General features: G+C 36.5%; 8 protein-coding genes, 3 long non-coding RNA genes and 2 pseudogenes across 15 annotated transcripts; 7 read left to right on the top strand and 6 right to left on the bottom strand.

Moving 5' to 3' along the window:
- Positions 1–1937: 1937 nt before the first annotated feature.
- LOC125600459 lies at positions 1938–2520 on the bottom strand. The gene is made up of 2 exons (XM_048773166.1): positions 2173–2520; positions 1938–2054 (listed from the first exon to the last, which is right to left on the bottom strand). The coding sequence occupies exons 1-2, from the start codon at positions 2518–2520 to the stop codon at positions 1938–1940; spliced, it is 465 nt and encodes a 154-aa protein (XP_048629123.1).
- A 15352-nt stretch (positions 2521–17872) lies between these two features.
- Positions 17873–18385, top strand: LOC125600465. The gene has a single exon (XM_048773172.1). The coding sequence runs from the start codon at positions 17966–17968 to the stop codon at positions 18230–18232; it is 267 nt and encodes an 88-aa protein (XP_048629129.1). The 5' UTR covers positions 17873–17965; the 3' UTR covers positions 18233–18385.
- Positions 18386–39613: 21228 nt separating this feature from the next.
- On the bottom strand, positions 39614–40242 carry LOC106359678. The gene has a single exon (XM_013799335.3). It carries the CDS (start codon positions 40197–40199, stop codon positions 39861–39863), a length of 339 nt encoding a protein of 112 aa, XP_013654789.2. The 5' UTR covers positions 40200–40242; the 3' UTR covers positions 39614–39860.
- An 8431-nt stretch (positions 40243–48673) lies between these two features.
- LOC106428586 lies at positions 48674–50342 on the bottom strand. Of its 2 annotated transcripts, XR_007333807.1 has the most exons (5): positions 49999–50340; positions 49877–49901; positions 49652–49765; positions 49381–49569; positions 48674–49270 (listed from the first exon to the last, which is right to left on the bottom strand). It is a non-coding gene; the product is annotated as an uncharacterized LOC106428586 (long non-coding RNA). The 2 variants fall into 2 exon arrangements; XR_007333808.1 differs by having other exon boundaries at positions 48674–49569; positions 49999–50342.
- A 3937-nt stretch (positions 50343–54279) lies between these two features.
- On the bottom strand, positions 54280–58195 carry LOC125600472 (annotated as a pseudogene).
- Positions 58196–59722: 1527 nt separating this feature from the next.
- Positions 59723–60804, top strand: LOC125600470. Its single transcript, XR_007333806.1, has 2 exons — positions 59723–60036; positions 60123–60804. It is a non-coding gene; the product is annotated as an uncharacterized LOC125600470 (long non-coding RNA).
- A 7441-nt stretch (positions 60805–68245) lies between these two features.
- On the top strand, positions 68246–69556 carry LOC125600452 (uncharacterized protein At2g29880-like). The gene is made up of 2 exons (XM_048773158.1): positions 68246–68775; positions 68868–69556. The coding sequence occupies exons 1-2, from the start codon at positions 68425–68427 to the stop codon at positions 69438–69440; spliced, it is 924 nt and encodes a 307-aa protein (XP_048629115.1). The 5' UTR covers positions 68246–68424; the 3' UTR covers positions 69441–69556.
- A 6284-nt stretch (positions 69557–75840) lies between these two features.
- Positions 75841–77617, top strand: LOC125600458 (probable protein phosphatase 2C 74; the record flags this gene model as incomplete). The annotated part of the gene is made up of 5 exons (XM_048773165.1): positions 75841–75930; positions 76198–76569; positions 76672–76789; positions 76960–77183; positions 77306–77617. Coding segments are annotated over 5 exons (1116 nt in total), but the record flags the coding sequence as incomplete, so codon positions are not given.
- Positions 77618–81299: 3682 nt separating this feature from the next.
- On the top strand, positions 81300–82680 carry LOC125600457 (glucan endo-1,3-beta-glucosidase 11-like; the record flags this gene model as incomplete). Its single annotated transcript, XM_048773164.1, has 2 exons — positions 81300–81667; positions 81829–82680. Coding segments are annotated over 2 exons (1101 nt in total), but the record flags the coding sequence as incomplete, so codon positions are not given.
- Positions 82681–84576: 1896 nt separating this feature from the next.
- On the top strand, positions 84577–86770 carry LOC125600467. 4 transcript variants are annotated; one of them, XR_007333805.1, is made up of 6 exons: positions 84577–84747; positions 84829–84950; positions 85047–85429; positions 85915–85992; positions 86081–86265; positions 86344–86770. It is a non-coding gene; the product is annotated as an uncharacterized LOC125600467 (long non-coding RNA). The 4 variants fall into 4 exon arrangements; XR_007333803.1 differs by having other exon boundaries at positions 85041–85429; positions 86381–86770; XR_007333802.1 differs by having other exon boundaries at positions 85041–85429.
- A 2679-nt stretch (positions 86771–89449) lies between these two features.
- Positions 89450–92353, bottom strand: LOC125600456 (annotated as a pseudogene).
- Positions 92354–95027: 2674 nt separating this feature from the next.
- LOC125600455 lies at positions 95028–95465 on the top strand. Its single transcript, XM_048773163.1, has one exon. The coding sequence runs from the start codon at positions 95028–95030 to the stop codon at positions 95463–95465; it is 438 nt and encodes a 145-aa protein (XP_048629120.1).
- Positions 95466–118305: 22840 nt separating this feature from the next.
- Positions 118306–119102, bottom strand: LOC106374761 (glycine-rich cell wall structural protein 1.0-like). Its single transcript, XM_013814714.3, has one exon. It carries the CDS (start codon positions 118991–118993, stop codon positions 118544–118546), a length of 450 nt encoding a protein of 149 aa, XP_013670168.1. The 5' UTR covers positions 118994–119102; the 3' UTR covers positions 118306–118543.
- Between the last annotated feature and the right edge of the window lie 25077 nt (positions 119103–144179).

Genomic DNA, 144179 nt, shown 5'->3' with positions numbered 1-144179 from the left:
GGAACGTTTCGTCGGAACTTCCGAGGATTGGACCATCGGAAAATCCATCGGTATATTCCGAGGAGATTTCCGACGAACTGGTAGTCCTCGGAGGTTCCTCGGAAATTTGTTTCCGAGGAATTCCGTCGGAAATTTCCGAGGAAAAAAAAATTTCCGAGGAGTTATTTCCAAGGACTTATTTCGTCGGTATGTCGTCGGAATAACGTTATTCCGACGATATACCGACGATTTTTTCCTTCAGTATGTCGCTGTTTTCTTGTAGTGTCTGCTTGTAGTAGAAGTTATGAATGGTGAATAGATTCCTCTTTTTGGATTTAATCTTGTTTATATAAGTTACTACTTACTAGTGGCATGATTTATGTTACATTCACTCATATCTGAGATATGCAAGATTCTTATTTATTTACAATTTTCTTTTTAACCCAAAAAAATGAGAAACCCTTGACACGTATACCGGAAGTCGGAGATCGGCTTCATTTTCTAGCTCGGCGGAATTACTATTGGGTAAATTTATGCCTAATACTATTAATTGAAGAGATAATTTGCTTAAAAACAATGGAAGTTGGCAAAATTAGGGCAATGTCAAAACGGTATAACTTGAGTGCGCATGAGATTGAAAGCTTATGTTTAAAGACGAAAGTACCCGTATTAAGCATTTAATGGACTTTCGGAAACTAGGTGACGTACAACTCTAGGCTGACGGAAGGGGTGATTGGTAGTTGCTGTAGGTGCTGTCCATAGCCCTATTTATTTTTACAGCACCAAATTCAAAGTAATCAAGCTTTAAATTTTTTTTTGAAACCACAGCTCTTGAAATAACTTACAGCTGTACAAGTGCTCTGCAGAGCCAAATATCCAAAGCAATTTTTTAGCGCTTTCCATAAAATTCTACAGCACTAAAATCTAAAGGCACAGCAAAAAGTCTATAGTTTTTTTTCTACAGCAAAAATTTTAAAGCTACAGTCTTTACCAATCGGACCCAAAGAGATTCATAGATGCGGAAAGATTATGCAAAGATTTGGTTTAGATTTTCTTAACTTACGGTAAACGAAGACGTCCAATACTTAGCTCAATCCGCAGCCACACATTCTCTGACTTTACATACTCTCAGAACATGCAGTTGTCCTTAACAGGCGCCGACGGGACCACTGTATATAATCCCACGAGCTCAAAGCCACCACCACTGCAGCAGTACCAACAAAACTCAGCCGGTGGCTTGAACATGAACATGCCCGTAACGGAAGTGAGCGTGCGAAGAAGAAAAGAGGTAAACCAAGGAAATACAGACTGGAAACCGGCAAAGCTTCACTGGGTTTTGTTCCTGGACCTTTCACCATTAGCCAACCTAGTGGAGACGGTGGTGGCTCCGGCGGAGGGGGAATCTCACCTATTGTTAAGAAGATGAGAGAACGACCTACGTGTTCCAACAAAAGGCAAAATCTTCAAATTTAAGTAAATATATATTTTTTTTGCTAAGAATGTTAATTTCATTTAAGATAAGAGATTTGGTCTACAAAGTAGGAAAAACCTTTTCAAAAGAGACTCTGGCAAAAAGAAAGGTAAAAAAACAGAGCAACTTTTTTCGATACAAAAGATCAGCACCCTAATCTATAGAGTGGTGAGAAGAGAAGGTGGATCATATGAGCCAACCAGCCATTAGGTTTGAAAAGCGCTTGCGCTTTCTCCAAGCGTTTATGGTGTTGATGGTATGCCTATTTATCTCCCTGAAAGTAGACAGAGGAGGTGTTAAGGCTTGGTTGTGTAACATGTTGTTTCTCTGCTTCCAGATGTTGTAAATCAGAGCTTGAGCCACAATCATACGGAGGCGTGACGGTGCCGCAGACGAGGAAGAAGATAGCCACAACACGAGTTCATTCTAGTTTGTGAAAGCCGGAACCGTGTCTCTGAATCTACGACGAGATTCCGACCATAGGACCTCAGCAAAGGGGCAAGAGAGCATCAAGTGGTCCCTTGTTTCCGGTTGAGAAGAGCAGATACAGCACACTGATGGGAGCTGCATTCCCCAAGCCGCAAGTCGAGAGCGGGTTGGGAGCCTATTCATATTTGTGACCCATATGTGGAAAGCATGCTTAGGCGTTGCACCGCTGGACCAGATGAACTTTGCAAACGGTTGGGGGGGGGGGGGGGGGGGGGGGCGCGATGTCTTAGAACTTCCCAAGTCTTTCCTGAGGAGAATGAGTGGTTGATGTCGCCATTAGTAGACCACCCAAACACGTCAGGTCCTCTGTCTATAGCTGGCAAAGGGAAGTTAGTGAGGAAAGCGTGGAGAGAGACCTCTTGATCCGATCTTGGATGTGGTAGTCTCCATATATGCGCAGTGCAAGCGTCCGCAACAGAAGCTTCTAAGCGGACTCTCAACCTCCGATTTCCATCCGTGCCAAAGACATTTATGAGAGGGCCTAAAGGGCTCCAGTTGTCGAACCAGAAGCTCATGCTACGTCCATCATGGACGTCACTTATTAGGAACCTAGCAATAGCTCGTGAAGTAGAAGGAGGCATCGCCAATTCCAGGAGAGATTTGGGTTTTCTCCTTGAGACCAGAAACTGTAGGATGTTGGGCAATTATGGTGTCTGTGCCAAGCCACCCACAATGAGTTACTTCCTGAAAACATAAGCCAAGCAAGCCGTAATAGCAGGGTTAGGTTCCATCTTCTGAAGTTCCTCAGGCCAAAACCTCCTTCTTGTTTTGGCAAACATACAATATTCCAAGCCACCTTTGCATAGAGATTCAATATGCTTTATACAACCTTTTGGCAGAAGAAAAGTAGAAGTCCAGAAGATGACAGTTCCCGTGATAACTGTCTTGATCAAGAGACACCGGCCAGCGAAAGAGAGGGATTTTGTTGCCCAGTGGTTGAATCTGCTGTTGAGCTTATCCAGCAGCGGTGAGTACTCCGCTATTTTCAGCTTTCTGTGCATAAGTGGGAGGCCCAGGTAACATATCGGGAGCGTACCATGTGAGAAACCGTAAGCAGTAAGCTGATGTGCTTCTACTTCGCTCAATCCCGCATGAAACAATTTATTTATGTTCATATTGAGTCCTGACCAACCAGCAAAATCATCGAGAGTTTCTGTAATACCATGGAGAGAGGAGCAACCACCATCAAAGAAGACCATGACATCGTCTACAAACATAAGATGAGATATGCCCAAGTCTTCGGTTTTTGGATGATATTTGATGTAGCCCGAACTGTATCTGGATCGTAAGAGGCCCGAGAAGACCTCCATTGCGAGCACAAATAAGTATGGGGAGAGGGGATCACCCTGCCGCAGCCCTTGAGTACTCCTGAAATGCCCACCCGTTTGTCCTTGAGTAAATATATATACATGTCTTTAATTGGAAACTTCTTCTTCCTCACATGATGGAATTGTAAAGTTCTGGTTGGTTGGATATACCATTTACTTAAGTTTAAGAAAGAATATATTTTGGGTGTAGTCCTCGGTTACAGAAAAAGTTAGTTGCTTAAGTTTAGTTTTTGATTGATAAACTTTCTTGTAACCGAAGAGGGATTGTTTTTACAAAACCGGTTATAAGAAAGGTTAGCATCGTTTGCTTTCCTATTTAGCTTGTTAAACTATTTCGTAACGATTGATGAAATATATTATCTTGTAATAAAATTAACTTATTATACAAGTTGTTGCCTATACCATTAAACTTTCATAAGACAATCATCCCCAAGCTTTTACAAGTGTGATTAAATTCAAACTTTAGTCATATATCGGACTTCATTACAGAAAATATGGAAACTTGTTGTAGCAATGAAACTTGTAATCGATGAGGGATAGTTTCTACAAAACCGGTTATAAGAAAGTTTAGCATGGTTTGCTTTCCCTTTTGGCTTGTTAAATATTTTACAAAAATATTCATATACTTATCAGATGTGAACTAACGCAAAGATCATAGTTAGTTGTTTTATATTTTGTTCAGTGACAGAGTGAACTAATCTTGTAACACAGGTTTGGAGATGAGCTTGAGAACGTCCAACTAATTCGTATTGGAGAGCTAATATGATATAGCAAAGAGATATGCTATGATAATATGATAATTGGTTCGTTACAATATAGCATGGGGATGTATATATTAAATCTTAGCGTGTGTATAGAGGAGTTTTAGCCGTTAATAAATGATTCAAATATTTTATTTTTGAAAATGATGGTTATTTGAATTATAGCTTAGCCCATATATTGTAAATCCAACGAAAGGTTTCAGTCTATCATTTTTATTAGTTGAAGTAGTAGACGGCTACAATAAATGATGGACACATATATTAAATATTAGATTGTGTAATACATATATAGCGGGTTACAAATGATTCAAAATATCATTCCTGAAAATGATGACACTTTGAATTTTAGTTAAGCCAGACATATAAAATAATGGACAGTATTTTATTTGCCAACTCGGGGAAATTTGACAGTGCTACATATGCACAAGATACATAACAAAAATCTAATAGTAAAATAGAGAATGGTAGCTGACACATAGGATTACTATTAAGAGTAAAAGGTTATGTTCAATAGTAGCAGTTTACGTTAAAACCAATATCTTACGATACATTTAGATAAGATGCAACAAAGTTTCCGAACACAGATCCAATATCTTACGATACATTTAGGCAATGATTATCGGCGTTTGTTATGTGAGTATCTTAGTTTAATTAGGATTAAAAATAAAAGAAAAAGGAATTACCTTAAGGAACGTCCGTTAATTAAGCGACACAAGAGACTGCTCTTCTTACAAGCTTCACCTTGATAGTCCTTTGGGATTTCTTTCAAGATCACATTCTAAACCAAAATCATTGCAAGCTTTTGGATTCAAGCTTCTTCCTCCACAATGACTCTCTCCCTCTGAATCTCTCCATCACCGGTATCTTTCCGTTACCCTCCGGCTTCGGCTTTCGGTTACAGCCTCCGGCGTAGGATTGCGTCCTGCGAAGCAGCGCTGCCGGATCCCGAGCTCAGGCGTCGCGGCGGTGAGGTGACGGAGGTTGACAAGGACACGTTCTGGCCAATCGTTAAGGTGGAGAAAGGAAAACCCTTGTGTTGCTCTGGTTCATTATTACCGTTGTTTTCTCTGCCTTTCACTCACTCATGTTTAAGCTCTTTACCTCGACGCTGCATCTGTGAAACTCTCTCTACTGTGTATATGGACTTTAGCACAAGGATTAATTTTGATATATGGCGTTTTCTCTTGCAAAGTTCCTTGGATCATACAGTTTCTTTTGTTTCAGTTTATTAAGGTGATAAGAAGTTGTCGTGGGCTCAGAAAGAAGTGTTTCAGACTCCCAAATCCAAAAGCTTCGAAATTCAAGTTAGGTTTTTCTAATAAAATGTTCGTCTCTACCAACTCTGTTCTTGTTTCATAACTTAAAAAAAAAACAAAAAACTCATCTTCTGGAATCAACAACAGGCCACAGACGGTACTCAGACCACTAAAACGAACAGCATAGTTTGTCAAAAATGTAAAGGGAATGGTAAGTGCATACCTTAATTAAGAAACTACCATTAGAACACAAAATTTAGGTGTCTTTTAACTAAAGTTCTTAACTATATTTTATTGCTTAACTAGTCAATAAGAGACCCTAATAGGGTTCCTTGGTTAATGATGCTCTAAAAAGTCTTACACGGACCAGTTAACAAAATAAACACAAACCCATATGAGAGTATATGAATGAGAAATTTTACATTAAGACTATACTTGCATCTGAGCAAGTAATTTCTTGACCATGGAGACGATGAGATGACCAAGAATTGTCTTAGCATCTTCTCTCACTCACAGAAAAATCCAAATCAAACAGATACGTTAAAGAATAGAAAGAGAAAACAAAAAGTTCCAAGACTCATGCTTGTAAATATCAACCACCCCAATTGCATTGAGGCTTACCGTTTTACCCAAAACCTTTCTCTTCAATAAATAGTTCATGAATTCCTCACCAGTCGGATGAAATCGAAACGCATGAGCAAGCGACGTCACCGCCACAGCAGTTGCTGGTGCAGTCGTAGAAGGCGGCAGGGACTCAACAGCCTTAGATTTGCAACCCATTAAAGCAAAGACTGTACTTGTTTCTAGGGTTTCTCTCTTCTCCAAACTTCAGTAGCTGAACACCCAAAGAAAGTTGTTTCTGCCTAGGATAGATGAGAGAGAGTCAATTGTTGAGATGCAATAGCAAGAGAGATTACGGGTATGAATGGTGACCAGGGAACGACGAGGAATCATGCATTCCCTAACGTTCCTAAAAAAAATTACCATTCACAAGGAATAATAATTTCCTCTCATTCCCTTTCATTCTATTTTTTGTAGAGAATTAAAGAACAAAATTATTCCTTGTCAAATTTGATAAGGAATAACCATTCCTTTTCATTCCTGGTATTTTATTCCCGTACATTCCTTTTTTATTTGTTCCTCTTGTTTCCCGGATGGTCACCAGTCGGACCCTACGATTTCAAATTTGAAAATTGTGGGAGAAAAACTAGACTACTCTTAATTTTCTATCAGAAAAAAGATATGAATAGGTATGCTGTCAGCGTATAAGATATTCGTGAATCTCTCTATAATATTTTACCTATTATAAATCATATTGTGGATGTCCATAACCGGTCTGGTTCATAACCGGCTCATACTTAGAGAAAGAGAGTCGGCGGCCATGAGAGAGAGAGAGAGAGCCGGCGGCTAGAGAGAGAGAAACCCTAGTTTTCCTTTTCCTTATAGATCTATGATTTGTACTATTTTCATATTTGTATTTCCTTTCTTTAGTCTTTCCATTATTCTATAACAGTGTAATTCCCTATATATAAAGGACTCCTTATGTTTATGAATAATACAAAAACATACATATTCTATTATCTAGTTTCACAACACGTTATCAACACGATTACTCTAAGAACCATAATCTAAATCCCGACTCAGAAACCCTAAACCCTAACGGCGATAAACCCTTAACCCGACAACGAACCCTAATTCGATCGAGAACCTAAAACTCCATATCTAAAGCGTTCCCGATCCCAGCTCGAGACCTCAGTCCGTTCCAGCTCTCGACAGAGATCGTCTCAGCTCGACACACAGCCTGTTCGCGACTCAGCTCGATACTAAGCTCGATAGTCAGCACGTTCGCGACCCGTCTCAGCGTCAATCCGTTTGCGACAGACAGCAACCCGTTCGCGACTCGACGATCTCAGCTCGCGATCTCAGTAACGATCAGTTCCAGCTCGCGACCCGATCAGTTCCAACCCGCGATGATCAGCAAGCAATCCGTTCGCGGCTCTTCTTTATTCGGTGGTCCATTCAACCCGACTTGAGGTTAAGGTAAAACTAAACCTAATAACCAAACCCTAAGGCAAATAGGTCCAAACCATAATACCTGAATTTGAATATCATTGCTTGATCTAAATTGAAACCCTAATTCCCTAAAGCCTAGCCGCATGCATGCACATTTCATACCATGCAAACCCTAATCGAATTTTGATTGTTTTTGTGATTGAATGTTTTGAATCTTAATTTGATAACATAGAACCAATTGCTAGGATTGCTAATATCATACTTGAATTTGGTTGATTGAATTGATGAAACAATTTGAATGTTCTCTTAAGATAGAAATCGCGTAGATTGATTAAGTTCTCATCTTGTTTAAAGACTTAACCTAACCGGCCTGCTTATATTGAAACCCTAATTGAATATGATCGTTAGGTTGATAGTAACTAAACCCCTTGATGCATTAATTGATTGTTTGATTGAGGTTTCATGTTTCATGATCACTTAGAAACCGTTTTGCTAAGATGTATAAACGATTGCATTAAGATCATATAGAAACCGTTTGATAAGATTGTTCATACCCTTGGTCGTACGGCTTGTCTTGCATCATGCATGTTCGGATTGTTTGGCCGTGCGGCTTGTTAGCATATCATGCATGCATAATCGTATGAACTGAATGCATCATATCCGTGTGGTCGTGTGACCAATTTTGCATATCTGATTGTCTTGTATGCATCATAAGAACACTATAATCTTAAGATTGAAACATATGATTTCAGATGTCGAAAATAAAAAAAAAATTGGATTTTGCTGCCCTAAATCTCTCTGGAGATAATTACTTGCAATGAGCACTTGATGCTAAGATCATCCTAAAATCCAAGGGACTCGGTGAATGTATCACCGAGGGCAATAATGCAAGTGAGAAAGATAGATACAAAGCGATATTGATTATACGTCATCATCTTATTGAGAGTCTCAGATATCAGTACTTAACTATTGAGAATCCTCTAGACCTTTGGACAGAGTTGAGAACGAGATATGATCACCAGAGAACGGTGTTATTACCAAAGGCTATGTATGATTGGAGGAATCTCATAATCCAGGACTTCAAGTCCGTGGATGAGTATAACTCGGCCCTGTTTAAGATTGTTTCTAAATTGAAACTGTGTGGTGAGGATATAACGGATAAGGATATGCTTGAGAAAATTTTTTCCACCTTCCACACAAGCAATGAGTTGTTACAACAACAGTACCGTGAGAAGGGCTTCTCTACTTATGCTAATCTGATCTCTTGTCTCTTGGTCACTGAGCAGAACAATGAACTGTTGATGAGGAACAATGAATTGAGACCTCCTAGATCAAACCCATTGCGTGAGGCACATGCAACCGTAGAGGCTAAGAAAGAGTCGAACCATGTCCAGAGTGATAGCCAACACGGCCGTGGTCGTGGAAAATGGCATGGCGTGGTGGTCGAGGCCGAAACTTGTTTGGTCGAGGCCGAGACAATTATAATTCATATGGCTGTGGCCAAGGAAACTCTTATGGAGGTCGTGGTCATGGCCGAGGCCGTGGTACATCTTTCAAGCCACAAAACTCGACCAATTCCGTGTGCCATAGATGTGGTATGGGTAATCATTGGGCTAAGACATGTAGGACTCCCAAACATCTCGTTGACCTCTACCAAGAGAGTTTGAAAGGGAAGAATCCTGAAGCTCATATGACTTATAAAGATGGTGAAGAAGATTTCAATCATGAACGAGATGATCTCATGGATTATGAAACATCAGATTGTTTAAAAGATCAAAGTTGATTTTGGCCATCTAGTGTTTTGTGTTCTTTGCTTTGTGTTTTCTATGTTTTGATAGCTCTGAACTTGTTTTGAATCTTAATGAATGAAAGTTTTTGATATAAAAGTCTCTAAAGTCTCATAGAGGGCTACGGCCAGGCTAATATCATGTTGCCTAAGGGTACGCATCTAGAGATATTTGATGCATTGTATTCACCCAGCTCTAAGAGAAGCCTATTGAGCTTTAAATACATTCGAATAAATGTATTTCATATTGAGACTAAGGGCGAAGGAAACAAAGTGTTCCTTCAGATCGCCCAAAAACTATAAGAAAATCCTTTAAAGACTATACGTCTTGATAATGCTGGTGAGTTCACGTCCCAAGCGTTTAATGATTACTGTATGTCCATGGGGGTAATTGTGGAACACTCCATGGCACATGTACATACACAGAACGGCTTGGCCGAATCATTCATAAAACGAATTCAGCTCATAGCTAGACCATTGCTTATGAGGTCTAAGCTTACGGCCACACCTTGGGGACACGCGGTCTTGCACGTGGCCGAACTGATTCGCATAAGACCGTCTAGTGAACATAGATATTCCCCATTACAATTGCTTACGGGTCATGAGCCAGACATATCCTATCTTAAGACATTTGGCTGTGCCGTCTATGTGTCAATTGCACCACCACAGAGAACAAAGATGGGACCTCAAAGGAGGATGAGGATATATGTTGGATATGATTCTCCCACGATTATAAAATACTTGAACCAACTACGGGTGATTTATTTAAGGCTAGGTATGCGGATTGTCACTTTGATGAATCCGAACATCCAACACTAGGGGGAGATAGCAATAAGCTGGTAAAAGAAATCACATGGAATCAAACATCCTTATTTTGGCAAGATCCTCGGACTCAGGAATGTGATTTAGAAGTCCAAAAGATTATACATTTACAAAAGCTAGCTAATCAATTGCCAGATTCTTTTGCTGGCCCGAAAAGAGTGACTAAGTCATATATACCAGCTGCTAATGCACCAATAAGAATTGATGTTCAAGAGGGACACAATCAAGTTGCTAGAGAGTCTAGAGAACGTTTGAAACGTGGTAGACCAATAGGTTCCAAAGATAAAGAACCCTCGAAAAACTAAGAAAGGTGTAGATATTGAAACCGAGGTTGTTGAAACCCTAGACGCGACCGCGGCCGTTCCTAAATCCCGGGACTTAGCCGCAGCCGATCCCAAAACCCTAATAGCGATCGCGGCCGATAATAAGATCTTAGATGCGGCTGGCCCTGATGTATCTAATCATGTTTCTTGGGATGCCAAGATTCAAGGTACTGAAGGTCCTGATAATAATGAGATCTCAATAAATTATGTCTTGTCTGGGATACAATGGAACAAAAAGAATGTCGACATTGATGATATATTTGCATGCAATGTAGCACTTGAAATCATGGATGATGATGAGGATCAGGAACCCACGTCTATTTATGAGTGCACTCAACGATCAGATTGGATCAAATGGAAAGAAGCTATAAACGCGGAGTTAAACTCTTTAAAGAAGAGAGATGTCTTTGGACCAATAGTCCGGACACCATATGATATAAAACCAGTTGGCCATAAGTGGGTCTTTGTGAGAAAGAGAAACGAACATGGTGAGGTCGCTAGATATAAAGCACGGCTTGTTGCACAAAGATTCTCACAGAGACCAGGAATAAATTATGAGGAGACATACTCCCCTGTGGTGGATGCTACTACTTTTAGATTCCTGATAAGTCTGGCTATAAGAGAGAAATTAGACTTGCGGTTAATGGATGTTGTTACTGCATACTTATATGGGCCACTGGATAATGATATATATATGAAAGTACCAGAGGGTATAGAGTTGAAAAACAAATCGAGTACTCGAGAACAACACTGTATAAATTTGAATAAGTCACTTTATGGATTGAAACAATCAGGCCGAATGTGGTACAATAGACTAAGTGAATACTTAGAGAGAGAAGGATACAAGAATGATCCGATCAGCCCTTGTATCTTTATAAAGAAATTCGGCCAGAGCTTGGAAAAACAAAGTTCTGTTTGGGATTACAGCTTGAGTACATAAGAGATGGAATCCTTGTGCATCAATTGGCATATACAGAAAAGGTACTCAAGAGATTTAACATGGCCGAGTCTCACCCCTTATCTAGCCCCATGGTCATGAGGTCTCTCGGCCTGGACACTCATCCGTTTCGTCTTAAGATGGACGATGAAGATGTCATTGGTCCCGAAGTTCCATATCTCAGTTGCATATGAGCTTTAATGTATCTGGCCAGCCAAACTCGGCCAGACATATGCTTTGTCGTGAACCTACTATCTAGGTTTAGCTCTTGTCCAACCCAAAGGCATTGGAACGGGATTAAACATATTCTTTGTTACCTGCAAGGAACGAAAGACTTGAGTTTATTTTATACTAACCATAACAAAGAAGGGTTAGTTGGCTTTACTGATGCAGGTTATCTCTCGGATCCACGCAATGCTCGATCACAGACATGCTATGTGTTTACACATGGTGGAACGGCCATATCATGGCGTTCCATGAAGCAGACGATCGCGGCCACATCTTCAAACAATTTGGAGATCTTGGCAATACATGAAGTGAGCCACGAGTGTGTATGGTTACGGTCCATGACTAACCATATCCGAGTTGATTGTGGGATGACCGAAGGCAAGGACGCACCAACCGTGATGTATGAGGACAATGCAGCTTGCATTGCTCAGCTTAAGGATGGCTACATCAAAGGAGACCGGACGAAGCACATACTGCCTAAATTCTTCTACGCGCACGAGCTTCAGAAAGCCTGAGAGGTCCAAGTCGTCCAAGTGCGTTCCAGCGACAACTCAGCCGACCTATTCACCAAATCACTTCTGACCTACACGTTCAGAAAGCTCACGCATCGAATTGGGATGCGTAGACTGAAAGACCTTCAGTGATGTTCAGAACATGGGAGTAATACGTGTTGTACTATTTTTCCTTCACCATGGTTTTGTCCCACTGGGTTTTCCTGGTAAGGTTTTAATGAGGCAACATCTAAAACGTATTACAAACTCTGTATGGTTATGACATACAAGGGGGAGTGTTAAAATCATATTGTGGATGTCCATAACCGGCCCGATCCATAATCGGCCCGGTCCATAACTGGCCCGGTCCATAACCGGCCCGGTTCATAACCGGCCCATACTTAGAGAGAGAGAGAGAGAGTCGGCGGCCATGAGAGAGAGAGAGAGAGAGCCGGCGGCTAGAGAGAGAGAAACCCTAGTTTCCCTTTTCCTTATAGATCTATGATTTGTACTATTTCCATATTTGTATTTCTTTTTTCTAGTCTTTCCATTATTCTATGACGGTGTAATTCACTATATATAAAGGGCTCCTTATGTTTATGAATAATATAGAAATATACAGATTATATTCTCTAGTTTCACAACATTGCCTACTATTCTACTCTTTCTTTCTCTGTTGGGGTATCAGAGTTGTATACGACTTTGTACAGTGTGCAAATAGTGGTATTTATTATATTTCTAAATAGCAGGTAATGTGTTGGTAGGAGTCCTAAATTCTCTTAATTTATTATTATTTCATGATATAGTTTTGTAGTGTTTCTATTTTAACAGAATAAATTATAATTTTAAAATTTATTTAAATGCATAGAATTTTTATTTTTGTTTATAAATAAAAATATATACAAATAATTATCCGCTTACGTTTGAGAAAGAAGAGAGAGAAACTAGATCTATTTTGGGACCGGCGTACGGCCGGCGCGTGAGCGCCCGTACCGTCGCCGGAGCCCTTTCTCTTTCGCCGAAGTTGTTCTTCTTAGCCCCTTCTCCGCCGTCCTGTCAACGACCGCCTTGTCCGAGCTCTGGTACCGCAACCATTCCTAACGGTGGCTCGGCTCAGTTGTGGTGTTTTTCCGGGAGATGGAAGCTAATCTAGATCCGTCGTCGTCGGCTTTTATTCGGGAGGTGGAGGCTTACTCAGATCCACTGTCGCCGACTTTAGCTTCTGGGAAGGGGAGTCTCCTTCAGCCGGCGAGGAGGCTTGCAAAGCTCCGTTGCCGCTTAGAAACCCGGTGTCCTTTGGGTTAAGGTTACTAGTTCGATTTGTGTCAAGTTCGGTGAGGTTGCCGTTAAGGTGGGTGTTTGGGTCACTGCGGATGAGATATCGTTAGACGATGAAGCTCTCCGGCGATGGTGACGACTTTCAAGGGAAGAAAGCAGTGGTTCTCGGTTCGCGTGTCTAGGGTTTGAAGTGATTCAAAGTCGGTGGAGATCTCGGTGATCGATGGAACTCGCCGGCGTGAAGACAGTGCGGTGAAGAATGGTTATGGGTTCGTTGGAGGCTTGTCTGTTTCCAAGCTCCGACGAACGCAGGTTTAGATGGTGATGCTCCGGCGGCGTAGATGCGGAGGCAGTTAAGTTGAGACGGTTACGACGCGTGTCGCGTGAACGGAGCAGATCTCTCCACGTGTCTAGCATCCTTGACTTGCTATCCGACCAGGTCGTCCGGTTTCTGGGTCTGGGCCGAGGGTCCATTTAGTCTTTTGTTTAGCCCGTAGTCTCTTGAGTTTTAAACCGTTTTTTGTTGTATTCGGGTTTCGGCTGATTACTGGGTTTGGCCCGTTTATTTAATTTAAAAAACATTGACGGGAAAAAAAAATAAAAACTGAATTAATATTATATATTATTCTAATAATAATTATGAAATTAATGAAATGTTTTGTACAATTTGAATTTCTATAAAAAATTTATATCTTTTTCTCAACAGATATATTTAAAAGATAGTAAAATAAATTATGCTAAAATAACATTAATGATGTTCACATTTGTTAACTTGGATATTTAAAAGTTTTAAACTATTAACTATGGAATTTTGATCCATTTCTCAATGTTAATGTTACGAACTTACGATGCATAATTTTCTAAATATATGATTTTATATATTTTCTCCTACTAGAGAAGAAAAGTAATATGAAGACCCATTAAGCTCCTAATAAGCCCAATTTAATAGAAGAAAACGAGTCACAATGCCAATACCTATACTATATAGCTCCACGGCTACACCTTACTGGAGAATCTGCAGAAAACAATAGTCGAAAAAGAAAATTATCTGAATCCTAACACAAAATGAATATTAGCGCAATCGAAAGTACTACTGTTACCGCATCCAATGTAAAAATTGATATGAGAAAATAAAGATCGAATCTAGATGGTCTTGGTTTTCAGGCTTCCAAGTCTCTGTTTCCTGGAGAATAACTCAAGTTCTTGGTTCTCTGTTATATTGGTCGCGTCCATAAATCATCATAAGATCATAGAGACATAAAGAAACTTGAAAGTAAGAGACGAGATCTGTCAAGAATAGCTTTCACAGGATAAATAGACACAAAAAGAGAGGTAATTTAGATTACCCCATTTGGGCCTCAGAAATGGTTGAGACAGTGTTGATTCACCAGAATGAACTGGGAATATATCTTTCCACATGTCACATGTGCACATGAGGAAGAAGAAGCCGCGCGGAGTCAACCCGGTGCAGAAACACCACTGTACTGGGAAGGGTCTCGAGACTTAATGCTCGGAAGTTGGTACCAATATTTATCCAAGCCTGGTGGGAGTTGTAACTCTTGGGAGACTCAAGTCACTCAACTACATTGAACGAGCCTGGATTGGTGACAGAAGCTCTATTTTAAATTTACTTATAACTTGTTTTATATCGAATTTCAACCGGATTTTCTTATTTCGCCTTAAGCAAAGGATTTTTGAGGTAAAAAATGTTTTCTACCTATTTATTTACCAGAAAAGTAAATTTAAACAAACAAACCGTGAACTGTATAATTGATCTTCTTATCCACAAAAAGTAAAGAATTTTGTGAATTCTAATTGAAATTTTAGAAATAAATTTGTGTTACCCTTTAAAGTTATTTTTGTTTTTTTTTTTAATTTACAATCAGGACGTATTTCGGATTTAAAGAATGGTTTGGGCTAATTTCTGAAATAAAGTATAGTCCACGAATAAATTTTTTCTTCGAATATTCAAATGAATACTAAGTAATAGGTTCATATTTGCGTAGCAACGTGATGAAGGTATAGAGAAGTTCAGCTTTTTTTGTGCTTCTTTTGGAGAATCAAAAGAGTAATTTGTTTGAAGTTGAAAAGAAATAAAGTTATATTTTATGTAGAAATAGAATCCGAAGAAAAAACTTCTAGAAGTTGTAGAAGATATATTGATTGTACCCAAACTTTAATTGGAAATATGCCATGTGTCTCTCGTCCAAGTAGAGATACATCTAAACAGACAAGACTTGCCAAACCAAAAATGCGATAGATACAAAGAACTAGTTCAACTATTCGTTCAGTTCTCCGAAATTTCTTCTCGTGTCGTATTCTCCGTAATTCAAGCTGTGAGATTATTTTGAGAAATTATTTTATTTGTCTATTAATACCTTTTGAAAATGATATCTTTATATGTTTATGATAAAAAATTGAAAGGTTTAAGAAAATACTAAATATCATACCGACAATATTATGATACTAGGTTAAGATCTACGACTTGAACGGAATCAACATTATATATATAAATTATTTTATGTATTAAATATTTTTACATATTATAAAATAATAAATATATATTAAATAATTAAAAGTCAGTAACAATTAAATATATAATTAAATTGGTGCGAACATATAAATCAATTTTATTAGTCCAAAAAATATTTTTTTTATATTTGATATGATATGTTATTAAATTTAAATGATAATAACGTAGATAATATATTTTAGTATATTTTAAAGATTAATGTCTATTAAATGATGATTTCTACTCATATACTTTTTTGATCATTTGTATTTTTTATAGAAAAAAATTTAAATTACTCATAACAAAATTTTCATTGTGGGATTAATAATTTTAGTAATTTATAATTTAAAAAAAAAATGGTCAATGATCCTTCAAAACTTTTATCAAAAAAATTGCTCAAAGTAAATTTTGAAACAAAAAATATTTTATTTTATATCGTTTATAGTTTAATTTAAAATGATATATATATTAATCTTAATAATTAATTAAATTAGACTTTTTACTTATATAATTTTTGTAATCATTTGTATTTTGTCATAACAAAAATTTTAAACCATAGATCATAAAATTTGAATGTGAGACTTTTCACAGTTTTAGTAATTTATAGCCGTTTGTAAAAATTAAAAATATAACATATACATAAAAATCTAAATTTTTATTATATGGTTACTGTGGTTGTTTAATTTATTTAATAGTTTCAAATTAAACAAATATAATAGAAGATACACTATTTTTTATCAAATCTTTATTATTGAAAATCATTAATTGTCATATATACTTTTAGCCACATTAGACAATTCCGTAAATTTTATTTAAGGAAATAATAAAATACATTAATGATGAATTTATTGTTAGTTTAATAAAAATCTTATTATATAATTAGATGGACCAACATATTTCTCTAATGATTCTAAGAATCATTTTAGTGATGACATGCGGCTACAAAAAGAAGTTGTAATGCTTCTCAAATAATATATAGGAGATTTATAGCTAACATGTGAATGAATGATATAAAGTTATAAAACTATATATATCTATATATATATCTTTATATATTCAACTTATGTATACTATTCTCTTAAAAATATAATTATGTTTTGAATATAGGAAGTGGATACATATCCAGTCGTTTTCGAACTGATATAATTTTATCCATAATCAAGCTTTTTAAATGTATATTAAATGTGTAGTTCGAAAATTAAGCTTTTTATGAACACCTAACCCAATAAAATAAGTTAGAATCATTGGTTGTCCGTATATGAAATTAAACTCGATCAATTTTTAAAATCTTGTTGCTGTGTTTGGTGATGATTGGTTCAACTGTGGCTCTAAAAATTTAGCTGTAAAAGTTTAGCTATAGGTAAATTGGTCGTAGCTATAAAGTTGTTACCGTAGATTTTTTGCAGAGACTTTTGCTGTAGTTAAATTTGTTGTAGATGTGGCTGTAAATATTTTAAAATAAAATATGTGAAATCTGTGATATATATATTTTTTATCAATTAAATAATTTATATTACTAATTTTTATAAATTCTCAAAGTTTATTGTCATTTAAAATGTGATATGTAAATAATATATATTTTATTCAAAATATTTCAATAATTTTTACAACACCCATAATTGAATTAAATATTTATAGATGTTTTTAATGATGATTATCTAATTTATTTGATATTATATATTTTTTTATTTCACAGATTCTATAGTGTATAAAAGAAAGCTTTAGTTTTTTTACCTAAAATACATTAAAAAAAATTTTGCTTTAGTTTTTTTGCTGTAGCTTTAAAAATAAAGCTAAAACATGATTGGTAAAATTTTATAGAAACTTGATTTATGTTTTAACTATTAAAAAATAAAGCTACAACATGATTGGTAAAGTTTAGTGGTTTAAAAGTAAATAAAACTAAAGTAACGAGATAAAATCTAACCCATCACCCCCCCCCCCCCCCCCCCTTTGTTTTTGTGTGCGTGTGCGTGTTTGTTTCTTTGTCGTTATTTTACAATATCTAATTTTGTCGATTTCAAAAGAGTTTGTACGTGTGTAGTAACACATACCACTAGCTTAATTTGAACCAGGGACAGCCGTTGATCCACACCTGTTTTCTTTTCTCAATTTTTTTCTCAACAAATAAAAACCGTGTTTTCTAAAAAAAACTTGTTGCCGTGCATTAGACTCTATATATATACCAATAATTCACATCGAGAATAATTAGAATCCAGATACTTTCATCACGACTTTCTCTTCAAAAAAATTCAAGAATAAGAAGAAAAAGTTGAAAAGATCAAGCTATCATGGTTATATCAGAACTAGGAAGAAGAAGCTTTTTAACTAGAGCTGAGATGGTACCGGCTCCGATGATTTCTCGCCGGAGGTGTTCAATGTCTCCGACGCTAGAGACCATTTTCGAAGAAAGGTTTGATGATTTAAATCATCAAGAATATTCTTCTAAAGTTGTGGTGGGACAAGGACACCGTCTTTTTCTCCTCGTTCCGGCGATCATATCGGCCGTTTCTTGTGTTTTGTTGTATAGACATGATCGTGTTGTTCGATTTTATTGAAAATATTTACATATATGTATAAGCATCAATTTAACTTGTGTAAAATCAGAATTGCCTTTTTTGTTGTGTGGTAAATGTATAAGCAGAAGACTTTTCTATATATAATCTCATGCCTAGTGATTAAATAACATCTTATGCCTCTGTTTCAGTTCATGGTGCTAATGTTTCCGATATTATTCTTCAGAAATTGTTATAACGTTTTTTTGACCTATACAAAATAAGTTCTCTAGTAAACAAATCAGGCTTTTTCAAGTTCGAACTCCTCCATTGAAAATCATGGAGATATTTTGTTATTCACAATACATCCAAATTACAAGTTAAAGAAGCAAATGATAGTCTTTGATAGCCTTGTACGTACATCACGAAGTACAAAATCACAGAGAGTAATAGAGAAAGAAAAATCACAATCCGTTTTGGCGCCTAAACTGCAAAACTATCAAAACTTTCTTCAAAAATAGTTTCCAACTTAGGCTACGAAATGCTCCTCGATAATCTTGAATCCGATGAAATAGTGAAGGTGCTACCTCTCCCCATATTTGAATAAACCTCACTTCGGTTGGATAATTCCAAGCTTGTGGAAACTTAACATATTATTAGATGTTTAATATGTTAAGATAAACACAATAAGGAAACCTAGAAATAGGAAAAGGAAGTTTCTATTTAGGTTAGTTTTGTGTTTTCCATATCCCACATGTTAAAGGGAATTGTCTTTCATATAAATATAGGTCTAATGGAGAGGTGTTCCATATGATCTAAGTGAAACATATTGAGAGCTTTAGTTTTGAGTAGTTTCTAAAGCTAATAAGATAAGTTGTTCTTATAACTCTTTGTGTTTCTAAGAGATCTGAATTGGTATCAGAGCCCCAGGTTGGAGACTCGATCTAAGCTTAAGTTGTAGCTTAAGATCCTGGTGCTTGTGAACAAGAGATCGCGACGGCAAGATGGCTGACGTGACTAGGGCTCCACGCACGAAGGACTTTGGATCTACATCCATCCAATGTTTGATGTTGTCACCGACAAACTACACAGTTTGGTCGATGAGGATGAAGGTTCTACTACGTGTTCATGAAGTGTGGGACACAATCGAACCCGGTTCAGATGATCAAAAGAAGAACGATGTTGCGATAGCTCTTTTGTTTCAATCTGTTCCAGAGACTTTGATTCTCCAAGTGGGAGAACAAACCGCATCAAAAGAGATCTGGAATGCCATCAAGTCGCGACACCTATGAGCTGATCGTGTAAGGGAGGCGAGACTTCAGACGTTGATGACGGAGTTTGATAGGTTGAAGATGGATGATGGAGATACGGTCGATGTCTTCGCGGGGAAGATATCGGGCCTATCATCCAAAGCAACCTCGTTGGGAGAAAACATAGAAGAATCCAAGATGGTCAAGAAGTTCTTGAAGGGTCTTCCAAGACACAAGTATATCCAGATCGTAGCATCACTTGAGCAAGTCCTAGATCTCAACTCGACGGGGTTTGAAGACATAGTTGGAAGGCTTAAGGCGTACGAGGAGCGTGTAGGAGAAGAAACTCAGAAAGAAGACCAAGGGAAACTGATGTTTTCGAACAATGAAGAGCATAGTCAGAGGGGCTATGAGAATTCCCGTGGTAGAGGAAGAGGACGGAACGGTAGAGGCAGAGGTCGAGGTAGGTCACACAACCAAAACCGTGCGTCACACACCGAAGATAACAACTCGAAGAAGAATCGTTCAAAGCTGATATGTTGGAGATGTGACAAGCCTGGTCACTACGCAACTGTCTGTCCCGAAAAGACAGAGAAGAATCAAGAAACCAACCTAAACGAGACAGAAGAGGCTGATGCACTCTATGTACACGAGGTGGTGTTTTTGAACGAAGATAAGGTGATTCCGAAGAATCTTGATATCGACAAAGGCAGTGCAAGTGTCTGGTATTTGGATAATGGAGCGAGCAATCACATGACAGGGAACAAGGAGTTCTTTTCGAGTTTGAATCTCAACACCAAAGGGAAGGTGAAGTTTGGTGATGGATCGTGTGTTGACATTGTAGGAAAGGGTGTGGTTACCTTTGTGTGCAAGACTGGAGAGAAGAAGGCACTCAAGGACATATACTACATACCCGATCTGAAGCACAATATATTGAGTCTTGGGCAAGCAACAGAAAACGGATGTGAGGTTAACATGAAAGATGTCTACTTAACGCTCACAGATTCGCATGGAAGGTTGCTAGTTGTGTGACAAGATCTCCAAACCGTCTCTACAAGACCCCTATGGAGATAAGCTACCCGAAATGTTTACATGTCAGGGACGTAGATGCTACATGGAGGTGGCATGCTAGGCTAGGACATATAAGCTATGGAGTGATGAATAACATGGTAAGGAAGGAGATGGTCGTAGGAATGCCGTGTGTAACACACGAAGAAAGCGTGTGTGACGCATGTCTCGCAGGGAAGCAGATCAGACAGTCATTCCCGACCAAAGCCATGTTTCGTGCGACAAAGCCATTAGAGTTATTGCATGGAGATTTGTGTGGTCCAATCACACCACCAACGCCTGCAAATAATAAGTATGTCTTTGTCTTGATCGATGACTTCTCTAGGTATATGTGGGTTATGCTATTGAAGGAGAAGAGTGAGGTATTCGATCGATTCAAAAGGTTTAAAGAGAGTGTAGAGAAGCAGACAGGCTCAACCATCAAAACCTTTCGCACCGATAGAGGAGGAGAGTTTACCTCAGCTGAGTTCAATCTATTCTGTGAAGAGAATGGAGTTAAAAGGCACCTAACCGCGCCTTACACACCTCAACAAAACGGTGTTGTGGAGAGGAGAAACCGAACCTTGATGGGAATGACAAGAAGTATGCTGAAGGCAATGAAGATGCCGAACTACTTGTGGGGTGAAGCTGTACGACATTCAACTTACCTCATCAACAGAGTTCCTACAAAAGCCTTGAAAAATCAAACGCCATACGAATGCCTTACATCGAGGAAACCAAATATCAAGCACTTGAGGATATTCGGTTGTGTAGCTCATGCGAAAATCACTGGTCCTTATCTGAAGAAGTTGGATGAGAGATCAAAGAGTATGGTCAATCTTGGAACTGAGCCGGGTTCCAAAGCCTACAGACTTTATGATCCAGACACAAGGAAGGTGATGGTGAGTAGAGATGTGATTTTCGATGAAGAGAAAGCTTGGGACTGGGCGTCTACAACAAACCAAGCTGATTGTGAACCGAGCATGCTTAAGCTTCCACATGAGGGTGATATAGAAGAAGGTAATGATCAAGGTGAGGATCATGAACAGGAAGCTATAAACCAAGATGAGGAAGAAGAAGAAGATGCGGATCACAATGCAAACCAAAACGGTGGAGGTCAACCGCTGGTGACCAGACAAGGCCGAACCATAACAAAACCAAGATATCTCGATGATTATGTGTTACTTGCAGATCAAGAAAGTGCAATGCTGTTGCTCACAGTGGATGGCGAGCCAGAGAACTATTTTGAAGCTGAACACGTACGAGAATGGGTTGAGGCGATGGTGGCCGAGTTGGAGTCTATCACAAGAAACAAGACATGGGAACTTGTGGATAGACCGGCTGGAGTGAAACCTATAGGGTTGAAGTGGATCTTCAAGATCAAGAGAAAGGCGGATGGTACAGTGAGCAAGTATAAGGCGAGACTTGTGGCAAAAGGCTATGTACAAAGAGAAGGAATAGATTTCGATGAAGTGTTTGCACCAGTGGCAAGACTTGAAACCATTCGGCTCTTAATAGCCCTCGCAGCAACGAACGGTTGGGAGATACATCACATGGACGTGAAGACCGCTTTCTTGAATGGAGATCTAAAGGAGTTAGTGTATGTAACTCAACCTGAAGGTTTCGAAAAGAAAGGAGAAGAGGATCGAGTGTATGTGTTACACAAGGCTTTGTATGGGTTACGCCAGGCACCCAGGGCATGGAATGTAAAACTCGATCAGGTTCTCAAGGAGATGAGATTTGAGAAGTGCACGAAGGAACCATCAGTGTACTGCAAGACTGAAGGAGGAGACGTCTTGATCATTGCCATCTACGTTGATGATCTATTTGTGACAGGAACTTCACTTAAGGTGATTAGGCAATTCAAGGAGGAGATGTCTAAGAAGTTCGAGATGTCAGATCTAGGTAAGCTAACGTACTACCTTGGCATAGAGGTGATTCAAGGAGCAGACGGAATCAGAATAAAACAAGAGAGGTATGCTCAAGGAATCCTGCGTGACACAAAGATGGAAGCGTGTAACGCAACTCAAATTCCAATGGAGGCGAATTTGAAGATCTCAAAAGCTGAAGATGAGCAAGAGATAGATGCTACCGAGTTCAGAAGAATCATAGGATGTTTGAGGTATCTGCTTCACACAAGACCCGACCTGTGTTACGCAGTAGGTGTTCTTAGCAGATACATGCACAATCCGAGAGACTCTCACGGACAAGCCATCAAACACATATTGCGATATGTGAAAGGAACAACAAACTACGGTCTGTTCTTCAAGAGAGATGGGTCAAGGAGTGTCGTTGGTTATAGTGACAGCAGTCACAACATTGATCTCGATGACGGGAGGAGCACGTCAGGACATGCATTCTACTACGGTTCATCACTGATTACTTGGAAAGCAGCAGACGGTTGCATTGTCATCATGCGAAGCAGAATTCATGGCAGCAACAGAAGCAGCGAAGCAAGCTATATGGATCAAGGAATTGTTGAGTGAGATACTAAGCAAAGAAGGCGAGAGAGTCAAGCTTAGGATCGACAACAAATCAGCCATTGCTCTAACCAAGAATCCAGTTTTCCATGGAAGGAGTAAGCATGTACTCAAGAAGTATCACTTCATTCGTGAGTGTGTAGAGAACGGGAATATCGAAGTGGAGCATGTGCCGGGTGTTGAGCAGAAGGCTGACATTCTTACCAAGCCATTAGCAAGGATTATGTTCAAGCAAATGAGGAGCTTAATCGGAGTTCAAGAAATTGATCTCCCTAATTCAAGTTGGAATTAAGGGGGTGAATGTTGGATAATTCCAAGCTTGTGAAAACTTAACATATTATTAGATGTTTAATATGTTAAGATAAACACAATAAGGAAACCTAGAAATAGGAAAAGGAAGTTTCTATTTAGGTTAGTTTTGTGTTTTCCATATCCCACATGTTAAAGGGAATTGTCTTTCATATAAATATAGGTCTAATGGAGAGGTGTTCCATATGATCTAAGTGAAACATATTGAGAGCTTTAGTTTTGAGTAGTTTCTAAAGCTAATAAGATAAGTTGTTCTTATAACTCTTTGTGTTTCTAAGAGATCTGAACTTCATTCGCCATGATGCAGTCTTTTAAGAGTTTTGTTACGAAAGATAAGGGTTTTACTTGTCTTGAAATGGCAAAGAACAAGAAGATTATAAGGTGTTTGTATGAAAGATTGGGTTGTTTTATTACTACTGGATGGGAAAACGGGAATGTTATTTTTTATATAGAGAAGATTAGAAGATTTTGTTTATGTTGTGAAACACTTAGATTTAGAGATGAATATTTCTATATATTTCATTAATGAATAAGACATCCCTCATATAAGGGTTACAAGATAGAGATAAAAGGAAAGAGTACAAATTCTAATCCAACTAGATTTAGGATAACTACCAAATACATAAATGGAAAGATTACATATACAAGGAAAGAGAAATATGGTTTCCTTTTCTCTAAAGCTTGTGGCCGCCTCTCTCTCTTCTCTAAGGCATGCGGCCGCCTCTCTCTCTTCTCTCTAGGATTTCGGTTATGTCTCTTTCTTCTAGGGTTTGGGCCGGTTATGGACCGGGCCGGTTATGGACATTCATCACTTGATTTATAACACTCCCCCTAGGATGCAATAACCATACATGATTGTAATACGCTTCACGTTGCCTCATTAAAACCTTATCAAGAAAAACCCAGTGGGACGAAACCATGATGAAGGAAAAAGAGTACAACACGTACTACTCCCCCTGATGTGAACCTCGGTGGAAGTTCTTTAGTCTACGCATCTGATGCGTGATATTCCTGAACGTGCATGTGGGAAGTAAACAAATCGGTCAAGTTATTACTAAACCGTAATTGGACCACTTCGACCTCTTCGGCCTTTTCTCATGTCCTTTGACATCGTATGTCTTAGTAAAGTAGATGTGCTGAGCAATGCGGATTGCATTGTACTCGAAGATCACTGTCGGTTCTTTGCAAACTCATGTGTGCATGAGTCTTTGCAAATCGTGTGTATATGGACAATATACCGAGCATGGTTCCATGAATTAATAATCTCAGGTTGTAAACCTATGATCCGGTGTATCTTCTACACGGATGTGTACCAATATCTTGTCCATTGATCTTTCTCTATTATCATGTTGAGTTATAGATCTCAACCACATAATCTCTCGAATACCTTGGCTATTATGATTGGTTATGATGATAAAGTGCGGACTACCATCAACCATACTATATTCTGATCGATTCATGTTTTGAATTATAGACATTGTCTATATATGTCCGCAACTCGTTCCATGAGCGTCCAAGATCATTGCTGCAAGGATTTTACAGTCTTATCAAACTATGGCTCTGCGGCCAAATACATTCGTGGACCTCGGTTATCAATCTCTCTTGCATTCGGTAATGCCATATATATCAGACATTGCAGTCTTTAAATCCATATCTTGATGGCGTCCCATGACCTCTCTGCCGTGGATCATATCACACACTGAATATACATTAGGTCATGGACTTCGATCACACATTCTTATGGACTGCAACCTATTGGTATCCGATCGAAAAGGATAGATTAAATGTCTCCTCTCAGCCTCACAGCAGCAGCAGACTGTTCTGCTATGCCGGATCCTTATCTAAGGGATCTGATGTTGGATTGGTCTATCCGGAGAACATGCTATCCGAGGTAGCAAGTTGAGGCAATCCAAAATTACCTTTCTTTGGGCTGATCTTTCTTTTCCACTAGCCCGTACTACAATCTAGTCGGTCCATGCTAGTGTCACAGATCTGTATAAACCTTTTAACCTCTCTTTAGGTTGGTTTAGTATAAACACAAGGAATTCGAATTTCTTTATTAGTTTAAATATGGACTGAATTTGATCGTTCTTATAGAACTCCTTTACTAGTATTACATACTATATGCAACTGCTTTGTTTCAGTCCATGAACAGCTTAGGAACAATGCTGTCCTTTATCCAGTGATCCATATGCTGCTTACTACAACTTTATATGTCAATCTAATTTCTTTCTTATGACCAGACCTTTATCAATTTTGAAATTGTGTAGCAGCATCCACCACATAGGAGTTTATCTCCTTATAATCTGTTTCATGGTCTCTGTGAGTATCCTTGTGTAACAAGCTATGATCGAATGCTGTTAGTTGGAAACATGAACACCTTTAGACCTCGTGATCATGTACTATATCTCACGGTTTCTTTTCGCTCACAAGAACCATCTATTTCACTGGTTTATATCAGATGACGTTTCTGTATATATGTATGTGGCCAATACGCCTATCTTTCTCTATAGTTACTTTAAACCCCACGTTTATCTTTTCAATCTAATATTTATTCTTTATGAGTACTCTTTCGTGGGTTTTGATCCTCGTTTATATCTTTATGTTCAAGTGCTACTCTCTTATGTACAAATATATCTTTATGTGTCGACACTTATATATGGTTCCATTGTGTTCCAGACATGATCTAATCGATTTGAGATTTCATTATCCAGGACCTTTGTTACCTAGTAGCTTGGCGTCCCAAACTACATGGTTTGGTACCTTAGATGTTTAGCTGCGCAGCCTTTTCTCAATGTCTGGTCTGGTTTCCTTATGACCTCGGATTTGTATTCTATGCACCTTTCTCTTTTTCTTTTCGAGGTTCCTTATCTTATGGAACACTTTGGTCTATCTTGAATAGACTCTGTAGCAACTTGACTGTGTCTCTTTCTAGGACATCAGATTTCGTTTGGTGTTAAGCTGGTTATGACTTAGTCATTCTTTTCTTTTCTTATCGGGTCAGTGTCTGGCATCTCGGTTAGCTAGCTATGTATAATCTTTTCTCTCTTTGGACGTCTATAATTCTAATCCGAGGATCTTTGCCAAGACAATGATGGTTGATACCATTCTGTTTCTTATCATTCTTTACTCTTTACCAGCTTATAGTTTTCTCCTTTTAATGTTGGATAGTCGAATTCATTGATCATGCAATCCATGCTGGCCACTTTCTGATCACCCATATTTGGCTCAAGGTCTCTTAGATGTCGTGGGAGAAAGTCATACTCTTATCCAACATATATTTTCAATCCTCTTCTGAGGTTCCATCTTAGACGGCACATATGTATGTGGTGGTTTATTCAAAGTCTCTTAAGATGGTGTATGTCTGATTTATGACCCGTATTCAATCTGAGATGGGAATATCTATGCTCACTTATATGGCCTGATATATTTTCACTTTATATACATGTAAATCCATGATGTCCCAAAGCTTTAGGATGGATGTCCGATCCTTATAGGTAATGGACTGCATGGCCAAGCCGTTTATATCATGGTCATAGACCATGGTTCACGAATTTGTTCACGAATTTGTAGTATTGATCATGTATCACGGGTTTATCCTCTCTCCCCCTCATGAACATACTATAATTTCGTTATGCTTAGGTCAATAAAGCCTAATGAGTTTCCCTTTGTGTACATGTTTCACAACGTGAGATCTTATGGGATAACTCTTTGTGCCTTCTCAATATCAATCTTTGCATCAAGTTTAGACTAGGATGGCTAATCCGGTCTTACCATAAAGTATATAATTTTCGTGGGATATATCAGTATATATGATCACCACGGCTCTTGCCTCTTATCATACTGATCAGTAGCATAGTTTTGATCAATAGATTACATAGGTATAGTATTAACCACTTTCTTAAAAGGGTTTTAGGCATTTTCTTTCTTTCTTAAATCTGAAGGAACTTGTTTCCTTTTGCCTATTGTTTCTATTTGGAAACCATATTAACTCAATGGGTCATACATTCTTGGGTGTATATAATGCTCTTTAGGCAATGCCTTAGCGATAGATTTCTTACTAGGCTACTATACCGTACCATAATGCCCTTTAGGCAGTTTCTTTTATCAATCATTCACATTATCAAATAAGATCAGGCAAGATATAATAGAAATGAACTCAGATCAATTCTATTATTATATATAAAATCGTGAATGACAATTAGGTTTAAAGCAAAACACAAATCAAAGACTTAAAACACAATTAGCATGTTGAGATCTTTCTTTAGTCAATAGACATGCCGGCAACACCATCAGTTACATTGGACACGGCTGCCTTGGATTCATCCTGATCCATATCAGTCTTATTTGCTTCAGGATATCTCATCTCACTGCTTCTCTTTAGCAACTTATAATTTCAATTACCGTTAGACAAGAGATCAGGTCATTATAGGTGGTGAAGCCTCTTTCTATATAGATATGTTTTGACAACAGATTTCCTGGATGGAATGTGGAGTATGTCTTGAAGAGTAAATTCTCATCTATTACCACTTCATCACATAGTCTCAGTTTGTAAACGACCCCGGACAAAGCGAAGTGATACTCGGCCACAGACTCAAAGTCTTGGAATCTGAGACTCATCCATTCATGTCTGGCCATTGGTAATAATACCATTGCGTATCTGGACTTTAATTCTGTCCAAAGGTCACGAGGAATCTCAATATATATAGATATTGATTTCTAAGATCCTCAGTGAGATGATGGCGCATAATTGTTATGGCTCTTAACTTTTCACTTCTAGTTGCATAATCACCCTGAATGATACTCCTTCCGAGTCCTCTTGATTTCAGGACAACTGAAGTGTTCATTGTCCATTCTAGATAATTTTCTCCAGAGAGATTTAGAATGACATAATCCAAAGGCTCAAATCTCGGCATCTGAAACCATATTATCAATCAATTCATGATTTAGGATGCAACCAATTCAAAATAATCAGTGCATATGATTTCATAAGTCTCTCGACCAAAACACTTTACTACTCGATCATGGTGCGAAACAAGTCGAGAATGCTAGGTCTATATGTGATGCTTAGGCCACACGGCCATGTAATGTGATACAATAATCCTAGAGATCGGTTCATGAGATATGCAAGCAAGGTCACACGACCATTCAAATATGGTGTCTCTCTAGGCCACACGGCCAAGCTATGATGCATTAAGCCACACGGCTTTCAATCACATGATGCAAACAATATGATCTATCAAGGGCACAAGGCCGCGAGTATGAACAATGCATCGGAATGGTTAGGCCACACGGCCGTTCGGTATGGTTCTTAGCAAAATCACACGGCCACAACAGAATATAATGCAAACAAGGATAATCAATTTAGATGCATTCAATCTTATCATTGAGTTGCATATCAATTAAGGTTTACCAATTTCAAGGTTGGTAATATGCGGCTAGATTTTAGGGTTTCAGAATCAAAATAATCTAGCAACCTAACTTTCATGCAATATGTAAACAATCCTAAACCTCAAATCAATCATTCAAGTTTTAAGCAATATGGGATTTAAGGTTTCAAGGCCTTTAGGAATTTCAAATTCGCGATTTAGATTTTTCAATCAATCTATCAATCCTAAAACTCAGATCATCAATCATTCAAGCAAAGCACAATTTTAAAACCTCAATGATCAATCGATCAGATAAGGATATCAAACAAAACCGATTTACAATTAGGGTTTTTAGGGTTTCGATTCCAAATTTTAGGGTTTTCATAATTCAGATCAGAACAATCAATAAAAAAATCAATCATGTTCTAGGGAATCGATTTCAATCTAGTTATTATGAGATGATCAGTTTTAGGTTATACAAATTTTTAGGGTTTGATCAATAACATCGGATTTCCATAATAATGGATTAGGGTTTTAGGGTTTGATCAATATGTTCTCAGATTAATCGGTATACCTTTGTTTGTAGGGTTGAAACCGGACCACCAAAGAGAACAGATGAACTTCGAGCTGCACACGGACGGACGCGAGCTAGTTGCTATCGGATCGTCGTCGGATGCGAGCTGAACGGGACGCGTCTATCGGGTTCGCGAGCTGCTGCTTCTTATCAGGTTTGCGACCGGCTGATCGGGATTGCGAGCTGGTTGATCGGGAACGCGAGCTGGCTGTGATGCGAACGGAAGCTGAGGTCGTATAGGATCAGGAACACCTTAGGGATGAAGCTGATCGGTTGCTGACGAGCTGGAACGCGAGCTAGGACGAATTAGGGTTCGTCGGGATTAGGTTAAAGTCGTCGGCTAGGTTAGGTTTAAGGGATTGGCGATTTTAGCTTAGATTGCAGAGAACAATCGTGCTGATAACGTGTTGTGAAACACTTAGATTTAGAGATGAATGTTTCTATATATTTCATTAATGAATAAGACATCCCTTATATAAGGGTTACAAGATAGAGATAAAAGGAAAGAGTACAAATCCTAATCCAACTAGATTTAGGATAACTACTAAATACATAAATGGAAAGATTACATATACAAGGAAAAGAAAATAGGGTTTCCTTTTCTCTAAAGCTTGTGGCCGCCTCTCTCTCTCCTCTAAGGCATACGGCCGCCCCTCTAGGGTTTCGGCTATGTCTCTTTCTTCTAGGGTTTGGGCCGGTTATGGACCGGACCGGTTATGGACATTCATCACTTGATTTATAACAGTTTACAATTTTTTAACAAATTTTCATACAGTTATATAATAAATACGGAAAAATGTCAGTATCCAAAAATATCAAGAGTCAAGACAAAGACATGCTAATCTCTAAATAACATATTTTCTAAATTTAGAAGATGTTTTAGAAAGTAAAAAAAAAACAGTTATATACTAATATACATGCCCCCAAATAATCAAGTTGTACTATTTTAGGTGGTGTTTAGCAGCAAAATCTAGTTATTGAATCTTATTATATAAATTTTACAGTGCAATCCGCTATATAATATGTGATGGTTTTTTCTTAAAATGACATAAATTTGATGTGTTGTATATTATATAATTCGTAATATTAAAAAGTCATATCCAAGTTTAGTGAATTAGATCATACTCTTTTTAGATTTTACCTGGAGAAAATTACGCTGGGAGACACAATCTGACTTTTCAATTATACAATAAGGCACTTTGTGTCTTTGACACACTTAGCATATGTGTAATACCATAATTGACCTTCAGTTTACTTTACTACAACATCCACCAATTCTGAGATAAATAAATCAATTATAAAAAAAAGAATCAAAACTTCTTTCGTCTCTTTGTCATCGATGAACTATCGAAAAGTTTTTTTTTTTTTGTGAACCAAATCTCAGGAAAAAAAACAATGAGATTGCAAGAAGAATTGAAGATTTAGAAAAGATAGGTTTAGGAGATAAGGAGGATAACATAGATCCATTGTTTTGAATCAAGACGGATCTATTGGAGCTCGGTTTAGGAGAGTGATTTAGGTGATGATGGAGAAGATTAAAATGATAAATGAGGAAAAGGAGTTTGGTCCGTTACTGAATTCACCAAACTGAAAAGCTCTTTTCCTCTTTTGATGTATTCATATGTTGTTATCGAAGAAGCGGAAAGCGGCGAGTTTTCTGGGATTGAGTGGAGGAGATTTGGAGAGTTCAGTGAAATTACAGAGGAGAGTGAATTCCAAAATCTAGTTCTGGTAACTAAGGCAATTAATCCGTCAAGAAAATTCGAATTGAGACTGAAATTGAGAGCAGCGAACTTTTGAAGCTTGAGCGGAGATCTGAGATTGTAGTGGAGTCGCTGAGGAGATCTGAGTTCCGATGAGACGAACTATGGTGACTTAGGAAGGTGGTTATGGATATGAAGATGGTGGATACTAAGGTGGTTGCTCGAGATGAGGAGATGGTGGTGGATACGGTGGAGGTGGAAGACGGGAGAGTAGGGGGATACGGAGGTGGAGATGGTGGAGATGGTGGTTGATACCGGAGTGGAGGTTATGGTGGTCATGGATACAGAGGCGGTGGATATGAAAGTGGATACAGAGGTGGAGACTGTGGTGGCGATAGATACCGATAGGTACCGTAAATGAGGTTGTGTGGTAATGGATATGAAGTTTGTGGTTACGGACTTGGAAACATCACTCCTGTCCATATATCCCCTTCCCAAACATTATGTATGCTTTTGTAATATATGTGGTTTCTAGGTCTTTTATATTATCAAACATTATGAATGCTTATCAAGTTAAGATATTTGACATATCCACTGTATCACATCCATACTATATGTGCTAGAAACTTTGTATCTTTGGTACCCTAACCACAACAATCATGTCCACAACAATAACAATGTGTCCTTAACATATACGCCTAACCACTATTTTCTATCCACGACTTTGTAACTACCATATCCTAGCAAAACACACCGTTTAATTTATTAACATAAAATGAAATAACTACTTTAATCGTTGCTTCCTTCTAAAAATAAGACAGGGGAATTTTGGTCTCGAATCTACCCAACCGTACAAGTAAAGTGTGCCAAAACCATAATGTGTCTTTTGCTGCAAAGAAAAGACGAAATGTGTCTTTTTATGTAACCTTGTGTTTGTATCTTGTAAAATACTTATGATATCAATAGAACCTCCGTAGATTAATACTCGATAAATTAATAATCTCTATAGATTAATAAATTTCGTTGGTCCCTATTTGGGCCGGTTTAAAATTTGACAAAAATCGATAAAATAATAAGATAATATTTTTAGAAAATTCTATGTAAATATATGATCCCATTAAAATTATAAATTAATAATTTATATGTATAAATATTTTATATAAGTAAAAACCTATTATTATATTGTTTGTTTTATATTCACAATCGAAGTATCTTTATATTTACTTAATATTTAATATATTTTTGATGAGATTCAGTAATATTATACGTAAAACCACATTTAAGTTCTATGCAATATATATTATATACACCAAATAATATAATAAAACTAATATAAATATCAAATTTTCAAGATTGTTATATCTTTTCAATTAAACAAAGAAAAAAAAAGAATTCCGGGGATTTGGTATATCAAGGGGTAAAGGAAACGGTGGATCTAGGGTTCGATGGTTCTGAAGAGGGATTTGTTCTTCATCAGATCGAGGGATTTGGGGAGTACCCAAAAAGAAGGCAGGTTTATGATTGCAAGATCGGGGTGGATTTGGATGTTGTTCGGAGTATTGAGAATGTGTACAGATGCCTGGAACGAGGGGATATCAAGGAGTGAAATCATTCAATGAGATTGGAAGGCTCGGATCTTTGGTCTAAGGAAGTCAAAGGTATGATACTATCTAATTCGAATCCTTTTGAATCGGAGGCTAAGGAAAGCTTGGGTTGTCGATATTGTATGGTGGGTAGGCGTATCCTTCTTAGGAAAGTCTTGCTCTGGGTTCAAAGAATTTTACTTCATCAATGGTTCACGGAGATTACATCGTATCAATTTGGTGGCTCGCTTAGGATCTTCATGATTACTGAGGATTTATTGGAAGTCGGAGAAGTATAAGAAAGCTGCGGTTTTGAGGTTACTGAGCATCACAACATTCAACATTTCTCTCGCAATTCAATTTCAGCTTTTTAGCACGTCTCTTTTTTATTTGGTTAACATGTCTCAAGGTCAACTTGTGGGCAAGGTGGGGAGCAAGAATGGTCCGGAGAATAACATCAAGAAGTTTAAGATCTATGTTCCTCATTTTGATAACTCTGCTAATGAAATGGTTAGTGTCGTGTTTTTCTCTGCTACTAGGCGAGAACTTGGGCTCGGCTTGCGTGGACAAGTTATAGTCCTACTAGCCCTACAACTGGTCCCTTTAAACCAGTTACAAAGGGCAGGATTGGAGCTGGATAAGGTCTTCAGGTTGTTCATTATGGGGAAGAGGTCTGAGGAGCGAGTATGGTCAAGAGTATACTCAGCAGTGAGAGGAGATATATTGGCGTTTGTTTGTGAAATAGGTATCAGTGCAGGCGTTGGAAAAGCAAAAAACTTGGCTGAGCCTAGAATCTTCTATGGATCAATATGTTTTTCTTTTGGTTAGTGAAGGTGTCTAGCTGGAAATCGTATAGACATGTGATTTTTTTCATACTCGGTGATTGGTGTAATGGTTTAAAGGTGGATTGGGGAATCCATTTATGTAATCTTCATGCCTATGTGTACGTACATAACTTAATAGATGAAATTGAATTACAGCCGTCGGTAGTTTGGTTTTCTATTGGGATGATTCAGCGAATAGTTTTTTTGGATAACATTCTTTGTCTCTTTATTTTGGAATGTGTTAAGGAATTGATTCTGGTCTTTTCCTTGGTTTTATGGTTGTTGGTAGAGCTTTATCTCGAGAGTAAGCAATGGATTAATAAAAATGTTTTGTTATTGGTATTGTGGTTTCTTTGGATTAATTTGCATACGGGTTTGGTATAAGCGTGACAGCTCTCTTCAGGAATATGATCGAACTGATGATACACTTAGGTATTGGAATATGGATTGTATTGGTGTATTTGTGTTATTGATGTTACTTAATGACCGTAGGATTTATTGGGTTGATCAGTATATGCGGCAGATGCGGGGCAGTGGTATAGTTGCTATGGAATGGAGGGTCGCGGTGCAGAGACACGATGGTATCGAAGTAAGAAGAAACTGGATGGTGACTTGGTTAGTTATCAAGGCTATTACAGTTCAGAGGTGGCATAAGCGCTTTGGGATGATTGGAGTTATTACTTTACTATATGTGGTCTCTAGGTGCAACATGGATCAAGTGATTATGGTATATCATTATACTATATTTCTAAAGTGGAATGTAATTATTCTGTAAGGTTACAGATTGGTGGGGGAGGATTCTCTCCACGTAGATATGTAAGCTTTCAATGTGCTTTTGGTTTATCGGAAAGGGCTCTGATGGTTTCAAAATTTTTAATGTGTCCATTTTAAAGATTCTATGTAATATTAAAGATTCATACTGTGGTATAGAGATAGTCTTGTTTCTCAAGTCTTCTTTCAGGTTGTGGGTTTATTGGGATTGGAGGTTACGTGAGCTAAATGGCAAGATTGGTATCTTTTTATCCATGTTGATAGTTTTAAGGGTGAAGTGGCAGATATGGAAAATATAAATGGTTAGAGTCATTATGGATTTTTATGGAATGGTCACAAAGAAAGGAATATATCTGGAATGAGGAAATAGGGTATCATTACACCCGTCGAATTGGCTCTCCAAAGCAAATAAAAGATAAATTTTTTAAATGAGAATTGCCGACGAATGGGAAGCAAGTGGACTATAAGCTATTTGAGCGAGATAAAGCATAGACATAAACCAGACTTTTTATTTTTAGCTGAAACAAAGCAAGAGCCAGAGTTTGTCCAAAAATTTCAAGCTCACTTTGGATTTGATAATCTGGTCACAGTAGACCCATTGGGGAGAAGTGGGGGATTAGCGCTTTTTTACAATAATGAGTATTAGGTAAGGGTATTATATTCTAGCAATCAAATGATCAATGTGGAAGTGGAGGCTCTTGGCAAAAAGGTTTATCTTACTTTTGTATATGGAGATCCAGTTCAAAAGATGCGAAAACAAGTGTGGGAACGTTTAACTAGATATGGACTGTCGCGATCTGAACCCTGGTTCATTATTGGTGATCTCAATGAAATTACAGGAAATCATGAAAAAGATGGGGGATCCCTGAGGAGTGCAGATTCTTTTATTCCTTTTAATAATATGATAAGAAATAGTGGTTTACTGGAATTTCCGGCTCGGGGAAACAAAATGTCATTGCAAGGGAGAAGAGGAAAAGGGAAAGAGGCAGTGATGGTTAGATGTCGTCTAGATTGTGCTTTAGCAAATGAAGAGTGGCATACTCTATTCCCATGTTCTTTCACAGAGTATCAAGGGATGGTGGCTTCTGATCATTGGCCAGTGGTGGCTTATCTTGAGGACAGAGTTCCAAGGAGGAAAGGACAATTTTGGTTTGATAAGAGGTGGATTGGACAAGCGGGTCTTATGGAATCAATTACAATGGGTTGGATAGACTATAACGAAAGAAGAGTAGAAGGGATAACATAGAATATGGTGGAAAAATTAGTAATTGTCGTCACGAAATTGCTAAATGGTGGAAAAATAATCCTCCTTATGGAAAAGAAAAAATAAATGAATTACAACAAGTTCTTGAAGAGGTACAAACAGATAATACTAGGTCTCAAGAGAATATTCTGGAGGTGTCTAGGAAATTACAAGATGCATATAAGGATGAGGAAGATTACTGGCACTAGAAAAGCAGGAACATGTGGTATTCATCTGGGGATCTTAACACAAAGTTTTATCATGCTTTAACTAAACAACGACGGGTCCGTAATAGAATTGTTGGATTACATGATGCGGATGGGAATTGGATTACAGAGGATAATGGTGTGGAAAAGGTGGCGTAGATTATTTTGAAGATCTATTCAGTACCACCTCCCCATCAGAATTCGATAGTTTTCTTACAGAGGTTACACCGGGCATTACTCCTCAGATGAATCAACATTTGTTGAGGCTAGCGACGGAGGAGGAGGTTAAAGAGAGTTTGTTTATGATGCACCCAGAAAAAGCGCCAGGACCGGATGGCATGACAGCTCTTTTTTTCCAACACTCCTAGCATATCATGAAGAATGATTTAGTCGAGATGGTGAATATTTTTTTGGTCTCGGGAGAAATGGATACAAGATTAAATATTACTAATATTTGAATGATTCCAAAAATGGAGAGACCTACAAGGATGACGGAATTGAGGCCAATTAGTCTATGTAATGTAGGATATAAAATTATTTCGAAGGTTTTGTGTTAGCGATTGAAAATCTATCTTCCATTGCTCATTTTCGAAACTCATTTGGCATTTGTGGCAGGAATGTTGATCTCAGATAATATTCTTAACGCCCAGGTAATGTTCCACGGATTGCGGACCAATAAAGCATGTCAAGGAAAGTATATGGCAGTTAAAACGGATATTATCAAAGCGTATGATAGAGTAGAATGAGACTTTATTAAGACCTTATTACAGAAATTGGGTTTTGACCTTCATTGGATTAAATTAATGATGGAATGTATATCATCGGTTCAATATAAGGTTCTCATAAATGGTCAACCACGTGGACTCATTGTCCCACATAGGGGCTTACGTCAAGAAGATCCTTTATTGCCTTATTTATTTATTCTCTGTACTGAAGCTTTAATTGCAAATATACGGGATGAAGTAGGCTAGAGCTTGTCTGTCGATATCTCATTTGCTTTTTGCGGATGATAGCATATTCTTTTGTAAAGCTCAAAAAGAAGAGTGTCAAACCATTCTTAGGATTTTAAAGGAATATGAGGCAGTTTCATGACATTTAATAAATTTTGACAAGTTTTCAATTCAATTTGGACACAAGATCGAAGAATTTGTCAGACAAGACTTGAGGGATATTTTGGGCATTCAGAATCTTGGAGGAATGGGATCCTACCTTGGTTTACCAGAAAATCTGGGGGGTTCAAAGATCCAAGTTTTTAGCTTTGTACAAGAGCGTTTAAATAATAGAGTTAATGGGTGGACTTTCAAGTTTTTCACAAAAAGAGGAAAGAAGTGATCATTAAGTCAGTGATTACAGCATTACCAAATCATATGATGTCCTGCTATCGTTTTCCGAAGACAACTGTGAAGAAACTGATGAGCGCGGTATCACAATTCTGGTGGAGTCCATGAGGAAGCACAAGAGGCATGCACTGGAAATCATGGGACAAAGTATGTGCAGATAAGGATGAAGGAGGTTTGAGGTTTAAAGACATCGCTGATTTCAATACAGCAATGCTTGGTACAAAATTATGGTGTCTGATAGAGAAGCCAAATAATTTATTCTCTCGTGTCTTCAAAGGTCAGTATTTTATGAACGCTTCACCTTTGGAACCGATTAGTTCATATTCTTCGTCATATGGCTGGCAGAGTATTGTCTCTACTAGATCTCTGGTAAGCAAAGTACTAATCAAAAGGGTGGGATTAAGTTCTTCTATATCTGTATGGAATGATCCATGGCTCCCAACCACTCGCCCAAGACCAGCTAATAAAAATCAACACAACTTATACCCGGACCATACAGTGGAGTCTCTCATTGACTCTACCTCGTGCACTTGGAATTTAGAGGCAATTCGGGCTTTGGTGGATCCACAGGATGCGAAACTTATAGAAAGCATACCACTGAGCAGGAATCAGAGGGTAGATAGAGATGGATGGCACTCACAAAAAATGGGAAATACACGGTCAAATCAGGATATCAGGTTGAGCGGATCTATCCAGATAGAGAAAGACCACCACTACTGATTGGCCCCACAGTTGATGTTTTGAAGGCTTACTGCTGGAAAATTCGGTGCCCACCAAAGTTAAAACACTTCCTATGGCAATTAGTGACATGGTGTATAGCAGTGATGAAGAATTTACAAGCGAGGGGGATTCAAGGGGATATTTGTTGTGTAAGATGTGGAGCTCCTGAGGAATCGATAAACCATGTATTTTTGTAATGTCCTCCTGCCCTCCAGGTTTGGGTTATCTCGAAGAAACCATCAAATCCAACTATTTTTCCAACAAGTTCCCTATTCACAAATATGGATCATCTATTCTGGAGAGTACTCCCGCAGATGGAGGATCATCAGTTTGCATGGATACTATGGTACATCTGGAAAGCTAGGAATAATAAAGTTTTCAGTAACCTGGATATGGACCCAATGGATACGCTTAAGTTGGCAGAAACAAAATCAATGATGTGGGCTGAAGCACAAATATTGAAGGACCAGAGGACAGCATCACAAATAATGAATACGACCTACCGTCGATTCCAGAAAGATGGTGCTTTACAGATGGCTCCTGGAAAGAAGGTGATATTTTTTCAGGACAATGTTGGTTCAGCACTTTAGAAGGTTTTGATGGATTGTTGGGGGTGAGGAATGCTACGGCTTCTCTATCTCCACTTCATATGCGGACATGGAAGCGCTACTATGGGCAATGGAATGCATGAAGAATTTACGTCAATTCAGGTTACGTTTGCAACGGATTGTTCTCAATTGGTGAAGATAGTTTCGGAACCAGAAGAATGACCAGCTTTTGCAAATTATTTGGAAGATATCAAAATCCTGAAAAAGAGTTTCACCCGATCAGAGAATATCTATGTACCAAAGACGCAAAATTCAAAAGCGGATAGACTAGCACGCAGTGTTAGGAAGCAACCGTCTTTTGTCGTTCACATGGATGCAGATCACCCGGTTTGGTTTACATAGTCAGTATGAGTCTGTATAGTTGATGACAAAAAAAGAATCTCAAATTTCATAAATAACAATTAATATCTATACACCAAAATTAAATATATTTTTTATCTTAGAATAAATATATCTTAAAATAAAAAATCTAAATAAGAAAACTTTTATAAATTAATATCTCTATAAATTAATAAAATTTCAAAATACCAACATTATTAATTTATAGAAATTCTACTGTATTCTTATTTTGTGGAAAAAGAGACGCTGATATTTTGGTTTAAACTACGAGTAAATTAAAAAGAAGATGTTATAAATTATAGTTTTCAAATTAAATAAAAACGCCTATATTAAAATAATTTAAATTAAATAAACCACAGTGAAAATTAGAAATAAACGGTGTCTTTTTTTTTTTTTTTTTTTTTGTGCAACTGAAATAAACGGTGTCTAGAAGAAAGAAAAAAACGAATGGTAAGTGATCAGCAGTTGTGTGGAAAAGAAACCTGAAATTCCATCAATGGCGGAAGAAGAGAAGTGAACTTCTCCGGACCATACTCTTCCTTCTCCGCCGGAATCTTAAATCAATCCCGAAGATCCGCCGCAAGAAATGCTACTCCACCGGCAAAATTCGATCCTAGTCGAAGTAATTCTCTAATCTCCCCCACCTTTCTTCTGCAACATCAAATCAGTTTCTAGGGTTAGCTTTCTACTTCCTAGCTTATATCCTCTAATTGAGAGATTAGAGATTCAATTAATTGATCTAAACATCCATTCTGATTCTTAGTTTCAAATGAAAGATTCATGAATATGATCTAGTTATTTCACAATCTGCATTCATTGTGTAGGGGACACTAAAGCACGAATCAAAGCATTAGGCTAATGGATTAATGAACTAATCAAAACACTTTTCTAGCTGGAATTGACATCGTTGAAACCCAATGGCAAAACAAACTGTGCTTTAGGCTGAGACTGGTGTTCAAGGCCGGTCTGAGTATAGTTGAATGAGACATCCCACCTTGGCCTCCACGTTTTAAGTATTTAATAACATATGAATTATCGGTGCTCTTTTTGAATTTGCTCTTTTTTTTTGCAGCCGTTTGTGGACACAAAAGCTCCAAAAGATCTGAGAAAAGAGACGTTGTGGTCTTCTTCCAAACGAGCTTATAAAAAACGTTAATAATTGTATGATGCTTAATTCTACGATGGTATGATGATGTTTATAGATTATTTCTCTCATATTTTAGATGGAAGTGAAAAAGGCTTGAAATTTTATTTGATTATCTATATTATAGAATACAGTATTTACACATTTACAAACCGGAATCACCCTGTCTAAACACATCTCTTTAACTAGACCAAGAAAAAATCCGGTAAACCGGTCTGAGACAATCAACCGCATGCTTAGCCTTAAGACAGAATCTCTGAAACCAGTTCGTGTCCGGAGCTGATACGATCATAGAAGATTGAAGATACATCGAAGCTGCTCTTTTCACCAGCTCGTTTCTAATGGCAATGTTTGAAGAATCCATTTCCGACAAGAGAACACCGTCTTGCGAAGGAACAGAGTGACAAAAGAACGAACCAAAGCCATCAGAACTCGAGATCACATCTTTCAAGCTCGTGTACCGGAGATTGTTGTGATCATTGTCGTCCGAGATAAAGAGGAAGGGTGGTTTTTGTAACATTTGGAAACCTTGTCTCCATATTCGTCAAAGGAGTTAAATATTGGGGAGGCTAACGAGTTTATATATTATCTTCACGTGTTTTAGTCGACCGATGATACCTTTTATTTAGGCAGAATTATCGGAATGGCCCTAAATTCTGCGGACTTTCCACTTTTAGATTGTACATTGAGGAATCAAGAGTGGACATCTAAACTGCACTAAACCAAACCATTGTTTTAAACCCGAAACCCAATCAACTTTTATTTGTTATGTGATCGTGTTAATTAACCAGATTAAATGTGACGCATATTATTTTTGGTCTCATTTTGTTCTTCTTTAATGATAGTTTTAAACTTCGATGGAAACATAACTTTGAACTCATCTTAACAAAACATATTTTTACAATATATATATATACTAGTCGTATTCCGGCACTACGCGCCGGCTTCGTATATTTTATACTAAAATAAATTTACAATTCATTTTATGGTCTTGGTAAAGAAAATATATTCAAAAATATGAAGATGAAAATATGTGGAAAGAGAATGATATTTTTTTTCGATCCATTTGATAATGGTTAGCAACCAAAGTGTATTACTTTGTTTTGAAATTGTTTAGTTCAAAGTGGAATAGCATTTGTGACTAATTAATTCAATAAAAGTATAATAAAAATCGATAGTCGTAAAAAAATCATTTAGTTGAAATTTAAACATAAAGTAAAGTTGATATTTTATTTAGAGACATACTTATACTGTTAAGTACCATGTGCACAGTATATAGACGAAACGACATTTAAAATTTTATTTTAGAGACTAATCTGAATTTAAATGTGTGTAATGAAGTTTTGTTCGTATATTTTTTCTTATTTGATTCTTGGTAAGACACTAATTTTGACAATGGAACATATTATAAAATGAGGAAAAACATTATATGTTTAGTTTTAAAATTAAAATGAAAATCAAAAACAGTATGTAAATGAAACTGGAAATTGGAATATAATAAACCCTCTTATAAATTATAATAATGTTGAATCATAGATGACTTTCCCCACATATGGGACAGCTTATATTTGTACGAAGCCATTGATCAATGCAGCGGAGATGGAAAGTATGGCCGCAAGTAAGAGGACATAGATAGGTTCCATTGTTGTAATTTTTGAAGCATACCGTGCATGTATTGTTTTCTTCTTCTGTAGTTCGAAGCCTATTAGGTCCCTCAAGATCTGTGATGATAAGGTCGGCGTTAAGTCGTGCAGTTGCGTTTTGGTTGTAGTCTGTGATGGTAAGAGTAACTTGAAGATCATCAGTTATGTTATTGTCTTGTGCTATTAGTAATTTCATCACGTATTGAGTTGTCTCTTAAATAAGCAGAGTTGAGTCGGGGTGTTGTATTTCATGGTATGTTAACATGAATTGCATGTCCTCAGTTGTTGAGTCATTAAAATTATCTAGATGGTCAGTGTTAGATGGCTGCTGGAAATCAATGATATATTCTTATGTGTTAAGCCTATGGATGTAGACTTAGAGTATGCGCCGGGGATTCGCTCTTGAAACATTATTTTTACTATTTAGTTTATTGTTTTTATAAAATATTATAAATAAATCTCACCATTAAAAATTTAGAAAAACAAAATTATTTTACATATTTTAAATATTTGTCTATGATTGTAAGTAGAAGTTATTGTAAAAAGCTGTGATCCTTGGTTTAAAAGTGCAGAAATTGAATATTTGTTATGGGGTTTATTTATTAAATTTACTGATATTTTTTTAATATATAATTTTGAATTAATTGCTTATTTAAAGATGTGAAAATAGTCGAATTACTGTAGTTAAAAATACACATTATTGATTCTTTTATGTGTTACAGATTAAGTAAACCATATTATCTAAATAACTGACTGCAATTTTCTACTAACAATTTTATTGTCCATTATTATTTCTTAAATGCTGTAACAGAGATGGTAGCGGAGAGGATCTGTCGACGGACCTAACTGATGAACGGACCTAACAGATGAACGAAAGAGAACTGAAATAAAATAAAAAAATTTCTGAATTTATATTCCTCCTCAAACTATCTTGAAACCGAACACGCACTGAAAGTCGTGTTTATTTCAGATTTTATGTTCGATGTTGCCATTTTAAATTCAAATACCTATGCAATCTTTATTGTCTTTTATATTGCAAAATTAAATTAAACAATTTAAAAAGAAAAAATAAAAACAAATTGTAAATCTCTGTTATGCATGTTAACCTATAACACACAAAAAGAACATAATAATATACTAAAAACAATAGAATTGTTACGAAAGAACTAGAATTTATTTGTATCGCAGGAATTTAAATAAGGGCAAAATTTTATACCCGTGGAAAGAAATAACACTGATAGAGAGAGAGAATAGAAGAAGTGTTTTAGGTGTGTATTATAAACGAACGCAAACGTTCGTATATATAGAAGAAAATTTACTGTGCAAATAGTGCAGCGGGACCCACATCTTTAATTATTTCAAACATTACGGTGGCCGCTTTTGTTTACTTTCGTAACACTCCCCCTTGGGGGCCGGTGTCACTATCCGCTCTCGCTTAACGTCTTTGTTGCCTCGTTAAAAACCTTTCCAGGAAAACCCAATGGGAAAAACCATAGTAAGGTAAAAAGAGTACAACTACGTAAGCTCCCCCTCGAATGAACAGTCATAGATCCTTCTGATGGCGCATCCCAATGTTATGGATGTGTTTTCTGAATACCGAGGTAGGGAGTGATTTTGTGAAGAGGTCGGCTGCATTGTCGCATGATCGAACATATCTTACTTCAATCTCTTTATTCTTCTCGAGCTCTTGAGTGTATGAGAAGAACTTCGGAGGTATATGTTTGGTTCTATCGCTTTTGATATATCCTTCCTTCGTTTGAGCAACACATGCCGCGTTATCTTCATATAGAATAGTTGGCTCCGTATTTTCGTCAATCCCACTGCTTGAACAGATGTGTCGGCTTATTGATCTTAGCCATACACATTCTCTACTTGCTTCATGGAGTGCAATGATCTCAGCGTGATTTGAAGAAGTAGCAACAAGTGTCTGCTTCTGAGAACGCCAAGATATGGCGGTGCCTCCAATTGTAAAAACATATCCTGTCTGGGATCGAGCTTTGTGTGGATCTGACAAATAACCTGCATCTGCAAAACCAATCATTTGACCTTTTGAACTTTTAGGATAAAACAAGCCTAAATCAGTTGTTCCTTGAAGGTAACGAAAGACATGTTTAATTCCATTCCAATGTCTTCGCGTAGGAGACGAACTGAATCTCGCTAAAAGATTAATGGCAAAAGATATGTCAGGTCGAGTACAATTTGCAAGATACATAAGAGCTCCAATTGCACTTAAGTATGGAGTTTCAGGACCAAGTATTTCTTCATTTTCCTCAGATGGTCGAAACGGATCATTTTCAACATTAAGTGATCTAACGACCATCGGGGTGCTAAGAGGAGTTGCTTTATCCATGTTAAAGCGTTTCAATACTCGTTTGGTATATGTAGACTGGTGTACAAATATACCCTTTCGAGAATGCTCAATTTGTAATCCTAGACAATATTTTGTCTGCCCGAGATCTTTCATCTCAAATTCTCCTTTCAGATAGTTTGATGCCTTTTGGATTTCGTTTTGAGTTCCAATAATATTAAGATCATCAACGTACACCGCGATTATCACAAATCCGGATGTTGTTTTCTTTATGAAAACACAAGGGCATATAGGATCATTCGTGTATCCTTCTTTTGTTAAGTGTTCGCTGAGACGATTATACCACATTCGTCCAGATTGTTTTAACCCATATAATGATCTTTGCAATTTTATTGCACATAACTCTTTAGGTTTGGAACTTAACGTTTCTGGCATTTTAAATCCATCTGGGATTCTCATATAGATATCAGTATCTAATGATCCATATAAATATGCCGTAACGACATCCATGAGACGCATTTCTAAATTTTCATTGGCCGCTAGGCTCATCAGGAATCTAAATGTGATTGCGTCCATAACAGGAGAATAAGTTTCCTCATAATCAATTCCTGGCCTTTGAGAGAAACCTTGGGCTACGAGACGAGCTTTGTATCTTGTAATCTCGTTTTTCTCATTTCTTTTTCGGACAAACACCCATTTGTACCCAACTGGTTTTACATCTTTGGGTGTGAGCACAATAGGTCCGAATACATTTCGTTTGTTAAGCGAATCTAATTCGACTTGAATTGCATCTTTCCATTTTATCCAGTCATGTCTCTTTTGACATTCATATACAGACTTTGGTTCTGGATCTTCGTTTTCTTCATTTATTTCCTTTGCTAAAAGGTATGAGAAAACGTCATCAATATCATCCATCTCATTTCGTTTCCATATCTTTCCATTATGGATGTAATTGATAGAAATCTCATGATTTCCTTCAGATTCAAGATGCTTTATATTGTCGTTAGATTCACAATTTTCTTCGTCCAAAATATTTTCTGTTATTTTGGGAGTATCATGCTTTTCACATTCCTTACGTTTTCTAGGAAGTTTATCCTTTGAACCAATAGGTCTACCGCGCTTTAAACGTGTTCCTGATTCACGTGTATCAACTGCCGTTCCACCATTTTGTGGTATTTCAATACGAGCAGGAGTATTTGCAGCGGGTATATGTGATTTAGTTACCATTTTGGTATCAGCAAATGCATCAGGTAGCTGATTTGCTATATTTTGTAAATGCATGATACGTCGAACTTCTAGTTCTGACTGTTTCGTAGGAGGATCAAGGTGTAATAACGATGGTACACTCCATTTGATCTCTTTTCCTACTTGTTTATTGTCTCCCCCTAGAGTTGGGAATTCTTTCTCATTGAAATGACAATCGGCAAATCGTGCCGTAAACACATCACCAGTTTGTGGTTCTAGGTATCTTATTATTGATGGAGAATCATAGCCAATATATATTCCCAACCGTCTTTGCGGTCCCATCTTTGTACGTTGTGGTGGTGCTATTGGAATATAAACCGCACAACCAAAGATTTTTAGATGAGAGATATTTGGTTCTTTTCCAAATGCTAACTGTAATGGGGAATATCTATGGTATGCACTTGGTCTTATCCGAATTAGTGCTTCTGCATGCAAAATAGCATGTCCCCATACAGAGGTTGGGAGTTTTGATCTCATGATCAATGGCCTTGCAATTAGTTGCAGCCGTTTAATTAATGATTCTGCCAAACCATTTTGTGTATGAACATGAGCAACAGAATGCTCTACTTCAATCCCTGATACCATACAATAATCATTAAAAGCTTGGGATGTGAATTCACCAGCGTTATCTAATCTAACTCTTTTAATTGGATAATCTGAGAACTGTGCTCTTAATTTGATTATCTGAGTTAGAAATCTCGCAAATGCCATATTTCGAGATGATAACAAACAAACATGTGACCATCTACTCGATGCATCGATTAATACCATAAAGTAGTAGAATGGTCCACACGGTGGATGTATTGGTCCACAAATATCACCTTGGATTCTTTCCAAAAACTTTGGTGATTCTTTGTCAACTTTGGTTGGTGATGGTCTTATGATTAATTTCCCAAGAGCACACGCATCACATGTCATTTTATTACTTTGGTATATATCTTGGGTTTTTATTGAATGACCATGTGAGCTTTCAATGATTTTTCGCATCATTGTAGTGCCTGGATGACCAAGGCGATCATGCCATAATGTAACATCTTCTGGATTTCTTTTTATCACAAGATGTGATTCTATAGCATCAATATAAGTGTGATGCAATCCAGAAGGAAGTTCTGGAAATTTTTCCAGTACAAGGCCTTTGCCTGATTTTTCAGAAGTTATATACAAATACTTCTTTCCATTCTCAGTTGCAGACTGAGTGTTATACCCTTGACGGTATATATCTTTGAAACTCAACAAATTTCTCTTAGAATTTGGAGAATATAAGGCATTATCTATGGAAAACTTTGTTCCATTAGGCAACATAAAGTTCGCCTTGCCAATTCCTTCGATCAGGTCTGTAGGACCTGATATTGTGTTTATAGTCATTTTTACTGACTTTAAAGTAGAGAAATATCTCTTATCCTTCAGTATAGTGTGCGTTGTGCCACTATCTGGTATGCAAACTTCTCTACCAATTTGTTTAGTTGTTGTTCCATTTGCTTTCTTATCCATTTCTGTAACACACAGTTAATATCAATAAAGAAAATAAACTTTCATAAGTAAACATATTATGCATCAATAACAAGTACACAATAATTATACATTAGATATTTTGAAATACAACATTATTTTGAAAGTGAAATACATAATATTTTATGGCATCACTAGGCATTATTAAGCTTGATCAGTACAAGCACTTCAATTATTTTGATGAGTGGCCTCGTCGAAATCTCCCATAAAGTCAGAGGATTCGAGGTATGTCGATGTTGTACCCACAAGGTGTTCATTGAGATTTACTTCCTTTGCCTTGCCTTTAATAGATTCTTGGTACAATTGGCATAGATGCCGAGGAGTTCGACATACTTGAGACCAGTGTCCCTTCGATCCACATCTGTAACAGACGTTCTCATTTTTATGAGTAGGGTTTTCTTGGGTTTCTTTTCCTTTTACCCGATCAGATCGATTCCATGTGTTGGATCCCCTTCCTCTTGGGTTGTTACTCCTTTCATGGTTGCGGTTAAATCGATAACCACGACCACGACCAAAACCACGATTGTGACCACGGCCACGACCACGCCCACGATAGGAATAATTTCCTTTTTCCGGATTTTTTATATCCGTTGCATTTACCTCAGGAAATGCTTTGGTTCCCGTGGGTCGGGCATTGTGGTTTTTAATGAGGAGTTCATTATTTCTCTCCGCTATTATAAGCGCCACAGCGAGTTCAGAGAACCTCGTATACCCACAATTTCTATATTGTTCTTGTAGAACATAATGATTTTTGTGGAACGTTTGGTAAGTTTTCTCGAGCATTTCTGCTTCCGAGACAGGCTTACCGCAATAATCTAATTGCGCCGCTATTCTCAATATAGCGGAATTGTACGTTTCCACTTTTTCAAAATCTTGAAATCGTAGATTTTTCCACTCATCGAGTGCATGGGGGAGAGTAATTTTCTTTTGGTTATCAAACCTCTCCTTCAGAGCTTTCCAAAGATCTAAGGGATCTTTGGTTCTCGCATAATCATGCGTAAGATTTTCATCTAGATGCCTTCTCAGAAATATCACGGCCTTAGCCTTTTCATGAGAGGTTGATATATTGCCGTCTTTTATTGTTCCGAGTATTTCCTCGGAATCTAGATGAAGCTCCATGTTTGTAACCCATGCCGTGTAGTTTGTCCCAGTTACTTCCAATGCCGGAAACTGAAGTTTCTCGATTTTTGCCATTTGTATTTCTAAAGCACATAAATAAAAATTATTAGAATATTATTCATATTAAAAGGAACCGTTTACATTAATCATGCAAGCAATTACAAGGAGAAGCGATGTAAAGAAAATTAAACCGATATTCATCTTAAATTCACTCGGAGTAAATTCTCCAACGAATAAACCATAAATAGAAACACAAATAAAAATGGCACATAAAAACAAAAGTGCGCGAATCATCTTTCTTGAAATGAAAAATCGGAGGAGAGCGATTTGAAATTTTTGAGAGAAGATGATATGTTTTGGATGATGAAATGGAGTGAAAATGAGTTGTATTTATAGATGAAAATCACTGTTCATGACCGTTGGAGAAAAGAGAAATTTTGAAAAAACTTCTTTGTGACCGTTGGGGTTAAATCAAGTGCACTAAAAATCAGTCTGAAAATATCGTATTAAACGGTCAATCAAATCTATAAAATTTCATAAAAGTAAAAATTATGGCAATGAAATATTTATGTTATGACAACAAATCATGCGACGGCTCAGCCGATCAATGCAGAGTAATAAATAAATTATACGGCGGCTCGGCCGACCAATTAATAATAAACAGAATATAAGGCGGCTCGGCCGACCAATAAATAATAAACAGGATATAAGGCGGCTCAGCCGACCAATAAATAATAAACAGAATATAAGGCGGCTCGGCCGACCATTAATAAATTAAATTATTAGTAAATAATATAGGCGGTATTCCGGCCATTATAACATAATATAAATAATAGTAGAGGCGGTATACCGACCATTATAACAGGGTATAAATGATACAAATAAATTTTACCGAATCGCAGAGTGATCGTGCTGATAACGTGTTATGAAAGAACTAGAATTTATTTGTATCGCAGGAATTTAAATAAGGGCAAAATTTTATACCCGTGGAAAGAAATAACACTGATACAGAGAGAGAATAGAATAGAAGTGTTTTTAGGTGTGTATTATAAACGAACGCAAACGTTCGTATATATAGAAGAAAATTTACTGTGCAAATAGTGCAGCGAACCCACATCTTTAATTATTTCAAACATTACGGTGGCCGCTTTTGTTTACTTTCGTAACAAGAATTAATAAGTATGTGGGTTTTATTTGATGTTAAACAAAGTCCAAGGCTAAACGGAAGTACCACCTAACTTGCAGACCATGATAATAAAAAGTTGTTTTTCTTTTTGTTAATAGAAATAGACAAATATAAAACCACCAGAAACAGAGATTGAAGTTACACGACTTGCATCTCACCCTAACACTAAGCATGCCCAAACCCTTATTTCACTTGATGATGATGATTAGCTAATACTCTTGCTGCATTGTCGCTGTTTCCGCGTGACACCACTTGCTTTGCTGTCAATGCTTACCACTGTCTCCGTTTGACAAGGTAGTGGTGTTGAGTCCATTGTGCTTCCTTCATCAATTGTTGCTTCAAGGCAACCTGTTGTGTTCTCTGCACCTCTTCTGTCCACCTCATGAGAGGTTTCACAGTGATGGTAATTCAGGTAAACAACCCAACAGCATTCTCGTAACGGCACCCTGCAGATGTGAATCTGCATTGTAGTTTTTGTGAGCAATTAGAACATGATATGTAGCACCATCTGTTAGTAGTCTCAATGCCACCAACTTGGGAGTGCAGAGGGACTCCACGGTCTGTGGTGTTATGGTTGCATACTGATTAGAGTAGAGCAAGTGACATTCAAAACACAGCTGAGAGTTAATGCAATGTAAGATGTAAGAAAACGAACTTGTGGTGGAGAATGCAGCCAGTGTGATTGACTCACCTCCATATTTGGAAGAATTTTAGGAGCAACTTACGCCACTTCCACAAGACCTGCGGTGAGTAGTGGAGATGAAAATTATTCCAAAATCTCCAGTTTGAAGCCTCTTACTTGTTAAGGTAACTCTGGCTGACCAGGCTTTCATATCAAAGTAGGAGTGTGTTCTGGAGATTACACTGGGTAATAGACAACCTGAAGTCAGATATTTGGTTGGTGTGTAAGCTGGTATGATGTTGTTATTAAAAATTATTAAGGAAAACAAAAAGATGTGGACCTCCAACTAATTTAGGATTAGTGTAGGTTGCAAACTTGCAATGATGACTTTTGGCTTCACACCCGTTATCAATAATTTTTTCGTCGAGTCTGACTTTTGACGCAATCAAACACACTAAGACACACGTTCCAGAGTTGAGAGATGCTTTAGAAAATGCACACATAATCAAGTAACAAATACGAACTAATGATCAAACATAACCAGGGTTGTTGAGTGGTTATCTACCTGTCAATTTGGATAGTTGCCATCGCTGAAATAAACAAACAGTGTGGAGAAAAGTAAATTAATGTGTGAAACTGAGAAAAAAAAAGATGGCTTGTGAAAAAATTAGGAGTTGTAATACTGACCGGGCAACTCTGAAAGGAGGACTTGAGATATCTCCATCTCCAATTTGGAAACATATATTTGAGATATTGAGTAATCTAAGATTTTGAAGAAGCCATGACCATGAGATGTAGCTTTGGGTTATGGACGATCTAGATATATAGTGTCTATGGTTGATTCAGAATCAACGGAAACTTAAATAAGAGCACAAAGTGGGGAGATTTTATTGTCGCCATTAAAGAACATATTTATCGATGGTTGAAACATTACGGAGATCGAAACTGCGCTTGAAGTCTCTGGCATTTCATCGTTCAGATCGCAGCTGCAAGAGGAAGACGAAACCTAATTCCCAATGGGTCTCTTACAGGCTTTAACTAAGGGCCTAATTTTCACATGCAAAAAAGCCCGGTTCAAATAAGTGTATTCGAGAATGGCTGGGAAAAACAACGCAAATGTTCCGGTGTGGTGACACGTGGCGCGAAATGCCCCATCCACTTTGGTGACGTGGAATGCTGTGAGTAGAGCACAAGTCTACTTTATATATATAAGATATAAGAGATATGTTTTTTTTTTGCAAGATTGACTCAAAACTCAAATTCAAACCTAAAACTAACTCATGCTTTTCTTGGATTTTTCTTTTGTCCTATTCACCCCACAAGTTCATAATATTCACGAAAATACCATCAAATTTTTTTTTTTTTTTTTTCAAAAATGACATTTTTACTCTCTCACCCTCATCATCTTCAAGTAATTACAAAATTGTCATTGTCATCAATACCCCAACCACCATGAACAACCCATTTGAAGCTCTTAATGCACCTAAAATCGATTTACACTCTCTCTTTCTCACTTGTTATGAACTAAAAACAACATCTCTTTCACTTTGCCTCCATATTCATCCAAAAAACTCAAGCTTTTGATTCAAAATTTTTTATAGTTGATAGAGCCATTCAAGCAAACTATTCTTGGTGGGTTACTTTCGTTTGAGATTCTAGGTGGTTGGAGAAGACTCTGTGTGCTAAGGAAGTCATCTCACTAGTTTAAGGTATGAAATTGAAATTTTTTCCAGATCTGTTCGTGTAGAAGACTTACCCGTAAGTAGTCTGGCTGTAGAAGACTTACGGGTAAGTCTTCTGGTCAAACAGACGACTTACTTTTAAGTCGTCATCTTTGTTTGTTAAAAAAAATCTAGAGAATATCCTAGACGACTTACTCATAAGTCGTCTAGGATAAATGGGTTAGTTTTGTATTTGACCGAATTGTGTTAGATATTTGACTTTTCCTGGACGACTTACCAGTAAGCCGTCTCCGGAAAAACAAAAATTTCAATATTTTATTAAATCTGGACGACTTATCTCTAAGTCGTCTCAGGTTACTTTTGCAATTGGAAAATAAAACTTAAATATTTAACTTTTCCCAGACGACTTACGCGGAAGTCGTCAAGTAAGACGACTTACTTGAAAGTCGTCCAGGATAAGCAAAGTCGTCCCAAAGCCGTCCAGATTTATTTCCTAGATTATGGTCAAACCTTGCTTATCTCGGACGACTTTCTCGTACGTCGTCTGCCTGGACGACTTTCAAGTAAGTCGTGTGGGTAAAGTTAAATATTTAAGTTTCTTTTTCGAATTGCAAACTAACCTGAGAAGACTTACAAATAAGTCGTCTAGCTCTAATAAAATATTGAAATTTTTGTTTTCCCGGAGACGACTTACTGGTAAGTCGTCCAGAAAAAGTCAAATCTGACACAATTCGGTCAAATGCAAAATTAACTCGTTTATCCTAGACGACTTACTATTTTTTTTTTAACAAACAAAGCTGGACGACTTATTGGTAAGTCGTCCTATTTAAAATTCAATTGCAAAAATGACCTGTTTGGACGACTTACTGGTAAGTCTTCCAGACGACTTACTGGTATGTCGTCTGCGTCAATGTTTAGTAAACTTTCATTTTCTCTATGTTTACTAATGTGTTTTAGTTTGAATTTTTGTAGATGATGCGTCAGTTACATGCAGTGTATGGAGAATGGTTGTTGAAAGACTGCCGTTGGGATTTTGTGGTTGATAATGTCAAAGGTGCGAGAATCATTTTTTTGGGGGAAGGTTCGACACATGCTGAACTTCTTGCAATGGCTCAAGAAGATTATAACCTGGACATGAGCACAGAATCTGTGGAGATAACCTACTCATTACCAGCAGAAATGATGCAGGCTCCAGACACCCCTCCTATTCATGTTACAAGTGACATACAAGATCGAAACTTGCTCGAGATAACCAAAACGCATGGAGTACGGCTTTGTGTATCAAGCTGTAGCAAGGTGGAAACGGTTTTAGACTTCAGGGAAGAAGATGATGAAGCTGATGAATGTTTTGAAGATGATGATGATGATTTGGTTGAAGATGAAAATCATGATGGGGAGGAGGACGATGGAGAGGAGGATGTTGGTATCTCTATTGTTGCTGAAGCGGACGAGAATGGTGAGGATTACAGTGTTTATGGAAAGGTTGAAGATGAGGATGAGGAAGATGATGATATGTGTTTTGAAGATATCAAAAAGATTGAAGGAGGAAGATCGAATGGTAACAGTATCTATGTCAACCAGAGTTTTGTTAGCAAGGATGCACTGCTTTCAGAGCTGCGGTTGACAGCAGTGAGGTTTAGGTTCTCCTTCAGAATATACAAGTCAACGAAAACTCTCCTTGTGACAACATGTCCGGTTAGTGGTTGTCAATGGAAGGTCAGAGCGAGTGTGAAACATGGGACAAACACGTTTTGGGTAACAAAGTATGTGGAAAAACATACATGCTCAGTGGGAGACCGACTCGCTCAGCGGAGACACTGTACTCCGAAGTATGTTGGTAGGCTTTTCATTGATCGTGTTGGAATCATTGATGGGTTGAATCCGCAGCATATCACTGATGCAATGAAGAACATGTTTGGCATGACGCTTGATTACACCACTTCATACAGAGCACTTTTATATGCACAAACATTGGTGAGAGGATCAGCAGAAGATGGGTATTCGCGTCTGCCATCATATCTCGAGCAAATCTCCTTAGCAAATCCCGATTCTATCACGGCTATAGAACTTGATTCTATCAATAGATTTAAGTATCTATTTCTCTCTTTTGGAGCTTCTATCAAAGGTTTTAAGTATCAGAGAAGGGTCATTGTGGTGGATGGGACTCACCTAAGTGGGAAGTATGGAGGTGTTATGTTAGTTGCAGCCGCACAAGATGGGAATTTTCAGATATTTCCATTGGCTTTTGGGATCGTAGATGCTGAAGATGAACCTTCTTGGGAATGGTTTTTCACAAAATTGGCTAGTTGTGTATCTGATGAGCAGCCTCTGGTGATAGTCTCTGACCGGCACGCGGCCATTAAAAGTGCGTGTGATAAGGTGTTTCCTTGGGCAACCCGAGGAATATGTTATTATCACCTTCAAGATAACATTGTCAAAAAGTATAAAGGGAAACATCTCTTGTACTTGGTGAAAGGTGCTGCTTATGCTCATACGGTTTCAGATTTTGACCGGTACATGGCTGAGATACGGAGTGCAAACCCGGACCTTGCAACGTATTTGGAGAATGCCGACGTCAGCCTATGGTCAAGGGTTTATTGTCAGGGGGACATGTACAACATAAAGACAAGCAACATCGCTGAATCTATTAATTCCGCTCTGAAGCGAGCTAGAGGATTTCCGGTTCAGTTCCTGTTGGAGTTCATAAGGGAGAAGCTAGGAAAGTGGTTTTGGAAAAGGAGAGAAGATGCTTTGAGTCTCCCAACTCAACATAGTCGAGGTGTTGAATACTTGCTTGCTGTTCGATCGGAGATAGCGGATACGATGACGGTACAACCAATTGATGGATGGCGATTCTTTGTGAAAGGTGGGAAAATGGACTGTGTGGTTGATTTGGAACATGGAAAGTGTGATTGTGGTGTCTATGCAGTGGAGAAAATACCTTGCTCTCATGCTATAGCTGCTGGAACATCTGCTGGTTTGCATATCTCCACACTTGTATGTCCAGTGTACTCAAAGGATTTTCTGTTTGCAGGATACTCAGAGAATATATATCCTTGTGTTGGACAACAAGTTGAGGAACGCACATGCTTTCCTCCGGATGTAAAGCGTGGTCCGGGAAGACATAAGAAATCAAGATGGCAATCTTGGTTGGAACTATCCAGGATGAGAGGACACAAACCCCGGAAGCAACACATGGTTTATAGATGCTCAAAATGCAAGGAAACTGGCCATACGAAACCACAATGTAAGTCGTCCAGTGATTAGTCTTCCAGAATTTTTCTTCCAGAAGACCTTCAAGTTAGTCGTCCAGTGATTAATCTTCCAGAAGACCTTCAATTAAGTCGTCCAGAAGGTCGTCCAGTTAGTCGTCCAGGGTTTTTTCTTCCAGAAGACCTTCAAGTTAGTCGTCCAGTGTTCAGTCTATGTACTAAAAATTTGTGTTATGAACTTATCTGTGTCAACTTCTTTGTCAAATTGCACTACCAAACAAATTTGAGATGGTCTTGCCCTTTATATTATCCGAAATATAGTTACAGAAGGTCACTGCTCAGAAGACTTTCCAGACTACTTATAGTTAAGTCGTCCAACATTCCAGACGACTTAACTGTAAGTCTTTTGCGCAGAATATAGTTACAAAATAGGGATCAAGTTCAAATACAAAATAGGGATCAAGTTCAAATACACACATCAGCCTAATCTATCATACAAAATAATTTAACGTGGCCTGTTAATCACCCGTCATACGCACCCAGGTTGTCATCCATGTCCTTGTTTTCGAACTCATGCGCGTCAGGAAGCTCTTGAAATATATCCACTGCCATCTTATCCCTCATACTCTTCCCGTTGGCCTTAGCAAAGTCTTTTTTACTAAACTCTATCCCAAGAGCATGACATTCAATGTACTTTAGAGTGTACACGCCACAATCACCAGCTCGGGCCGGAGGTATATTGGTCGGTCTCTCATATGTGAATGGCTCCAGGCTGTATTGGGCACGTTGTTCGTCTGAGGAAGCGCACTCAACAAGCAGATAAGGGACCATGTAGAGAAAAGGCTCCATTACCACATCGAGTTCTTCTGGGGAGATACTGGAACAAATGCTGTCAAAGACGACTATGTGCCTCTTAGGGATCGATATCCACATAGCAATCCAATGAGTGTCGGCGAAGTTCACTGGCGCATAGATATCATCAATATCCGTCCCCCAAACCTTGTTCGATTGGCAAAATGATGGTATAGTGCCTGCATAATAATTCCACGCCCCACCAGGGAGTCTTCTTCCTAAACCGTTCTGATCGGGCTCCGAGTCCTTAAAATCCTTGAAATTGAATCTCCATTGCTGAGCAAAGAGATGATCAAGGAAGCACATTCTATCGCTCCTGAAATGTTGTGGGTTAGCGTCGTACCTCTTCCTCAGCATATTAATCCAAGCATCAATATGCTGCATATAAAATAGAGTACAAGTCAGAAGATATCAAACGATTTACTGGTAAGTCTTCTACGTAGACGACTTACCAGACGACTTACAAGTAATTCGTAGACGAATTAAGTCGTTTGATAAGTCATCTACGTAGACAACTTATCAGTAAGTCATCTAAGTCATAGCAGAAGACTTACACAGTCCTCCAGCCACTCTAAGGAGGTTCGGAGGATTTGATACCACCAAGTTCTACTTTTACGTGGTTTTTTATCGAAAGCTGTTCTATAATGACTGCAAAAACAAAATGTTGAAAAGCAATCAGTTTTTGTAGACTAAAGCAATCAGTTTTTGTAGACTAAAGCAAGCTATTATGGGAAAAGCAAGCTATTATGGGAAAAGCAAACACTTACGGACAAGTTTTCAACCAATCAGCGAGCTCCTTCAACTTCTTCTTGTCAATTGGTGCAAAAGGATTATAGCCTGGATAAAGCTTTCTGTTTGAAATGATCACTCTGGCCGTGCTGTTTTCCGTATAAGGAGATTGCTGTGAGGCAGCAAGTTTCCTTGTTCGATCACTCTTTGCACGGCAAAGTGCCAAAGCAGCATCCTTTTTTTCCTGATATCTAGCATCCTTCTTCTGTAAATCCGAAACAGTGCGTTGATTTTTGTCCAATAGAACAAGGCTCGGTTCTGGAGCTTTATCTTTCGAGGAACTAGCATCTGCGGGCACAGCTGCGGGCACATCTGGACCTTTATCCTCCGCCAAGCTCTTCATTCCCGCGTTCGTCCCATTAACACTTTCACTCTGCAATATACAAGATGGGTTTATACAATAATAACCAAAGATCCATTTCAAACAATAATAACCAATAAGTGTCTTCAAACATGAAACAAAATACATATATAAAATCCATACACTATAAACAAAGCACACATGTTCTGACATACAAGAAACAAAGCAAATGCAACTTTTCAGTTCTTATTCTTAAGACTTTGTCTAGTCAATCTCTTGTTGGGAGAGGATTCGTTACTAACCCCGGGTTCGAGCGTCGGTTTAGGTGGAGAGGTAGTGTTTTGAGATGATGTCCCTTTCCGTTTTGTGGTGATACCAACCTTCTTCTCCACAGCTTCCACCCTTTCCGACAGATACTTGATCTCCTTAAGGCACGTCCCAAACCCTTCCCTCATGGCATCAGCTATGTCCTTGAACATGGTTTTAATATCCTCTTTGGTCAACCCACCAACAGTCGTAGTCACCTCTTCACTAGCCTCTGCAGCTGCCTCTTCACTAGCCTCTGCAGCTGCCTCTTTACTAGCTTCTGCAGGTGCCTCTTTACGAGCTTTCTTCCGAGGTCTTGGACTGTCTTCCTTCACTACCTTTTTCTTCGCTGGACTCACAACCGCCGGCTTTGTATTGACCCAAGTACCGGTGACTTCCCAGCAATCCATGGTCCACTTCCACGGTTTCCTCACAAACATGAGTTTAATTATGTTCTCCGCGAGCGTGTCCTTAACATCAAACTCCCATTTTGGAAACATTTCACCAATGTCCTTCTGAACAAAGTTGATCACCCTAGTCTACAGTAAATAGAAGATATGAACTTAGATATTTGACGGATTAAGAAAGATGGAAAGAAAAGACTTCACAGACGACTTATAATTAAGTCGTCTGGAAAGTCTTCCAGCTGGACGACTTAGTAGACGACTTATAATTAAGTCGTCTGGAAAGTCTTCCAGATGGAAGACTTAGTAGAAGACTTATAATTAAGTAGTCTAGATAGTCTTCCCAGACGACTTAATTATAAGGCTTCTACTAAGTCATCCAGCTGGAAGACTTTCCAGACGACTTAATTATAAGTCTTCTTCTAATTCGTCTATTTGGAAGACTTATCAGACGACTTAATTATAAGTTTTCTGCGAAATCGTCCAGATTGAAGTAAATACCTGAATGAGGATAGCCTCTTTAAACTATTTGCGTCCTTTGCGACCCTTGTAAGCCAGTATCGGTGGAGACGGATTGTTTAGGAGAGGATTACCGAAAGTAGCACCCAATTCCGAAAGAGCTGTGTACACCCAGACCTGGAGAGCTTGCGCAAACCCATTAATAGTGTAACAACCCGAAATATCTCTGCCCTTCACAGAGTCCATCAGCACCTTAAACGCGACTCTCCCCCATGGATAATTCTCAAACCGTTCTAGCTCCATCACTAGCCTTGCCAGACTAACCCGTGTAGGGGTTGAATACTTTCTCCCTTCAATGTATCCAGTGAAGATGGCAAGGTACGCGAGCCGCTTGCGATCATCCCGAGACCACCCTTCGCATCTCTCAAGTGCTGCTATTATCTCCTGAGTAGATGGCCCAGCTTCGACATGAACTCCCAGCATCTCCCAAAAAGAAGTCAACTCCTTTGTAACAACAGAGTGAGGTCTCTCAAGGTCCTCGATGTACTCGCAGTTTAGACCAGTGAGGTTTTCAAACTCTAACAGTGAAAACCTCACAGGTTCTGGACCAACGAGACTCCACAGCTCATACTTCTTCTTTATGTCCAGCTGGAAACCGAGCATGTAGTGAACCAGCCTTGAAGCCCAATCAAATCCCAGCTCTTGGAACTTGATGAAAACTCTCAACTTCGACTCCTTCAGCTCTTCATATTCGTCATCATGAAGAGCTTTCTTTAAAGCAGCATGCAACGTCCAACAAGTATGATACGAAATGCTATGCACTGCGGGGGGCTCTTCCCCTAATGTATATATCCTACGGGGGAGTTCTGGCATCTCCATTTTTTTTGCCTGCAAAACAATCAAAGACAACCATCTCAAACAATCAAATACTTATAATTAAGTCGTCTGACAAGTTTTCCAGCTGAAAGACTTATAATTAAGTCGTCTGGAAAGTCTTCCAGCTGGAAGACTGGAAGACTTTCCAGACGACTTAAATATAAGTCTTCAAAGACTTCTAGTTTTATGTTCATCTTTTCCTCAATCAATCACTCGACAGTAAGATATATAACTTACCGGCGGCGGAGTTCAACGAGACGCCTCTGAGAGAATGCGCGCTAGGGTTTCCTCTCGGATCTTAAATAGAGGAAGCGGCTGTGAGAACGGCGGTGAGAACGACGGTGATAACGACGGAGAGACAACCAGCGGTGAGAACGATGAGAACGATGAGAGCGATGGATTAGAGAGAATCGACGCCTTTGAGAGAAACGGCTTTAGGGTTTTCTGATTTTCGATAAACAGTGAAAAAAAAACCCCTTATATATGGCCGGTAAATAATCTGGTTAGGTTTAAAAGTACATTGTAAAATTAAAGGTTTGGTCCGGTTTGGACGACTTACTAGTAAGCCGTCTGTTGAATACTGTACATCAGACGTCGTCCCAGACCCTAAATTTAACCCCTAAACTAAATTGACTAAATTAACTAATTAACCACGTTATAAACCCGTAGTTATACTTAAATAGTATTTACTATACACAGAAATAAACACACTTAGGTAAATTTTAAAGTTTTCAAAAAAACATTTATGCATTCCAAAATCTAATCCTAAGAACACATACAATACTACAACATATGTTGGCAAAACCTAAACCAAAGAATATCATGACTTACTACTTTCACTCATCTATGTTGAAAACAATTAACTTTTGTTATATCTTAATTTATATCTTTTAAAACATATATTAATTACATGATTTTAATTTTTCACTTATCAAATATTTTTTACAAAAATTTTAAATTATTTCTAAGTAGAACTAGTTCAGACGACTTACGGGGGTTAGAAACGTATAAAAATTTCAGTTTTTTTGTTTGTTCACAAGGGGTTGGTTGTAATTTCAATAGTCTTTTAGGTTAATTTTGCATTTGATTCAAGTTTGAGTTTACTTTTGTGTTTGAATTCAAGTTGTGAGTCATATTTGGCAATTTTCCCAATATATATATATATATATATATATATATTGTTGCAACAACATATACGGTTTTTTAGAAAAATATGTATATATATGGGTGTATGTTGTGGTCCTTCCATGATTTTCTGGGGTAAATAACCTATAAAAATGTTCCTAGAGTAGTTTGAACGAATTTATAAATAATATAGATTAGAGAAATTACCTATAATAACTTACATTTCTTTTGTAATGACTAGAGTAACACAAAAAAAAATAATAATAATAATACCAGCAAAAGTCTAAAATACTCCAATCCAATAACTGATTTAAACAAAAAAAATAGAATTTTTTAAATAAAATTTTCATTTAATTTAAAACACTTGGAGTGGAAATCTTTTTTAAAAAAAAATTCACCCCCAGCCTCGTAAGTCCCTCAATTTCTCAAATCCCCCAATTTAACCTGATTTCACCTTGATTCGATCTTGTTTGCACCTTCTTGGCGAAACGTAAGCGTAGCCAAGCTAGTGACACTGTTCGTTGATTCAATGAATGGAAGAAGAAGAGAAGCAGATAACATGTCTCATGTCTGTGATTGTTTGCGGTGGAAAGAGATCTCTGTTTGAGACTTCTTCTCTTCCCTTCTCCAAGAAACTCTGTTCCTTGTCTCCCTCTCGTTTCTCCTCCTCTCTTCTTCTCGATCACCTCGCCGCCATTTTACCCGACATGGATATTCACGTGAGCTTTTCGATCCCGAAAGTTTCAAACTTTGTTGTTGGATATTTGCAAGATTGTAACTTTTCTTGACTTTTGTATGAGTTTAGATTCTTGAGCGAGGAATCAACGAATATTGGAGGTGATCTTTGAACCAGCTTCATTAGAATCCACCAATCAAAAACCTGAATTATCTCTAGTCCAGGAAGAAGCAAAAGTTGCAGTACGGGAAGGGGAGGATCATCAGGGAAGGAGGAGGGAGTCCTGAACTTGGATGGCACTGAGTGGGTTGAATTATTTAACAGGGAAATGACGAAATGCTTCAGACATGAAAGTCGCTAAAGACCGCTTCAAGAGCCTTAAGCTTTGGAGAAGTTCGTCAAGGCTCGTGCTTGTGCTGACGCAGTGATGCAAAGCAGTGTCCAACAGGAGAACCTGATGCTGAGACTGCAGTTAGAAGCTATTGTCGAGGAGAATAGTTCACTCAAACGAGCTGTGGTGACGCAGCAGAAGCGGCAGAAAGACACCGAAGATCAGAGTCAGGAGTTGCAGGGTTTGATGCAGATGGTTACTCAATACCAGGAACAGCTGAAAACTCTGGAGGTGAACAAGTATGCTCTCACGCTTCATCTGAAACAAGCACTGCAGAACAACAGTTCCATCCCTAGCTAGTACCATCTTTTTTTAGGCAAAACTTAAAAAAATACATTATACATGTAATGTAATGTTTCAAGTGTATTTTCTACCCAAAAAGTACATATTAAAGTTGCACAAACACAAAGATTATAAGAACTTCACTTCTTATTAGATTTAGAAACTCTCTCAAAACTAAACCTTTCAATGTGTTTCTCTTGATGGAACATCTCTCCATGAGAACTGTTTATATAGGAAAAAGCTACATCTTTTCCTAAGAGCGAAGTTACATCTTTTCCTAATAATAATATGGAAACATTCCTAAGCTCGATATGTTTTCCTTTTTCCTTTTTTCTTAACCCATCAAACTTCACTTTAATGAGTTAACTTGCTGCTCAAGTTAATTGGAATTATCCAACATTCTCCCCCTTAATTCCAACTTGAATCTTAGGTATGTTGATCTTCTGAACTCCGATGAACTTGCGCATTGCTTCGAACTTGATCCTTGCCAATGGCTTAGTGAGTATGTCTGCCTTCTGCTCCACTCCAGGTACGTGCTTCACTTCGATAAAGTCGAACTCCACACATTCTCGAATGAAATGGTACTTCGAGAGTATGTGTTTGCTTCTACCGTGAAACACCGGGTTCTTGGTGAGGGTTATCGCTGACTTGTTGTCAATCTTCAACACGACCTTCTTGTCTTCTTTGTTCATGATCTCGACCATCAACTCCTTTAACCAAATTGCTTGTTTTGCAGCTTCCATAGCTGCCATGAACTCCGCCTCACATGAAGAGAGTGCCACTGTGGGTGCTTGCACGATGTCCACGTGATCGGCGATGTTCCTAGGTAGAACATAAACCCTGTAGTGCTTCTTCCATCATCAACGTCTATGTTATGGCTGCTGTCACTGTAACATGTAATCTCCGTTGTTCCATCCCGTTTGAAGAAGAGACCATACTCTGTAGTGCCCTTTATGTATCGTATTAGATGCTTCACTGCTTCTCCATGACTCTCTCTTGGACTCTGCATATATCTGCTTAATACACCAACCGAAAACGCCAAGTCCGGTCGTGTATGAAGAAGATACCTTAAGCATCCTATGATGCTTCGATACGATGTTGCATCAATCTCAGGCTCCTCCTCTGCCTTTGATACTTTCAAACTCGTGTGCATCGGAACATGAGTATAGTTACATGACTCCATCTTCGTCTTGACAAGTATACCTTGCGCGTATCCTTCTTGTTTGATGTGAATGCCATCAGCTCCTTGCGTTACTTCTATACCAAGATAGTATGTAAGCTTCCCGAGGTCTGACATCTCAAATCTTCTTGACATATCATCTTTGAATTGCTTGATAACGTTGAGTGAAGTCCCTGTTACAAACAAGTCATCAACGTATATAGCTATGATCAGAAGCTCCCCCTTCTGTTTCTTTTGATATACCGCAGGTTCCTTGGTGCACTTCGTGAACTCCATCTCCTTGAGAACACGATCGAGTTTGATGTTCCAAGCTCTCGGAGCTTGACGCAAACCGTATAGTGCTTTGCTAAGTTTGTACACATGATCCTCCTTTCCTTTCTCCACAAAGCCTTCTGGTTGAGTAACGTATACATCCTCATTTAAGTCTCCATTCAGGAACGCAGTTTTCACATCTAAGTGATGGATCTCCCATCCATTAGTTGCTGCTAACGCCAAGAGTAGTCGTATGGTTTCTATCCGAGCAACTGGTGCAAATACTTCGTCGAAGTCTATGCCTTGTTGTTGCACATAACCTTTTGCAACTAGCCTTGCTTTGTATTTGATCACCGTTCCATCTGCATTCCTCTTGATCTTATAGATCCACTTCAAACCTATCGGTTTCACACCTGCCGGCTTCTTGACGAGCTTCCAGGTTTTGTTTTTGATGATAGATTCGATCTCTGCCTTCATTGCATCGATCCAAGCTTGTATTACTGCAGCTTCGATGTAACTTTCTGGTTCACCATCGATGGTGAGCAAGAGTCTGCCACTTTCAACTTCAGCGAGTAGGATGTAATCATCGAACCGCTTTGGTTTTCTGATGTTACGACCATATCTTGATGTTACATGCGGGTCTTGGTTTGCATCGTTGTTCTCTACTACTTGCTCTTGTTCATCTGCGTCTACAGCTTCTTCTTCTTCATTATTGTTTTGCTCTTCGTGGTGTTGGTGATCTTGATGCTCATCACCATCTCCTTCTTCTGTAACATCAATATGAGGAAGCTTGAATGATCCTGGTTCTTCGTCTACGTTTGTTGATAGTGTGGACCAATCCCAACTTTTCTTCTCGTCAAAGATTACATCTCTACTAACAACTATCTTCTTCGCGACCGGATCATAGAGTCTGTAAGCTTTTGAGCCGGGCTCTGTGCCTAGGTTGATCACCATCCTTGATCGATCATCCAGCTTCTTGAGATGAGGACTGTTGATTTTTGCAAAAGCTACACATCCAAAGACCCTTAGATGCTCAATGTTCGGTTTCTTAACATACAAGCTTTCGTATGGAGTCTTGTCTTCCAAAGCCTTTGTAGCAATGCGGTTTATGAGATACGTTGAATGACGTACTGCTTCTCCCCATAGCTGATTAGGTATCTTCATAGCTTTCATCAAACTTCTAGTCATCTCCATTAGTGTTCTATTTCTTCTCTCAACCACACCGTTTTGTTGCGGTGTATACGGTGCGGTGAGATGTCTAGTTACACCGTTTTCTTCACAAAAACGAATGAACTCAGAAGATGTGAACTCTCCTCCTCTATCGGTGCGAAAAGTCTTGAGTTGTAGCTTCGTTTGATTCTCCACGTACTCCTTGAACTTTTTGAACCGATCGAACGCTTCACTCTTCTCTCTTAGCAGCATCGTCCACATATATCTTGAGTAATCATCAATTAAGACAAATACATATCTATTGTTTGCTGGTGTTGATGGTGATATCGGACCGCACAAGTCACCATGTACCAACTCCAATGCGTGTGATGCTCGATACTTTGCTTTAGGCGGGAAAGACTTCCGAGTTTGCTTCCCAACTAAGCAGGCGCTGCACACATCTTTCTCGTGTATCACCTGAGGCATCCCTACTACCATCTCTTTGTCTACCATATTCTTCATGACTCCAAAGTTCACATGTCCTAGCCGTGCATGCCACGTCCATGTAACATCAGTTTCTTGTATTTGAAGACACTTCGGATATTCAACCTCCATTGGCGTCTTGTACAATCGGTTTGGTTGCCTTGCGACTTGTACTAATAGCCTTCCACGGGGATCTTTCAGCATCAGTAAGTCTTCTTTCATATTAACCTCACAACCCATCTCGGTTGCTTGTCCAAGACTTATGATATTGTGTTTAAGACTTGGGATGTAGTAGATATCTTTGAGTGCTCTTCTCTCCCCTGTTTTTCCGATGAACGTGATCGAACCTTTCCCAACAATCTCGACGTTTGATCCATCACCGAATTTGACTTTGCCTTTGATGCTCTCATCTAGGTTTGAGAAGAACTCTCTCTTGCCTGTCATATGGTTACTTGCACCATTGTCAAGGTACCATATACTCGTATTTCCATCGCATTCATCAAACCTCTTAGGAAACACTCTCTCTTCGTTGAGGAATACTACTTCATGCATATATAATGCATCTGCTTCTTGTGTTTCCGTTAGGTTAGCTTCTTCTCTTGGTCGTGTAGGACAATGTGACACGAAGTGCCCCATCTTGTCGCATCGCCAACATCTAACCTTAGAGTAGTCCTTCTTGGTCTTGTCCGAAGCTTCTCCTCCTTTGTTATGACCATCAGAACCATTAGACCTTCCTCGTCCTCTTCCTCTTCCACCATAACCTCTACCTATGCCTCTTCCTCGCGAGTTGTTATGGCTTCCACTACCTTGCATATCATTCTTTCCAAACATGAGCTTCGATTGACCTTCATCTTGGGTTTCTTCTTTGATGCGTTCTTCGAAAGCCTTCAATCTCCCAACAATGTCTTCGAATCCCGTTGAATTTAGATCCAACACTTGTTCTAACGAAGCTACGATGTGAATGAACTTCGTTCTTGGAAGTCCCTTCAGAAACTTCTTTACCAGCTTTGATGCTTCCATTATCTCTCCTAACGCGGCTGCTCTCGATGCTAAGCCTGAAAGTTTTCCTGCGTAGTCATCCACCGTGTCTGTGTCTGTCATCTTCAGTTTGTCGAACTCAGACATCAAAGTTTGTAACCTTGCTTCTCTCACGCGATCAGCACCTAGGTTACGGGATTTGATAGCTTCCCAAATCTTCTTCGATGTATCATGTTCTCCAATCTGAAGTATTAGCGCCTCCGGGACTGATTGAAAGATTAGAGCAATCGCCATATTGTTTTTCTTTGCATCGTTACTCCCTGGATCAATCGTATCCCAAACTTCGTATAAACGAAGCATCACTTTCATTCGCATCGACCATACGGTGTAGTTGGTCGATGTTAGCATCGGACATCGTATGTCCTTCTTCATCTCAAGACCTTTATCACGTGCTTGAGAATCGTCTCCCATGTTTTGATCAAAGTTACAACTCCTCTTGTAAACGACCTTCGAAACCTGGAGCTCTGATACCAATTAAAGTTGCACAAACACAAAGATTATAAGAACTTCACTTCTTATTAGATTTAGAAACTCTCTCAAAACTAAACCTTTCAATGTGTTTCTCTTGATGGAACATCTCTCCATGAGAACTGTTTATATAGGAAAAAGCTACATCTTTTCCTAAGAGCGAAGCTACATCTTTTCCTAATAATAATATGGAAACATTCCTAAGCTCGATATGTTTTCCTTTTTCCTTTTTCCCTAACCCATCAAACTTCACTTTAATGAGTTAACTTGCTGCTCAAGTTAATTTGAATTATCCAACACATATGTACATATATTTATAAATATGAATCTACTGTCAGTTGACAAGAGTACATCAATTATATGTGAGGATATCTTTATAATCTAGGTTTCTGTGTGAGGTATGCAAAATTGACATAAACCATACAGCATCAATGTTATTAATGGTAGTGAGCTTCGTTCAACAATGTTTGAGGAATCTTTCAGAGTGTGCCGCTCAAAGATTGTGTTATGATAGATCAAATTGAACTCCACAATATTACTCACTTTCAGTTCACCATGAATAGTATGTTAGACAAACGTTTACTCTTACCAACAATGAAATTCGCATAAAAGGACACCACAAATAATAAATCAGCAAAGGGAGTGAGAAATGAAGTTTTATAAGAAGAGAATTAATCAGCCAAGTTAAAAGTCTGTTACTACATATAACTTGTAAAGGTCAGCCATAACGTACTTAAAAACATGCTATGATATAGATTTAGTTATGTTATTAATTTATAAGTCTGCTACAAAGTATACTTATATTCGAAAAGTTTGCCGTTTATAAACGAAGAAAATATGTCTGCTGCTTCAAAAACAAAATAATCTGCCAAACTATATAAAAGTCTAGGAGAAAAATTTTGTTGGGTGCAAGAAAGTCTTCTACATTTTAAAAACCTGCTCTCATACAACAAAAATCTGTTATACAAAAGCTGCCCGCCGAAAAAAAAACTGCCAACGTAAATAAATATATTGCAACGTATGGTAGACTTATTCCCAAAAGTATTTAACGATATCAAGTCTGTTTTAATAAGTTTACGGTATGTAATAAATCTACCAGAGACTAGAAAAATTGTTATCTCGTGTGGTAGACTTTTATCGGCAAACTTATTTGTCTGTGGCATATTTTTGATGACGTGGCAAAATAATAATAATGACATTTTTGTAAATATATTTTTTGTTAACAAAGAAAATAAAGACATTATGGGATGAAAAACAGTCTAGTAATTAAAAAAAATTATAAGCTAATCTAGTAATAAAAAGATGATTTAGTGTTATTTGAGTAATCTTTCCGATAAGAGAAATTGTTAATTTTAAGTTAGCATGTTTGGTATATTTTTTTTGAACTACCATGTTTAGTAATTAATAGCTATTGCTTGTGATATGATTATTGACATTAGATTTTTCTCCCGGATTACTTTATAACTAGGTGAAAACCTGCATCCTGCGCAGAGTGAATAAACTGAAAGGAATTATAATTTTTAATCTATAGATATTAAAAATGTAAAAGTCATAGTCACAATATTACATGTTATATAATGAAAGATTGAACGAAATTGTGTATGTCTATATAAGGTAAGCTTTGTTTTTCTAAAAATTTGTGTTATTGGTTGTGTGTAATTGAAATATAGATCATGGAAGTGAATGTATAAAAATAAGCAAAGACTTATATAAAACTAGTTATGATTTAAAGAAAAAACGAAACATAGGCAAAATAATTTGCTTTCATAACATAAATTATGAATATAAGATAAAACGAAACATAAAAAATAGAATAATAAATATGAAAGGAACAAATTCTAAAGAATCAAATAAATAAAAAAACTCAAAAAGTCACAACTGTTGTGAAAAGTGTCAGCTTACGAAACTAAATACAATTATTTAACAATTATATAAAATTAGTTGTGAAAAGTATCAAATTATTTTGCCTATGTTTCGTTATTGCTCTTAATAGGATTGCAAACGTTAAATATACTCAATAAGAAAGGATATCAATTTACGAAACTAAATACAGTTATTTAACAAAATCATTAAACGACGAGAAGAAGATTGTAATGAGCAGATGTGCTCAAGACAACCTATTTATATACACCATGAGGAGGTCACTTTATGTGTTTTTATTATATTGGAAAGCACTTTGTGCTACCAACATTTATTTGTGGTTGAATACTATTTTATCCCTTCAAAAGCAAAACCAGAAGAGATGTTTTGGTCATTTAACATTGTTATCTAGTTAGAGTTGTTAGAGGATTTGAATTTTGAATAAAATCGTATTTCTAGTTTCCTTTTCTTTACTTTTGTTTTTAATTTCTGATAAAGCTGAAACAAAATAAAAGTCTAAGGTGGGGGTATTGGATTTAGAAATTTGATAGAATTAGAAGGAATTATAGTTTCCATTAAATTCCACTGTTATTCAATTATTGATTTCATAAATTCTTTTAAATTCTTGTGTTATTGGATTAAGCATTTGTAATCATTTTTTTAGTTACTTTAAATTCTGTTGTTATTCAATATTTGATAGATTTTGTAGTAATGTTATTTGATAAGAATTTAATAGAAAATGTCCATGAAAATACAAAGAACCAATTCTTGGCCATTATGGGGAGATTTGTTATGCTCGTGGGAAAACACAATAATAACATCTCTCTGTACTTTTCATCTGTTCAAAAAGTACGTAAAGAATGAATAAAATATATTCTAATCGAATAATATATCATAAAATCTAAACAAAATAGTGCCTACCATTTTTAAAAAACCTTTTTTTATTATAGATCTATCATACTCAACCATATAGCAACGAATCCCTATAAAATAGTTCTTATCTTTTTCTAAAAAAACAAAACCTAGATCACTTCTCTTATATATACATCACTGCATATCCAGTCATTCTCAAAGCAAAAAAATTCTTCAAGAAAAAGTATAGTTTTTCCAAAAGTTAAACTACTAGTTTTTGTTTCTGTTATCATTACTTCATGGCGTTTTTTCCAGTAGTCTCCATTTGTTATTTAATAAATCTTTGTTTTTGTCTATCATGAGTTTTTATTTCTGTATTTTATATGTTTAATCACTTACGTGTGTATATATCATATAATCTGCTTTTATATGAATGTAAAAGATGACTAATAAAAGTATATTATTTCTGTATTAGGATGGAAACTGGAGAACCGTCGCTACCAAAAAAAGCTAGAGCTGGATATCTGCAATGGACATCTCAAGAGAATCAATTGTTGATGCGTCTTCTAGTTGATGGTATCAGGCGGGGATGGCGTGATTCAAATGGCTCCATGACCAAAACAACAGTCGAGGCGAAGATATTACCGGTTCTAAACAAACAGCTTGGATGCAATAAGAGTTACAAGCATTACATGAATCGAATGAAATCTTTGGGAAAAGAATATAATGGTTATGCTGAGCTTTTCCGATGTAGCTCTGGTTTTGGCTGGGACCCTATCACAAAACGATTCACAGCTCCAGATGAAGTATGTAAAGAATATTTTAAGGTAATTTTTGTAACTCCTCTTCAAAGTTTTATTAACTTTTAAAATTTTTCTTTTTAAGAAAGTTTCACTTTGATATTTTATATTTTCACCAGGGACATCCAAACTCGGAAAATATGCGGGACAACACTTTTGAAGATTTTGAAGACTTACAAATCATTTTTGAAAGTGCTACAGCAAGGGGAAACAACTCATTTGGACTCGGTGATGATGCAAATGCTGAAGCTTTTGAAGTTGAGAATGATGTTCAAGAAAAAGAAGATGGGATTCATACAGAGAATGTCACTGAAACCAATGAAACCACACTTAGAGCTTCTAAAGAAAAGTTGCCTTCTAGGAAGAGAGCTAAACCAAATGGTGATGGAGATGCATCAGAGTCAATTAATCCTGGTGATCGTTCTGAAAAGGTGCTAACTGAAATGATTGGAGTGAGCACTAATATCATGAACCTTATGCAACAAAGAGAAGAAAGACATCAAAAAGAAGCTGAAGAAAAAGAAGCTGAAAAGAGAAAGAATAATGTTTGGGATGTAATCAAAGAGATTCCTGACTTGGAACAGGATATATGCTATGATGCAGTAACTAAAATTCATACGTTGAATATGAAAGACGTATTTCTTAGGATGAAGGTTGAAGAACGCTTGGGTTGGATCCGACGTAATGTTTAGGATATTATTTTAGGCTTTAGCTATGCATTTAATTTGATTTGAATAATCGTGCTACTAGCAGTAGTCTTTCTAGTTTCTTATTTGAAATAATGTCTTTTGTTTTCTTCTAATAATAAAGAGTCTGAGCTTTTTTATGTGTGAAATCAATATATCATTCATATTTGCAAGTAAACAACATTTGTCGTAGTATGACATATTGTGTTCTCTTGATAAATTCCTGGTGTTATTTCTTTAATATAAAATCTTTTGATTTGTTATCATACCATCCCCTAAAAATAGTGTTGGTTGTAGCTCTAGTCAACAATATCATACTAGCCCTTGAAAATAGTTTTTATTGTAGTCAACTAATAGCATATAATCCCTACAAAATAGTACCTCCATCAATTTTAAAATTTAGAACTTAACGTTACATATTTCCTATATAACCCATATATCAAAGTCAAAAATCAAAAGTAAAAGAGAACCTCGACAACCAAATTTCAGTTTCTTAAAGATTCATTTTATAATCCTTGGTTATTTTTTCATGGATCAAAATTTCCACGAAGAAGAAGACATCATGATGGATATCGATCAAACAAATAATGATGATTTTGATGCGAGTCTATTTCTTATGGTGGTGATGGTTGCTATCGGAGCTCAGTTTCAAAACTCAAGAAAGCATATCATGGGTCAACATTTCATTGAACGTCTACTTCGTCGACCAGTCACAAACCTTGGAGAACAATACATACAAAAGGTATTAAAGGAAGATTCTCAACATTTTCGGGTGTTGTACCGTATGTTTCCAGATGTATTTCTGAAGTTATCCAGTATTCTGAGAGAGAAAGCTGGTTTACATGACACGAGATTCATATCTGTCGAAGAGATGCTTGCAATTTTCATGCTTACTGTTGGGCAAAATTCACGATATTGCTCAGTAAAGGATACATTTAAAAGGTCCAAGTTTGCAATAAGCACTAGCTTTAATCATGTTTTGAAAGCTTTACTTGTCATAGCTCCAAGCCAAATGGTGAAACCAAATGGTTTAGTTCCTATGAAAATTAGAGAAAGTACACGATTCTATCCATATTTTAAGGTACATTATTTCATCTTTTGTTAAAATTTTCTGCTAATTCATCTTTGTTATTTTTTTTAAAAAAATGTGATTTAACCTTTCTTTTTAATTTATTTCAGAATTGTGTAGGTGCACTAGATGGTACACATATACCTACAAGGGTAGTTGGACGAGAGGTGGCAAGTTATCGTAACCGAAAAGGAACAATATCACAAAATGTGTTAGCTGTATGTAACTTTGATTTGGAGTTCATATATGTTCTTAGTGGATGGGAAGGTTCAGCACGCGATTCAAAAGTATTAAATGACGCTTTAACTAGAAGAACAGACAATTTCCAAGTGCCAGAAGGTAAAAGTTTACAATTTATTTATAAATTACATGTCTAACAATTATTAATATTTATCTTTTATACATTTTAGGTAAATTCTATCTAGTTGATTGTGGCTTTGCAAATCGAGTCAATTTTTTGGCTCCATTTCGTGGTGTTCGATACCATCTACAAGAATGGACTGGCCAAGGATGTGATCCTAGCACTGCATCCGAATTATTCAATCTTCGTCATGCTAGTTTGAGAAATGTGATCGAAAGGATATTTGGAATGTTTAAATCGAGGTTTGCGATTTTTAAATCTGCACCTCTTTTTTCTTACAAAAAACAAGTTGGATTAGTATTAGCATGTGCAGCGTTGCATAACTTCCTTCGTAAAAAATGCCGATCAGATGTTGGTGAATTTCCTGCTGAAGAAGACACTCAACAATCCGCAACGACTACGAATCAAGTTGTTCAAAAACCTTTAGGAACACACGAGCAAGATAGAGAAAATGCAAATACTTGGAGAAAGACTATAGCAGAAGATATGTGGAGAGATGCTACGAGTTAAGATGATCCATAGATTTTATTTATTAGTTTTATGATTTTATAATAAAATTGCTACACTCAATAAAATATTGTAGTACTTATTATTATTTTTCTTTCAGTTTTAATATTAAATATTTTATTCGTGAAATTTTTAAAATATACAATTCAACAATTTCATAGAATTTAGAGGAATTAGTATTCTATCAAATTTATGTATACTCCTTTAAAATCCATCATAAAAAAAAGAATTGGATCAATGCATTAAAATCTGATCAATTCTTTTAAAATACTGCAGAAGCTTTTACATATGAATTCATTCAAATTCAATTATATTCCTGGATCCAATACCACCCCCTAAAGATCTTTTTTTCCGCTACATCTTCTCCATCTCACCACTGTAAAAAGCTTTAAAATGCAGATTGAAAAAAACCATGGTAGATGGCAACATGGTCATCGTTTTCGAGTCTCTCCTCAGCCGCGATAGCACCGGAGGAGATGACGATTGAGAAAGCAAAACGTGACGGACAGCCGGAGAGCTTCGTTGTCCGCGACCTAAAAAGGCAAGCTCCATTCTGACAGAGCTCTACGCAATCCGTATCAGGGTCAAGTCATCTCCTCGTCGTCGTGGTCTTCAGGCTCGGGACCGGGGCTGTGTCGCATCAGTTGCAGATCGAAGAAAAGCTTGATGGGAGCAACAATGGTCAACTTTGGATTATTGTCACATATGGTCCTCAAACTCTTGCTTATTCTCCAATTTGTCTCAAACTTCTAATCTGTTCAATTTTGCTTTAGGAATTTGCCCTGATACTTTTAGTTGTGCAATCTAGACCCAGAAAATATTATGATTTTGGTACCTTGGTCCCTGTCGTTTTGTTGTATTTCACTTTATGCCCAGATGTTTCTGATTTGCCAAAATAAAACCTTTTCATTTCATCTCAAGTTTCCAGATGTGCACTTTAACCTCTTTTATAAGCAAATGAAACACAAATGCAATGGGTATGCTAAAAGAGATGCTATATACCATTAAAAATTGTAAGATATCAATGGATATGCTAAATGCCATTAAAAACATATGTACGCGACACTATGTACACTAAATTTTGTGATCCACATGTACAATGATTCACATATACACCATTTAACTTAGACAATATTCACATGTACACATTATAAAATTACCCGTTCGAATAAAGATCACAAATGTAACCATTTAAAATTTTTAATAGATTATTTCACTCTAAGAAATAACTAGGGAGTCATGATAATCAAAATAAAAATTTGTACAAGTTTACATGTGTACAAAGATTATATGTGTACATGTGTACATCGTCACATGTGTACATGTGTACATCTTCACATGTGTACATGTGTACATCGTCACATGTGTACACTATATATTATTAAACAATGTATCATAAAATTGTGTTTGTCTGTTCACCTAATGAACTTCTAATTAAATAGACTATATACTTTGATGTACATGTGGACATTTTAACTGTGGATATCATATGCACTTAATGTACATGTGGACAACCCGAGTTTCTGGAGATCGAAACAAGATAATTATACAATTTCTATGTCTTATTTTACAAAATATAAATGTACACGCGCATAAGTATCTATATGTATGTTTGTCTTTCTGAAACTAACCTTTAAAAATGGAAAAATCCATTTAAACGAAGATGATGATGAAAAACTATGTACACATATTTTTTACTGTCCACATGTACAATGTTTCACAAAAAATCGCATATACACCGGTCCAAATGTACATCGCATAAGTAATGATATCCAATGATTTGAATGATTTATAGGTTTTTAAGTAAATCTATATTATTTTAATTTTCATTCAAGTGTATAAATTGCATTTTTATGGTTTTACCATCTTAATTTAGTTCATTTTTTGACAAATTCTATTTGTATTATATTAATAGTTTAAGTGATGAAAACCAATTGCAAAATGTGGTCAAGTGGTAGGAAGAGGCTGTTAGCTATCATATCCATGTTCAAAACTCCACGAGACCTGTTACCAAAAAAAACTCTACGAGACCATTTTTTCTCATTAATGGGAAAAGCGTAAATACATCATCTTCTACCTCACGATTCATGCTTAGGTTTTCTGTGAAAAAAGGTACGGCCGTCAACCATGGTTTCGTTTTAAATCACCAAACTTTGTGTGTTTCAAGTTATTTTGACATCAAAATTATAGATCTATTTAGTACTAATTGAAATCAGACATTAAACCTTTAAAAATGAGATCTTGATGAGTTACGGTGATGAAGAAGAAATTTGGCGACGGCTGGTGGATATGGACCAGGTGATATTGGTGTTGTGATTGGTGGTGGATGTGGGTTTTGGTCCGACGGTGATTTGGGTCCGGTGGGTTGGGATGGAGCAATAGAGGCGGCAGTTAAAGATATGGGTGTGGTGGTGGTGGTGGTGGTGTTCATATGTATTGGTGGTGGGTGTGGCGGTGAATACACGCTTAGTTAGAAGGAGTTAGGAAAGAGAAGGAGAAAAATGTTTTAGAATTATTTTTTTTAGTTGGGTGAATTTTCCAAAAGGATGTAACTAAACTAGTTAGGAGAGAATGAAAAGTTAAGAAAAAGTGTTTCAAGAGTGAAAAGTGTCTAATAGTGTAATATAAAAGATGAAATGTGACTTAAAGTGTAAATCTTTCAATATATTTCATACCATGAAATTGTATCTTAATTATTATAACAAATATTCACGAATTAATTTACCAAAACTTGCGATCCAAGAGTATCACCTAAATCTCCTTAACACACCATATACCCTACTGATCACGCAATTTGTTAAAAATTAAAGATTTTCTCTTTCAACTTACCTTACATATAGCCACGGATCACACAAATTCATCAAGGGAAAGAAAAATAAGTTAATTTACATATAGTTATTGTATTTAAAAATTTGAATCAACCACAACTCTTTTGAAACGAATATAATTAATTGAATCAAGTTATCAATGATTTTATATTGCTACAAAGAAAACAGATATAGTATAATCTCACCAAATGTGAAAATATTATATGTTCTAACACGATGTAAGAACATAATGAGACCATTTCGAAGATACAAACATGTAAAATATTTATTCATGATTTCATTAATTTCATCAAAAATGAATGTTCATGATAAGGACGAAACTTCGTTCCCAAAGTCATCGATTTTACTCATGAGCTAAAGTAAATATGGGATGTACCTTAACGATTTAATTGCCTCCTCATTAGATATTATCAACTAAATGTAATGTTTCGTACTTTAATTTGCAATATTGAATTATGAATCATTTAAGCCAAAATTTACTCCTTCATATATTGTTAAGCCGAAATATTTATTCTTGATATCTTTATGTACCAAATTGTTTTTACTAACATTAGAGATTTTTTTTTAGACAATGCGAAGATCTACAAAAAATATTATTTTCAATCTTCAGGTATTAAAATAATATAATTATTTGTATAACTATCTTTAGATAATACGACCATATCAAATATATATAATTATTTTGTTCGTAGACAATACAACCATATCAACTATATAATATAATTATTTTGTATATATTTATATAACTATAATTTATTTTATATCTATGCGGTTTATGTGGACATTGTAATTAAACACGTTCTAGAAACATAACCATGATAAAGAATTGTTGATGCACCAACGCTTACAAATATCTACTAAAGTTGGTCTATAACATTGGCAATGCATGTAATTATGTTAGTGAAAAGAGGATTTTTAGTTAAAATGTATGAAAAAAGCTATAGAAAATGATATTTTGATTAATAACATATGAGGATAAAGTTAGTTTCTAGGAGTGCTCATATCCCCTATATATTAAAAGAGAAGTCACTTTAGTGATTTCTGCTGACATGACATTAATATAGAGCTTCTCAGAAAAATTGTTATAATTCTATTTGTCGATTTTTTTGAATTTTATTTTTCATTTATTTAAATCAATCGCTTATGTAGACAAGCCCAAAACTATTGTCAATTTCGTTAAGCCCATATATAGCTAGGGGATAATAATTATCGATTTAATTTAGCCTTGGGCAAGATTTAGAACTAAAACAAATATTAAAAACTTTCCTTATTATTCAAACAGTAAACTTGCGCATGTTGATATCATATTAATTACATTTGCTTAGAAAATATTTTAATTTTTTTAATTAGGTTGTTTGTTTTTAATAACTTACCTTTCTAATATGGATTACTTGCGCAAGTTGAAATCATTAAATATGCAAATAACTTATTGACAAAATTTGTTTTTAATAACTTACCTTTCTGATATGGATTACTTGCGCAAGTTGAAATCATTAAATATGCAAATCACTTATTCACAATACACATTTAATATCTTTCTTTAACCGTTTGATTTATTTATTATGCAAATTATTGTGCGTCGTTAATATGAGAAATAAATCGACTGTATATATATAGAAAACAACCAAGGTCTTATAATGCAAATTCTTGAATGGCTCTACCGATCATGCGTCTCTCTTCTCCCAACAGGGCAAGAAAGGTCCTAACCAGGACGCCATGATTGTCTGGGAGGTGCGTTTGTTCTGTTAAAACCAATTTTGTTAATTAGTATGTGTACATTCTCATTAAATGTATTACTTCAATATAGTTCTTGTTGCTGTAAGTTCTATATAACTATCTTCATTTACTTTCTAAAAGTATGCCATCAAATGTTTTACTCCAAGGACCATTGGTTTAATTGTCAAATATATAACTTTTTGAAGTTTTATCTTTTTAATAAGTTGTATAGGCTTAGTGTCACTCAGCTGAATATTTGATTTTATTTTTGAAATATTTCAGAATTTTGGGTCAATGGAGGACACTGTATTTTTTGGTGTATTTGATGGACATGGTCCTTACGATCACGTTATCGCAAAGAGAGTCAAGAATTTGCTTCCGCTCAAATTAGGCTCTCACTTGGAGTCCTATCTCTCCTGCGAGGAGGTTCTTAAAGAGATCAGCCTCAACACTGCTGACAGAATGACCTCTGACAGCCTTGTGCAAATATCTGCTAATGGTGAATCCCAAGTCTACAACAAGGATCAGGATATGGTTCAGATGCTGTTGACCTCGATTGTTAAAGCCTACAGATTCATGGACAAGAAATTGAAGATGCAAGTGGATGTTGATTGCTTTTGTAGTGGTACTACTGCAGTTACTATGGTTAAGCAGGTAGATAGTTGGACCAAATATTCTCATGTTGTGTCTGAGTTTTATTGCGAAAAGTCCTTTTCATTTATATTTTTTTTTTGTTCTTTGGGTTATTTGGTTTAGGGTCAACATCTTGTTGTTGGAAACATTGGGGATTCAAGAGCAGTATTGGGTACGAGGAATAAAGAGAATAAACTTGTTCCTTTTCAGTTAACTGAAGATATCAAACCAGATGTTCCAGGTTATTTTACTGCTACATCTTCATCTTCACAAAGGTTTTTATAACCAGTTCCATCATCCTTAAGTTCTTCTTACGGAACTACTGTGAGGAAACTTTAGTTTTAGCTTTTAAGCATTTGAGAAGATAATTTGGTTTTTATCAATTAAAGTTGGGAGTTATGATGTTACCAGCTGAAGCAGCAAGGATAAAGAGATGGAAAGGACGTATATTTGCTCTCGGGGATGAACCAGGAGTTGCCCGCCTCTGGCTTCCTAACCACAACTCACCTGGTCTGGCCATGGCGCGTGCTTTTGGAGATTTTTGCCTTAAGGACTTTGGTCTCATTTTTGTGCCTGACGTGTCCTACCGACGCCTCACTGAGAAAGATGAATTTGTTGTCTTGGCAACTGATTGGGTAAGAGATATCACACTGTCAATGATATAGTATTAGTAAAAGTCCAATAGTTCTGAATAAATGCATATAATAGAGGTACAAAACTATTTGGTCTCTTAAGTGTGTTCTTGAAACTTTGCTAGATATGGGATGTATTAACGAATGAAGAAGTTGTGGAGATTGTAGCGAAAGCACCAACACGTTGCACAGCTGGTCGAGCATTGGTGGAAGCTGCAGTGAGGAATTGGAGATGGAAGTTCCCCACTTCAAAAGTCGATGACTGCGCTGTAGTTTGCCTCTTCTTTGACTCGAAACCAGACAAATTATCAACTGCTTCTTTCTCAGTGGCTAAATACATCAGCAATGGCCTTACTGAACCTGATACAACATCAAAGTCAACTCCAGGCTCGGGAACCGAATCACCTGAGCTCAATGGTGTCGAAGAGTCGACATAATCGACACACTCGTGACAATCAAAGAGTAGGGAGATAGAACAGAGGCAGAAGGTGAAAATGTGAGATTAGACTTTGTCTATCTCTCTCTCCCTTTCAGTTTTTTTAGTCTCTAAATGTCTCTTATGCTCTATGTTCCCGTCAAAAGTCACTGTTTGTATATATAACAATGCCAATACTTTTGCTACGGTCTCTCTTTTTTTTTTTTCCTTTTTTTTGTAAATAAATTTCTGAAGCCGCATTTCTGTTTGTTTGAGCAATTTTTATATGTTAGAAACCGCATCTACTTTTTAGACCCAAAGTGCTGTTCAGAGTGTTTACCCTGCTTTTGTGCCTTTAAGGCTTTATTTTGGTTTGGATGCTGAGAGGCACATAAATCCAAGGCAAGAGTCCTTGAATCTTGATCCTTTCTCAAATAACATCAGCGTTTCAGAAGAACTGATAAATAGTGAATCTAGAATGTGGCATGCCAAAGAATCTTTTTCAAATAGTTATAAATCAGATGATCAATCTATACCAACTTTAATTTTTTTGACCCAGTTTAATTATAAGAGACCCTAAGTTTTCTCTGTTTATTAGAAATTTCATGAGCCTTTTAACAGAGGCTTATGGAGTGGTGAATTATTTCCGGAATGACATCGGAACCACCTACAATATCCACCATGAAAGAAAAGTCATTATAGCCACCTAAAAAGGAGAAGAAACACATCAAATATGTTTTGGAAGAAGAAGAATGGATGATAAAATCAGTGAATTTTGAAGCCAAACTATAGGGTAAGTTCTTCACTCATATGTCTATCTATAGCCGAAAACGGATCTTCATTTATAACTTTGGTTTAAGAGTTATGATAATTTCTCCAAAACTGATCAATGCAGATCGGATCAGTGAACAATCAACTTCATGAGCGATATCTTGTCAATCTAAAAGGGACCAAAAGGTGATCTAGGTGTCTTTGGGAATATCTCACTATCATCTACTCCAAAATAAATTTCATTTATAATATTATATCGTCAAATTAGTTAAATATATGGTCACACTGTAGTGCTAAGTCAATAATATCATATATATTAGGTGGATGATGTAACATACAAATTTTTTGGGTTTTTCTACTATATTTTTTGTATATATCATATTTATTTTTATTTATAATTTATTAATAATAGATATAAAACAATATTGTTGTATTCTACGCAATGTAATCATCATAGAAAAATACATCAATAATCTATTACTATTAGTAAAAATATATTTGTATACACTTTTAAAAATATATAATATCATAAATGAAATTTATATAACTCATTTTCTTACAATAAAATAAATACATTATTAACAAATAGAGTTTATCTGTCTTTTACATTTTAAGGTCTACGTTCATCTTTACTAATTTATGTTTTCATATTTCTTAATTAGATATATTACTACATGCGAGTCGTCGTGGCGGATTCTTGCTTTTCCTACACATTTTCGTACTACTGCTGTAGAGAAACCTGGATTTCATCTTCCGGATCAGGAGCTGGTGTTTTTCTTATGAAGATGAACCTATTGAGAGTATTCTCAACAAAAAGACTGTCAACCAATCCATGTTTTTGGCCTGGTTCATAGCAAACAAAAAAATACCCAGAGGTAAGAGAGTTGACATTTGTAATTATTTCTAACAAAATTTGTTTGGAAATCAGGTACGAGAGAATAGGTACCACGGAGACGAGGCTTTGCGATAGGGAGGATTGCGCATATTCATCCAAAATATGTTGTCTACAAACAAGTTTTTCAGAATATTCCGTAGTCACGGTACGTAATTTTAATCTACTTTTTTTTCAAATACAAATTTTAAAATATATAAACTGTTACAATTATTTATTTTTGTATTTGCAAGATGGGTTGTGATGAGTTAGGAGACCGATGACGGTATGTCAATTTAATACTATTTCATGTTCAATAAAATTTAGAAATTTAGAAATCTATCAAATAATGTTAACCCGTCAAATTGCTTGCAAAATTTATTTAATTTTTTGCAGGTTTCTAATTGACTTTCCTTTCTTTATCGAGAATTTTACTTCATAATTTATATTATTTATATATAATATTTTCAATTTTATTATATTTTTCTTTTAATATGTCTACATAAATGTTTGTTTATTATTTATGGAAAAATAATATTATTCACCTAAAATAAAGAATTACGACACATATACAATAAAAATTTAATTAATGATACTATAAAATATGTTACTTCTAAAACTATACACTATTTATTCCATTTTTTGAATGAAAGTATCTTCTTAAACACATAAAATATTTTGTGAAGTTACAATTATACATACACACAATATCTGCCTCTTCATACATATATTACTTTGTTCCCTCTCGTCCATCTTAAATATTGACTACCAGCTTTTTTCCATAGCTGATGAATTCTCCCAAAGACGGTGGTATTATGTTGTAAAAGCCGTTACTTCTAAAAACTATATAATATTTATTCCTTATTTTGAATTTTCTTAAGCCCGCACCCTGTGCGGGCCGGTCACCTAGTTTTAATAAAAAAGGGTTTTATTTTCAAATTTCTACTACGTCCTCTTATGTGTATCCGATTCTGATTTTCCATTTTTTCTTGTTAATTTAATATACAGTTCTCACTTTCTCACCAAAGCAATCGCTAGCACAACTTGTAGAATATCTAAACAAAACACACACTAACGTATTACCCTACATGTGCATGCAAATTTCATCGTCATGAAGTCTGCATAAATTTTGAACGACAAGATTTACACGCATAAAGATTTTGAAACCTAATATATATATATATATATATATAATAAGAAATCCGACGTTCTGGTCTATAGAAAGCCCTCAATGGATAAAAAAAAAAAAAAAAAAAAAAAAAAAAAAAAAAAAAAGCCCTCAATGGATAAAAAGGCACAAATGTGAAAAGTGATATAGGGAAGGCAAAGCAAAACAGCTAAAAGCATTAAAAAATCAAAACCTTCAAAACTAAACCTTTCCTGTTACAAAATAAATTATAGATAAAACCACAGAGAAAACAAAAAACAAACAAGCAAAGAAAAGTATTTTTCAACTTGGCTGGCTTCTTGTGTAGTCTATATATATTCCTTAAACACTTTCTTAAAACCGAAAAGGTTCACAATATCTCTCCTCAACATGACCTCAAGAACAGTCACGAGACTTCCTAATCTCATTAATGTTTTTCTCCTGATTTCTCTAGTTTTCTCAGGTGATTTAGTTTTTCATAGTTATTTATATTTTCATATGAGATTTTAAAATTTGTCAAGTTACGCCGAATTTTACGACAATGATTTAGTCGTGTCAATTCATTATTATAAAATTTAGAGCATCTTCATTACTTATATTTGAGGGAGCGTATCCGTAATTAAAAAACATTGAAAAAATAAAATAAATTATGAGAAATTTTTTAACAATCGAAAAATATTATGAAAGTCTTTTAATCCATTGGCACCATGTGAGTCATGTGACTGGTTTAATTCCTTTTACAAATAAAATATAATTATTTTTAAAATAGTTATTTATTTAAATTATATAAAGATAATATTTTTTATTGGTTTGAGCATCTTACTAATAGAGATGCTCTTGATAATACTTTGGAAACCTACTGATTTTCAATATTTGTTTAGTATAATAGATTTTGCATGTCAGTAATTTCTATAATTTCCAATCCTTCTATTGAAAATAAATTCAGGGAATGTACTACAAAGTGTTGCATCTCTTGGCATCAATTACGGACAAGTTGGTGACAATTTGCCTTCACCTGATAAAGTTATTAACCTCTTGAGATCTCTAAGGATTAACAAAACAAGAATATACGACACAAATCCTCAAATTCTTAGTTCCTTTGCAAATTCAAACATAGAGATCATCGTCACCATCGAAAATCAGGTCTTAACGTTGTTACAAGATCCTCAACAAGCTCTCCAGTGGGTGAATTCCCACATCAAACCCTATATTCCGGCCACAAGTATCACCGGAATCATGGTCGGAAACGAGCTTTTCACCGACGAAGACTCTAGTTTAATCAGGTAACAAATAATCATTACATCTCAATCTAATTAGTTACATTCAGATTTAGACCTTTACATACCATTTTACAGTATTGTATTATAGTTTTTATACAATAATACTTTTTTTTTTATACAATAATACTATTTTGATTTTATTTTGTCTTTGTGGTTTGTAATAGATACATGATGCCAGCAATTATCAACATCCACAAAGCCTTGTTCCAGTTAGGTTTAGACAGATACATTCAAGTCTCGTCTCCAAGCTCTCTCGCCGTCCTAGCCGAATCTTATCCTCCATCAGCCGGAAGTTTCAAGCCGGAGGTTACCTCCGTGATGCAACAATTTCTACGATTCTTGGAAGCCACGCGATCTCCTTTTTGGATCAATGCTTACCCTTACTTCGCCTACAAAGATAACCCTAACACAATCCCTATCGACTACGTTCTATTCAATCGTAACATCGGCATGACCGATCCCAACACAGGACTACACTATGACAACATGATGTATGCTCAAGTAGATGCGGCTGCTTTCGCTGCTGCGAAATTAGGGTACCGTAACATAGAAGTTAGGGTTGCGGAAACAGGTTGGCCTTCCAAAGGAGATGTTGGAGAGATTGGAGCGTCTCCTTTGAATGCTGCCACGTATATAAGGAATCTTATGATGAGACAGTTCGCCGGAGAAGGGACTCCGGCCAGACGGAGTTCCAGGCTAGAGGTCTATATATTCGCATTGTTCAATGAGGATATGAAACCTGGTCCTATTTCGGAGAAGAATTATGGAATATTTCAACCAGATGGATCATTGGCTTACGATTTGGGATTCTCCACGATGTCTACTACTAGTACTACAACTGCGACTTCAAAATCTATCACGTATTCATCTTCTGCCACTAAGGTACAAAGCAATTAGTATGGTTTGTTTTTTAAATCCATAAAGATTGGGGTTACAGCGAGAATAGATGATTCTGGAAGCACTATATGTGTAATAACGAATTCTATTTTGTTTCTTTTTACAGGCAAAGTCAACCTTGAAGTATTGGAAAATTTTGATATTGGCGATGATTGGGGTTAGACTGTGTTAGAGGGAAAGTTATCGAGAAGATATAACAAGGCGATTGGTTAGGATAGTTATGCAAAACAAAAAAAAAAATTATCTAAGATATAATTCCATATTCAGTTTAACATTTCAATCAAATTTCGGTAAATAGTTAAATTATATATAAACCTTTGTAAAAATAATAATATATATATATATATATACTTTTGTTGTTCTCGTTAACGTGTAAATTATACATATGGATATCCTAAAATAATAGTCAATAAACAAAAACAGTTTATTGTTCAAGAAAAAAGAAACTTATACTGGCGGCTAGTCGCACATGAAAGCTATGTGTTACTTCGACCCTTACGCATAGAAATAGAATCGACAAAGGGGATGATTGTTTGTTTGGTTTCTAGTTTTTGGATTTTGGTTTTTGGTTTTTGCATTTTAGATTTTTGTTTTTGGTTTTTGATTTTGCAGTAGATTTTAGTTTTTTGAAAAACATGATTGGTAATTTTAGATTTTAGTTTTTAGTTTTTGGCTTTTGTTTACAAAATAATGAAATGAAAATATTATCAATAGTAAAATATTTATTCTGAAAATAAAAAATATAATATCATTACCAAAACACATATAAGTTTATTTTATTTTTAAAAAACAGCAAAAACAAATATAATTTTATGTTTAAACATAAACTTAAAATTTTAATTCTGTGTTTAAACATAAGTTATATATACTTTGCTTTATAATTTTACTATATTTATACATAATCTAGCTAAAATTATTAAACGGTACATCAATACAACTAAATTTATACATATTTTTTTTGTATTGGTTAAATTTTAAAAATTAATTTTCTTTTTTTTTATTAATTAGTTTTAATTTTTTATTAAATTATTTTATAATTTAATAAATTAAATTAAAAAATGTGGCTATCGGTTCATTATTAGATAAAATATTATTCAACTGTAATAGCTTTGGTAAAATTAAGCTGTGTTATAAATATTATTCTTCTTAAATTTGATTCTAAGTTATTTTAATAAAAATTAAAATTATTATTAAAAAGGCCCTTTATATCCAACAAAAGAATTTTTTTTTTACTGATATAGATTATTTTGTAGTTTTAGAATTTAAATTTAAATGATAGACAACATTTTTTGTTGATTCTTAGTAATTTGGAATAGTTACTAAATTATCACTAATCTATTTTTATTTATTTATACTATATTAATGCTCAAATATAGAAATAATATTAAAAAAAAAACAAAAAACAAAAGTTACGTACATTGTTTAAGGAAACCAAAAAAATGTGGTTTTTAGTTTTTGCTAAGAAGTAGGTAGTTATTTCAAAATCTGGTTTCCCTAAATTTTAGGGAATCTATTTTTCAAAAATCTTGATCGGTAAAAAAGTAGATTTTAGAAAATCGAAAACCAAAAACCATTTTAAAAACTGCAAACAATCAATCTCAAAAACTCTTGCAGCATAGCTATATCACATAGCTAATTAATTCATTTATATAAAATTAGATATTTAAATATAATACTTAAATTTAATACATAACCCATAATGCAAATCTATGCATTGGAAAATCAAAATGCAAACCTATAAATCATAATGGAATAATACTTCTAATTTTTGTTCATTACTCTATTTTCCACTCTATTTTGAAATAAAATATGGAATAAAATCTATAACCAAAAAATTGCATTCGCTCTTTTTTCGTTGCACCACGTCATCATCATGGAGGGAGGGGCGAATCCCAACACGTGGCAGCTCCTTTTTTCAATTGTTAATTTGGGCCACCGTTAAGTATCGTAGCCCCATTTCACTTTAGCTGCAGTATTTTATCGGTTCATTTTTATGCTTCAGTCTTTTATTTGGTCGTTGGACCATTTAAATTTATTTTAATAGTTCATCAAAAATAGGTTTAGCATGCCCACCACTGAATCCTTATGTATCTTCGTCTCTTTCGTAGAGATTCCAAGCTGCCGTCGAATGTTTGTAACCGATGAAGTTAGTTTAATGCTCCACTCCCGTCGATTAATTGATAGAGGTTAATGATAGCATTCAATCGTGGAATCGACAACTTCTTCATCCTTTCAGCTTCCATCATTTCTTCAATTTCCTATAACAGTTTATATGGAGTTACAGAAGACGGCTTAGCTCATCTTATCGTCTCACTATCAACTTAGAGAGCATGGAAGGATCTCTGGTGCTTGCTTTGATGCTGGGCGAGACATCATTCCTGTTGTACAGGTAACTATCGCTCTCTTTGCTTTGTGTCATTTGATCCACCCATACCAATCTTTGTTTGGTGTTTATTTTGTTTTGGTCTGCATATTAAAGGAACAGACTACAAGACTCTTGATGCGACTTGCATACGTGATTACATAGATGTGACATACTTCGTTGATGCTCGCTCATGTTAAAGATCTTGAAAAGGCTAAGCTTCACAAAATTGGAATCTTCAATATTGGGACCAGGAAAGTTCCTGTATATATGCAAATAGATTCTCCACTAAATGAAAAAATAAGCGAATGAATTTTAGAGAAAGTATGTGCTTTGTTTCTATGTGAGCAGGTAGGTCGGTGAAGGAGATTGTGGAAGCCTGAAAGAACAGCGGTCGATTACTTGGAAAGAAGGGCATGAGATTCGCAGAGGTGTACAGCGATCCAAGCAAGATCAGAGTGGACAGCTAAGCATACAAATCTTAAAGAGATTTTGGAGACTGCATGGTGATGGCAAAATCTTCATCCCAATGGCTATGAATCTTCTTCCTTTATCTCTGCATACTAGCCTTTCTCTGTATTAGTATGTGATGATTGCTCTTCTAGGACTCTTTCACAAGTAGATACTAGCTAGAGATTAGAGTCTTGATTCTAGATGGTAGTGAAGGGAGTAGAAGAGATAGTTGAAAAAAAACAGTTAACAATTGGAAACCTAAGGAGTGTGTTTGCTGACGTGTCTCCGTTAAGAGGGCTAGAATGACTCATAAGGTGTTCAAAGAATACTATTGAAAGAAGCATAAACTTAGAAAAAGTTCCTACGAGTACATTCACCTCAAGATTGGAAAAAGTTATATCTATATTCACAACTGTACTATTGCAGCATTTGTTTATTTAATATATGATTCTTTAACTATAGAGATGTTTTGATGTGTTTCCTTTACTTCTCTTGCTTAAATTCCAACGCACTGACCAGATTCGTTTTTTCCTTGCAGAGGTCCATGAAATTTTTAGCAGGTGTTTCCTCGATGTCCCTGCAACCTCTCAACTATTCAGATGTTGCACATCTTACGGTAACTAATACGGATAGCTCCGTAAATTCAAGGGTAACACTCTCTACAAACATAACTGCAGAAAAACTAAACAACATTTTTTGTTCAGGATTCAGGTGTGGTTGAACCAGATCAAAGACCGCTACCACAGTGCTTAAAGGATTTGCTAGGAAGCACTTCACTTTTCTGTTGAAGCTTTTACCACTCAACTTCTCTTCAAAGCATTTGTCATTCACAATATCTAAGATCTACGACCGCAAACAATGTTCACCACTCCCGAACTTTTACTGGAAAGTAAGTTTAAACAGTTGGTAAACATGTCCACAAGTTATTGTTCTTAGGTCTTCAGCCTTTTATATTGTTCATGCGCAGGGGCCTAATAATAACTCTGAATATGATATGCCTGGAGCTAGAGCATTTAAAACTAAACCACCCTGGGTTGGCAGCTTGTGAAGGGACAGAGGAGGCTACAGGGGCCATTAGTGGCGTTCACCAAGAGCCTGTTTGGGGAGGAGTCACAGCTGAAGGTGCAACACTTAAGGAGGATGTCCGCAACATAGAAAACACACGTACTGGTTAGTTTTACAGCTTTGGAAGTGACCAAGTCCAATGCCCATTACTGCTCTTCCTTCCTTTTTATCTTCTTTTAAGCTTCAATAAATTATCTACGATCTCCCGACTAGGAATCATTTTAAAGTCGTTTTTTGTTTGTTTTTTTTTTTCTTGGCTTGGTCACAAAGAAACCTATTGGGCCAAAACTTTACTTAAAAAATATATGGAAGTTATCATTTCTTTTTTATTTCCCAGACAAACACAGACAGCTTGAAAAAAATGAATATACAAACTCAGCTTCTCATCTATAAGTTAGTTCACAAGCTAGCTCAAAAAAAATTGAATTTTAAAACTCTTCTTTCTTAGTTAACAAACTAGAAAGGACGTGATTTTGGAAAACCAAAATGGAGCCACTAAGTTTATTAGACCACTAGGACGTTCAAAGTGCGATCTATCTCCTAAATCCTTGATGATCAAGCAAATGAGGTGTCTCAACGCTAAACACATTAATACCATGATTCTAATACAACTTTATATTAAATTAAATATATTTTCTTAAATAACCAACCCAAAATAAATTGACACATGTCAATTAAAATATCTTATGAGATTTCAAAAGTTATGAGAACTTTTATAATTGTTTCTCTCCTGCTTTTTTTTTAATGTTTAGATATTCATATATATCTTATCATTAGACTTGCTCTAAGATCCACAAAGAAGTTGTTTCGTTCTAAATGGATCCCTTCTACGAACGTCTGGTTTATCAACATATTGGCTAAGTAGAAGATGAGGCTATAAGATGGATTTCATTACAAAAATACGAATAAATACGAAATGCTTGGAAAGTTGGCTAAGTAGAAGATGATTGGAAAGTTGGACTCAATGCTTAACTTAAAGATGATACACACAAATATTACCGCAGCCTACTGATATAAGATAGATTTTATTACAAAAATACGAATAAATACGGAATATGGTCAGCCACTATTCTACAATATTAGATCAAAAATTACTAAACACAACACATGTGACCAAGAAAAACCCATGTGAACAGATAAAAAAAAATTAGTCCAAAAAAGAAAAAAAGTTATGTGGAAATTAAGGTCTTCAAACATAGCAAACCAAAAAAATAACAGCAGCGTAAATGACATTAATATAAAATATAACATCCAGATTCAAATGTACAATACACCAAACTTAATCCAAATAAATAAATCAGTTTTCGTGTCCTATCACTCCTTCATCAGTCACCCCAAATCGCATACAATCTGAGCTCTAAAATTCACGTGCATATTAAAAAATTTACCGCTAACCACTAATACAACAACCAAAACTAAACCAAACAACCTCGCGATAATGTATAAGATATAAATGCTTACTCTTCTTCACCACATACTATTCATTTTCTTCACTAACCACTCAAATAGTATGAGAAACTACCTTTTTCTCTTCGGCATATCCAACCAAGACAACCATTCGACTGTCAAACTATGGTAGTCCACAGCTATTGACCTAAATAAACCAATAATTAGCCATTATATTAAATTTACTATTCAAAAATCAGCAACACAATAATATGAAAAACCAATGTTAGAAATTTTAAAGAAGAAACCTTCCCTTTCTACTAAAGATATAATACAATAATTGCATAATGTGATCTATCCTAAAAAAAATTACTAATTTACGGTTTAGTAGAAACAATTATCCTAATGAACAACGAAAGAGAAAAATTATGTGAAACAATACATAACAACTATTTCAAAAGAAAAAAACAATTCATAACAACTACAGAACACAATAACATAATCTAAGCTTGCTAGGTAGTATCAACCGTCAAAATATAACATCTCCCAACAGAATCATACGAAGCATCCAAAGAATATCCCGCGCGTAACGCGGACACACCACTACTATAAAATAATGTAGGAGATGTTTTAAAAAAGGAAAAACCATGAAACAAGAGCTTATACTCACGATTCTGAACTTCAAGTGTGAGGGTCAAGTAAAACATTAGTGTAGAGCTCCTAAAATTTAAGAGACAATTTATATAAACATATATAAACTCCCAAATTATTAAAAATAGTATATTTTATAGTTTCTTCAAAAAATTCAGGATCAGCTTTGGTGTGGTGATTCGTCGCCATTTCCTTAGTGTGGGTATTCTTGATTCGAAGATGATGATGGTGAGATGAGGAAGACAAACGTGAGGATGAGAGATATCAATGAAGCTTTTGAGAAGTTTATGTTTCGTCAAATTATATATTCCGGTTGAAAAAGAGAGTAGGGTATACTAGAGTCCAAAAGGAGAAGTTCAATGTAATCTTTAGAAGCCCAAAGAAAAAACAAGAAGTTTAAGAGTTTGGGGTTTTTGTAAGCCTGGAACACTTCCGGTTAAGCTACCCCATTACAGTCATATGACGCTCCATCCGATGTACTGCTTTCCAATTACAAAAGACCGTTTACACAAATAAAGGAAACAGAGGACGTGGGTACTCACGAGTTGGAACTTGGAAGCAGAGGTCGTATTGGGTTTTCCACACGCGGACAAAGGTTCTTTCAACAAGTTAATTCTTCCAGATGAACCCAATCCGAAGGATCCAACAACAATTCTCGACCGACCTGTCAAATATGTGGTCCATACTGCGTTGAATTGTTGGAACCGTTTTGATAATACCTATCAAAGTAAAGATTGCATTGAGGGTTCTCTTTTTGGGCTCTAAGGGTTTTGGTTGGAAAGAGAAATAGAGAGAGTAAAGATGAAAAACAATAGGACGTGAGTGCAAGGTAATTATAATAGATCTTCAAACTTGATATAAATATTCGTTTTATTTTACTTTGGTGTCTAGATTATTCGTTTTGGTTGTTTTAAATTTAGATTGCAAATTCTAGGGATCGTTCAAAACATATTTTTGAAAATTAGTCAAAGGATAGGTACATGTTCTGATTGGATTCATAGTGGGGATCATAGTCTCGGGCCTACGGAAATGGTAAATAATAAGTCACATCAAGGCTCTTTACCTTCGTACTCATTGATAGTAAAAAAACAAATGTTCGCCATCTCTAATGACATCTATTTCAACGTTTTCCGCATTGGTGACCACTGTGAAGCTTTATTTTCCAAATTTCTCACCTGCATAATTACACATTTAATATTAGAAATTCCTTATGGAGAAGTCTTTGTGTTCTTATTAATTCTTTACTTTTGCAAATTCTTGTTAATTTCTTTAAACTTCGCATTAAGAAGTAAATTATCTTACCTGCAAGTCCTAGAAGCTCTACTTTGGAATCAGGTAAGATTATCAGCTTCGGCAAATCTTTTCCTTGTGACTTCAAGTGGATGGTAACTCTCTTTTCTTCCGGCTTTGCGGGTTCTTGTTTACTAGGTTTGAATCTGCAATGTGGATACGTTAATTTTAATGAGGCAACATCTACATTAGAGAAACTTTTCTCAGCAAAATCTTTGTTTGGTTTTTCCTCTTCCGCTATCTTTATCCTACGTTCTTGACCTCTTCTCGTTTCACTAGAACCATCTTTTCTTGAATCCATCCATTTGGTTAACTCCAAATCAATGTTTTCTGAGTCATCCAGTTGTAAGTATTTGTGTCCTTTTCCTTGATCACTTGCATTTCCTTCACCTCTCTTCAGACCACCACCAAGCCACTCCTGGAGGAGGAAGTCTGGTTGGTGTTTTGCAACATCAATTGCTATTGACTGTTTCCCTCTAAGTTTCTGAAAATTTCATCATATAAAAATGAGTTGACATTGTGTGAATAAACACCTAAAGTACACTAAATTTCCATTAATGACATCTTGCTTACTTACCATAAAGAGATTGTTAATTATGATACGTCCATCTTCAATATGAGCTCTCATAGCACTAATGAGAGATTTTGTGTACACGTAGAATTTGAGATAGTTCCGTTGTCCTAACAGTGAAAGGTTGTGGTGTATAGCATAAAACACCAATCTCTCCAAATGCATCTCCAACAACTGCTTTCCCATGTATCTACATGAATGTGAGGATTATGTTAATTACAACTTATTTGACCATTTTCTTGATTATCTAGTGGTTAAATATTTTGTCTGCATACCTGATTTTCACCGTCAATGTAAGCAGTGAATTCCGGTACAATCACAGCAGAGAGAGAGAGAGAGTAAAAATGTTAGAATGTAACTTCAACTTTCCTATGACGTTATTGATTTTCAATCTAAGTCACTCACCAGTCACCACTGCCCCTGAGACAAGAATGTAAAGATCAGTATGAGATTCGTTCTGTATAATTACATCTTCTCTGGGTGGGAAGTACTCAGCATCGATATCTGAAACCTTTTTTGGAACAATATAACATGACACATTAGAGAAAAGAAATGAACAAGAAAAAGTTGACAAATGAAATTTTTTTTGTACCAACTGAAAGAGGAAGTTATGAGAAACTCCTTGGAAGAGGTAAACGTTCTGAGCAATGTGGAGGTAGAGATAGTTTGCAATGCTTGACCGAGTCGCTTTGCGCAAACCATTCAGCGTCTCTTCTTGTTTGAGACCTTCTGTTTTGAAATCTAAGGAGATATGTGATAACATCTGGTCATGTATGTTTGGTGGGAGTTGGTTTCTTGATGCAAACTCTGAAACAGATGTAACAGTATCTCTCTGTTGAATTGAAAAATTGAAAAATAATTAGATTTTCGTATTAGTTTAACAGAACAGATGACATGAGGGTTGGTCCTGAAACATTGGCTTAGGGCCTCTCAAATTTTAAGAGAATATATATATAAAACATAGAACTCCCAAATTGTTAAACATAAAATTTTATTAATATTTTTACTAAATTGTTTATACCTTCAAAATCTCTGGACCGGTCTCGAGCGAAAAGAAAGTAAAGTGAACTTACAAAGGCTTTGGTGTGGCTAGACCAGTGAACAACAAGGTTAGTCATATTTCCAATCAAGTAAGATGTGAAACCGAGGTAGAAGAGCATGTACAAGACACTGGACAACATCTCTCTTGGTCAGCATGTAAGTCTCCATATCCTGTTGTTGTTAATGTCGTAACTGACCAGTAAAGAGAAGTCCAATATCTACTCCATAAGCTTGCTTCCTTGAAATTTGCGTACACAACTCCAATCTATGTTTTTCTTGGATTAGGATATAGATCTGCAATGAGGTAGTTGAAGCATCCAGCATAATGTACTGCAAACAAAGTGACCTGATATTGAAAACTATACGTGGTAAGTTCTAGTTATAGACGAAAAGAAAAAAGAGTTTCCTCTGTTTTTGGGACTTACCAAAATGAGTTTTGTGCATCGTGTCCAGAAGTAGTTGAAGCGGATATCTTTCTCGAGTCTGAAGCAATGGAAATATGAGGGTGAGAGATTAAGATTCATGTAGATTCTTGAAAACGTTACTCTTATAAACCTCAAATAAAATGGTTTGCTTATGGTTTAGATTGAAAATGAACCTTGCAAACAGTAAGCTTACTCGTCTGAGACGCCATAGCCTGAGCGTGCTAAGAACTGTGAATCCTATTTGGCTTCCCTTGTAGTTGAACAGAAGACTCAATGACTTAAACGGAGCTGTGGGGCAGACATCAAAGACAAACCAAGTAGAAAGGTACCTGAAAAACATAACTTGTTATGAGAATATGAGTACTTTTAAAACGCAAAACCATACTAGAGTAATATAATTTTTCTTACCTCATGGCTATTTTCTTAGGATTGTCGACTAGAATATAAGAGTGGCTGTCTACATAAGCGACGAAGAAGGTAAGAATGATATCAATGTGTAGGGGATGGATTTCACCATCCCGCAAGGCCCGAAGGATAAATGGGCCCATATAAGGAGTAGCAACAGCTCGACCGACGGCTTGAGCGCCGACTCCTCGGCGCGACTCGATAGTACTTTTGGTCAATCACACGTCGACTCGGCACGTCCGGCTCAACGGCTCTTCGATGTAAAATGGATATCTCGGTCCAACGAGTTAAGAGCCCACGAAGACGACGCGAGTTAGGTCATAGAAGTGCACCAAGTCGACTATATAAGGGGATGGGGGCGCAACGTAAAGAGGATCCAAAATCACTCACACACACTCGGCGGCTAGATTAGGGTTTTACCTTTATTCTCTCGCCGTATTGTACTTTTCCGGCAAGCTCTCCGAGCTCCGGTTTCCTTTCTGTCGCGCATCTCCTTTCTTTGTAACCGATTAAACGCTTTTCCGACCATTAATAAGACGTCTTTTCTTAAATCCATATCTGAAATCGAACATTTCCTTATTTAGTACTGTTTCCCGTTCAAACAGTTGGCGCCCACCATGGGGCCTTTAGCAAAGTAACGTCAACAAGATGGCGACAAGCAACGACGGTTCTTCTTCCGGAGAAGAGTACGAAGCTCCTGACACAACGCTTACACCTACTCCAGCGACGCCAGCGCCGCTACCCCGCCCCCCCCTGCGTCCATCGAAACTATCATGGCATGCCTCGCTCAGCAGGATGCGGCCCAAAAGGCGACAACCGATCAGATAGAAGCTCTCGAAAAAATCCTCGCCCCTCTCGCCGCGAATGTCGAAGCCTCGACGGCGCAGTACCGACGACACCTGTTTAACACAGATCAAGCGACCAGAGCGGCCCCAACGCTTGCTGACGACCAAGATGTTAACGACGGCAATACGGCTCAAACTCCTGCTGGTTTTGACGCCCATTACATAAACGAACCCACCGTGTTAAAGCAATCGGTCCTCGATATCGCCTCTAAGATCCATCACGTGACGACATATGTGCTGCAAATCGAGCGCGTCCTCGCCGAATCGCTCCGGACGCCGTTCACACAGAAGATAACGGGGGTCCGGCTCTGAAAGATGGATAAACTCTGTCTCCCAACCTTCGAAGATGTTTACGACCCCTCCGCCCACGTCACGTCCTTTAACATCGCGATGCGACGTGCAAATTTTTCTGAAGAAGAGAAAGACGCTGGCTTTTGTCAACTTTTCGTCGAAACCCTCGAAAGACCGGCCTTCAACTGGTTCACCGGTCTCCAGGAAAACTCCGTCGACTGCTTCCACGACCTCTCGACGGCCTTTCTCAAGAATTACATCATGTTCACTCGCCAGGAAGCTACTGCCTCCGACCTCTGGAACCTCACTCACGCTAACGGCCAGAGCCTCAGGGAGTTCATGGAGAAGTTCAAAGCTATCGTCTCAAAGGTCGATGTCCCCGACCACATAGATGTGGAGTCGTTGATGAACACCCTCCACATCAAATCGCAATTCCGAGCCGACCTCTATCGGTAACCGACGAGATCTGTGTCGGACGCGATAGCCTGGTCCCATAACTTTATCCGTATGGCAGAGGACACTAGAGCGAAGGTGGCAAAAGAAGCAGCGGGAAAACAAGCGTCTGCTCGGACGAACGACATCTGTCAGGAACTTTGCCAGCACTCTTCTGGCGGGAAATACAACCAGAAAAAGGGTTACATGAACGTCGTCGACGAAGAGGAGTCCCCAGGTTCTGCAGTTGTCGTACGAGAGAAAGGATGGAACCACTGGGACCGAGACTCCGCCCAGAAACCATCAAGCTCCTCTAAACAGACAAGTCCGAACCCTTCCGAACACAAAAAATGGTGCTCCTATCACAAAGTCAAATCGCACGACACGAAGGAGTGCAAAATTCTTTTCGGACGCTTCCTCGAGAGTGGCAAAATCGAGATAGAGCTCCCCCACCAGAAGCCAAAGAACAATAAAAGTTGGAGCAAAAACAAAAAAAAAAAGCTCAAAAACCTCAAGCCAGAGCCTCCCAAAACGAGGAACGAGCGAGTCCCGAAGGAGCTCTCGTGAACAACCTTAACATCGAGGAAAAATCCACTGACGAGGAGTAACCGAGGAACCAGCGACGAGTGGAAGTGATACTCTCTTGCCACAGCGATTCATTAGATGACGAGACCCCACCTACGGTTTCAGACTTGCACGATCAATTGCGACGAGGAATGGAGAGACCTCTCATCGTAACGACAAACTCCGAAGATCTGCGTACCTTGCTAAAGCGAAAGATCGCAATGGTCGCAGACACACCAGCCAGCGAGGCAGATCTCAGAACAACTATCGACAAGTCCAAAGCAAGGAAAGTCAACCAAACCATCATCGCCCCTGACCCAGATCTCCAGCCTCGAGCAATCGACCTCCGCGATCAGATCAACTCTAAATCCGATGACCTACGGATCAGGCTTAGCCAATCCAAAAGATCTGATTTAAGACGTCGTCTCGAGGCAACAAAACGTCGCTCTGAAACAGCTCTGCATGCCGACAACAGTATTGACGACCCACTGGCACAACTAGAGTCAATGAGGGCCACGCGGGCCCTGCATCTTAACGTTATAATGGGCAGTTCACCCTCCTGCGGAGACTCGGTCCGGGCCGTCAAAGACTACCGACGACAAGCCACCACGCGCAGAAATGGCCTTCACAAGTAGAGAACGATCATCGGATCGCTTTCTCGGCCGCCGACACCCGTGACGTACACATGCCACACAACGATCTGCTCTTTATTGATATTGGGATTGGCGAATGCCAGGTCACAAAGGTTCTCGTCGACACTGGCAGCTCGGTCAACCTAATCTTTCAAGACATGCTCGACAAGATGGGAATTGACTTACGGAACATGAGGCCTTCCACACGTACCCTTACCGGATTCAACGTAGCCTCGGAGAAAATGATCGGGACAATACGTCTCCCAGTCTATGCAGGGGACGTAACCCGAACCGTCAAATTCTCTGTCATCCGCGCAAAAGACCCCTACAACGCCATCCTCAGCACGCCTTGGCTGCACTCCATAAAAGCCGTTCCCTCGACTTACCATCAATGCATCAAATTCCCCAGAAAAGACGGCACAATTCTGACGATCCGTGGAGAGCAACGAGCCGCGAGGGTGCTACTTATCGCCACAGTCAAGCTACAATAATCAACCTCCCTCTTCAATTCAGTCGCAAAACCAATTCCCAATCGACGAGGCTGGCCCGTCAAAATCCGTGCGCATCAGAGCATTTCTTTCCGACGAGATGCAATCACAAATCATCTCTTTTCTTAAAACGAACGCTTCAACTTTTGCATGGACGACCTCAGATATGAAAGGAATAGACCTCGCAGTAACCTCTCATGAACTGAACGTCGACCCGACGTACAAGCCTATCCGACAAAAAAGACGGAAGCTCGGTCCCGAACGATCTAAAGCTGTGAACGAGGAGGTTGACAGACTGCTCAACGCAGGCTTCAGTACCGAGGTACGGTATCCGGAGTGCCTGGCCAATCCAGTCATGGTGAAAAAGAAGAACGGAAAATGGCACATTTGCGTCGACTTTACTGATCTAAACAAAGCCTGTCCCAAGGACAGCTACCCGCTCCCCCACATCGATCGTTTTGTAGAATCGACGGTCGGTAACAAACTCCTAACCTTTATGGACTCTTTCTCGGGGTACAATAAAATCCTGATGCACCCAGACGACCGTGAGAAGACAGCCTTCATAACGGATAGGGGAACATACTGCTACAAAGTCATGCCCTTCGGTCTAAAGAACGCAGGGGCAACCTACCAGCGCCTGGTCAACCGAATGTTCACCGATAAACTCAGCGACACCATGGAAGTCTACATCGACGACATGTTAGTCAAGTCACTTCACGCCTAGAACCATCTCGCCCACCTGCAAGACTGCTTCAAGACGCTGAATGAATATGGGATGAAACTCAACCTGGCGAAGCGCACCTTCGGCGTCACTTCGGCCAAATTCTTGGGTTACATTGTCACCCAGCGAGGCATTGAAGCGAACCCCAAGCAGATTACATCGATCCTCGACCTCCCAAGTCCGAAGAACTGTCGTGAAGTCTAGCGCCTGACCAAAATCGCAGCCCTCAACAGGTTCATCTCACGGTCTACTGACAAATGCCTTCCTTTCTACGAACTCCTGCGAGGAAATAGGAGGTTCGTTTGGGACGAGAAGTGCGAAGAAGCGTTCAATCAGCTAAAACACTATCTCACGACGCCTCCGGTACTATCAAAACCCGAAGCTGGCGACACCCTGTCCCTCATCCGAGAAGACCAAGGCGAGCAAAAGCCCATTTTCTACATCAGCATGCGCATGACCGAGCCTAAGACGCGATACCACACCTTGGAAAAGATGGCCCTCGCGGTCGTCACCTCGGCGAGAAAACTAAGACCATACTTCCAATCGCACACGATCGAGATACTCTCCAACCAAACCCTCCGAACGGTAATGCAGAACACCAACCAATCGGGGAGACTGACCAAGTGGGCAATGGAACTCAGTGAGCATGACATCGTGTATAAAAATCGCACAACAGCAAAATCGCAAGTCCTCGCTTACATTCTAATCGAGCTAGCCCTGGAACTCGAACAAGACCTAGTCCTACCAAGTGCGAATTGGATACTGCACGTAGACGGTTCATCTACGAACAAAGGTTCGGGGGCAGGCGTGCAACTACAGTCGCCCACAGGCGAACTAATTCGGCAGTCCTTCAGCTTTGTCTTCGCCGCGTCAAACAATGAGGCTGAATACGAGTCTCTCATTGCAGGACTCCGCCTCGCCAAAACAGTCAAAGCCAAGCGAGTCAGCGCCTTTTGCGATTCCCAGCTCGTGGTTTTGGGAATATGGAGAATAACTATAAGATAGCTATGGGGTCGTCTGTATAGACACAAAGACACATAGGCTGATCTTATAGAGAGAGATAAGCTCTTAGAAGTGTTCTTGCCTCGTACTAAAGCAGTGGCTGAAGTACTTGACGGGAGAGAAACATAAGCGGGTAGCTTAGGAATCCTTCAGTGTCGTGTGTTAGGGTGTTAACACTAGACAAGTAAAGCTGAATAAACAAGTTCTTGTAATAGATTGTTTAAAGGAGATTCTAATAAAACAGAGTGTTTGCTTGTATTGTTTTATCTCTTGAGTTATCTTCTGCAGTACTATTGTAGTGTCATCTTGAACTAACAAGTGGTATCAGAGCAGGGCACCTAAGTTATCGGTGTTATCCTAAAGGTGAAGATGGACACGATTGTTTCTCTCCAGAAGGCGATCATGTTGAATGCGGACCAGTATGGTCATTGGAAGGCTCGCATGAAGCAGATGATTCGAGGAATCAATGAAGATGCGTGGACAGCTGTGGAGATTGGTTGGGAGGAGCCTACCATAGTTATAGGAGATGGGAAGAAGCCTAAGCCAAAAGAGGATTGGCCAGAGGCAGAACGCAATGAATCTAAGTTTAATGCAAAGGCGTTGTCGGTGATTTTTAGAGCGGTTGAAGCAGAACAGTTCCTGCTGATTTAGGGGAGTACTTTGGCTAAAGAGGCGTGGGAGATCCTGCTGAATTCATTTGAAGGAGATGAGAGTGTGAAGAGGACACGTCTAGATCATCTTGGGTTGCAGTTTGAGAATCTCAGGTGGTCTGATAATGATTCTATGGCGAGCTTTAGTGCCAAACTCAGTGGTATGGCGCATGAAGCATTTGTAATTGGGAAGAAGTACAAGGAGAAGAAGCTGGTAAAGAAGTTACTACGTTGTCTTCCTACGAAGTTTGGAGCGCACAGGACAGTCTTGAATATGACCACAAACACGGATGAGCTCAAGTTTGACAAGCTTGTGGGTATGCTGAAGGCAGAAGAGATGGAGACAAACAGTAGTTCAGTCTCTACGACAGGTGGTGCATCAAGGATTATAGCTCTTGCTGCTGATAAAGATGGAGATAGATCTCCGAATGTTGAAGATGCCATGGGGATGTTGGCTAGGAATCTGGGTAAGATGATGAATTCCTCCGGTGGGAGGAATCAGTATGGTCGCCAGGGAGGTTATCGTGGTAATAGCAGAAGAAGAAAACGTCTTAGATGCTATGAGTGTGAAGGTGTTGGTCATATAAAGGCTGACTGTCCTGTAGCACAACGGAGAGAACTTAAGTGTTCTGAGTGTAGAGGTGTTGGACACACACGGCGTGAATGTCCAAACTCAAAGAAGGAAAAAGGTGTTCCATTGCAGTCGTCTGATGATTCAGAGTCTGAAGAAGATGGAAAAGTGATGAAGAACCTTGTTGCATTTGGTGCACACAAGGAGGAATCCAGTGAATCCTCGGATTCAGACGTTGATACAGACTCTGAGGATTATCACGTGCTGCTAAAGAAGTGATTGAATCTCAAGAATGAAAATCTGAGGTTGCAACATGATCTAGTGCAGAGCCGTGGGGAGAATGAAGAACTTGTTGAAGAACTTGCGGTTGTACATGAGAAAAATGAGTCTCTGGAACAGAAAGTTAGCAAGCTGAGATAAGTTGCTACTGGTGAACAAGAGAGAGCAAAGATGCTTGAAAGTGATTTGGCTGAGAATCACAAGCGGGTCAGGATGCTCAATAGTGGGACCAAGGACTTGGATAAGATACTCTCAATGGGACAACCAGCCAAGGTGAATTGGGGACGGGGATACCGAGAGCTGAGAGAAATGGCGTACATCAGAAGGGGCTATCACATTTCGTGCAGGCGAGCACATCAAAAAGTGGAGCCAAAGAAGCTTGTCAGGAAGTACGTCGGGACGTACGACGGGGAGTAAGGCAAAAATTTCTACAACACGCAGCTGTGAGTAACAAACCGAAAGTAGTACATCAGTGCAACAACATGAAGGTCAGAAAGGAGGTTCTGAAGCATGGTTGTGCAGCTGGTACAAGGAAGGAGACTGATCGGTGCATCAGCAACTGTGTCAGGCCAAGCAAAAAGCAACATCGGATGTGTTTTTGGTTCTGTGGGAAGGTTGGACACAAGAAGGTGGGGTGTTTTGCTCGTGAGAAGAGCAAAAACATGGCCAAGAAGGTGAACAAGACGTTCATTAAACCCAAGAGGGTTAAAGAGGTGTGTCCTTAGCCAAGAGTGGCTTACTTGATGAGATCAAGGATAAGACCTCAGACGATGGATGCAGCTCTGGTAGGAGTGATCTTGAGGTTGACCAAGAAGCATCAAGTCTGGAGCCAGGACACGAGGTTGTTTGTGGCACAAAGGAGAAGGAGATCGAAGTGCGTTAGGAAGTGATGCGAGATGATCTTCAGGAGGGTGATAGTGAAATCACTCCAAGACAATAGCAACTAGTTCAAAGAGCACTCGGTGTGGATGGGGAAGGGCTCATGGTCAAGAAGACGACACATGACGGAAGCCAAGTCCTCAACAGAAGCTGGTCGAAGGGTAGTTTGACAGGTGCGTGAGGTCATGATGCAGTACTTGTTATTCCGCTGCAGCAGAGGCTGTGTCATGATTATACATGAAGAAACAGACTGTTGGGTCTGTAACGCTTGACATCTAAGCATCTGTTTTAGCTTAGTATGCAATCAAGCAGGGGGAGAATGATGATGTTCTAGTACAGAGAATGCATATCTCATGGGGGAGAAAGCATGGTGTGGTGCACATCTCGTGGGGAGAAAAGCACATTTGGTGTGGAAGTTTCCAGGTGGGGAACGTGGTTGCTGAACCAGAAGATTGTTGTGCTTGATTGACACACAAAGCTAAAAGGGGGAGATTGAAGATGTAAGATGTATGCCCTGAAGTAGTCGCTGATGTAGTTGCTGAAGCAGACGTCATGTTGAGTGGTGAAACCCATGTGGAGTCAAGATACCGAGCTAGAGTCATGTAGACTTGGAGAGCAAGAGAGTATCTTGGAGATAAGGAAAGAGGAATAAACTTGAGGAGCAATTTTATGACTTAAAGAAAGATGAATAAGTGCATTCCAAGAAAAGGAAAGTTGCACTTATTGTTATGGAAGATGTCCATACATGTTGTCTTGGAGACTAGGGTTTCGGGAACTTGGAGAATAACTATAAGATAGCTATGGGGTCGTCTGTATAGACATAGAGACACAGAGGCTCATCTTATAGAGAGATAAGCTCTTGGAAGTGTTCTTGGCTCGTACTGAAGCAGTGGCTGAAGTACTTGACGGGAGAGAAACATAAGCGGGTAGCTTAGGAATCCTTCAGTGTCGTGTGTAAGGGTGTTAACACTAGACAAGTAAAGCTAAATAAACAAGGTCTTGTAATAGATTATTTAAATGAAATTCTAAAGCAGAGTGTTTGCTTGTATTGTTTTATCTCTTGAGTTATCTTCTGCAGTACTATTGTAGTGTCATCTTGCACTAACATAGTCTTTGTTTCAACTTTAACAATCTTACAACAAAATAAACTACTCATTTGTTGGGTTACATAGCTTAGCTAACTACTTATTACAATAAACTTGGTGTGTGCGGTAATAAAATTTATAAATTTAATTTCTTTCTAAATATAAGGTTCTATTATTATTTTGGATTTTATTATTTTCATACCAATATTTTAATATAGTTTTTGATTTAACTGAACATAGAATTAAGATAAAAAATTATTTAATTTATATTTTAAAATAGATATGTATATATTTAAAATTAGATACTTAAATAAAATTTTCTCCATTTATTTTAGATAAAAATATATTAATCAACTTGCGTAAAATTAAGAAAAAATTGATATAAAAGTTGTATAATTATTAAAAAGTAAGACTAAACAGTATTTCGTAAATTTGTAGATATATAAAAACGAATAATATTACAATTAAATTTTTTAATTTTTTTCTAAAAGTGTAAAAATTTTGAAAGTCTTTTTGGTAATAAAATTGTATGATTATAAAATAGAAATAAATAATATTTCAAAATTTGTGGAATATTATTATGTTTCTATTATTATATATTATTTAATGTCATATTTGAATAGATTTATAAATCATGTGTTTTTTGAGTGTCAACTGGCGGTTCAGGTTTGGGCACTCTCAAGAATTCCCTCGAATCCAGACATCTTTCCTACTCAATCACTTCTTGGGAACATGGATTATCTATTTTGGAGGATTTCTCCGGAATTGGAAGATCATCAATGTGCATGGATCTTATGGTACATATGGAAGGGTAGAAACAACAAGGTCTTTAGTAATTTGGACATGGATCCTAGAGATACTCTCAAATTGGCAGAAACAGAGTCTTTACTTTGAGCGGAGGGCAGATCTCACTAACACAAGGAATCGAGCAAAATCGATTACCAGTACAAACGATAGTCCCGAATATCCCAGGTCGATGGTGTTTTACGGATGGATCATGAAAAAATCAGGATTTACATTCTGGACAAGGGTGGTATAGTACACTGAAAGGTTTTGATGGTTTAATGGGAGCGAGAAATACAAGAGCGAGTCAATCGCCACTTCATTCAGAGATAGAAGCGCTTATTTGGGCAATGGAATGTATGAGGAATCTAAGACAGTTTACAGTTACCAGTGGACTCTCTTTCTGCTACGCGAACTTGGAACTCGCAGACACTCCAGGCTTTGATGGATTCTTAGGATGTGAAAATTATTGAAAGTATACCATTAAGTCGGACTCTTCTGGCAGATAGGGATGGATGTCATTTCACAAATAATGGGAAGTACACAGTTAAATCAGGATACGAGATAGAACGGGTTTACCCAGACAGGGAAATACCACCTTTGATGCTGGGACCCACCGTTGATGCTTTGAAGGTGTTTTGCTGAAAAATGTGGTGTCCACCAAAGATAAAACATTTTCTATGGCAATTGGTGACATGATGTTGAGCAGTTAAGAAGAATCTGAAAGCACGAGGAATACAAGGGGATGTATGTTGTGTACGATGTGGAGCTGATGAGGAATCGATAAACCATGTATTTTTTTAATGTCCTTTAGCAATTCAGGTATGGGCTCTCTCAAAAATACAATCAAATCCATCTATTTTTCGAACAAGTTCCCTTTTCAAAAATATGGATCATCTCTTCTGGAGAGTTTTCCCACGGATGGATGATCATCAGTTTGCGTGGATATTTTGGTATATTTGGAAAGAAATAAATAATAAATTTTTTATTAATTTGGATATTGATCCTAGGGACACACTTAGGTTAGCAGAAACAGAGTCAACACTTTGGGCTGAGGCACAAGTTTTGAACGGTGACAGGATAGTCCCACCGGTCGAGGTCACGACTCTTACATCGATTCCAGGAAGATGGTGTTTCACGGATGGTTCATGGAAGGAGAATGATAGTTATTCCAGACAAGGTTTGCTAAGCACTCTAGAAGGATTTGATGGTTTGTTGGAGGCGAGAAATGTTCGGGCTTGTTTATCTCCTCTACATGCGGAGATAGAAGCTTTAATTTGGGCAATGGAATGTATAAGAAACTTACGTCAATTTCAGGTCACGTTTGCAACAGATTGCTATCAATTGGTGAAGATGGTTTCGAAACAAAAAGAGTGGCCATCATTTGCAAGTTATTTACAAGACATCGCGATCCTGAAGGAAGGTTTTCTCAGATAAGAGATCATCTATGTACCAAGGACACAAAATTTGAGGACGGATAGTCTAGCACACAGTGTTAGGACGCAACCGTATTTCGTCGTTCATATGGATCAAGATCTCCCGATTTGGTTCACAGAGTCAGTACAAGTCAGTATAAGTTGATGACAAAAAAAAATACTACCATATTCTAAAAATTTACCAAAAATATAAGTAAGCATTAAATGTAATTGTGCATTTCACATTTAACCTTAAGACATATCATCATTTCTAATATATCATGTCATATTTGTTTAGTGAAATGAAAGTGATTGTATTAATGACATGTGTCGAAATCACTTTGAAAATAATGTCTAATGGGGGTGTATTCAACTAAGAGTTTTAGGTGATTTGTATTAAAATGACAAATACACTGTTATTCAAACATGAATTTTAAAAACTTATTTAAAATACACTGTTATTGAATTTGACATTTCGTAAAGTACTCTGAAATCCACTGTTATTGAAAACATTTTAAGTCGTGTAGTTTAAAAGTTTTCGGGTAATTTTAGGGTGTTTTAGATGATATTCTAGAGTAGTTTAAAAAAAAAATTACCTAAATCTCTGCAACTTATTGAAATCATCTAAAATCCCATTAAAAATCAAATCACATCAAATGTTAAACTGAATACACCCTTCTTAGTTATTAGATGGGTTACTTAGCTAGCCCTTAGTTTTTTTATGTTCAACTAGCTAATTATTGTCGGTGGGTTTTATGATCCACGATTTGACACTCTAACTGAGTCGATAAACTTTTTTGAAAATTGTGAGTCGATAAAGCTTTTCAGGACATAGATGGTATAACACACTGGAAGGTTTTGATAGTTTAATAGAAGCGAAGAACACAAGAGTAAGTTGATCGCTACTTCACTCGGAAATAGAGGCTCTCATTTGGACCCTGGAATGTATGAGAAAACTAATACAGTTTACTATTATATTTGCAACGAATTGTTTTTATTTAGTAAAGATGGTTTCGGAATTAGAAGAATGGCCAGCCTTTGCAAGTTATTTGGAAGACATAAAGATCTTGAAGAGAAGTTAAACAGTTCAAAGCTCATTCATATACCACGGACGCAAAATTCAAGGACATACAGTGACACATGCAGTGCAAGAAAGCAACGTTCATTTGTTGTCAATATGCAAGCGTGATTACCAGTGTGGTTTACAGAATCAGTTTAAGTTTCTGGCCAAAGAGAAGAAAAAAAATCTTGCACATGCAGAACGTGACATTCTATCCAAGTTCTTATATAATTTTGTCGTTAAATTTTCAAATATGAAATATAGTTTTTTAGAAAAAAATTTTTGTGAAATATAGTTTTGGAGTCAGAACAGGGATTAGATAGAGACAGATCTGAACCCATGTTTTTAAACATTCTAACAAAGTTTCATTTTAGTTCTAATTTTTAGAAGAAATTATTTTTATATATAATAATTTATAAATGGATACATATATTTTAAACAAATAAAATATATCTCAAAATATAAATTTTTTTAAAAATATTCATAATAATAAATTTAAGATATTAGGGGTAAAATAGTAATATATAATATAATATATTTTTTTTATAGAAAGGTAACTTATTCATTTTTATTTTACTTAAATGGTTTCCATAATTTTTTCTAATTTTCCAAATATAATTTTAATATTGTAAAATATAAAATTGCAATTTTATTTTTAGAACCAGACTTGAATAATATCATATCTCTAAGCTTAGGTGATGTGACATTTGAGTGAGAGAATCGTAGCTTAAAACGACATTTCTAGACATGATCAGAACGATGGTTTCTTTATTTTTTCTAACTCCCCAAAAATGTTTGATTTAAGTTTATGATATAAAATAATACAAATGTGCTGGTACACGTCAGCAAATCGGAAGTTGTAATTGATAATTCAAAAAAGAAAAGAAAAGAAAGAAATGTTCAATTTGATTTTTAAAATTAATTTATTATTCTATTACAAATATGAAAATTATTATTATATAGACAATTGTATAACAGGCAAGGATCTAAATTCACATAAGATGATTCTAATAATACTACCCTGAGCAGTTGAGTTAAAATCTACTTCTTGCTGTTTTAGCTTGTACCATGCTGATTTAAAAAAAAATCTTTGTTAATCTATACAAATACTAATGAATATTACTTCTGATATTTGAAACCTATATTTTATAGTGTAAAAGTATTACTGAACTATTAATCAAATCAAATAATTAAACCAATATATTTAAGGGACTTCCATATTTTGATTTTATTTAAAAATATAATGAAGATGAATCTGTGACGGCGGAGACGTCTCCGGCTGCTTCCGGTGAAGGTGAACCATCTCCTCAAGCTATCTCTCTCATCTCTTCTATCTGGCATGGATTAACCTGAGATTCCTCCATTCCGAAAGAAAGATCTGCCACCTCACTATCATGACAGCCACGGTTCTGTTGCTCATTCGTCGACCATTGCTCCTCCGCCACCTCACTGTGATGATGTACTGTCTGGTGTTCCTCCTGCAACACCCGGCCTTCTACCAACCGCGAATCTACCTCACGAAGCTCCTCCAACCCTACCAGATGTTCCATCGGCAAGTCTACCTCATGAGGCTACTCTAAGCTTACGAGATGTTCATCAAAAAATTCAAGAGACCGTTGAACAAGAACCAGCCCCATTTGTACCTTCTATGGGAGCGTGGTCAAGGCCACTGGTTTTAAAGTTCTCTCCTCCGTGTACACCACCTGAGCCATTCACGCCTCGCAGCTATAATTTTCAGTTGTTACAAAGCCAAATTGAGAATTTTTGGCCTTCATTAGAGGAAGTTATCAACCTTAAGTAGAAGAAGTATTTGCTGAAAGGAGCCCCTCCCTCATTGCTGAATCTCCCTGTTTCAAAGTTGCCGCCTCCGGAATTAAAGGAAGATGGCTCACTACTTTCCATGGGCCGCAAGGATGAACCCAGCTTCCAGGAACTTGTTCTGTGCTTCAAGACCAACCTTCAGACTTGATGGCACTCCTGATATCATCATCCCAGCTAAGGTACTTGAACTTGGCCCTGAGAACATAGGAGAATATGTAATCGGGCAATTTCATTGATGTTTTGTTCCCACTGGTGGTTTAATGCATGTTGTTGTTACCGTCTCTGGGGTAGAAGTTGTAAAATTGTTAGTCTGAAATTAAGAGAATCATCCTATCTTTTCCATGTTCCGCACAAAGAGACAAGGAATTGAATTATTCAGCGAAGTGTTTGGCATGTACTACCTCCGTTCCCGAAAGTAAGATGTTTTAGATTTTTTTCTTGTTCCACAAAGATAGATTTTCTATATTGTTAAGGTATGTTTTTATACTTTTGAGAAACATTAATTGAGAATATTTGAATTGATTAAATTTCATTGGTGGAAAGTTATTGGAAAGTGTATAATAAAGTAAAAAATAAATTAAATTATAAACATTTATTAAATTCTTAATAAGCGTGCATACTCTAGAAAATCTTACTTTTAGGAACACAGGGAGTAGATGATTGCTTAATGTTTGTGGCCCCTTGGAATCCACTAGGTTCATTGAAAATTCCTGAAATCTCCACTGTCCCAGCTTGGGTGACTTTAAAGAATATCCCAACAAGTTGCTATTCCAAACCTGGGATTTCTCACACTGCTTTCGGCCTAGGTGATCCTATGCTCACTCACAAGCCAAGGCTAGATCCGTTCAACATAGGAGACGCTAAGATTTTGGTGGAAATTGAGCTTGACAAGAATTTTTCCAAAAAGATTGCATTGGATGATATGCTTGGTAACATATTTTTGGTTGATGTGGTATTGTGAAAGGTGTGGGAGCTTAGGTCACAAAGCAAAAAGGTGTTTACTTAAGGAAGAGATGTTTGTTCCCACTAATGAAAGTAGACAAGATCAAGAAAAAGTGGAGATTCTTGGGGTTGATATCAAATCTTTATTGGAAAACAATGAGTGTAGTAAAGAGACACTAGAGAGCAACATGCCTAAGGACATTACAAATATCCTGCCAATTCAAACAGTAGCTAAGTCTTCAACAGTGCTTGAGCCTCATCATTCTCCTCCCCAATCCTGAAGGTCAGAAGCTTCCTCAGCAAAAACAGATTCTTTGTCTTCTCATGGGGCTAATTCTCCTAAGAATAGCTCTATTGCTTTCGAACACTTGTCTCCAATCGTCAAGTCAACTTCAGTCTCTACACTAGCAGGTTCACCATCTGCTCACACTACTCCAACCCAAGTTATGGACAATGTTCCATCTGCTATTATCATAAATGAGGGTGCTACACCCTCAGGAAATGATCCAACAAGCACGACCCCTCATTCAACCAAGTTCATCCAAGAGCATGGAAATATAGAGAGTGATTTCCATATTAATAAGCAAATAGATGAATATGGAAGTGTGTCAAGAGGGGGTAAGTTGCCCAAGCTTACACAAAGATACCAAGAAATGGAATGGCATACAGTTCACGGACGAGGAAATCGAGGTCGTAAGGGTCGGGTTTCCTAATCTAGTGCACAAGAAACCTTCCCAGTTTGGATAAACTAAAGAGTTGTTATAACTCATTGAGTTTCTATAGCTCTTTTAATGTTTTTTTATGTACTAACTTATTCAAATTATGTGATCTAACAAATCACATTTGTAATTTGTCTTTTAATTGAAGGCCCTTTTTACAAAAAAAATAAATAAACAGATATTGAATTTAAATTCTTGACGTTTTCGTTTTGGCCTCTTGGTTTACTGACTTTTTATGATAAATTGTATGGCTAGTAACCATAATTAGAGCAGTATAGCATCCATATATAGGTTAATCGATGGAATATACCGAGTTTATTCTCCTGTCGTGATTCGTCCAATGTGATTACGAAATTGAAATCTCTGGTTAACACTTAACACACGTATAAAAGAGAAAGTAAAAGATTGCAACTACTATTTAAATATTGGGCTGGCTAGGTAGCATACACGGTCGGGCTTCATACATATGGACTTGTCTGCGATTTTTCACGTGTGTTTTAGTATGGTAGGCTTAACGTGTAGTTCTTTTCTTCCCCTTGTTCCACCTTTTTCTGTATAAATTCCTTGATTTTCCTTAAAATGTTTATCATATTTGGACTTTTATATAACCTTGTGGAATTAAATTGTAAACATCACTTGGTATGTATAAATTAGGGTTTTCCAATGGGAGTGAACTAGTGTCACGGTTATTTTTTGTAGGGGAACTAAATAAATCTGCAATGGTTACTCCTCCAAGAGATTACAGGCTGACGTGTCAGAGAACTTCTCGATATATAGTCTAAAGAAAAAGTCCAAACCATGTCGATGATATGTAGTTATCATATGCAGGTCATATGAATATTTGAGTACGCCAATGTATAAATCAAAATCCCTCAACTAATATGCCAAAACTAATAAACTTGAGCCACTTGAATTTTATCGGTTGATATTTTAAAACCTTTTGTTGCTTGCATGGATCAATATGAGTTATGCAATGCTTCTAGGATCCATCTATTGCACGAGTCCTACCCTTTAGGTTGCTTAGACTAATCATAACTAATGCTCTAGTACTTTTCCCCCACAACTTTTTAGTTAGACTAAAAGACTTGGGCAGGCTACCCCCATGTACACGAACCATACAATACTCACATATAGCCTTGGGCAAAAAAAAACGGAACAAAAAAACCGAACCGCAACCGAACCAAATTAACTGAAACCGAAATCGGACCAAAATCCTCAAATACCCGAATGGTTTCTATATTTCTATATCCGAATAACCGAATCGGAACCGGAACCGAGAACCGAACGGGTACGCGAATATCCGGAAAAAAAAACAAGTTTCAAAGGTAAAATGTCATCAACCCCACTCGAACTCGGGTTGGACAGGAAGAATGAGAACATTATTACCAACATACCACGTTATCATTTATATTATACAAAGATATAGGAACAAAGATGATAGGAACAAAGATGATACCTTGTTTAGACGTATAGGTTTTCCATGAAGCGTATTCACGTTAAGACTTTTAGTTGCCTACAGAAAAGACGTTACCATTCCATCCGAGCCAACAAAAAAAGTCAAAAACTATTTCATAAAAAAGAAGGACCAGGACTTACATATTCAGCATCTTCCTCTTTTGTAATTCAATGAATCAATATTCTTCGTGTACTGATGAGAATAACGCAAAGAGGCATGACTACTTATAGGAATGTGATTGTAAGTGAGTAGAGCAAGGTTGAGGTGTATTAAATACGGGTTAGTGGGATAAGTGGGATTAAGCTTTTAATACAGCCTTAAAAGAAGGTGCAAACTTTTATGGAGACGTTATGGCAGACCTTTCGTGGAAAGGAAAAACGGAAATGACGGCAAGAGAAGAAAGATGATGATTTGAGTGTACGGTTGGTGTTGGACTTCGGAGTGTTATTTTTGTAAACCTACACAGTAACAGAGTCAAGATTTAAAGCCCATAAATTGAAAAATGACATGTCAAAAAAAAAAAACTTCTGATTGGTGGATTTTTTAAATGATGTGGCATACTTTTCCTTGCACCATATTCCCCTTTTAGGAGTTAGTTATATATGATGTCTGGGTGGTAATTATACTCTGAAATATTGGTACTTCAACTACAATAGCTGATCAGTTTTTTTTTTGCTTTTACAGGATGAGGATGAAAAGATTGGGTATGATGGTATTGCTTCTGATCCTAAGGTAGAATCTTTATTGTGGTTGATAATATATTATCTGTAATCCATGAGTAATATGCCATTGTGGAGGGGAAACAGAATGTATGTACCCTTAAGAATCTGATCCTCAGAACTTTTCATTTCACATAATGTGAAATCCTGATACTGGGGACTCGCGAGGTTTCGGCTTCATTAGTTGTGAGTCCGATGGCGCATCTAATGTTGCTATTGAAGTAATTCTTCTTTTTTTATTTTTTGCTTCTTCATAAATCATAAGTATCACTTCGAAAACCTGGCTACGAAAATGAGTCCTAATCACATAAAAAGCTTATCGATTAGTCCAATGAATGTATACTTCAAGCAATGATCGGACAGTATCTTTGTAACTGTGATCGTCAATAACAGTCTCTTACACATACAGGAAAGACGCCAAAGGAGAGCAACAAGAAGTCAGGACTCATTTGTTGAACATCTGCAATGTTTAATTGCATTGGTGATCCAAAACCAAACTTGAATATTTGTAACGCCTAAATATAATTCTATGCAGGGAACCTACGGTGTGTATTAGTGTGTATGACGGGCTCGCAATTTATTGTCAACATGTATTATGTAACTATTTAAGTGTAGTTACACCACAATTAATAATGCTGAGTTTGTTTCTCGCCGTGATGAAACCAAGGAGAGGATAAGAGCTTCAATGAAGCAATTTTGGGCTGCAAGGTCAACAACCAAGCGATTAAAGGAGAGCCTCACTTCGTTTTGGTCAAAAACATTGCTGAAGCTGCAATGGGAGAATGAAGTTGTGAATTACATTTTGATTGGGACTTTCAGAAAGCTAAATAAGAGATTTCATCTGAGCCGAAGATTAAATTGGCTGAGGAAAAAGTAAGAACTAAGAACAAAGGAACACAACAAAATGAGAGAAAAAGAATCTGCACTTGCCAAGACGGAGAAAATGAGGAGAGTTGTAGAAAGAAAAAAGAGCATCAAGAGAGAGACCAAAGATAAGATCATTCTCCAATCTCCATGCCTGGATGATATAACAGAATATGTCACTAATATACATAAGATATTTCTACAATTTTTTTAGAGTGTGGTTTGCAACTGATTGAACTTTAACACCAACATAAATGGTTCCAATAAAACCTTCAAAAAGGTCAATGTTGAGAAAAGAGATTCTCGAGATTAATAAAAAACACAGAAATGTACAAAAGGATACTGAGCATAAAGATACTTTAAGTTAGATGACAAATCTAAATAATTCTTCAAAGATGGCTAGAGAAAAGCACTCTACAATGCTTGAAGAAAATCAACTTGCTCATCGAGATTATTTTACTGGAGAAGAATAACTATTAGGCTTGAACAACAAACAAAACTAAACTAAAAACGAACAAAGCTCAAATAAAACTATAAATATGAATACATCAGTTGTATTCTAAAAATGTAAAAAGAACAGGAAAAACAGGTAACTACACATTAGATTGCATAGTGCCATATTCAGCGTGTAGGGGAGGATTCTTGCGCGAGAGTTTAATTAAATAATTTGACCCCTCTATGGCTCTATATATGTATGTGTTTTCACACTTATGGCAATCACTTATTGTCAAAGAAAAAAAGAACCAAATTCGTTAGTTTTTTTTTTCCTTTTGAGTTTTGTCATATTTTATTTTATTTTGGTAATAATCGGGAACTACAGGGACATTTGAATGCAAGAGGAACACATAAATGCAGGTCGTATATCATACAACTAAGTAATAATCCGCGCCTTGCGCGGAATGTGATTATTAGTTTCGTTTTTTCAATAAGGAGACATTAATCTGTTTAATCTGAATATCGGTTCAGTTTTAGGTTTTTTTTGGATTTTAATCTCCGAAAATATAACTATCATTTTAAATCAATATTTATTTGGTTTATTAGGTTAAAATATTTGCTGTTTTTAGTTTTTTTTGTGTGATAATCAAAAATTACTATTATTTGTTTCTTTTCATGTTATGAATCTTAGATAGTCGTGATGTCGAACCAATGGTTTCATATTATAGTTTCTAAACGGATAATAGTTTAAAAATAAAATTACTAAGACAAATCATTTTACTACAATTTGGTCGATAGTGAAATAAACATTAAGAAAAAAATATATTTTAACTTCCTAAAAAAATTAGATATTTCAGTTGTGGTAAATACTTACTTATAAGGTGCTCACGTCAATGTGCACATGTATATGTATGTAAAAGTATATAAAAATAGTTGATAAATATATAAAGATACTGTTAATTAATATTAAATGACAATTTTTTTTCAAAATAATACATGAAAAATAAAATTATTAAAATAAAATTATTTAAAAACAAAATATTGTAAAATTTATATAAACTATAATATATAACTTATATATAATTATTTAAATATATGTATACATATGCATATAACGGATCAAATTGGATATCCGTTCCTATAAATATTGATATTTGTGATTTGTTTTTTTTACGGATATTGCATTTTAGTATTCGATTTGCTTCGTAGAGTAACGTATATTCATATTTTTTGGTTCGAATCAAAAAAGATAACGAATCGAATCAAAATTTATGAATAATTTGTCGAACTCTATTCGTAAACATTAAAAATAACGTAAAGAAGAACCATGCATGTGAATTTTATATTAAAAAACGCAAAACACATAGTGTGAACATATTTATGTAGAGATTGGTTGAGAATCTCTCTACATGTGACATGTGTTCATTTAGTGTGAACGCATTTATTACAATGCTTCTACACGTGACATGTATCCAGTTTAGTGTGAATGCATTTATTACAATGCTTCTCCTTTAATATATAAGAGATAAATAAAAGGGGAATAGCAGCAATAGATAGGTTGTCCACGTAGGACTCAAAAGTCAGCCTATCAGGAGATTCTGTTTCACCACGTCATCTAAGCTTCAGTCGACCAAGTTTGGTAATGGGCTATTGGTGTGTTATTGAAAATCTTCACTACGACCCATGTCAAGCCCATCTCTCTTCATCTCGTGTTACCTAACTTTCTCCCAAGCAATGATCGTCTCCCCGACCTTCCCACTTCGTCCTCATCGATTCAACTCTCCAGTGAATCACCGTTACTCACAACTTTCTTTAAATATGTTCAGTCTCATTATTCCTACTAATATCCTTCTTGCTGTCTATAACCTTTCACGAACTCTTTGCCATTTCGTTCATCGTCAGTGCTCTTTCATTTCGAAGACTCAGGCCCATTCCCATCCCTCCCACTGATTTCTTCGTAAAGGGCTTCATCGTTGTTCTTGGATTAATGCTAGGTGTCGGAAGTTCGCTCCCTTGGCCGTAGAGGTGTGGAAGAAGCGAAGCGGCATGGCGGAGAAACATACGACCTCGACGACACTGGATTTCAGATCTCGATTTCTCTGGCTAAGATCCCGTTCGTGGACGATGGAGGAGATGAGATGTCGACGGTTTCTAGGGTTTATGCGGAACGAGGCTTGACGGAGCTCCGGTTTGTGTCGGGCTGGGTTTGGAGGGTACAAAGTGGTTTCAAGCGGACCAGCTGTAAACGTTTGTCCTGGCGTCTTAGGAGCTCCGGTGATGTCGTGGATGACTTCTTTGGGTCGCGGCGACCCCGACGTCCTAAGGAGTGACCGCTGGAGTGGTGTTGATCGAAAGGAGATGTCAACTCAACCGCCCTTGATGGCGAGAGGTAAAGATTCAAGCAAAGGCGGTGAGGTTGCTAGAGGACTGCTCTCTGGCGTTTAGATCTAGGATTTTTTACCTAGCCGGTTTAATCTGGTTTAGTTCTAGATTATTTTTGGTTTTTTTACCCAATTCTGAAATTGTAAACCAAGGAATTTTTACCCGGTTTAGGGTACAATAATATATACATTTATATTGGGAATACATTTATATTGCATATCTGCGCGTAGCGCGGACAAAAGATCTAGTAATATTTAGATCAGCTAAAGTAATGCGTATATTAGGCCTCGCGGGGTTAGATTTATGTAGTTAGAGACTTTGTCTAATGTTAAAACCATAATGAATTTCTCGTGATAATAATCCTACAATGGGAGAGTTTTGTTATAAATTGTTCTAGATAACGGTTTGTTGTAATTGAATGCGAGTGGTCTTTCAACCTTTAAAGACACTAGAAACAAAAAGGAAGAAGACCTAATTGTAGTCTAATAATGTTTTCTTAACCATCAAATTGTATTCTTGAGGTCTGAATTATAAAACAAATCACAATGCAACTTTAATAACTTCAAATTCTTCTGATTTGGATTATTTTGCATCTCTCATTAATTAAGAGTAAGAAACCATTTAAATGCAAAGAAAAGCATAGAAACATAAAAAGCAAAGATAAATCTGAGAGGTTAAGTGGTCCTTGAGGATAATGATTAAGGGTGTTCACACTGCCTTCGAAGCAGCTTCTATGTTAGGCCTTGGTTCGGTTAGTTTCTCATATGTTTGTATAATAAAGAAGACATAAACTACTTTTTACTAGTTAGCTTAGTCCTGATATCTCTCTTAAATGCAGTTTATTAAAAACTTCATATTGAAGAACCACTGATTGCTTTAAAGAAAAAGTCTCCACTGCAAACTCGAAAGTTAGGATTTTACTCTGGAATCTGGATGAGGATCAGACGAACCCTAAAACTGAAAGTAACTTTTTGGATGAGAATCTGACCAATCCCAAACCTGAAAACAATGTTTTGAAACCTGACCCGGACACTGAACTGGACTTACCGGATCACCGGGTTGTTGGATCGACCGCGGACGAACCGTAGGTTAATAATTTAAATAATTTTGTTATATTATAATATATTACTATTGAAAAATATAAGAAATGTTTTAAAAACATTTGGAAAAATACTAAACTTTAAGTTTTTTTTTTTTTTTTTCATTTCACATACAATATATCTTTATATATAAAGTTAGCTTTTTCTCTTCTTATGACAAGTGGCTAGGGGGTTTGATGACATGTGTCTTTCATATATATTGTTTTTTTACATTTGAAGTCTTTTTTCTTATATATCATTGCAATTTAGCCAAATACTTTCTAATTATGCACTATTTACTCTTTAAATATTAACCATTGTTGTATAAAATTTGATAATTTATTTTATTGGTCACTAAAATTCAAGATGAATAAATAAATAAATAAATAATTTTAAATATTTAATTTGGTTTTTGACTAAAAATAACATAATTTTTTGTTATTTTATCATTTTCTATTATTTTATTTATAAATTATATATTTGTTTTACTATTAAAAATTATTAAATAACCAAACTAATAAGAAAAAACTAGAATACAACACATAATCTAAACCTACAACTTCCACAACCCAAAGGAAAAAACCAAATACTATAGTAACACTAACTCAATAAAAGTTTCGAGCTGGAAAAAAATCAACAAAGAAAACTAACTTACCTCATCTTACCAATAATATCTTGGATAGAACAAGCAGATGTTAGAAAAGATAAAAGGATATTCCTTCTGTTCCAAAATATTTGATGTTTTAAGTGTATGCACAAGAATTACGGTATACACATTTTCTAAAAAATAACATTAAAAATATATACCAAAATTAATTAATCTAATCCTTAAAAATAAATATAAGACATCACTGGTCACATAGTTTTCAATAAAATTTAAATTAATATAAAAGATCAAAACATCATCTATTTTGAAACATCATAACCTTTCTAAAACATTATCTATTTTGGAACAGAGGAAGTAAAATATAAGACAAAGCATTCCTCCGAGCTCAAATGAGCGTGATCAAGCACCAACCCAAAAAACCCAAAAAGCTTAGAAAAAGAATAATCATTAGGAAACCAGAGTCACCACGAAACAAGAAGACACATGCCTCAAGCACCGGAATCACAACCACCAGCTAAAAGTTAAGAAGCACCTCACAAACTAAACAAGCACATACAAGGCTTTCATCCCAGCGAAGAACCACAAAGCTCTAAGTAGAAGACACCAAAGCTCCAAACACTAACTCCGCACACCTACACCAAGGAAAGCAAGAGAAGAAAAGAAACAACCTGAGGGAGGGAGAATGGAAGCCTACCACCGAAAAACAAGAGCTCAAGCTTTAGAGTAGAAATAACCTTCCAAGCACACAAAGCATACGCAGAAGAAAACATTATCCAAACCTGGAGTAGCAAATATGGCGAAAAAGAGCCACCAGAAAAGCGAGCATCAATGAAAGGTGCAACAAGATGAGAGAACAAAGATAGAAAAGGAGACAAAACAAAATCAGCAAACCGTGGAGCTATCTTCGAGCTATGAAAAAGAGCATAGAAGTCAGATCACCAAAAACCAGATCTTGAAAACCAAGACGAGCAGAGACTATCGACGGCAAGTCAACGAGAGGAAGACAACATCAAAGACAATTGAACTCTTATCCAACCCAACGAGATGTAGTTCCTAACATTAACCAAAATCTAAAAAAGAAGAGGACCAATATTGACCAAAACAACCTACAACACAGTGAAAAAAACCCACACAATTGGGAACTCATAAGCATGATCTATAACAAATACCAGAAAATATCACCAGAGATGAATGTGAGGAAAAACAAGAACGCAAAGGTGAGTATTTTCTCAGTGATGGCGAGAAGCACCGCACACCGGAAAGGTAGGTGAATTACATAGATGGGGACGGCTCAATGTCAAATTATGGAGAGTGGGCAACAAAACATTTAAAAGAGTAATGTTAAAAAATGTGACAAATTAAAATATAATTTTGACGCTAAAACCATCAATCTTAAGATTAACAAATGCGTAAATGCAAAGTTATTAAAATTCAATATAATTTACATTAGAAGCTCACTTCACCACACAAGTACTATTATACACACAATAACACGTTATTGAAAAACAAACCCATAATATATTAACACTTACCATATTACCTAATACTACATAACACAATAAAACATCAAATAATGCTGTTTACAAATAAGACTGACAAGATAATTACATCATCCAAAAAATCATATCTAACAACAATAAAACAATATTCCGCGCGAAGCGCGGACACCCTTCTAGTATAAAATATATTAGACTATTGAACAATTTTATAACAAGTAAAAGTTATGACAAAATATATCAAGACTTAAAATCTAGTAGTACTTAAAACCACAAAATATTATAAAATAAATTTATACTAGAGTTTGACCCGCACTTCGGTGCGGATATTTTTCAATTTTAATACGGACAAATGACTTGCTAAATAACATCGGTTTATCTATAATTTTATGGTGTATCCAACCTATATTTTTCTCAGTACACGATGTCTTTGTTCATTTATTTCTATTGAAGGCTTTCAGTGTAAAGTGCTCATGGCAGAAAAATGTTGGAAAAAAAATCCATTAACAGATTTATAATCCTTGCTTGCACACTGAATACATATGTATTGTTTCAATCTTAATAAAGACATGTTTTCTTTACAAAGGATGTTCGTGCAATATCAGATGTGCGAAGCTAAATTGATTTAAGGTTGGTGCCATTATTTTGGTGCCAAGCATGTAACTCTGATTTTGATCGTGGGTTTACGTTTGTTTAATTATTTTGTTATGATACTATTTAAACCTAGTTCATTTTCTTATATACGATAATGATTAGAGGTATATTATTGTTATGATATATGTTATAATTCAGTTTTAGTAGGACCATTTAAAACTTAAATGACAATCTTTATACGGTAGATAAAAATAAGACTATGTTTTAATAGATTAGATGATAATTTAATTTATCGACTTTGGTGAATTTGGTTTAAAATATTGTCAATAAACCTACAAATCCGGGTCCAAATCCGTTTAGTGACATTATACTAACCTATATTTAATTTTGACAAAATTTTGCATATCTTTATTAAAAAAATGGTTTTGGGTTCGCCATTGGTGGCGGTGCGGAGAAATCTTTTTTATCAGGGGTAAAATATAAAAACAAAACTATTAATTATTCAAATATAAATACTAGCACACAATTTTATAACACTTTATATAAATCTTATTCCCTCCATTTTATTTTAAGTGGTGTTTTAGAATTTTCTTTTTGTTTCAATTTAATTGATGTTTTTAAATTTCTATACAAATAGTATGATTTTCTATTAGTTGGGTTAGATGTAATCATTATTGTTTTATACAAATAAGATAGATTGAATAAAAGTTAGTAATTCTTAAAAGCTGTACAAAAACCTTAAAAACCTATTATTTTGAAACAGAGGAACCTATTGAAAAAGGTTGAAGTTTACTAAAAATATTTATTGCAGTAGATTTATCGAACATGACTTGTAAAAAGTTAATATATAGTCACTAATTCATAACATTATAAAATATAAAATTATAAAAAAAATTAATTAACTGTTTAGTTCTGATTTCTAGGTTAGCTATATGCATGTTTTTTTTTGTAACTTAGCTATATGCATGTTTATTAACTGATCTTATAGTAAGCAATGAGGATTTGATTTAGTAGCCACTATATTATATGGACAAACCCAGTTTTATCTAGAAATATTTAAAATAACTAAAACAGTGAATGAAAAAAACGATGGGGGAAGATAATTATGATGAATGGGGGGGAATATTTAATTGTCTTAACAAATTACATTACGTGTAATTATTAGTTAACGTGCGTCCGCACCTGGTTCTTTATATGCATGCAACAGTTCTCTTTTATACAAAATGGTGACGCGAAGAAGAAACGGCAGACACTTCTGTTCCTTTTGCTAATTCGGAGTTGATATTAAATCAAATATTAACACACTAGTTTTTTCGTAAAAAAAAAACACAAGATATATCAGGTCTAGTTATGATACAAAGTACAGAGGTAACACGCAACTATTTAATTATTCTTTTGATCCTTATTTATGCATTAAGATTGTAGTATACATATGTGGTGCCAACCATGGTAATTTTATTTTTCTTTTTCCAGTCTTATGTATCTATGCTTGTGTTAAGATGAACAAGAAATGCTTATTATTTTAGCGGTGTTGGCTTCTCTCTCTACGACCTGGAGAAGCTCCACCATTTCCACCGCCTGCGCCACCCCCTTCACTTGCGTGTCCAGTCCCACTTCCATGGCCAGAACCACCGCCTGTGGCTCCTCCTCCTCCTCCTGAGCCAAACCCAAACCCAGTTCCTGAACCAGAACCTGAACCAAACCCAAATCCGGTCCCCTTTCCTTTTCCATCTGGGGTCGAACCAGAACCAGAACCATAACCATAACCACCTTCTGGGGTTGATCCCCATCCCCAATTATATCCCCAATTAGGTCCATGAGCCGAACCGCTTGCACCGCTGGATCCTCCGGTGGGATCACTACTCGGGCTGGCCGCAGAATGAGTAGGGCTTTCAGACTCTCCTCCTCCATAGACAAACGAGAAGGCTAATAGTATAGACATTAGAGCCAATGTGATAAACTCACCTTTCATTTTCCTTTTGATATATTTGTTTCAACGCTCTTTCCTTATGTTCTCACTAGGTTCAAGACTTTATATAACCACCCTCTCACACGACATAGACACGTATTACTGTTATTATGTGATGAGAAAATCTAGATAGTAGTATAAAAACTATATAAGAAAAAGGAGAGCCAGTTAGTGATACCCGTGAGTCCGTGACTAGTCTCTCTTTTAGGCATGCGAGAATCCAATTTTAGGGTTATAATTAAAATGTCGGTTTCTCGTGATATCTTTTTTAAGGCATCTATAGTAATTATGACTCACACCACTCATGATTTGTGCTATTTTTTTTAGTAGTCCACTGACTCTTTGGACATTGCTTTCTTTCTTTACTTATATGGGTCAAAACTTAAATCATTTTCGTGTAATCCTCAAATTTATAAGATCGAATAAATTCTAAGAAATGCTATAACCTAGCTTGTGTAAATGGTTCCGTGAGTTACTGCAGTATTATACCTTCTCAGAAAAGGCTTTTCATGCCTCTATTGTGTGAGAATTTTCTGGCTTTATTTCAGAATGTATTATCTGGTTTTAATTTTATGGGTTGTCTTACTCTCCCATACATGTGTACGTTTTTGACCATTTAGAAGAAAAAAATGATAACCGTTATGGGAAAATTATTCTTTGTTAGTTTTTTTTGTTGTGTCGGTATGTTTTTGCTTTTAATCAATACACAAGAGTTAGCTACCAGAAATATGTAACTATTTTGGTAATTATACACTCTTCTTGAACAGATCCCGTGAGTTGTTGACAAATGGCAGCTCACATTCTAAAATATCTTTTGCTGGCTCTCTAGAGATTTCCACTAACATAATGAATAATGTCGGTTGGCAGTTAAGATAATCTTGCCTCCAATACTTTTTCATGCGTCTTAGGAGTTTGTGATATACTTTATTGTATGCTTGTCATTTTCTACATATTCTTTTTCCCGCAACAGAAAGAACAAGGCTTCTACGTTGGGTTTGAATGCTAGACTATGCAATTTATTAAAAAAAAATATTAATTTTTTTTGAAAAGAATATTAATTTTTTTTGAAAAAAATATATTAACTGTTAATTTCGAACCAAAAGGTCTTGGCCTATTGGTAAAAAGATTTCAGCTAGAACTTACATCATGGGTTTGATTCTCTTTGGCTATCCATAGACACCTTAAGTGGTATGAAAACACAGATTTTATGGATATCTTGGTGATTAATCCTTGGACGTAGAAAACCTTTGGAATCATACAAAGGTTATCGGAAAAAAAAAAAAAAGGAAATTGAAGCATGAATTATGCATTCACATACAATCAATCAAATTCGTTTATCTTTTTTCCTGTAGATACTCGTCTACAAATATTAAGCCAATTAAGACTGCTAGCTAATTCAAATAATGTTATTCATTTGAATACTTTCCTTGATTTAAATTCCGTATATAATTTAAAACAAAATTTGTAAATAAAAAATTTAACTTAAATTTATTATTATTTGTAAGTATTCAATTCTATAACTTTAGTTTGACGATCTTCAAAATCATTACAGAATTAATATTAAATTACACTTAATTAGTTTTGATTTTATAAATATTGAATTTTCGTATAAAAATCTCTAAATAATAGTAGAGTATGTGTTTAAAATTAGGATTACCCGGTGCATTTAAAACGTAAAATTGAATTTTTGTTCTTTGGTGCCATTAATCCAGGTGGCATCCTTAAATTCTTGGGTTTGGCCAGTGGCCAGAGATCAGCTCCGACATCGTACCTCTTTTAATATCTATAAAACTTTATGATATGCTCACTGCATGTGAACTCTTTTTTTTTTTTTTTTGTCATCGGTATAAACAGATTTTTAAGACTCTGCAAACCAAACAGTTAACTCTGCATCCATGTAAACGATAAAAGAGGGTTGTTTCCTGGCACTGCGTGCAAAACAATACGTCCGTGTATTATGTGTTCTGGGTACATGAATGATGTTCGAGTTGTTGAAACTTTCTCTTAGGATCTTCATATCTTCTAAATAACATACAAAAGCTGGCAATTCTTCTGGTTCTGAAACCATCTTCACCAATTGAGAACAATCTGTTGTAAATGTGCCATGAAACTGACGTAAATTATGCATACATTCTATTGCCTAAATAAGCGCTTCCACTTCGGCGTGAAGTGGTGACAGACTCACCATTGTTTTCCTTGCGCCCATCAAACCATCAAAATCTTCCGAAGTACTATACCATTCACTACAAGAAAACAGCGGCATACTGAGGGAAAAAATCGTCGGTATGTCGTCGGAATAACGCTATTCCGACGACATACCGACGAAAAAAGTCCTCAGAAATAACTCCTCGGAAATTCATCTTTCCTCGGAAATCCCTCGGAAATTTCTGACGGAATTCCGAGGAAACCCTATTTCCTCGGAATTTCAGAGGACCACAAGTTAGTCGGAAATTCCTCGGAATATTCCAAGGAAGATGTCGTCGGAATATTCCGAGGGATAAACTTCCTCGGAATATTTCCAAAATTAAAAAAAAAAATTATAAATTTATTTTTTTAAATTGAAATTCGAAAATATAAAATTAAAATTGAAATAGAAAACATATTTAAAATACAAAAAATAATAAAATAGTTTTTATAAATAAAAAAATGTTTTATAAATACAAAATTAGTTTTAATAAATATGAAATCATCTTTTTATAAATACAAAATAGTTTTTATAAATACAAAAAATAATAAAATAGTGTTTATAAATCAAAAAATGTTTTATAAATACAAATTAGTTTTATAAATATAAATATTTTTATAGATATGAAATCATCTTTTTATAAATACAAAATAGTTTTTATAAATACAAAAAATAATAAAATAGTGTTTATAAATAAAAAAAAATATTTTATAAATACAAAATTAATTTTAAAATATGAAATCATCTTTTATAAATCCAAAAATCGAATTTATATACAAAAAACGGTTTGTATATTTAAAAATAGTTTTTATAAATACAAAAATAAAAAAATAGTGTTTATAAATCAAAAAAATGTTTTATAAATACAAAATTAGTTTTAATAAATATAAATATTTTTATAAATATGAAATCATCTTTTATAAATCCAAAAATCGAATTTATATACAAAAAATGTTTTGTAAAATCGAATTTATATAGAAAAAACGTTTTGTAAATACAAAAATAATGAACAATTTATAAAAAAAGTTCTAAATCAATTCAACACAACCAAATCACAATTCTAAACCTATTACACAACAAATCACAATCCTACCCAATCACCCTAACAAAAATCTATCAAAAACCTTCTAAAATCATCAAATCTACTTAAAAACCTAACAAATAGGACCTAAGAGAGTGGGATAGGGTCCTTACATGATTTGTAAGGGAATGGAAAGGATTCACCGGAGAGTTCGTCGCGAGAGAAGGTGGAGAACGCCAGAAGGAGAGAGAGATCGCCGGAGAGGAAGAAGAGAGAAATGGGGAAGAAGATGCGTTTGGAGTTTATAAAACCTTGGGTCCGACGGATATTTTCCGTCGGAATTCTCTCAGTATTTTCAATTTCAATTTTCCAGAAATATTTGGCGGCTTGTTTGTCCGGTTAAATGAAAATAGTCCGAGGAAATTCCGACGGCCACTTAAATATCCGTCGGAATTTCCTCGGAATATTTTCATTAATTCGAGGAAAAAAAATATCCTGTGCATGTATTTCTATTAATTTATATTGTTCCTCGGAATTTCCTCGGAATATTCCGAGGAAATACCGAGGAACTAGTGTTTGGGGTTTCAAAACATCAATTTTTTTTGCCGTATTTCATTTCTTATACAATTGTAATTCATACCATTGCGGTTTTGGCGGAAAAACTCAATTTTGCGGGTGTGGCGGGTAAAATCAATATTTTGGTTTTGGCAGGAAAATTCGATTTTCTGATTTTGTGGTTTTAGCGGGAAAACTTGGTTTTGCGGTTTTGGCGGAAAAACTTGATTTTGCGGTTTTGGCGGGAAAACTCGATTTTTGGTTTTGGCGGGAAAACTCGATTTTGCGGTTTTGGCAGAAAAACTTGATATTAAGATTTTAGCGGAAAAAATTGATTTTGCGATTTTGGAAGAAAAACTCAAATTTTATAAACCCTAGCTTTTTGTGACCATTGGACCGACCGCGTCCACGTAGTCCAAATCCACTAACGTCCATTACCCATTGGTCTTGTGATTCTTATCCATTTATAATCCAGATGTAGAAATATGTGTCACCAAAATAGATTCATTTATATTTGGATATAGGAACCCAAATGGTCAACCCATCCATTTTGCAGCTATAACTAGGTGTACATATGCAAGCAATGTACAAAAGTCATTCCTAAGCATAAGTATCCATGTGTAAAACCCCTTGACAGTGTACACATATAACCATGTGGACACGATTAACAAACCACGTACAATCATAAGTTTGGGGAAAAAATGAAGGAAAATCTGTACAAATTAAAAGTGTGTGGGCCAAAATTAAAGATTCTTAAAAACAGCAGGGGCAAAATGTGCAAAATTATGGAAAATGGATCATGAGTTCAGGGAGAAAGCAGAAATCGATGAGTGATCTGGAGCATTCAATCCAAACCCCGATCAGCCCTTTTTCACGTAAGCATGGATTAAGCGTCTGAAGAAGTCTGCATCGCTTAATGTGATTGAACTCGACCCAGTTTTAAGTTTTAGTTATTTGGACGATCTAGAGGAGATATGGTTGCGGCGGCTCACCACGGTGACGTAGAGAAGATATGGCTGCGGTGGCTCACCACGCCGGAGCAGCTACGGGATAACCACGCCTCAAGCGAGACAATGAGATGGAGGCACGGTGGTTCGATGGAAACGACGTCGCGGCGATGGAGACAGTCGCGGAAAAAAAAACTAACCATCGTTCTCTTTCCCTTGACGGCCACACGTCTTCGGCATCTCTCCCGGTCGCGGTTTTTCCGCCATAGTATCAAAAGGTTCATCGTCAGTCCTCTCCTTCAATCGTCATTTCAATTTCTCTCACTTTCCTCTGTAAAAGTTGCAGAAAGTAAATAAAAAAGAATTAATTAGTCCTTACCCGAAAAGCAAGCAAGTGGGTTATTATCAAATCCACTTAATTCCGGTTTCGGGTTCACCACACAATTTTTAAATGGGAGAATTTGGTGTATATGCAAAACACAAAGGGAAATGAAGAATATACCGATGATTTTGACATAATTAAATCGTTGACAATTAGCCTAATAAAGGCCCGGTTTTGCCCTTTTTAAGTACAAATTTCCGGTCACGTAGAGCGAAGCGAGATGACGTCTGTGTTTCACATGGTATAGTCATCTCCTCTGTGTTTCATATGGTATATACATGTATAGCTGCATACTATTTACTAGAAGATATTTTACATAAGACACGCTACAGTTGTAATAATCGCATACGGTTTCACGGTATTCAGTAAAAACATGTGGAAACTAGTTGATACAAGTATTCCATTTTTACCAAATCACGTGCTTAAATTCCATGGTATGGACATGAGTGGCCTATAAATCATCAGCAGAAGACAATGTCACCAATTTATTTACCATATGCAGAAAAAGACAACACACTTGTCAAACAGAATGAAAAACAAATATATAGTATAGTAAGTAACTTCAAATAGAACATAATCCTATAGATAATGCAAATATGATATAGATGTAACACAACATACGTAAAGAATGAACCACCGAACCCTCCTATACCCAAACCCCTACTTAGTAAATCTAAACCCTAGGTAGGATCCTGTAAACCCAAATACAATCTATAAATTACATTTACTTGTTCAATAAATAATACCTAGTATGGATCTTATATAAAATAGTATATAAATATATGTTCTATTAAAATAGTATATAAATATATGTTCTATTTACATATTAGTTGAGCATCATATGTAAAATAGTATAAAAAGAAATAAGAGCATTTGTTGATGAAAATAACATCTTCGAACTACACATGTTCCTAACATTCAAACATAACATCTTCTAGCATTAGAACAAAACAAATTTTATATCCCAAGAAAATAACAAAAATGACATAGAAGAAAAACAAAACCGATTGTTTAATTTAAAGGAAATAATATACAAATACGTGAAAACATAATACTGTATATTAAATAGTATAGTAACTTTACATAGAAAGTTACAGTACTAAACAAAATATACTATACTATAGTTTTTTATACCCAATATAGTATAGTCTATGAACTCATCTTCTTCATCTTCTCCTCTTTTCAGAAGTAATGACACTCATTCGCCAGCTCACTGTCATTATTACTTACTACTATATGTTGTTGGCAAGCTATCTTCTTCATCTATCATTAACCTTCATCACCACTAGATCTGAATAATAGTTGAAATTAGCCTGATGCAATCATATTTCCAGTTTTTCTTACAAAAGCAAAACCATAATAAAAAAATCAAAAATATGTTTGCGAGAATCAAAGATTCGAGAGGAGAAAAAAATGAATGGAAGAAAAGAGAAAAAAAAAACACAAAACGGTTGCATCGGTAACTCTAAGAGGATATTTTGGCAAATAAGATAGAAAATATGTTGAATATCATGGTCAACTTATTTTTTAGTTAGATGGTGAATTATAATTTTTTTGTTTGTTATACAATGCAATTTCCCTTTTTTAAATTTTGTAAAACAAGCAATAAAAAACCAAACTAAAAGTTAAATCATTGGTTACGTTTTTAAGAGGACATGTTGAATCTTTTCATCCATAAACTACATTAGTAGCACAAACTGCATTTGTTAATAAAACTTGTAAACAGTCTCAGTGTGAAAATAACCAAGCAACTCTAATGCGACTCTCTTTAGTTGTACTTTATGGAACTAACATTTTATATATTTATCAACTAATTTCACACATTAAATTAATTTACTTGATATAAGTATTGTCATGAATAACACAACTTTTTTTACATTTGTCGGATTTACGTGAGAATAGATAATATCATGTTCACACTTTATATCTTTGCTTATATATTTTTAAAAAAATATTTATATATAAATATGTTTATATGAACAATTTTAGATATTTGTTAGCAAACATTTATGTCTATATATATTAAGTTAATTTTTCTATTGGTTGTTAAGGTATTATTCCCATATTGAGGTGAATTCTTTAGCTAAGTATCTTTTAATCTCTTCAAAAACACTTTTTTTTTGTTAAAGGGTTTTTCTCTTCAAAAACTCTTATGTACGCAGTTTTAAAGTTTTTAGAAAATGGATGTTTTTTTTAGAAAATGGATGTTAAAAAGGAGGAATAAGAAGATTCTTTAAGAAAATATATCTTTATTTTCAAAATATATATTTTAAGATTTTTATTAAGAGAAATCATAGTTCAAATATTCCTTTTTTGCATTTTTGTCGTTAGGAGGTGTCCCTTTTATACTTTTGAATTGGAAAAAATGAATTTGTAAGGAAATTAGGGAAGAACTCTTTCAAAATATATATTAATTATAATATTTGTTTTGTACCTTTTGTCGCTAGGAGCTGTCCCTTTGGTAGTTTTGAATATTGATAAAAATGTCTGAAATCTTTAAATCACCGAAGCCTGATAAGTCAGTTTGCCTTGTAACTACATCACATCATACCTGCGTTATCAAATCAACCTCTTTTGTACCATTCTTAAAAGGTTCTGAATGTATTGATTTTGTTGTTGACTCGTAAAATTCAACTCTAGTAAATTGAAAGACTTTCAAATCTTATGAAGATTTTGAATCATGTTAAAGATATTATAAGCAATAAATTAGTCAGCTAGTACTAGGGTCTAGGGGTGTCAAATATGTGGAATATCTTGGGTGGTCCACATCCAAAACATAATGAATCGTAAATGGATGATAATTGAAGAAGTAAATCAAAGATGACTAAGGACAAACAAGCAAAACGAAATTGATGCACTCATAAAAAAATCAATCGAAGAGCATAATAAAAGAGATTGAGCAAAAGAATTTTATTTGTTCTGATACAGTATTACGAGTTGAGATGCTGCGAATGAGAGAGAAGAGCGCAAAAAAAAAGTGTTATACTCTTATTAACTCTAACTGTAATTGTAAAAAAAACTATTATTTAGTATGATTTATCACCTGATTAACAACTAAGTTAACAAATAATAAAATAACGATTATTCTAATAACAACTTATATCTTTCTCATGTTATATCAGATAATTGATGTGTGCATCAACTAAATGATTTATTGAAAAGAAGATGAATATTGTGTCTCAAACCTTGGTTCCACGTTATTGATGTAAGAATTTGAGTACCGTGTAAGCGTATGAGATAATTTTCATACAGATGCTGAAAATATTATATCAACCTAAGGGCAAGAGGTGTCCTATTAAATATATACAGAGCATTCAAACAAAGGTAAAAAAGTATGCATCATTTATAGACGCAAAGACTTTTTTTTTTTTTTTTTTTTTTAACGTAACCATATTTATTATTTTTGCCATAACCGAAATTATGCAGTTTTTAGAAGCCGATCACAAAAGTAAATGGAACATAAAAGGAACCATAACAACAATAGGAAAGACATTTTCTATTGAATAAAAAAGATCGTAACCAGAGATAATTCTAGCCACGTCTACCACGATTCCCACTGCTTCGGCCTCGACTCCCCCGTCCACGGCTTGTGGATTGCGAATGCATCTCCTTAGCCTTTGTAGTTGGTTTTACGGGCCTTTCTCGAAGGATTCTTTTCCCAAATGGTGACATGTAATCCATCGGCTCTGAATCATTATCAAATTCTAGAATATCTTCTTCGTCCTCCTCCACATTGAGCAAAGAAGCAAATTTGTTAGAACCCAAGTCAGGTTCATCGAGACAAGCTCCATTGCTGGTGCTTGTATATATTTCTGGAGAAGTTGTAGTGGCTGAATGATGTTGGGCAGGCTCCTGAGTTGGAGTCTCAATTGTGTCATTGATGCAGATAATTGAAGGAGAGGTACACATGTTCTCAAGTAACGTGATTGACGCCAATGAAGACATGTCAATCGTAGGGGTAGATGAAACAATAGTTGTGTTGAAACCTGAGACTACCGGTGAAAAATCTACCTCAACAGCAGCAGATTTAACAAAAGAATCCACTTGGCAGCTACTAGGTTCATCAGCAGCTTTAACCTGATCCATCGACGGATGAGAGATAGCATTTACCTTAGGAGATGAAGCACCCACGCTTGTAGGAGATGCAGAAACATCCACAACCACCAATACATGATCCTTTGCTGGAGTAGTTTGTTGAGATGTGGACAAACATCTCTTTGCCTTGTGACCAAGATGACCACACTTCTCACACTTGGAAGGAAGCCAAGTGTATTCAACATCGATCATGGAGTAGTTCCCTTGCTTATCCCATGCTGCGACTTTTTGAGGAAAAGGCTTATCAAGCTCAATTTCCACCAAAACTTTTGCTTCTCCTAGCATAGTAGGATCCAACCACGGCTTGTGGGACAACATCGGTTCTCCCAAACCTGAAGCAATCCACTCTAAAGCAAAGATGGAATAAAGCTGAGCAGGAATGTTTTTAAGAGTAACCCACAGAGGAATCGAAGTGATTTCTGGGAGAGATAAAGATTCCTTAGAATTCCATGCTGCTACAAACATTAAACAGTCATCAACATGCCAAGGACCACGCTCCAGCACCCATTTCCGTGTATTTTCATCCGGAAAGTGGAAAATATAGGAAGAATCACTTATCTTCTTGACAAAGATGCTGCATTTCCTACCCCAAATCTTATTTAAAACGGCATGAACCAACCCACCAGATGGAACTAGACAGCGAGTGAACTGACCAACCACATACTCTTTCTGATTTTGCAACCCATTAAGTAGTACATGGTTTGGAATTGTTACCTTTGGAGTACCATCTTCCATGTACTCCGGGATAGTCACTCGATGAAGGTTTCTTGACTTCAGATTCAAACGAGCAGTCCAAGGAAAGCGTTTTTTATCAGTTGGAATTGCTTTAGTAGGAGGTGGAATAGCATTGCTTGACGAATTCCCTGCAATCTCATTACCAAAAACCTTTTTCCCCACAGACTTTGCTGATAGAGGAGGCCAATTGACTGGTTCTGGAGGCGCATCGAACTGAACAAACGATTTCCCAACACCAGCTAATGGTTTGGGCCATGCTCCAAGAGGAGCAATAGAAGAACCAATCAGTGGACGTATATTTGCAGAAGATTGTAACGAACCATCAGAAGGACCAACCTGAAATGATGGAGGCGGAGCAGTATTTTCTTGGAGTGTTGTGGTTGGGGCTCCATGTGCTACAACTTCTTTATGCTGGGATGTAGAGATTGGTGGAGGAGGGTTAGTAGCAGTAGGAGACGCAGGCTCGATTCCGACCGAAACTAATGTGTTGACTTCATACACGGAATCCGTCACCCCATGCTCGAGAGATCCAGCACGTGAAGGAGGAGGCTCTCCAGATGACACAAGGGCCGTGTTAGTCTCCGCAGGTGCAAGCGCAGGAGAGGAGGTCATCAGAACATGAGTAACCGTAGAAGGCGCTTCTTCATCGCCATCTTTCGCCGCAGGTGAGGAAGAGATCGGAGATACAGTAACGGCCTTGATGGTAACAAGAGATTGAGAACTTTCAGAGCCAGTTCCGTCGATTTGAGGTTGAGCTTCTGTGGTAGAGTCGTCGTCCAAATCTCCAGGTTCAGATTGAATCGAAGAATCAACCATGATGAAGTCGCTAAACTGGAGATGAAAAAGAAGAGAACAGGAGAGGAACCCGCAGCTGTTGCTCGATGAGTCACCAGAAAAGTGAAATCGGAGACGGCTGAGCCGTCGAGAGTGAAGATCAAGCTTCTTTTTTTCCGCTCTCTAGGTCGTCGAAGAAGAGGGGCGCGTGACATGCACAATTCGCTATGACGCAAAGACTTTGAAACACATATAGTCAGTTTATCCATATTTTGCAAAAGAATCAAGAAACGACTATATATACCTTGGTCTATATACAGATGGTGTCAGGAACACGAGTTTATGCTTCTCAGTATACTTGTTATGGGTCATGAACATCGTAGCAACATGCGAACATGTTAAATGATGAATTTGACGTTTACATGGATGATTAGTTTATTTTACTGGCTATAAAATACCATATGGATTTAGTACACATGGAAGGGTACTGAGTCCAGTTGAAGCATGGATGGAAGACGTGCTGATTTTATGCTTTCTACCAATCTCACATTCTTGTCGTTGGAACAAGAGCTTGTTTTAAGGACATTGTTATTCGCACATCAACTAGGTGGTGATTATTTGTTGATGAGGTGGGGGATCTTGGGGCAGAGAGGACACCAGATTTCGGGGAAATACAGCGTCAGATTGTTTGATGTGCAAATTCCACAACTAACACACAAATGATATTGTAATGCCCCACTGTTCATGGCTAATATGTTTTCCACGCCAGTTCACTCGGCCCAGAGTGTGGGTTAATTTACTTGTTAACTCATACATGACATTTCTCTATGATTTTGTCTCACTCGTACAATATCATGAATCATTTTTAGAATTCAAGCACACATAACTTTAGAGTTCTTTATGGATGTGTGACCAAAACGGTAAGTGTGTTTTAATAACAGTCAAATCAAATTTAATAGATCTTTCAACGTATACTACAAACTGAGATTTTGCAATCACCCCCTTCTCACAAAACTCAATGTCTTTGTTTCGTCCCAAAAGCGTCACATATGTTAGTGTGAGCCACACAAGATTCCATACTCATCTAGGTTTGGCTCTTATACGCACAATAGTAGGGATATGTGCTTTTCCAGGACCTATACACCATATCACTTATAGTTGACGGAATTGGACATTTAAAATACCAAATCACTGTTTTCTTTTGAAATCTAAAGAAGATATTTTGCCATTTTTCTTTGACGTAATGGAGCATTTTGCCAGTTCATCTCACAACACTTTCTCAGCCACCAGATCCCAATTATTTTGTCCACCTATCACAATTCATTGCATTTCTTAGACTTTTTGCATAGGCTTAATTGCTTTTTCTCCTCATCCTGTTGGGGACTGCCATTATGAGATAATGATGATATGTCTTCCTATTACTTTCAGGCGAAGCTAGGACTTATTTTTAGTGGGTGCAAAATAAATAGCAGAGTTGGTGTCGAACCCTGGATATTTAGGGGTGCACAAGTAGACATTAACCATTTTAGCTAATTGGAACTTACAATTTTACGTACAAAACTCGTTAGTAGTGATAAAATTATGGGTACATGAGCACACACAGCTGCTTTACTGGCTACGCCCCTGCTTTCAGAGTAGGGTCAAAAGAATTATGCAATATCAGGTTGTTGCAAATACATACCGACGTAACTAAAAAGCTTTGTCTGCTGCGATATGATAACGTGCTTGTCTCATTCACAATGTGAGCCGTGGTACCTTATTGAGTATTTGTATTACTTGTAATTTCCACAAGTAACAGTCAGGCCCAAAACTACTACGTTATTGTCTTACCTATCAATCTTCAATGCAACCTAAGACTAAGACTAGGCATGCGCGTTCGCGTACCCGTTGGCGTTCGGATCGGGTTTTTCGAATTTCGGTTCTTTTTTATAACACCTTCTAGGTCCCATTCTAGTAAATTTGCAAGTACTGGTCGGGTTCGGATATAACACATCGGGTTCGGGTCGGTTTTGTATTACATCATAGAACCCATAAAGTAATCATATATCATTCGGATTTGGGTTATATCGGATCGGTTCGGATATACCCGAAATAAAATTTAAAATTTTAAAGTAAAACATAAGAAATATTTATTTATTTATGTATAATTAAGTATTTAAGGTAGTTATTTAAATTTTGAATACTTATTGTTAGATAACATATCAAAATAAATATGAAATTGAATATTTGAAGTATATACTCATGTTTAATATAATTATATTGTATATTATTTGGACATTCGGATCGGTTTCTTCGGATATTTTTTTCGGATTTTTCGGTTATTTCGGTTTTTCGGGTTATTCGTTCGGGTTCGGTTAATAACACTTCGGGTTCGGATATGTTTTGTACCACCTTACAAGACCCATTCGGATATTTTTTACATTTCGGACCGGATACGAATCGGGTTTTTCGTTTCGGGTTTGGTTCGGATTTCGGGTTACGGATATTATGTCCAGGCCTACCTAAGGCTGTCAGATATCTGCATCAAAAATATCATTCTATAATTAAACAATCTTTTCATATGAGATGATTCACACGATAAAGAGCAACAAAATTAAGTATGAATTTCTTCAAAAAACCAACAAGAAGATCCAATCCCGAGATCTTGACAACTTTCTTGTTTGCTTTGGTTTAGGAGTAATCAGGGGGCAGATCCACGTAGGGAGTGGGTGCGCACGTGACACATACTACGTTATAAATATTTCTTATGAAACCGAGTGGACAGAGAATTGTGTAGCTAATTGTGTAGCTAATAAGGTCCTAAGAGCATCTGTGATGAGAGTGCTTAAGTGGAAGTTCTTAGAAAAAAATAATTAAATAAATAGTGAATCCCACCAAAAGTCAAGGATTCAATCCTTAAAATTTTTAAATAAAGACTTTTTCTTATTGAATCCTTACACTATTTGGGGGTCCTCACGACATGTAGCGATCCGCAATTGGTTGATATATATATATTTTTTTTTATCTGAAAAGGAAAAAAAATAATATTTAAAAAATCAAAATACACTTTTTCTAAAAACTCCTCTTTGGATAACACCATTGCGGATGCTCTAAAGGTTAAAGCGTGTCCCACCAACCCTACGTTCTAAGCCATGTGGTGTGTCTGTTCTTTTAATTTTTTTTTTTACATTTTTAGCTACTATTTCATAAAATATTTTCTTTTGATTTTATTACCTTAAACTATTCTTTTTATTAATGTTTTATTTACTTTTTTTTAAAATAGCAACATTTTTATAATACCACAAACTTTAAATCACTTTCTAAATTTACTTTTAAAAGATGAATAATTTTCATAAACCTTAAATGTGTGATGAAAATGACAAAACTAACTTTACTAAATCATTTATAAAATTTATAAACTTAACCTCACACCTTAAATACTAAACTCTAAACAATAATGCATAAACCCAAATGTTAAAGTATTTTTATTGAAAGTATTTTTTAAAATGATAGTAAACTAATTATATTTCAATCACTATTAAAATATTACTTTTCATAATAAACTCATAATTTATTAAAATTTAACTTTAACAATTATTTTATTAAGTTTATTTTTCAATACTTAAGACAAAATGAAAACTAAAAGAAATAAATTTTTAGAATGAAATTACTATTTGTATATACAATTTTATGATATGATTGAAAATGAATATTTAAAAATGAAAAATTATTTTTTATATTTTATTTATTTTGAAAAACATTAATGACTAATGTATTGTAAAAAACTATAGTTTAATTTAACTTATTAAATTATATTTTACAAAACATAAATTTGTATATTGTGCCCCACATTAAGTTATTTCTGGATCCGCCCATAGGATTAATATGAGATATTTTGTTTCTCTTCAACTATTATGCAAGCAGTCTAACCACGAGGAACACCTACCGCAATGTTGTATAAAGTGTTCCACTCCATCTTTGTGGACATATTCTCGGAGATAAACTTGTTGAGTGATCCATTTGGCATGAATTCATAAATGATAGCTCTCTTGCTCCTTTCATAGAAGAATTCAAACAGAGAAACAATATTAACATGAGATGCTCTACTCTGTAAGAGATTATATCTCGAGATTCTCTCATGATCTCAAACTTAATGTCTATGATCTATCGTTATGTTTTAGGAACGTTCTGTAATTACTTAATATATCAAATTACAATTTTTCTACATGGTATACAAGCCTATCGATAACTCTAGATATTTTTTGGCCGCCATCTATTCTTCTCCTCAGAATCTCCCTTCTCTTGTCATGGCTGCTAACAACGGACAAGTTGATACCACACAACCTCTGCTCAATATCAACATGGTGAATATCACCAAACTTGACTCCACCAACTTCATGACATGGAGCCTTAAGGTCCATAGTCTACTCGATGGCTATGATCTGCCAGATAACTCGACGGCACTACACCAGCACCGGATTAGACAATCACTCTCAACAATGAAACAACAGAAAATCCAGACTACGTCAAGACCGGCTTATTTACAGTGGTCTCATCGGAACACTGTCTTTGTCCATTCAAGCGCTTGTAACAAACACCAAATCGTCTCTAGATGTTTGGAAATCCCTCAACACCATGTATGCGACTCCAAGCCGTGGCCATATTCAACAACTATGCCTGCAGCTCAAACACTACACCAAAGGAGATAAGTCAATTGATGAGTACATGACGGATTTGACAAGTGGTTTGATCAACTTGGCCTTCTTGGAAAACCATTGGATCATGAAAACAAGATTGAATACATCATAAATGGACTCCATGAAGACTAAAAGTCAGTTTCTGAACAGCTTGAAGGACACGATATCACTCCATCAATTGTTGAGATCCACAAAAAACTAATCAACAAAGAAGGCAAGTTACTCGCGGTTACTGCTCCAGTCTCAAACACAATACCGCAATGACTGCTCATATGGAAACCTCACGACCAAAACAAAACCATCAAGGACGAGGTAACAATCCTAACTAGAACAACACCAAGACTAATCAATACCACTATCATCCTACAAAAAATGATCCTCGTCCGAGTAAAGGATACCAAGGACGCTGTCAAATCTGTAGCATTTTTGGACACAGTGCATGTATCTGTCCTCAGATGCTCCAGCAATATATAGGACTCGCCCTTGCAACCAAGGGCAAACATGGCTGTCACTGCGACATATTGACATGAAGAAATAAAAAGAAGAAGTTTTTATCTAGCAAGGCTTGCCAAAGGAAATCAAGAAAGGTCTGCTAGAATGAACAGTACCCGCGGAGCTACAGTAAAAACAGACTAATATTATATTTTAGCTTCCCTAGTAAGCCAAGGGTGTTTGGCTACTAGAGTAAGCATATTCAATTCTGCTTCTGTCTCTTGATTACCAATTGTAATGACATTTTTCAGATCTAAGGAAATAGGAAATCCTTCCTTACTCTCTCTCTCTCTCTCTCTCTCTCTCTCTCTCTCTCTCTCTCTCTTTTGTTCTTCACTCTGTTCGTCAATTACTTACATGGTATGAGAGCTTTTAAGCTCTTGAGTACCTATTTCTCTTCCGCAATCTTACTCTGATACTCTTTCTCTATTGATTCACCGGTTTACTTTCTAAATTTTCTCTTCAGATTTCTTTTATCTAGTAGATAATAAATCTGTGTTCTTGAGAGAAGATGGAGCAGCACAAGCCAGTAATGATTCCAGTCACCCTAAAGGGTCCTAACTACATTACCTGGTCGAGATTGGCCAGGACAGCTCTTGGGGGAAGAGGTCTATGAGAGCACATCACCACCAGTGAGGCGCCAAGAAAAATCACCCAAGGAGAAGATGGCAAGGAGATTGTAGTGGTAGATGAAGTCAAATGGGGTGAGGAGGATCTCATGGTGCTGTCTATCTTGCAAGGCTCACTTGATACTCCTATCATGGAGTCTTACTCACAATGTGAGACTGCAAAGAAGCTATGGGATACCTTACACAAGGTGTATGGCAACAGTTCAAATCTCACCAGAATCTTTAAGGTTAAAAGGGAAATCAACAACTTGCAGCAAGAAGAGATGGACTTCACCAATCACCTTGGGAAGTACAACCAGATGTGGTCTGAACTTGAGATGCTGAGGTCAAGCACCACTGATCCTAGTAGACTAGAAAAGAAGCGTGAACAAGACAAGGTCTTTGGATTGCTTCTCACACTCAACCCAAGCTTCAATGATGTACTTAAACAGATATTAAGATCTAAGGAGCTTCCAAGCTATGATGATGTGTGTGCTCAAATTCAAAAGAAGCTAGGCTCAGATGGTCTCTTTGGTGGAAAAGGGGAGTTGTCTATGGTAAACAAGGCTTAGAAGGTGGAGAGTGCTTCAGTCAACAAAGCACACTTCAAACCAAGAGGAGGAGACAAGTCTATGACTTTTGAGCATTGCAAGAAGCTAAGCCACTCCAAAACCAATTGTTGGATCCTCCATCCTCACCTCAGACCAGCTTCAACCAACAGATACAATCAGACCAGAGCACATGAAGAAAGAGCTCAAGAGACCTCAGTACCAAGCTTCATGCGCATGGGAGAAGATGGGAGAGCCATGATCTCAGCCACCCACACTGGTGGATCCACATTCCACGCCATGTCTCAGCCATCTCCTGATGATACTTTCATCCACAAGTCAGACATTGAAGCCCTTATCAAGGCTATCAATGAAAACTCTGGTAACATAAGTGGCAATGCTCTAAATTCTATTCATAGTACATCTCATACTACTAGACCTTTGATCATTGATTCAAGAGCTTCTCATCATATGATTAGGGATGCTAGACTAACTAGTGATGTCAAACCTGCTCTAGGGAGTGTAGTGATTGCTAATGGTGATAGAATTCCAATTGAAGGAGTAGGAAACCTGAAACTGTTTGATAAGAAGTCTCAAGCTCTTTATATGCCTACTTTCACATCCAACTTATTATCTGTGAAGAGAGCAACTAATGATTTAAATTGCAATGTTAGTTTTAGTCCTAATGATGTTTGCTTTCAGGATATTAAGACCAGTAAGATGCTAGGAAAAGGTGTGAGCAAGGGAGAGCTATATTTTCTTGAAGACACCAAAGTTTCAGATTTATCGTGTGCTTTTAATTCTTCTTCTGTTTTAGCTAGTGAGGTGTTATGGCATGCTAGATTAGATCACCCTCATTCTCGTGCCTTAGGTCTGATGTTACCTAATCTATCTTTTAAGAATGAAAGTTGTGAGGCTTGTATTCTTAGTAAACATCAGAAAACTGTTTTTCCTAAATCAATGACTATTTATCAAAATATACTTGGCTCACCCTGATTCAAACTAAAGATAGAGTTTTATAAGCTTTTCTTAACTTCAAAAACTATATATCTAACCATTTCAATTCCAAGATCAAAATTCTCAGGTCTGATAATGGGGGAGGGGGAATATACCAGCAATTCCTTCAAATACCACTTAGCAAAACATGGGATAATCCATCAAACAAGCTGTCCATACATACCTCAACAAAATGGAGTTGCTGAAAGGAAGAATCGCCATCTTATGGAGGTTGCAAGAAGCATGATGTTTCACACCAATGTCCCTATAAGATTTTGGGGAGATGTTGTGGTATCAGCATGCTATCTGATCAACAGAATCCCCACCAAAGTTCTCCAAGATGCCTCTCCCTTTTAGGCACTAAACAAAATCAAACCTCCAATTGATCATTTGCTTGTGTTTGGGTGTGTTTGTTATGTCTTGACACCATAAGAAATGAAAAATAAGCTAGAAACCAAGAGTGTCAAGGGCATGTTTATTGGATACTCCCACACGCAGAAAGATTATAAGTGCTACATTCCTGATTCAAGAAGAGTTATGGTCTCAAAGGATGTTAAGTTTGTGGAATCTAAGGGGAGGGGTACTATGAGGAAAAGAGTTGGGAAGGCCTTCAAGACCTCTCACAAGGACCTTCAGATAGGGAAAACAACTTGAGAATCATTCTGGAGAGTCTTGGCATCAGTCAGCCTCAGAGCAGTGAGGTGCCAAGGAATTTTCCCTCACCACCATCTGCTGGAAACAATGAAGAAGCATCACTAGTTGTTGAAACATCTCATCCTGATCCTGAGGGGGGGCAATGAACCTGAATCATGGCCGCAAAAAGGAGATGATTCAGCAAGCACACATGATCAAGATGGAGATGAATCTGATCAGTCTAGTGAAGATCAGTTTAATGGATATAGAGGACATGAAGAGGAAGTGGTAGAAGGACAACAGATTAAGCCATTGAGAAGGAGTACAAGAGTGAAGAAACCATCCAAGTGGGTCGACACCAGAGTGTACTTCAACAGCAATGCAGTGGCTCACCCTATCCAAGCAACCTGTCCTTTGGCAAGTTATCCTTAGGAGCATGTAGTCTTCATTAGCAATCTGGATCAAGAGTATGTTCCAAAGACTTATGAAGAAGCCATGGAGCATGAAGAGTGGAGAGAGTCAGTTGGAGATGAAGTTGGTGCTATGATCAAGAATGATATTTGGTATGAAACTGAGCTTCTTAAAGGAAAAAAAGCTGTTACAAGCCGCCTACTCTTCAACATCAAATATCCTGCCAATGGAAAACTAGAAAGGAAGAAGAAAAGGCTAGTCGCAAGAGGATACACTCAAGTCTATGGAGAAGACTATTTGGATACCTTTGCACCAGTAGCTAAACACACCATAAGGATTCTTCTCTCCTTGGCAGTGAACATGGAATGGGATCTTTGGCAGATGGATGTCAAGAATGATTTTCTTCAGGGAGAGCTACATGATGAGGTTTACATGAGGCCACCTCCGGGTATGGAAGATATGGTCAAGCCAGGGAATGTCCTAAGATTGAAGAAAGCAATATATGGATTAAAACAGTCACCAAGAGCTTGGTATCACAAACTGAGTACAACTCTCAATGGAAGATGGTTTGTAAAATCAGAAGCTGATCATACTCTCTTAACTCTCACAAGCAAGCAAGAAATTGTGGTGATACTGATCTATGTGGACGATATTATTATCACAGAAAGTGACAAGGAAAGTATCATCTCTACTAAAGCTTTTCTTAAATCTACCTTTGATTTTAAAGATTTGAGTGAGCTAAAGTACTTTCTAGGGATAGAAATATGCCGCTCTAAAGAGGGGCTTTTCTTATCTCAAAGAAAGTACGCACTAGATCTTTTAAATGAGGCAAGGAAGCTTGGAGAAAAAGTAGCTAATTAAAACACCACTTGAAAAAGGCTACAAAGTCTTGCGTGAGGGAGAGTTTGAAGATAAACCATTTGGAGACTTCAAGCTCTATAGGAGGATGGTTGGGAAGCTGATATATCTCACCATTACAAGACCAGACATTTGTTTTGCTGTGAACCAAGTTAGCCAGCATATGCAAGCACCGAAGGTTCATCATTGGAATATGGTGGAAAAGATCATGAGATACAAGGGAGGCTCCGGGTCAAGGTGTTTGGATGGGTTGCAACAAGAGCACAGAGATTGTGGGATATTGTGATGCAGATTGGGCTGGTGATAGAGTGGATAAGAGGTCTACTACAAGTTATTGCACCTTCATCGGAGGCAACCTAGTTACGTGGAAAAGCAAGAAGCAAAAGGTGGTATCATGTTCAAGTGCTGAAGCAGAATATAGAGCAATGAGGAAGCTGACATGTGAGCTCATTTGGATCGGAAACTTGCTAAGAGACTTGGGCATAGAGACATCAACACCAATTACCATGCACTGTGATAACTTGGTGGCCATTCATATAGCTTCAAACTCAATGTTTCATGAAAGGACAAAGCACATTGAAGTGGACTGTCACAAGGTGAGACAAGCTGTGGAGCAGAAGATCATTATACCTTGCTACACTAGAAGTGAAGACCAGCTAGCTGATATCTTCACCAAAAGAGCAAGTACTAAAGTCTGTGAGTTCATTCATCCGAGATTGGGACTCATAGACCTGGATAGATCATGATCCCCTCAAGTCATGAAATGTCTACTCTTTTTCATTTGTGTGTTTTTGTCCCATTGTTTTTTCACACAAAAAGTTTTAATGAGGATGTCTTCATGAGTTCTAAGCTTAACCATACCTTATGGTAAAGCTTGAGGGGGAGTATTAACATGAAGAAATAAAAAGAAGAAGTTTTTATCTAGCAAGGCTTGCCAAAGGAAATCAAGCGAGGCCAGCTAAAATGAACAGCACCCGCGGAGCTACAGTAAAAGCAGACTGATATTATATTTTAGCTTCGAGTGGAGTTTAATTTTAAAACCCAAAAATTCGATATCCAAAAAACCATTCGTATCCGCAATGGATGGAGTTGTGTCGCGCCCTTCAACCTGTTCTGAAACAGATTTGTAGTCTTCCGTGAGACCATCGATGATGTATTCCATTTTGTCTTCATGATCTAGAGGCTTCCCGAGAAGAGCTAGCTGGTCGAAGCGGGTGGTTAGTCCTCTCATGTAATCATCAATTGACTTGTCTCCCTTAGTGTAGTGCTTGAGTTGAAGGCGCAGTTGTTGGATGTGACCACGACTTGGTGTGGCGTACGTCGTGCTCAGAGATTTCCATACGTCGCGCGATGTCTTTGTGTTGGTGACGAGAGCTTGGATTGATGGTGATAAGGTGCCAATGAGGGCACTGTAGATCAGTCGATCTTGGCGTCTCCATTTGGTGTAGTCAGGATTGACAGTTTCAGCATCGGCGATGGTGATCGTCTTCGCTGGTTCAGGAGAGGTGCCGTCGATATGGCCGGCGAGATCATAGCCATCAAGGAGTGCGTGAATTTGGAGGTTCCACGTCATGAAATTGGTGGAGTTGAGTTTTGTGATGTTGATCATGTTGATGTTGAGAAGTGATTTAGCGGCATCGATTTCCTCTGCAATTGCAGCCATGGCTGGAAAAAAATTTTTTGAGAAGGAGGCGGCTGGGGATGAAGATGAAATTAGGATTATCGAGAGGCTCTTGATACTATGTAAGATATCTTATTTTCTTGAATAATTGAGAATGGTACATTGGGGTTTTATCCAACGACTAGACTAAGGTAGTTTCCTAAAACAGAGGAGAAGAGAATATATACATAATATTCTTGTATCACTAACAGTACATGGATGCCCATGTATAACTGATTCTGTAAACGAATAAAAAAAATTGCTAACCGGTTTTAATTTTTTTTTATAACAAATGAAGTAATTTCATTCAAACCAGTGAAGTATTATGCTTAACACGTAAAATAAATAATGTTGAAATATTATAGTAAATATAATTAATAAAGTAGTTAAGAAGAGTGAAAAAAATGTAATAAAATACTTAAAATTGGTTAGTACTATTTTGTACTTCTATAATAAATGATGAATTATTTGAAAAAGCAATAAATAAAATAGTTAAAATTAGTTTTAAAAAATAAAAATAAATGTAAAAATCATTTTAAAATAAGTAAGTATTGTTTTATACTTCAGTTTTACTAAAATAAATTTTCACAAACAATAGAAAAAAAAAACTAATCTATATGATACAGGTAAACATACAATATGAGTATGCTAAAAAAAGTTATTAATCTAAAATCTCATCCCATAGTAGACATTACTTACCAAGTGATCTTGACACTTGTCATCACCACAATCACTTTTATAAAATAAATGTGACATGTCATACTAGAAAGATAACATGGCTTATACTTAAATGTGATATGGATGATTACATTTAATGTTTATTTATATTTTTAGTAATTTTTTTTATAATGTAGTAGAAAATTATACATCATCATTAAAGTATATATATTCAAATATAACATTAAATAGTATAATAGCATAAATATAATAATATTTTACAAATTTTGAAATATTATTTATTTCTATTTTTGTAATTATACAATTTATTGCCAAAAAATATTTTCAATTTTTTTCTACGATGGTCATTGGTTTCTTTATATATCTAAAAATTTTAAAAATATTGTTTAGTTTTATTTTTTAATAATTATACAATTTTGTTTTTATCAATTTTTAATTAAATTTATACAAGTTGATTTAATATATTTTATCCAAAAAATAAAAAGATAAAAATCTGTCTAAGATCATTATATATATATATATATATATATATTTATATGTGGTTATAATATATTTATATATATATATATATATATATATATATTTATATGTGGTTTAAAATAAATATATAATTTATATATTATAAATATAATTTTATGAGTCGAATAAATTATAGTTTATAATCTTGCTTATAATATATTATATAGACTTCTTGTTCTATACATTTAAAATTAATTTTATTTACATTGTGTGGTTATGATTAATAGTAGTAAAAAAGATTTTTTGTCACCAGTAAAAAAATTATAAAATTATATATATTATAAATATAATTTTAGGAGGCAAATAATATTATACTTTATGATAATTCTACTTATAATACATTATTTATTTTAATACAAAATTTGTGCCCTCGTCAAATGATTTGTCTGGATCCACCACTGCATAAAACCTCTTCTTTCATATTGCAACCTGGCTTTTCTAACAACTCATTAGAAATCAGATTTCTCTTCATGCATGTGTTTCATATCCTTGAATGTCACATCAAAACCATCCGAATTCTAAATCAGAATTTTTCCCGTTCTTTTGATGATACATAACATAGTATTTTCTGACAATATAATACACTACTAGATTTTGATCCGCGCTTCGAAAGCGTGGATTTTTTCCGATTAATAACAATGTTTATGTAGATTAGTATTTTGCGTTTGATGTATATTATTAAGTTAAAAAGTCATATTGATTTATATGGATGTGAGCAAGCATTTGCATTTTTATAATTTGTTCGAAATATATTGAAATGAAATTTGTGTGTTTAATAGTATAGAAATTATAAAATGAAGTAAATCTTGTTATCAGAAAGATTGTTGCACACATTTATATATATGTATATTTAAAATCAAGCTATACAAATATAAAACCAAGCATATAAAAATCTGTAGTTATTATAAACCTATCAATTTTTTTCTAAATCTACTCTAAAAATTAAGTTTGAGACATATGATTTATTTCATTTAGGTGTAAAATGGGTTTTAATAATTTGGGCTTTCTAAAAAATTTTAATGTTTTTTTTTCGTTTTATCAAAATGGGCTTAAATTTTCACAAATAAAATTGTAGGTTTAATGCAATTTAGGATAGAATATTTCGTAATATTCGCAAGTTACCAAAATTCTTGGTATAAAATATAAGTAGATTTTTTGATATTTTGGTTGATAGAAATAAATAAGGAAAATGATGTATTTGTGTCGTAGTAAAAAACTTGTAGACCAAGTAATTTAATTATTTTATGTTTTATGTTTGAGAATAGTATCTCTAATGTATTCTTAACAAAAATTTTTTTAAGAATATATCTTAGCATACTCACAATATATTCATTTTTTTGTTAACCTTGTTTGTTACGATTTAAAATTTATAGATCTTGCAAACAACGTTTACAACAGTATAGATATGAAAAGTTTTTAAATAGTATATGAATTTGTAATTAGCAACCAACCTTATCGTTAAAATAATATGTACTTGTTTCAATAATGTGTATGTGATGTAACGTTTTATAGTTTGTGAGGTCAGAGTATTTGGTATGATCGGGTCACAACTATGGTGGTCTAGGTCTCTAAATCTTATATTTTCATTTTGACTTGTCAACATTCGAACGTCTAAAAAAGTATCAGCATGTATACAAGTAAATATACCCATGTATACATTTGCTTGATAGCACATGTGTATATTTACTTGTTCGGTTTCCCAGCGTTATGGACACCACAGGAAAATCTTTAGGAAAGCTTGATTAGTATCATATAGAAAGCCAAGAAGCCAAAAACATTTTATTACAATCTTGTTTTGAAGATGGAAGCTTTACAAAGTGTACATGTGTACAATAAGTATGGTAGTGTATGTGTACAATAATAATGGTAGTGTACATGTGTACAACCACCCAAAGTTAATCTAAACTAACTTAAAAATGAAGCTAACATGAAAACACACACTAATAATTCTTGTTGCATATGAGAAGGGCTAAAGTGTATATTTGAAAGTTTGGAATCAATTAAAGAAGATAAATCTGTGTATTCAATAGTTTGGGGTCAAATTGAAAGCATAGCTAAACATAAATGATTTAAAATGCAAATAAAATAAAGTTGATTTGGTGGAGATCAATCGTAAGCATCTTCCTTTTCTTTTTAACCTAACCGCCTAGGTAAGGAGACAAGAGCAGTCACGACTGATCGCGTTTGTTATTCACCACAAAACAAGTCCCGACTGATTTGGAAAAAAATGCTTATTTTAGCTAAAATTACAAAATTCTTATTTTAGCTGAAATCGAAAAAAGTATCTTCAATGATAGACATGATATCTTCATACCATTTGACAATATTCACCAATATTATTTTAGTGTGATCCATACGTACGATGATTCTTAAATATCCATATGTACATATCATGGTGTACACAAACAAGATACTT

Source organism: Brassica napus, unplaced genomic scaffold, assembly GCF_020379485.1.
Source record: "Brassica napus cultivar Da-Ae unplaced genomic scaffold, Da-Ae ScsIHWf_2276;HRSCAF=2934, whole genome shotgun sequence".
Taxonomy (NCBI): Eukaryota; Viridiplantae; Streptophyta; class Magnoliopsida; order Brassicales; family Brassicaceae; genus Brassica; species Brassica napus.
The sequence above is the reverse complement of the archived record's forward strand: the minus strand, read 5'-3'. Positions and strand labels throughout refer to the sequence as shown.

Bases quoted from the DNA above. Each gene is read 5' to 3' on its own strand.
- LOC106359678 (XM_013799335.3), bottom strand. From the start codon at position 40,199: ATGTTACAAAAACCACCCTTCCTCTTTATCTCGGACGACAATGATCAC.
- LOC125600455 (XM_048773163.1), top strand. From the start codon at position 95,028: ATGCCACACAACGATCTGCTCTTTATTGATATTGGGATTGGCGAATGC.
- LOC125600465 (XM_048773172.1), top strand. From the start codon at position 17,966: ATGGTTATATCAGAACTAGGAAGAAGAAGCTTTTTAACTAGAGCTGAG.
- LOC125600459 (XM_048773166.1), bottom strand. From the start codon at position 2,520: ATGCCTCCTTCTACTTCACGAGCTATTGCTAGGTTCCTAATAAGTGAC. The intron at 2,055-2,172 runs GTTCTAAGACAT...AAATATGAATAG, and splicing joins CCTCAGGAAAGACTTGGGAA to GCTCCCAACCCGCTCTCGAC.
- LOC125600452 (XM_048773158.1), top strand. From the start codon at position 68,425: ATGGAAACTGGAGAACCGTCGCTACCAAAAAAAGCTAGAGCTGGATAT. The intron at 68,776-68,867 runs GTAATTTTTGTA...TATTTTCACCAG, and splicing joins TATGTAAAGAATATTTTAAG to GGACATCCAAACTCGGAAAA.
- LOC106374761 (XM_013814714.3), bottom strand. From the start codon at position 118,993: ATGAAAGGTGAGTTTATCACATTGGCTCTAATGTCTATACTATTAGCC.